Raw genomic sequence first — 144,179 nt, forward strand, 5'->3', positions numbered from 1 at the left:
ATATTTGGGAATAGCATCCTGTGTTGATGCCGTTTTTGGAGTCTGTGGGTTTGGGGTGCGGGGTCCTTCAGTTCACTCTGGGAAAGGTTTCACCAGAGCTCCTGTTTCGGCAGCACGCAGCGAGTTTCCCAGGCGAGTTTCTCCACAAGACAGAGACAGTAGTTATATTTAAAGGGCAGGTTTATTAGGGAAAGGGACAGAAGAATAAGACAATTGCATAGACACAAAGGATAGGTGTGTGGCTAAGAGAGGCCTGTGTGATTGCAGGTGGGCAGCCTTGAGGAGAGCTGCCTCCACTGAGGGAGGTCAGTGAAGAGAAGTCCTGGCACGGTACAGGTCACAGGCAAGCAGAAAGCTGCTGCCCTGCAAAGGGACAGCGTTGGTAAAAAGAAACACCCACATAGTCACAGGTGGGCAGAGGAACTGCTGCCCTGAGCCAGTGCAGAGACTGCACTGGTATAGTCTTCTGTTTGGGAGGGGCTCACTCCTTGTGAGCCATTGGTTAGTTGCTGATTTTGGATAACTACGCAAAATCTGAAAGGGATTCCACAATGGGTTCAATTTCCATATCTTTACACTTGGGCCTGTGCTCTAGACACTCTAGAGTAGTCTGATACATGCTTGGATCTTATGCTTTGTAATCTAGGCAATGGCACCTGAGGATCTTGGTTTCTATAGCTGGGTCAATGGCTATGCTAATCTCCTCTACCCCCACCTCCAGCTCTTGGCATTGTGTAAGCCAGGTTTCTGGTCTTGAGGCTCCTCCTTTTCAGTTTTTTTATGTTTGTCCTCCATCATTTGGACTTGCAGCTGTTATAACTGGGTGATAAGTGATGTTACATTAAGCCAATGTAATGTCACAGCAGTCTTAACTAGTGGCTGGAGGGCAGGTGTTCACATTTGTTGTCATGATATGTTGTCATGGTTACCTGGATTGCTTAGGACATTTTATCTGAAGATCTGACCTCCCTGTTGGGGTGGAAAAGTTCTTTTCAATGTACAGAGGCATGCCTAGCCTGGGGATTGCTTATTTTACAAACTGCCATTTTAAGACTTCAGTTATTTTTCTGGGTGGATTTCAAAAACAATGGCACTAAAGTTCAAATGCCCATTCTAATTCAAGGATTCTAAAAATTTCCATGGATGTCCACGTAAAGTTGACCTTCTTTGTTCTGTATTTTTTCAATGCTGTTAAAAAACAAAATGTACTCATTAGCTTATTTAACATTTACTGGTGTTCAAACTGTTTTCCTTGAAATTTGTGGAAGACTTTAGTCATCCACTTCCTAAATAAAAAGGTCAGAGAGTTATAGGGATGCATTTTAATGCTTTATACTGAGAACTATTGATGTTATAAGCCTGTGTTTCTACAAGCTTACTCTCAACAGACCATCTATTAATTTTAGTTCTCTGGTATAAACATTTTGGAGAGCTCATGTAATGCCATGAGCATTCACTGTTCTATCAACATCCTCTAAACTCCCATCTTAGTGTCCAGTTTTGGGTACTTTCTATAATAGCTAGTGATGTTTGGAAGCTGACAGCCCCATTTGATCCATCTTCTCAAATTGTTGCCTATCAGCTTTAGGAAAGTGTGTCAAAACCCAGAAATGTTGTGTGCTTAGGATTCTTGTTATGATGTAGCTAAAAGATGGAATCTTGTCCCCAAACATACCTTTGCACAGTAGTAGGCATAGAGAAGCTAACAGAATAATTAAGTAGTTCCTCTTGACATCATTCAAGGCAGCCCTTCTAATCTTTGATCAAAGGGGATGTCACCACACACACCCGCAACCAATACACACCACCAGTAACACCACCTGCAGGGGGAGACCATGTACTTCTAAAACATAAACAACATTGTAAATCAATATGACCTCAATTAATTAAATAAATAAATATTAAGAAGTAAAGAAAGAAATGGAAACTGGGCCTCTCTGGTGGCACAGGGGTTAAAGTCTTAGCTCTATCAAGCCATCACCAGCCACAGCAGCATGAGGTCCCTCCCCAGTCAGGGAGGTGACCCACATGGCACAGCAGACCTCTCCTGTCTCACCCGCTGCTCCCCTCAGCAGAGTATTTCAGTAGATCCACCTGTTCTGCCCCCGACTCTGTCTCTGGTGATCCTCTCACCCTCCTACTTTACCTCTGACCTACACCCCAGTTCTTGTATGCATAAATGAATAAAAATAAATCTTAAAAGAAGAAAAGAAATGGAAACTATAAAGAAATTACAGAGGCCCTGTTTTTCAAAATTTTGCTACCTTTCCAGGGATGTCGATCCCATTAATATATGATGTCAACTCCATTAATTTGTGAAAAGTGTTTTCCCCCAGGTAAAAATCAATTTTAGTTTTTAGGAGCAAATAAAAAAAAATGCTTCTCTATAGCCCACCGGCCCCATTCAAATACATTTATTTGACAATGCACACACGCACACATACCTGCAAAGGTAGAAGAGACCCTAGAAGATTATAAAATACTGTGACTAGTGACCTCATGCTCTGAAATCAAACCAACCTGTTTTTAAATAGTTAACTGAACTGTTGCTTGACAAATCACCTTACTAGACAAAGTATGTTTGTAAGCTACCTAATACAAATCACGATAGCCAAAATAATTTAAAAAATTCTTAGCCTTTAAAGGAAAAACTCTCCAATAATTAAATAGGATGTATGTTAAGGTTATATTTTTAAAAAATATTTACAGTTATGGTAGAGGTTAAACTGGAATTGTTCAGTCTAGATTTTTATTGAGGTACTGATATGCTGGGGAATTCTGATAGCCTATTGATATGGTTTCACAGTATAAACTTTGTTAGAAAGATGGGGTTATGTGCAATGCAAAAATATGTCTGAGCTAACTGACACCAAGCTACTCTGGGTGCCCATTTAGGTAGGACCAGAACTTCTTAAACAGTGACTTAAATCAGATGGGCATGTACTGTTATTTCACTCTGGAGAAATGTAAGGTAGTTCAGTGTTGGTATGAACATCACAGATTTACCATTATCATTCTGACTCTGTTCCACCAGACCTACAATGCATTATATTCACTGTAGAAAATGGCTACTAGAGCTTTTATAATAGACATTCGAAAGGGAAAGAGAAGGCCACTTCCTCTCTTTTTAGGGAAGTTCCAAACTTTCATAAGTTTCTTCTTAGGTTTTTCCGGTAAGTACTTCGTCATATGATCATCCCTAGCAGCCAGGGAGTCTGGAAAATACAGTCTTTATTTTAAATTAAAAATTTGGTTCACTTACTAGTGAGAAAGAGGATACTGAAGAGTGGCAGGAAACTAAATTTCCCAGCCACATTAAATTCATTCTTCTCTGAATATTCTTTCTCTCCCTTTCCATCCCTCGTTCCTCTTCTTCCATCTATTTCTCAATGGCCATTCCACTTTTCTCTGTAGATTTTGACCTTTAAATTTTGTATTTATTCCAAAGACCTTAATTCTTGCATTTGTGTGAGAGAAGGAAGGTGTTAAGCCAGCAGGTCTGTGGTGCATTCCTTTCCCTATTACAAAGGGAATGCTCCCAGAGAGAAATGCCAGGTGGTCCTACCTAATCTCCTCATAAACCCTGTTGATCACTGGGATCACCTGAAATTTGACTAATGATCTGAAATAAAGAGTTGTTCTTATATAGAGAATTCTTTTACCAGTATATTCCTCTCTCAGCTCTATTTATATCTAATAAAACTAGAATCTATAGAGTTAGGTGTCATGACCTCGAAAAAAATCACAAAATGCTTGTGATGATCTGTGCAAAAAAAATTTAAGCTATGTCATAATTTAAAAATATTCTATGCCCAATGATTTGAGCTGCAAACCTCATTTAAAGAACTCTTATTTTGGGGAAAAACCATGTCTGATATGGAAAGGAAGCACCTGGGTAGCCACGAGATTCTACAAAATCCCTGCTTTACCTAAATTCTTGATTTCTTGGGACTTGGAGATTATGAGTGAAAGTTGATACTGAATAAATACTTTAATTCATGAATCTAATTTGGCAATCTGATCTTTTGTATCTGATAGTTCAATGTGGGAGGTGGTTGCAACCCCCTAGCTTCCAATTTTCTCCTAAACTCCTTATTATGGCTGTAAAGCACTTGCTGATAAACCTAAATAATTTATCAGTACCCCATGATCAATATATCTAATATAAAATTGCACCCTATATCAGTTCCTGCTCCTGAATTTCCAGTTTCCCTACCTCAGATTATTAGCCTCTTCCCTTCCTATTCCTCCTTCTTTGTTTCCATTAACCATTCATCCATCTTTTCCATTATATTTTGCTCCCTCTTAACTTGTATTTCTAATTGCAGTCCTTCTGGCTACTGGTCCTCCCAACATTAATATTTCTAGAACACTCTTGTACACAAACATGGTCTTCTAGGGAAATATGATGTTGGTGACAGAGGATCATAAAGTTGAATGAAATAAACAATGGCATATATGTATGTTATATGCAATATGTGTATTTATTTATATCACATACACATACATATTGTTTTCAAATTAAGGAACACAACCACACATAAACTGTGAAAAATGCTTCCAACTCCACTTTCAGACATGGTGCCCTGAAGGACAGTAGATACAATTCTGTATAAATACAAATATCCACACTTTGAAGGAAGCACATACCAGGTGTGGGAGGTAGATATCTTAAAGAAACAAACTAATAATTCCTATATGGGTAAAACGCCTCTTCCTATTATCATGGATAATGACAGAACTGAAATGAGGAAAATTGTCAGAATTCATCATTTTGATTTTCACTGACTTTGAAGAAGATAAGAGGATTTAAGTGGTGATTAGGATCACCACCTAAAGTTAAAATTTCCAAGAATAACAAATGATTTAACAAAACGGAAAGGGAAAACTAAAAGTAAGACAAGGCCTTGCACCTTAAGCAGTGGGCAACCCATAGGAGATATTCTGGCAGAGTTCAGATCCTTTTCTTCTATTGGAACTCATGACACTATAACTGATCCTCTACCATCCAGGGAACTTTGGAGAAGAAAGGTATTATGGTGATGTTAATAAAAGGCAGGTTTGCAATAGTGAAGACGGGGTAAGAAGAAGCAACAGGGATGATAATCTCTCTGAGGTCGGCAATGAAGGAAGCCAGCATCTCCCCTTGGCATAAGGGAAAAGAGAAGGAGGAACTTTCAGTACCTAAAGGAGCCCAGACCTATAGGAGATGGCCCCCTATTCTGGAAAGTAGGGTGTCGATTGAATAAGTTCCCAACTTCACTCTCCTTTATAGTCTGATCTGCTGGCAGCGTCTGCTATTGACCTAACCCAACAAGAAGTTAGAGGAATAATAACCTCCAAAATGTCAGGTAACTGAGTTCTAGAGCCTAGTAGAGAAAAGATCTAGAGAGGCCAATGAAAAATATCCAGCTTAAAAGCCTTCAAGTTATCTCTATTTTCCAATATACTGGAAGAGTAGAGGGATAGATGGGAGTTGGGAGGAGGGGCCAAATGAGAACAGGATTCCTGATCTAGGGCTGATCATCATGGATGGAAGTGAAGGCTCAGTACTCTCTCTAAATCAAGTAAATAATTCAAACCCCGAAGACAAGAGTTTAGCAAGAGTGAATTCCAAGATAGGTCTTTTATCAAAATAATAGAAAAAGACCTGATCCACCAATCATGGCCACAAGCAGCCCTCTCTTCCCAGTCCCAGCAAAGCAGAGCCTGGAGCACAAACTAATGTATCTAGTTGAAGTTCTAAACAGAGGAAACCCACAGATACAGAAGGACTAGAATCAAGGGAACTACACCATATTGTATTAGGATAATATGCCAGGTAATAGAGGGTGCTCTGCCAAGGTGAATAAAATAAAAAGAAGCAACAGGAAAATGATATACAATTCTGCAAAAAAGAGGGGGGGTTTGGGTTGGGGGGGCAGGGGTAAGGGGAATGGTCAATCCAGAAGAAACATATCACAGGAAACAAAAGGAAATAAACATAGCAAATGCTGGAAGTCCTAAATACGTAAAAAGGATATGGAGTGCCTCCCTGATGGCACAAGGGCTTAAGCACAGCACTGTGAAGCTATCTGCAACCTCTGCAGCATGAGTTCGCTCCCCAGCTGGCCAGGGAGCAACGCACATGGCACACCAGACCTCTCCTGTCTTGCCCACTGCTTTCCTCAGCAGTGTATTTCAGTAGATCTGCCTGTTCTGCTCCCCACTCTCCCTGGTGAATTCTCTCACTCCCCCACACCTCTGGCTTACATTCTAGTTCTTATATGCATAAATAAGTATATCTTTAAAAAAAGGATGTGGACAGTGAGAATGGCACATATTAAAAAAACTAGCAACAACAAATGTTGGCGAGGTTGTAGAGAAAAAGGAACTCTCCTGCACTGTTGGTGGGAGTGCAAACTGGTCCAACCACTATGGAGAGCTGTGTGGAGATTTCTTGACCTACTAAACATAAAGCTTCCATATGATCCAGCAATTCCACTCCTAGGTATTTACCCAAAGGACACAGAAACGTTAATTCCAAAGAACACCTCCACGCCTATGTTTACAGCAGCACTGTTTACAATAGCTAAGCTTTGGAAACAGCCCAAATGCCCAAAAATAGATGACTGGATCAAGAAGATGTGGTACATATACACCATGGAATATTACTCAGCATTCAAAAAAGATAAACACATGCCATTTGCAACAACATGGATGGCGCTGGAAGGGATCATGCTCAGCGAAATAAGCCAGAAAGAAAAAGAAAAATACCGGATGGTCTCACTCATAGCAGGAATCGAGAAAACTTAAATAAGGGACCAGGAAAAAGAATAACTATAAGAAAGAAAATATCAAAATCAACAAATAACTATGAACAAGAGACACCCTATGGGGGGTGGGGGCGGGGAAAGAAGGGCTTGGGGTAAAAATAAGGGGGTTGTAATTGTATGGGGAATATAAAAATAAAATTTAAATAAAAGAAAAGGATGTGGAACCATGTACCAAGAGATACATATATCAAATGTATATTTGATATACATTTGAAAGGTATATTTCAGAGCTAAAGATATTCTGCATGTTCAACCAAGATTAAAACACTTCTAAAGGAAAACACTCCCTTAATCACACAGAAGACAAAAGAAAACATAAAAAAGCTATGGAAAGATGTACAGAGGCTCCTCAAACTGCTAAAAATGGAGCTATGATATGATCCAGCAATTTCACTCCTAGGTATCTACCCAAAGGACACCAAAACATTAATTCAAAAGGACACCTGCACCCATATGTTTATTGCAGCACTATTTAAAATAGGTAAGCTATGGAAACAGTCCAAATGCCCCCAAATAGGCAACTGAATTAAGAAGGTGTGGTATATATACACAATGGAGTATTATTCAGCAATCAAAATAGATAAACTCATGCCATTTGCAGCAACATGGTTGGAGCTGGAAGAGATCATGCTCAATGAAATAATCCACAAAGAAAAAGAAAAATACCAGATGGTTTCACTTATAGGAGGAATGTAGGAGATCCAAATAAGGATCAGGAAAAAATGAGAAATTATAATGAAGTAAAAATCAAAATCAACAGGCAACTATAAACCAGAGACATTCTACATGGGGGGAGGAGGGAGTTGGATCAAAACAGGGGTGGGAAGAACACAAGAAGCTATTGTGATGGCACATGGGTGAATTGGTGGTGGGAATTCCACGGGGACTAAACACGAGATGATAAAGCATACATTGTATAAAAATGAAGAATGATGTAAAAAATAGATAAAATAATAATAAAAAGGTTAAAAAAGAAGTGTATATTCAAGTCAAGATTATAATAAATGGCCAACAAAATGAAAATAGAACAAAATAATAGGAACAGAAAGTAACAAATGAGAAGAAAGCGAGACAGTGGACCTGACAAGTAAATCTGCAGTGCTGCTTTATAGAGCTTTTCCTTGCCCATCTCAAAACTAAAGTGCCCTGTCTTTTTAAAATCAATCATCAAGACGCAAGAGCTGGAATTATATCTCATTCATTTTTGTAACATCAGAGCCCAGGAAGGACAATAGATGTTAATCAATTGTGTCAAAGAATCCTGAATTTCTAGGTTGTACAGAAAGCCCTTCTCTGGTTTCTCAGATGAACCTTTGCCTCCCAGATGAGGATTGGGGTCACTGGGAAGCCACAGGACAGAGTCGGTGAACCCCAAGGCCTACTGACAAATCATTTATAGGAAGAGCACCCAGTGCAGATCTATTGATTTGATTCCACTTAAATGCATGTGCTACTTCCAACCTATGATCTCCATTTCTACCTGTGCCTGTGCTCCATGTGTTTGCTCAGCCTGAGGGATCTACCTGAGGGATCTCAGGTAGATGTTTTTAACAATCCTGGAGGTTAAGAATTTGGGTGGAAAAAAAACACATTGTTATTCCCACTAATCTGTTACTGAATTTAAGCACTTCCCACCACTATGACTCCAGGATTAGCTGTCTCTGAAACTGTCAACGAGAGAAATCATAGACATTTTACATCGCATTGCAGTTTGGAAAGAAATGTCAAAACATTGGGCCTCCCTGGTGGTGCAGGCGGTTGAGCACAGCGCTGTGGAGCTGACCGCAGCCTCTGCAAGTGCCAGTTTGAACCCCACCGGCCTCGGAGCAACCCACATGGTGAGCAGACCTCTCAGGTCTTGCCGGCTGCTCCTCCCCGCAGCAGTGTATTTCGTCAGTCTGCCTGTTCTGTTCCCCACTCTGTCTGTGGTGAATCCTCTCACCCTCCCGCACATCTGGCCTGTACCCTGGTTCTTGTATAAATAAAATAAATCTTTATAAAAAATCATTTGTTTTTATCACTACCTCAAAGTTATAGTAGTTATCAGCACTTGTACTAAATCTTGTTATTTAAGGCATTAAATGAGGATTTAATATAAAGAAATTTAATATATATATTTGCACAATTATACTGCAAACTTTCAAAATAATTGAGTCCTTTGTCCTTCCTGTGTATTTTACTTAATTCATTTGAAAACTGTATTTTGAGAAGGGGTTATACACTTCACAAATGCCAAAAACACCCATGACACTCAAAGGTTAAGGACTTCTGCATTAAGGTCAGCTGTTCGGAACAAACTAGAAAAAAAGTGAAGCAATGGACTTGATAAGTAAATCTACAATGCTTCTTTTATATAAAACTTGTTATAAAAGGGAAAAGTAAAGAAGGAGTTGCAGTGTTCTTAATTTTTGAGAACATCTGGTTAATTTAGGAAATTATTTATCACTTAATGATTGAATATGAGGAGAGGGGCATTTATTTGGATTACTTGTGTTGACCACAAACAAAAACCAATCCATTGTTTCACCAACAAAATGGGTTTATTTGGAACCAGCAGCAAAAAAGCAACTTGGAAAGTCTCATGGTGAGACATTTGTGTGCCTCCCTAAGACTCAAGGTGGCACCCCTACATATTCTTTGAAGGGGATCCTGCTGAGTAAAGAGGGTTGCCTTCTTTCTTGGGGAATGAAGGGGTGGATGTGGAGAAGTAGCATCACTTCCTGTCAAAAATGCAAAGCATGTTGGGTCCTTTAATTTGCTGATGGTGCATGCAGGGGACCTCTCTTATATATAGCCCGCTACTCTCATTTAATTAGAGCTTGTGTATGTCCATTTTCACACCTGAAAGCAAAAGGAAGGTTTAGAAAAATCATTAAAAGTCTACATCACAGAAGAATCAAAAACCTGAGTTTTGGCGTCTAACTGCTTGGGTTCAAATCTCAGTGTACCATTCACTGCTTGTGTGATCCTGAACAACCTCTCTGAGTTGAAACTCAATTTTCTCATCTGAGCGTGATACTCACCCCTGAATTGGAGGGCTGTTGTGAGGACTGAGCAAGACAATCCCTGTAATGTTCTCAGCTCAGCTCCTCACACATGGAGGTGCTCCTCACTGCAACAAAGCAGCCAAATTTGTTTTCAACAACTTCCTCTTCCTCTACATCCTTTCCCTTATTTTTCCCCTAATTATGAGATGCCTCCCTTTATCGTACAGACCTGTCTCATAAGGGTAGTTTCTGTTTTTCCTCTCTTTGCTCTCTTCCTATTAAAACCCACTCTCAGATAAGACTGCTATTATTTAGTCTCTGTGTTTTTCAGATTTTTAAAAAGATTTATTTATTTATGCATACAAAAACTGGGGTACAGGCCAAAGGTGTGGGCAGGGGTGAGAGGACTCACCACAGACAGAGTGGGGAACAGAACAGGCAGACTGACCAAAATACACTGCTGAGGGGAGCTGCTCCCCTGAGCAGCAGAGGAGTCAGGAGAGGTCTGCTGCGTCATGTGGGTAGCTCCCTGGCCAGCCGGGGATTGAACTCATGCTGCAGAGACTGTGGATAGCTTCAGTGTGCTGTGCTAAACCCTTTGCACCACCAGGGAGGCCCTGGTTTTCAAATTTTTTGCTACCTTTCCAGGGATGTCGATCCCATTAATATATGATGTCAACTCCATTAATTTGTGAAAAGTGTTTTCCCCCAGGTAAAAATCAATTTTGGTTTTTAGGAGCAAATAAAAAAAATGCTTCCCTATAGCCCACTGGCCCAGTTCAAGTCCTTCCTGGTTCAAAAAGCCTCTTCCTCTTTACTGACATTGGCAGGAGGGACCCCTCTGATACCACCAACTCTGAACACGTAGGTCTACCTCTAGCCTGGACAGGCCACCCACTATGGCTTTGTTATCTCTCTCCTCTCCTTTCCTAGTGTGGGGCAGCAGTTCCAGTGAACAAGGGGCTTGGTATCTTTCCATTTATATTCCTAGCAACTCGAGGTAAGGCAATCATGTAAGGCAAAGGAAGAGCAGTGGTAAACATTTTTTTAGCACTTCTTCCCTAAAATCTCCTGACTTCCAAGCCTGTTCTGTAAGTTCCCAGGGGGCTAGAATGAGCTAAACTTGGCTTTCAAAGGAACCAGGAATGCCTCTGCTAAACTCCTTAAGAGTCTCCAGAGAAGGCCAGAACAGGGGGTGAACAGCCACCTCAAAGATCCTTGGAAGAGATCTTCCCCTTTCCAAGAATTTGATGCTCCCTGCACCCATGAGTGATTTCCTGGAAGCAGCCTGCACTAAACTTTGGGCGCCTTAGGGTCTGACCCTGGCTCTCACACAGACCAGCTGTGTGACCTTGAATGTATCTCTTCCTCAATCTAGGATTCAGTTTCAACAACTGTAAAACAAATAATTTGAATTGGATATTCTCACAGTGAGGAAGGAAAACTGGATTCATTCTTTGTGGATATATCCCAAAATTTATCCTATTTCTCAAGAAACAGTACTTATTTATTTATAATTTCTGGCCATCTCACAAATTCTTTAGCATTCTTTTCCACAACAAGCATGGAAGTTGTTTCACGCTTGAGGGCTTGCCATAGTGACTGCCACATTGCCAAGTTGTAGTGTCCTTGATTTAAAAACATTTTTTAAAGGTGTACTCATTAAGAAAATCTCCCAAATCTTCCTCATAAATCTGCCCTTCCCTTTCACTTATTGAAATGGTTGATTTTACAAAATCATGTCTTTATCCTTCTGTGTATGACAATATGTACACCTCTTTGCATGTTGAAAGTATTTCAAGAACAGAAAAGAAACACATACCCTCAAGTGTCACTTTGTTGGGCTTAACACCCATTTTTGGAGAAACCATCAGGGACATAGGCTACAGTTCACAGTGCATCAGTCACTAATCTGAACATGGAGTGGCATCGCCAGTCTAGCTCTCTGTTCACTTTGAGCTTGTTCATAGGTTTATCCTTGGCTGTGTCTCAGGCACAAACAGGTCCTCTGATTTCAAGTGTTGGCATCCAGATGAAGTATTAATGGCTTTACCACAGCAGACTTATAAGAAGAAGATGTAAATCAGTGAAACATCTCTTTAGGATGAAGAAGAAATGTTTGTAAGCAATTAGAATGTGAGTTAACACTGTTCTCACAATTCATATGGTCATGGAACCAGCATCTACCCAGTGCTCACTAAAGAGCTGTCACTATAACTAGGAAAAGAACCAGGGTAGAGGGATGGGCCGTGGGAGGGGGGAGTGAGGTGCAAAAATGATAGGAAACTATGGTTGATTATTAATAATACACATTTTTCAGATTTCACTTGGTAACACAATACTTTCATTTATTGTAAAGTCACAAGCAAACACAATGCTAGAAAGTTTACAGATAGTTAAAACAGTAAAAACTGATAAATTTTACACTGAAATGCAGAGATTTTTGTCACATAGAAAAAGCTCCTATTTAATACAGTCAGCTCTTATTTAGCATTCCCAAAGGAAAAGATGAACATAATGACAATAAGCTATGTTATTTCATTATTTTTAGTCGAAAAGCTAAGTTTTCTCTTGACTTAAGAATGTAATATATGATTTTATAAAAGAAAAAATAATTTCTTTTTAAGTCATGTTGGGTTTAGGCTCATATTTTATTTAGTTTTTCCACTAATTTAATCAAAGTATTTGGATAAAACTATAGGATAAGTCTCTGCTAGATAAATGGGAAGACATAAGTAGGTTTTTGAAAGGTGTATTCCAGGGAATAAACTATAAAAAAATAAGATTGCTACTAAAAATAAAGAGTTGACTATATTTGGAAGGGGTAGTGCCATTCAGGAATCAGTTTTCTAAATGTGCCATGATAGAATTAATCAAAAAGAAAAGGACAAGTTTGCTCTATAGTTATGCACATTTATGAAAATAAAGGAACAAGAAACAAATATCGCATTGCCCAGATTCATGCTGGCTGGGGAAACACGATCAATATTTCCATGATCACAAAGGTACTCTAAATGCTTTCTAAAATCCTGAGCTCATTTTCTGACTGCAGACCAATTCACCAGTTTCTTTTATACACTGACACCAAATTTGACTGCTTAATTATATCAACATGTTAGTAAGATCATAATGATGCATATAGCACTAGTAAGAGGGGTAAAAGAATTATTCACACAAATAATAACTAAAGGGGGAAATGGTGAGGTTTCTAGATACATTATCCTTGTCCAGTCATACTACACACAGTTAACACTTCATGCTTTTGATTATTTGTGTGTTTGAAAGAGTTTTCCCATAGATTATATCATTAGTTCTTCATGACCACCTCTTTCGCAGCTATCAGATATTATTTTTGGCCCCCTTGATAGGCTTTGTCTGGGGTCACACAGGTGACAGATCTTCTGGCTCCAAAATTCCAAATGCACAATTCAGAACACCAAACAAGGGAGGTGAATTAGAAAGTGGGATGAGCCCTCAATAAGCCTGTGATGTGAGTAAATCTCATTGTTGATCCCCAGCCTGCCATTTGTATATCCCTTTCTTTCCTGGGGGCCCAGGATTCTATAATTGACCTTCATCATTGCCACTAAATCACATGACCTCATTCACATTGAAGAGTAGAAATGCGGTGGGTTATCCTTCCCAAAAGTAGTTCCATTTTAAGAGAAGCAAGTATTAATCCCAAGTAATAATTACTATAATGGGATTCAGACAACAGCAGCAAAGACATCTTGCTCTCAAATCACATGGAGAGAATTTGGACAGAGCTTGACCATGCATTCTGGCGCGTCCATGTGCATGCATGTAAGGCAGTGAGAGCCAGGACTAGGGAGAAGAAGAGAAGGGTTGCAAAGAGAGTGAACCCAGAGCCTATTTTGTATTCTTGGCCCATCCCTTGAAATTTTAGGGGTAAAATTAAGCCTAAGAACAATCCTAGAGTTGGGCTACATTGATGTCTGATGAGTAGTTGCAAAGTTCCAGAGAGACCCTCACCCTTCAAACACATGTACAGCAGTCTTAGATGCCTACTTGGGTTCCCTTCTGGAAACTCCCTTATTTCAGACTGTTTATGACCCAACATTTTTCATACTTTAACCCCTATTTCTTTTTGCCAACTTTATGGTGTAAACATACACATTTTTCACCAGTGCCTACTCTTTGCACAAATTAGAAGTTCAGTGACTGTCAGCCACTGGTGATGGTGTCTAATTTTAGAAATTCTGGGCCCCTTCAACTATGGATTCCCATAGCTGTCCATTTACTCTGCCCTCTACAGCACACAAAGAGCTCTTGGTTGAGAGTGTGTATCTAAGCAAACTGGTCCCGGTCCCCAAGGTCCTGTCTGAGTTTGCATTTGACAACCACCATTGGTTATTTCAGTCGGATGCAGTCCACCTCTTCTGTGGCGGGCATGCCTGTGGTTTTGAGATCAAGATCAGCGCTAGACTTACTCCCGTTGTAAGAAGTCTTCCAGTGCAGCAGCATGATCTTCTTAAAGTACTTGATGGTGTTATTCTTGACGGTCACGAAGCACAGGGTATTAATCATGCTGTTGCTCATGGCGATGCATTCAACGATGTAGAAGGCAGTAAGGTAGTGCTTCTCCTTCACGAACACGGTGGGGAAGAAGTCGCGCACGATGGTGAAGCCGTAGAAAGGCGCCCAGCACAGCACGTAGGCGGTGAGGATGCACATAAGCACCAGGACAGTCTTCCGGCGGCAGCGCAGCCGCTTTCGAATCTGCTCGGTCTGAAAACCAGGGACCGCCTTGAACCAGAGCTCCCGGGAGATCCTGGCATAGCACAGGGTCATGGTGACCACGGGACCCACGAACTCGATGCCGAAGATGAAGAGGAAGTAGGACTTGTAGTAGATCTGCTGGTCCACCGGCCAGATCTGGCCACAGAAGATCTTCTCCTGGCTCTTGACAATGATGAGGACCGTTTCTGTTGTGAAATAGGCTGAAGGGATGGCGATGAGAATGGACACTAGCCAAACCAAGGCAATCAAGCCAGTGGCTGTTTGATACTTCATCCGGGGTCTAAGCGGGTGGACAATAGCCAGATATCTAGGATAAGAACACAAATGGGGTTAATTACTATGATAAGGAAGTGCTGCTAGATGATACCACTTTTTGCAACATTATGAGATGCAACCACATTACATGTGGGAGGAGAGTGCAATGGTATGTTGCGGGTTTCTGAGACAAGCAGACTTAAATGCAAACCCCATCTCCACTTTTTATTAGCTATGCAATCTCAAAGTAGTTTTGTTTCATCTTTCAATTTTATTTGCTGCACAAAGTTTCATTTATTTTTAAGGATAAAATGTGCAAATGTAAACAAATCCTAGCACAGTTTTAAACATGCTATATGCTTCATAAGTGGTAGCTATTATAATTGAACATAGTGATAATATCTCCCATCAGTTTCTAGCCTGGCACTATCCCTATATCCTCCCTGTCTTCGGGGTCATTCTTTTTATTACCCTGCAGTTTAAAGCCAAAATGGCCTCATCATTCAGAGTTGCTGGGAAAAACCTGCCTTTTCTGATGGAAGCAGGGGGCAAAGTTTTGCCTTTGTTCTTCATTGATAAAACACTGCTCAGTGTGCAAAGGTGGAGGAAAGGCATGTAATCACTTATTTCCTTAGTAGGAAAATGGAGGCTGATGAGACATGAGTGACTTTTTGAGGTCAGAAACCACACAGCATTTGATAGAAAACATTTAACACTATCTCACACGATTGATGTGAAAGCCAATTGAGAATATCCATGGACATAAGTTTTAACCACAGAGCACCAGAGAATAAAAGATGTGGCTTTTGCCACACTGAGATACCACCTTATACCAGTGAGAATGGCACATATCAAAAAAACAAGCAACAACAAATGTTGGCGAGGATGTGGTGAAAAGGGAACTCTCCTGCATTGCTGGTGGGAGTGCAAACTGGTCCAGCCACTATGGAAAGCTGTCTGGAGGTTCCTCAGTCTACTAAAAATGGAGCTGCCATATGACCCAGCAATTCTACTCCTAGGTATCTATCCAAAGGACAAAAAACATTGATACAAAGGAACACCTGTACCCCTATGTTTATTGCAGCACTATTTACAATAGATAAAACCTGGAAATAACTCAAATGCCCAAAAATAGATGACTGGATCAAGAAGATGTGGTATATATACACAATGGAATATTATTCAGCAATCAAAAAAGATAAAATCATGTCATTCACAGCAACATGGATGGAGCTAGAAGGAATTATGCTCAGTGAAATAAGCCAGAAGGAAAAAGAAAAATACCAGATGGTTTCACTTGTAACAGGAATATAGAGGAACCAAATAAGACATCAATGTAAAAAAAATAATAACAGTACAAAACACAACAAAGCGAAAACAGACAACTACAAATCAGAGACATACTGCAGGGGAGGAGGAGGGAGAGGGATCAGAGGGAGGGAGAACAGGAGACTGTGGTGATGGTACACGGGTGCCTTGGGGAAGGAAATTCTACGGGGATTCAACCTGAGGGGATGGGGGGAAGAAAATATTGTTTTAAAAAATAAAAATTTAAAAACAAAAAGATGTGGCTTTTTTTATTTCAAAAACACACACAAAAAAAAAAAAAAAAAAAACACTGCTGTTACCACAGTGGTCCAGGAACAAGAGAAAGCACTTTCCTGGGGGACATGAGTCATTGGTGTGGTATGAAAGCCTCCTTCCCAGAGAAAGTGTTCAGACTTGTGTGGAGAGCTCTGGTTTCCTGGAAGACTTTCAGTGTCTGGCAAGAGGTAGAAGTTGAAGAAGGAAAAAGATAGAAAATGAAGTGGAAGGGAAGAATGAATCAAAACTGGGAATAAATACATTCTCATGTGTCCATAGCTTATCCCAGGTAGTCCAGAGCAAATGTGACAAAAGCCTGAAGGAAAGCTAAAGCAAATTCTGTTTCCTTTGAAACCAATCTCTTCAAGGCCAGTTTTCTTGGGATTTTGATTTGAAGAGGAGGTTCATTCATGGTTGTTTTTGTTTCTGATCTTATTACAGCTGTTTCTGCCACTACCCTCCCCTCCACACACACACCCTCCCCACACAACACAGGCAGCCAACTCCATTGAGTGTCATTTGGAGAGTTCACAGGAGTGAGGCTCCTTTTCTCTACTACCTCCCAGATGTTAGATGAAGTTAGATGGGTTGGGCCCACCCTCTGGACACCCAGCTGGCTGTTTAACACACTCCACCACCATCAATTACCCCCGGCACTCTTGACCATCTCCTGAGTACTGAAGGGTGGAATGGAAAGGCCTGCAGTGTTGGCAGTGCTTGAGTCAATGCACATGCATTGAGCTTCAGGCAGACTAGAGCGCCCCTGCTGTAACAAAGGCAGTAAACTTACTCTGACAGAGTGAAACCTCAGAGTGTAGTGACTTTGCTCTTACTAAGCTCTCTCCCTCTCTGTCTGTCCCACTGTGTTCTGCTGATTCCTATGATATTTCTATATTAATATATGTTTATTGTATGAATTTTCACTATATAATCCTATTCATTCTTTTTCCAATAGCGACTTCCTAAGTCTTTATTGTGTTTTGAACTTAGAATGTTCTTTAAGTGAACAAAAAGGAGAGAATACTAACTTAAGGAGCCATGAATGAAATCCCAGCTTCGCCACAGACTTGCTATGTGAATTTGAGGCATTTTTCTTGGCCACGTGGGCTCAATTTCTTCATATGTAATCCGGAACTATCACCTGCCTCCCAGTCTCAGAGAGATACTGCGAGGTTCCAACAAGACACTCCAAAGAGGCACATAAACAATAATAGTATACTAATGTACAAGAAATTGCTGGTATCCAAAAAGGTATTTCCAGAACTATTCTGTGTACCAGCAATTTTTTTCCCAAAGTTACTAGCAAATCCTATATCTGCAAGTTTTTTACTATTTTCTGTTTTACTGGGTCTATTTTATTGGTTATATTTATCTTCACATCAAAACTCATCATGGTAATCTGTGACTACCTGTCAGATAGATATTTCAACCTGGCTTTCTCTGGAATTACCCAGCTCTATCCCTACAGTTAGCACCAGGAACTGTGCAAAAGGCCTTCCAAATACATTTACCAAGAGGCAAATTACAGAAAACTGTTTTAACAATTGTTATCAGCCTTGGCAGTACTAGGATCAGAACTCCAGAACACTAGTAATCAGACTACTTGATCATGATTACAAAGCCGCTTACAATTTATAGCATAATTTCAAATCCACTTTCTCATTAGACAACTCCAACTGTGCTGAATAGATAAAGCAAAGATGACAGTTTTACAGATGAGCAAACTAATATTGGGGAAGTTAAATAACCTGTCAAAGCCACACATCTAGAAATGAACAGAGCCACGATTCCGATACATCTCCTCTCTTTGCTCACAGGACAAGCAATATCACGTATGCTCCAGGCATCCTAGCAGTCCCTCTTTTCGTTTTGCTCCATCATTGTTTATTTCTACCTTTTATGTTCCAAGGAGTGAGGCAATTGGCAGCTCCATCTCTCTTCTTATGAGTTTGCCCTTGGCTTGCCCTGTGTGTCTACAACTGCAATGGCTCATGTCCAGATCCAATTAGAGAACAATGAATAAAAGCTACTGACAAAGAAATGCCTAGGCAGTGATTTCATGATGATAGTGGGCTGGAGGAAAGCAACAAGCATCTGGGGTCCTTCTCTGTCCCCAGGACCCCATCTCAGATCTAATCATGGAAATGACACAGTAGCCTCTTGGGTTGTCAAGGGATGGATTCAGAATGCACAGCTGGCTCTTTAGGGCTGTTGGTCAATAAGTTCACAAGGGAGCATTTGTGCTTCTTAATGCTCTACACTATTGTAACAGTGTAATCCCCTTAGAAAGGGGAGGTTACAGGTTCCCTGCCCCATCTAAGAAAAGGTGGAGCTGAGCAGCAAGGCAAAGCTAGAAAAGACTAGGGAAAGGACTTAGGGAAGGAAGGAAGAAGATCTGGAGAAGTGAGTGGAGCAGAGACATGTGAAGAAGAAGCCATGCGTGCTTCTTGGCCTTGTACCACAGACTTGGGGGACATGGAAAGAGACACTTGGAAGAGACATGGGTGAGAGACCTGTGGAGAAATTGATAATGACAACCCTTATCTTCACTTGTGTTTTGATTTTGCTCTTTTCCTTCCAACTTCTTGGCCCCTTCTGCCCCTTTCCTGTGGTTCCCAGCAGAACCTGAGATGTGTGGCAAGCTTTTGGGCCTCAGTGGCCCCTGCTTTGGGCCAACCCTATTTGGCTGAGATTTACCCACGAGGGTATGGGTAACTTTTTTAAAAAAAGATTTATTTATACATATAAGAATTGGGGTACAAGCCAGAGATGCTGGGGGGTGAGAGGATTAACCAGAGACAGAGTGGGAAACAGAACAGGCAGATTGACTGAAATACACTGCTGAGGGGAGCAGAGGGCTAGTCAGGAGAGGTCTGCTGCGCCATGTGTGTAGCTCCCTGGCCGGGGATCGAACTTTTGCTGCAGTGGCTGTGGACGACTTCATAGGTTGCATCTTAACCCCTTGTACCACCAGGGAGGCCCTGGAATAGGTAACTTTAGTGCTTCATTTGGAAACTATTTTAACTATATTTTTTCTCTTCTCTCTATTGCACACTACTTGTATTGAAGTTCTTTCCCTTTGGAGATATTATGCACTAAGAGAATGTTTTGTCTTTCTGAGGCAGGTGGCAGAACCTATTTATACAGGCTTGGGGGGCCCAGGGTACCCCATATATTCTGAGGAAAGAAGGATGGGTCCTCTAGCACCCTACAGGCTCAGGGATCTGAGTGATAAGTGTCCTAAAGACCAGTGCAGGTGTCTCCCCAGAAATCCAAACCTGGTGGACACAGTTGCCCAACCATCTTTTCCAGTCCCCTACTGCCATCAGATCTGACTCCCTGTGCCTACAGTTTGAGGTTTTCTGGAATATGACTCTACCCTTTCTGATCCCCATTCTCCTTATGCTTCTTGCCCCTGCCCCACATAACTCCCCAGGGGACTTCATATCTCAGGCATTCCCATCTCTCAGATTTGTGAATAATGTTCTACCCTCTTGGAAATCCTTTCCTTTTCTCTGCTGATCATCATTTGTTGAAGTTCAGTTAAAATTCCACCTCCTCCATGAAGACTCTTTCAACTGCTCAGGAACATGATGATCCCATCACTCTCTAACCATCATTTAAAATGTATTCTTCATGCTGGGAAAACTGCACCATCATGTGTAAAAGAAAGAAACTAGACTGCTACCTCACACCATGCACAAAAAATGAACTCAAAATAGATAAAAGAATTGAACATAATGCCTGACACCATAAAATATATAGAAGAAAATATAGTAAAACACTACATTGCATGCATCTCAGTAACATCTTTAAAGACTCATCCCCCAAAGCAAAGAAAGTGAAGGAAAAGATAATCAGCTGGGATTACATTGAATTAAACAGCTTCTGTGCAGCAAAAGAAACATTAACCAAAACAAAGAGACACCCTACTGATTGGGAGAAAATTGTTGTCCTCCATACAACTGATAAGGGACTGATCACAAAGATACACAAAAAAGTACACAACTCAACAAAAGCAAAGTAAATAATCCAATCCAAAAAACGGGCAGAAGAGCTAAAAAGACACTTTTCCAAAGACAAAATGCAAATAGCCAACAGGTATATGAAAAATGTTCAACATCACTTATAATCAGGGAAATGTAAATCAAAATCACAATGAGACACCATCTTACACCAGTGAGAATGATATCTATTAAAAAAACTAGCAATAACAAATGCTGGTGAGGATGTGGAGAAAAAGTAACTCTCCTACACTGCTGGTGGGAATGCAAACTGTTCCAACCACTGTGGAAAGCTGTGTGGAAGTTCCTCAAACTACTAAAAATGGAGCTAAGGGCCTCCCTGGTGGCACAAGGGGTTGGAACACAACCTATGAGGCATCATGAGTTGGATCCCCGGCCAGGGAGCTACCCACATGGCACAGCAGACTGCTCCTGACTCTCCCACTGTTCCCCTTTGCAGTGTACTTCAGTCAAGCTGCCTATTCTGTTCCATGGTGAATCTATCTCTGGTGAATTCTATCTCTGGTGAACCCTCTCACCCCCCACACCTCTGGTTTGTACCCCAGTTCTTATATGCATAAATAAATAAATCTTAAAAAAAAAAATGGAGCTACCATATGACCCAGAAATTCCACTCCTAAAAATCTACCCAAAGGACACAAAAACATTAAATCAAAAGGATACAGGTAAGCTATGGAAACAACCGAAATTCTCAAAAACAGATAACTGGATCAAGAAGATGTGGTATATATACACAATGGAATAGTATTCAGCAATCAAAAAAGATAAATTCATGCCATTTTCAGCAACATGGATGGAGCTAGAAGGGATTATGCTCAGTGAAATAAGTCAGAAGGAAAAAGAAAAATATCAGATGGTTTCACTTATAAGAGGTATATAGGGGTACCAAATAAGGGATGGGGGGAATAATAACAATAAATAAAAAAAGTTAATAGGCAACTATAAGTCAGGGGAGAGGGAGAGAGAGGGATCAAAACAGTGAAGGAAAGAGCACAGGGTACTATGGCGATGGTGCACAGGTGAACTGGTGGTGGGAATTCTATGGGGACTACACTTGAGAAGAGAAAGCAAACATTGTACAAAAATGAACAATGGGGCCTCCCTGGTGGTGCAGGCAGTTGAGCACAGCGCTGTGAATCCGTTCGCAACCTCTGCAGTGAGGGTTTGATCCAGGCCGGCCGGGGAGATACCCACATGGCACAGCAGACCTCTCTTGTCTCGCCCGCTGCTCCCCTCAGCAGTGTATTTCAGTCAGTCTGCCTGTTCTGTTCCCCGCTTTGTCTCTGGTGAATCCTCTCACCCTCCCACATATCTGGCCTATGCCCCATTTCTTGTATAAATAAATAAATCTTTTTAAAAAAGTGAAAAATTATGTAAAGTAATATAAATTAATAAATTGTATAAAATTAAAAATAAATAAAATGTGTCCTTTACTTAATCTCTGTTGCATAAGTGTTAGGTCTCGCTCTACCCCTCCACTCCCCCAAGTCTAGATGGTAAGCTCCCAAATAGCAGACCATGTCCTACTGTTAGGGGGAAAGGATGTCCTGAGCTAATCCCATACAGGCTTTGTGGACCCCACCCCGACTCCAGACTAAAGCCATTAAGACATTGGAAAAGACAAATCCCATCACCACCAAAGGGAGGGTGGCTGGGACCTGAAGGTGGAGTTGGGCAGCCAGGTTGGATATAAAAACCAAACACGTGGGCCTTGGGGGGGCTCACTGTCACTCACCTCCTGGCTTCACGGCTCCTGGCTTGCAGCCAGCTCTCAGAGCGCCATTTGGGATTCCTGATGGGCGGATCGGGTAGGACTCATTTAAAACTTTGTCTCCCACTTTTCTCCCTGAGCTGTACATTTCCTCATTTCCTCTTCCCTTGTAAATAAACCTTTTATTAACCTTGCGTGTGTGCCTGCAGTAGAGCATTGATAAGTCCTTTTAAGCGCGCGGGTGAGGACCCACCGTCAGGCACCCCGTTTTGTATCGGGGTTGCTCTACAACACTACTTCTTTCATATAACCTTCTGCTGTCTGTGAATTCTGGGCAATTAGAATTTTAGTAATATGTTACCTTCAGTAAGTGCTTTGCAGTAAATAAATAGAAATATAATGAGCCATGGTGACAGTTTTTTTAAAGATTACAACCCTTCTTCAGAAAACAGGACATAAATATGTTCACCCAGCACAAAACTGAGAGGCTGTCTGGGGCTCAGCAACTAAAGATTGGAAGAGTAGGGAATGAGTTGAAGCCACAGTTGCAGACAATGGAGTTATTAGAGGCCTTTTGAGCAAGAGAAGGGAGCCCGGTACAAGACAGAACTTTAATCTGGCTGTTGTCTGGCTTCCTTCCCTCAGGCCACACAGGCCTCCTCTCCTCCTAGCACCCCTTGGGTTAGTTCCTAGTTAGGAGACTTTGTACTTATTCCTTTTGTCTGGAATGCTTTTTCCCAAACTCTTCACAAGGCTGCATTATTTTCTTCCTTCATTCAAAGGTCAATTCAAATGTCTTGTCAGAAACACCATTCCTGACTACACACCCATCCCCAGTAATTCTTACTATTTGAATGTGTGTTTATTTTTGTTCACAGCATTTCTTGTGCTCTGAAATTACCTTCATTTGTTTGTTTGTTTCCTTCCTTGACTGCTATCTCTCCCAGGTATAAGCTCCCTGAGGGCAAGGAACTCTTTTTTCCCAATGATCATTCATCATTGTATCCCCACTTCTTGGAATGGTATGCCCAGGTCAGTTGCTCTATATAAATACATTGTTTGAATGAATGCATGAAATTTTAGGATGGATGTGAAGAGTTCGCAGAAGGGCAGTGACAAGAAATACTAAGGCAGGAAGATCAAGAGGAAACAATGATAGTTCAGCCCTAAGTGTAGGTGGGAGATGGGTGGAGGTGGATTAGTATTGGTGTTGGGGGAAAGGATTTCCTGAACAAACTCCACAAACAGGTTTTATGGCCCCATCTCCACCCCAGATAAAAGAGATCCAAGACACCAAGGACTACAAATCTTATAATGTCATCACCACCGAAGGGAGGCTTGCTGGGAACTGAGGGTGGAGTTAAGCAGCAAAACTTGGTATATTACCAGACATGTAGGCCTTGGGGGGCCTTGGCTTTTTGCCAGTTTTCAGCATGCTATTGGGGCCCAGCTGGGAGGATCTGGTAGGACACATTCACCAATTTATCTCTCTCTCTTTCTCCCTGAATTATTCCTTTCTTCATTTCTCCTTTTTGTAGATAAACCCTTTATTAGTCTTTTTGTGTGTGCCTGCAGTTGAGTCCTATTTTAAGTCCCTTTTAAACGCACGGGTGAGAACCTACAGTCAGGTCAACCCATTTTCACATTGGGATTGCCCTGTAACATTGGGAGGATGGAAATCAAAAGAATGTTACAGAGAAGTAGCTGCCTGGAAAAAGGAGACTTGTGCATTTAAATGCCTGGGAGAACCCTGGGACCAGTAATAGAAACAAGATGTCCAAGCAGGTAGAAGTTAGTTTTGTTCTGTTCTATCTTGATAGCTGTATTTCTTAAAAGTTTGTATTTTTTTAATCACATCATTAAAAAAAAATCATTTCAGTGAGAACAGGGAGGTTTAGTCAATAGGAAATATTCATCAATTCAGCTGGGTTTTTTTGTTTGTTTGTTTTAACCCTTTATGGGATGATCTGAAAATTATAATATCCATTGTTTATTTAGGGCTTGCTCCATCTGAAGTATTGTTCTAAAAAATACAGATGTTATTTCATTTAATTCTCAAAGCAATCTGCTACATTAGGGTTTCTTATTATTTCCGTTTTATACAGAAGAAAACTAAGGCACAGGGAGGACAAATAACTAACATACATTCCCACAGCTAGTATGTGGTGCAGAGTTTAAACCCAAGCAGAATAACTGCTAATGCCATGCCTACAAAAATTACATTAATCAAAAATAATGGTGTTTTTGTTACAGGTCAGGGAGAGGGGCAGCCCAAAACCCCGCAAACCTGCCTGTTCTAAATGGGTTCTGCCATCCGCCGCATAAACACAAAACATATGAGACTTTAATGGGAAGGAACTTTAATACAACTAGGAAACAATACAGGAAAGGCAAAGAGTCTAGTTTCTAAATGAAGCACCCAAAGTTACCCGTCCCCTCGTGGGAAAAACTCCATCCATATGGGATCGGCCCAGAACAAGGCCCCAAAGCCTGCCACAAGTCTAAAGCATCTTCCAGTGGGGACCCACAGAAAAGGGTCAGAAACAACCAGACAAGCCCGGAAGGAAAAGAGCAAAATCAACATCGAGATAAAAGCTACCATTGTCACCTCCCCATGGGTCTCACCCCAGTCCACAACCAAAAGACAAGCACAGTTTCTTCACATGTCTCTAGGCTCCATGCGCCTCCTCCAGGTCTCCTGGCTCCATCCTGCTTCCTTCCTCAGTCTCTTCTGCAGCTTCTCCTCTCCCTGCTCAGCTCCACCCTCTTGGGTGGGGCAGGGAACCTGGAACCTCCCCCTTTCCTGGGGACCACCCTGTTACATTTTTATAACTGGTAGTGTATTTGTTACAGCAACATGAAACTTAACTGCCCAAAACCAATCAGATCAAACCTGAAAATCACTGATCAAATCATGAATGCATAATGTCAGAAAAGAATCAGTAAGATCCTAGACCAAAATTGAAAGTATATGATAAAAGCACATAGATGAACCAACATGTGAAGCAAAGGTCACAAAGATCAAGAAAGACACTTAGTGCAATTGAGCAGCTGTTGGTCAACCAAGGCTATTGGCTAGTAAGAGGGCTCTTCTCCTATGGGTAGGTCCAGTCACAAGCCCTCTCTAAACAAAATCCATCTCTTAATTCAAAGATGCCCCTAATTAATCTTTCCTATTTTATCTAAATGGCATTAGAGGAACTCACACTACAAAGGGAGATACTTTGTGTTTCAAACATGCTGAATTTGGTATGAAAGTAGGATATGAACTTGAAGTTCAATAGATCAAGGTGGGTAGATTGACATAGATATGTTTTACCTCTTACATGTCTGGCTGGAGTGACACTTCAGAAATGATGACCCCAAATGCTCTGTCTTATTCATGTGCTAAGAGAGATGGCAGCAGCTTCTACTTTCAGAAGAAGTTAGAGAGAAGCCATGGAGAGAGTTCCTTGACAGTTCTTCAGGGAACTGAGGGACAGATGGTCTGCTTAACACTCACCCTCCTGCTCCTTTGGTAGTTTTACCCAGGGCCTATTCCTGTGTGCACAAAATACCGGGGACCCTATGACTCACATGGAGGTCCTTGACCAGGGAGATGTAACCCTCTGCAGGGATGACCTCTAAGTACCTTCTACAGGTGACAGACCAAGAACCGATGAAGTAGCTGAGTCCATGGCATCCTCCCACGGAGAAAGGAGGCCCAGGCTTTTCCTCCCAGTGGTTTTCACTCCAGGTTCCTTATTAAACTCCTTTCCTTAGAAGTGGCCCTTTCTCAGATCATCATCTGCTGGTTGCCCTGCCTGTGGCTCCATTTGCTATAACTTCTCCCTGGAACACTGTCCTGGGGCTTCCTGACTGTAAGGTCAGGTTGAACCAACCAGAGCCCTGAGGCTATAAAACCACAAGATCTTCTGTGCTCCATGCTCTCTGGGTAAAGAGAGACAGCTTGTTCAGATCCAAGAACACAGAGGCCTGAATTGACCCTCAAAGTAACTAACTGTCTCTAGGTTGTAAGAAGGTGCTTATAATGAGAGTCCAAATTTGGGCAGAAGAGCTTGCAAAGACTGTCCCCCAGGGAACAAAGACTACCCCACCCATTAGCATAAGTGATTATACTAAATGAAAAGACTAAATGTAACATAGGAAAGATTTGTATAAACTATTATTGGTTTGATTTACCATCACTAGAAACTGGTATTTTGTACTGTGACAACAATATATGAAAAGAATCACAATGATTAATGTAACAACAAAATAGAGTGAGTATATATTCCATTCTTTCTTTTTTCAAAACTAATCCCTCAATCTTATTTTAAAACCAGCTGGTGCTGGAGGGATCCTGTTTTAGTAAAAGCTGTCTTAATTAGATAGAAATCTCCCTCAAGATGTCTAAATTGTTTCAAGAGGTAACTGTAACTTAAACTTGTCCTCCTTCATGCCTCCTATTACCCATCTACCTCTATCTAGACATTGAATATATACAATATTTAGGAGCATGACCATAGCAAAAGGATCAAAAGCCTTCTCTCTGCCCAGTTGATGAGGGCTCTGCTACCTCCTGCCAAATCGCAGCTGGGAAATTAGAATTCTTCTCATCATTCGGTCAGTGGGCAAACTTGAACCCCCTTACATCCACATCTATGAGCAACACAGATAACACTCATCAATCCACAATCCTGGTAAAGAAGGTTCCATTGTTTTCCCTTCCACTGTTGTCCCCACTGCTCCCTCACTCACCTGTCGATGGCAATGGCCAACAAGGCATTGGTGGAGACATAGAGAGAGACAGTGCGCAGGTAGTTGATGGAGGCACACAGCACGTGGCCATGCTCCCAGGAGAGCTGGCGCACCACATAGTAATCCATCTCAAAGGGGCAGCAGACAATGGCCACTAGGAAGTCAGAGATGGCCAGGTTGGCAATGAGCAGGTTGGTGAGGTTGCGTAACTTCTTGTAGCGGGCCAGGGCAGCAATGAAGATGAAGTTGCCAATGCCACAGACTAGCATGATGCCCACCAGGGCCACACCAATGACAATCTTGGCAGCAAAGAAAGTCCTAGAGTTGGTCACATCTTCATCTTCACCCAAGGGCATATCATAGTCACCATAGCTAAGGTTGAATGGGAAGGAAGATGCCTGGGTGTGGAACAGAGAAAGGAGGTCGGTGGTGTTAGTAGCATTCTCATCCATGAGCTCCATAGTGATCTCCATCTCACCAAGTGGTGTATGAGTAATGCTGCTGGGAATTCTTCCAGGATGACGTCAAGGATTGTGATGTCTCCCCTCTGCTGATCTCCCTTAATGAGTCAGGGCCTCTACCTTAATGCCAGCATCCTCAAGGTACATTATCCAAGCTCCTCCTAAGCCTTTGAAAAACATACAAACAGTTGGCTACATATGTGACTGAATGTGGCCAGATTCAAAACTATCCTGTAACCTAAGCAGACCCATTAGCCACCTGCTCAGAATGAACAGAGAGCAATGGAGAGTAAACAAATGAATAAAAACTGCATACTTGTTCATTCAGGGAAGGGTGGATTGCTACAGAGACCACTAGACACTGGCTCAGTTTATTTCTGTTCCATCTAAGACTAAGAAGTTGCACTTTTCCTCTGGGGCCAAAGTTAGGAGTGTGGGGTGGGGGCTGAAGAAAATGGAGGTGATCTGATCAAAACTCCATTCACTATTCCGACAGCCTAAACTTTGTTGTTCCATTCTGCGGCTTAAAAGAAATTATTCTGAATCCCATCAAAAAAGAGGAAGACTTGGAAACAACCCTGCCTGCCCTCCATAAGCTGTTCTTCCTTCTGGCTAAACACTGTTCTAAAATCACAGCACCCATCTAGCAGCCACCTTCCCCTCTGCTCACTGGGTTTCCTGTTCTCATATCAAAGTTGGCCATGACCCTGAGTGACTTAGAAATGGGACTCGGCAGCAAGATACTTCCTTGGCTAGTTGTGTCCAGAGGCAAATAGCTTAAACACTCAGAGTTTCAACATCTACAGGCAGGAGATCAATAATGTGTGTAAAGCAAGATGCTCCCTGGAGAGCGAGAGTGTTACACCAGAGAACTGCAAGGAATTGTTATTTCCTTTGGTCTCCTCAGTGGCTGCAGTGAAAGGGAGAGAAATAGAGACCCAGATTCCTCCACCACACCACTTAATGGTGCCGGGGCAAGGAAAGAAGGTAACTGGCCAAGAACCAAGATGAAGGCAGAGACCCTCTGTTCCCTGCCTATGCCAGTCCCACCTGTCCCAGAGTACAGAAATATCAGACCAGGTTGCTGGAATGTAAGAGGAGAGTTGGGACCTGAGGAGAACTATAAATGCCAGGAAAACTGGGGAGGGAATGGAAGTAGGAAGGTAATTTGAAGCTCCTGGGAAAGGAAGCCACCCCTAAGCCCCCAGGAAAGCCTGCTGCCCCCTTCCTCAAAGATGAGACATCTGTCTTGGGGGAGTAAGTTTGAAAGAGTTCCTGCACTGAGCATGATCCCTTCCAGTTCCATCCATGTACACGGGTGAACGGGTGGTGGGAATTTCACTGGGACTATAACTGAGATGAAAATGCATACATTGTACAAAAATGAAGAATGATATAAAAATATATAAAATTTAAAAACTCAGCAGGCTTAGCACTCTGACTCTCTGTCTCTCTCTGTCTCCCTGTCTCTGTCTCTCTCTGTCTCTGTCTCTCTGTCTGTCTCTCTCTCTTTGTCTCTGTCTCTGTCTCTCTCTGTCTCTCTCTCTCTCTCTCATTTTTTCCCCTGACTCTGTGCCATCATTACTCTCCCTCTCTGGGTGACACTGTCAGGTATGAGAGCAGAACCCAGAGCTGAAAGGTAAAATGACCAGGCTTGGCACCCAGGCAGGTATAGCTGCACCTGTGTGGGATATTGGCACTCTTCGGAGACCCCAAGCAGTTCAGAGGCCTGCCACTTCTGGGGAGTCTCGCCCCCCCCCCCCCCCCACGCACAAGCAAGCTACCTGGAAGGCTCGGTCAGGTTTTTAAAACAAAGAGAAATAAAAACTTAAAGGAAGGGAAGGAAGGGGTTGTAGGAGATTTAGGACTGGGGAGAAATTATTCAGCGATCTTGTCTCCTGTATTTTCCCTCTTCAAAGAGGAATCCCATTCCCACCAGGTGCCTTGGGGCTCTAGCCTTTAGGGTTTGCCCAGCTGGCCAGACCCAAGCCACCACTACAAGGCTCTCTTTGCACCCTCTGATGATGATCTCTCTTCTGCTCCCAACTTTGTCTTCCAAAAAGGAGGGGGCAGCCCGTCCCCTTAATAAATGAACATGCCTTAGAGTCTCCTGAAGTCCTCCTGCCTTCCCTAAAGCCCCCTCACCCAGTAGACAGCTGGTGGGAGCCTCACCCTCACCCCTACCACCCCCACCGCCCCACCCCGCCCCCGCCCCCGCCCCAGGGCGCGCTCAGGTACCTGCGGCGTCCCTTTGGCCAGACGACGAGATCTCAATGTCTTTATTCGAACCGGGTATACGAGGCGCTTCTCCCAGAGGCCGCCAGGGAGAGGACAGGTCTGCTCTTCCTTCCTCTTTTTCTCGGGGCTCTTTCCCGGCTCGAGCAGGAGTTAGGGTCGCACCGCCGCCGCACACGGGCAGAACCGCGGCCAGGCGGCGAGGCCACCCCCCGGCTGGGGCCCGTCCCGCGCTCGCAATCCCCGTCCCGGTGGCCGCAGGGCGCCCACGGCACAAGAGGCTGGGTCGGGGAGGCGTGTTCTGCGGGTCTGCCCGGCTCCCAGACGCACCGGTGCCACTTCCCGAAGCGAGGGTGCGTCCGGGAGGCCTGGGCAAGCGCGCGGCTGGGGACCCCGGAGTCGCCCCAGGCCGGAGTGTCAGAGATGCGAAGGCGGCAGCTCGCTCGTAGAGGGGAGAAGGGCCAGGCAGGGGGTGCGCGCACCCCAGGCTCAGACTCGGGAACGACCGCCGAGGGCGGGAACCAGAGCGCTGGCGCTCGGAGCTGGACTCATTGCGGACTGGGCTCTAGAGGTACCTGTTCCAGCACCCCTGTGCCTGCCGCAGGGCGCTGGGCTTGGCCGCCGCCTCACCTGACCAGCCCCTGCACCAGCGCCGGAGTGGGCGGACACGGCCGCCGAGCTGGTAAGATTTCAAAGAGCCGGCAGAAGCCTCGCCTCCGGCTCGAAAGCCCGCCCTTGCCGCCCTCGCTGGGACCCACTCAAACCTGGTTCCCTCCTGCAGGTCCAACGGGACGCCGGATCGGCTTCACTACAGAGGCTTGTCCCTCTGTAAAAGAGACTCAGAGTATTGCTTTCCAGAAGGCGGTGAAGTAGAAAAGGGACAGCAGTGCCCTAGAGAAAAGAGGCTACTCCCCCCCATATCTGTTCCAGAAGGGGCTAGGATGACCAGCGCTAACTGACAGAACACTCATGATCGCCTTCAAAACTCCACATAGATTTCACCAAAACATAAATATAAAATTATCTTGTGATCCAGAGATTCCACTTCAATGAAATTTGAAAGCAGGGACTTGGATACTTCTACACCAATGCAATGTTCCTAGCGGCATCGTTGACAATAGCCAAAAGGTGGGAAAACCCTCAAATGTTCACTTGGATCTTTCAAATGTGGCATATGCATACAATCGAATATTTTTCATCTTTAGAAGGAATGAAGTATAACAGTTGTTGGTAGGACGTGGAGAAATTAGAACCTTGTGGACTGTTGTTGGGAATGTAAAATGATACAAGCATTGTGGGAAACAGGATGATAATTCCTCAAAAAATTAAAAAAATAGACTTACCCCCCAAAATCCAGCAATTTCACTTGTGGATATATACCCAAAATAACTGAAAGCAGTGAGTCCAAGAGATATTTCTTAACACTCATGTTCAGAGCAGTACTATTCACAATAGCCAAAAAGTGAAAGCAATCCATGTGTTCATTGGCAGATAAATGGATAAACAAAATGTGCTAAACACATAATATGAAATATTATCCATCCTTAAAAAGGAAGGAAATTCTGACATATGCTGTAATATGTATGAACTTTGGAGACAGGAAAATACACCAATGACCAAAAGACAGATATTATATAATCCCACCTCTATGAGTAGGCAAAATCATAGAAAGGAAAAAGTAGACCCCAGGCTGTCAGGGCTGGAGGGTTAAGGAAAGGGTGCTGTTGGTGAATGAATACAGAGTTTCAGTTTTGCAAGATAAAAAGAGTTCTCGGGATAGTTGGTGAAAGTTGCACAGCAATGAGAACATACTTAACTCAGCGGAACTTACACTCAAAAATGATTAAGATTGTAAATATTATGTATATTTTACAACAAAAAAAATGAGAGAAAAAAAGGAATGGAGTATTGATACATGCTATAATTTGGGAGAACCTTGAAAGCATGTAAAGTGAAATGAGTTTGGCATAAAAATACAAATATTGAGTCCACATAGGGTCAGAGAGTAGAATGGTATATACTAGGGAAGAAGGACATAGTGTTTAATGGATATAGTTTGTGTTTGGGATGGCAAAACATTTCCCAAAAATGATAGAAGTGGATACATAACCATGTGAGTGCATATAATGTCCTGAATACATTAAGTGTTTTAAAATCACTCTGATCCCCTAAGCAAGGCATCTGAAGCCCATCCCAGATTGCCCACAATGGGAAGAGAGCTGCCTGGAATCTGGACCATTCACCTACTTAATCACGATCAAAAGGTGTGACCTTCGGCAAGTCACATAATTTTTCTGAGATTCCCTTTCCTCATTTGCATAGCAAATAAGCTGAACTTGTACTAGAAAGTCACTGCCAGCTTCCAACACTTTGTGAAGTATCTTCTGGCCTGTATCCCTCTGTATTCCTTTTCCTGTCATGTGCACAAATCATCTGCTGTTTGCAAAAATGTCATAACCCTTTCACATCTCCAAGCCTCATGTCCCTGGGACGTGGAACACAATAGTGATTAAGAGCACAGCACATGAAGTCAGATGTCCTCTTGCTACCTAGGCACAGGAGCTGTGCTTTGAACAGTGTGGTAACCAAAGCCTATATTTCCCACTTGTAAATTACAGATGACAACAGCTCCTGCACCATAAGGTTGTTATAAGAATTAAATAAGGTCAAGCAGGTAAAGTGCTTGGCACAATGCCTGGCACTTAGCAGGCACCCAATAAATGCCAGCTATTACTATCACAGTAACTCTTTCCATAGCTTGTTCCACAAGCTTCTTACTAAACTTGAGACCTTATTCATGTGTAATTTCTTCCAGGTTGCATTCCTTGACCTCTCCTCTCAATGCTTTTCAAGTCTTCCTTACCAGTTTTTGGATCTTTTTAAATTCACATTGATGTACCAATTTGCTTTTCATCTTGTACTGTTCTTTGAGCAAAAGCTATTTCTCTTTCATTTTTTAACCCTATTTTACAATGTTTTTTTTCAAACTTGACTGGGGTATAAGTAAACGCTGGTTCCTTGGTCCTACCCCAAACCTAGGGAAAGGGCCTAGAAATTTGTATTTCTTGCCAGCACCCTACCTGACTCTTATTATCCAAAGAACTTGGCTATCTAGGGACCTAGAAGAGTCTGCCACAAGGTAGACGTACGTTGATTTTGTCATTCCACATAGCAAATGTATGTCTGCTTCTATCTCCCCTCAAAAGTCAAGAACAAAACATAGAGTGCACAATAAGTTACCCCTAAATACGTCAGCTTAAAACTGCAAACATATATTATTTCACAGAGTTTCTGAAGAATGTGGGAGAAGCTTAACTGTGTAGTTCTAAGCTCAAAGTCTGTCATGAGATTGGAGTCAAGCCTTCAGCCAGGACTGCAGTCTCCTCTGAAGGCTCAACTAGGGGTTGGGGGCAGGAGTAGGCAATGGGGGTGGATTTCCCTGTAAATTCATTTACAAGATTGAGTCAGTCTCATTTTCTCACTGGCTATTGCAGAAGAATTCAGTGCCGCATCTTCATATGGGTCTAGCTCTATAGGTTGCTTAAGTGACCTCACTACATGGTAACTGACCTCCCCCACTTCTATATATTGTTCATTGCACACACACACACACACGGAGCAGGGAGAGAGAGAGAGAAAGAGAGATCCCAGACAATGTGGGAAGCGATCACACAAGTATGTGAATGGTAAGAGATAGAGGTCACTAGGCTGATTTGGAACCCATCTTGAGTGCTGGCTGCCATACAGAACCTAGATGTTCCCCTTTTCCTTTCACAGGTCTGGAATGGTACCTGCAGATACCAGTGAGGTTAGCCACCATGAAGGAGTTTTTGACCTTCAAAGTAGGGAAATGCTGGATGACTGTGGGCATAAGTGGGATGATTTCTCCACCAAGGTCCTCTTGGGGGAAGTAACAATTTGACAGATCCCGTTGGGGACTCCTTTGAAGGATGGGGTCCCTCTGTGTCAATTTCTATCAAAAGCTTCAGGAGAGTCCCCCTCAATTTGGGAAGCAGACACCTATCTAAATCCTATCAAAAGTCCCATCCAGTTGGGATTTTAAATTTGCCTCTGTGACAGAGTTAAACCAGGATGTCTTATCTTAGAGCAAAACCTGGAACTAAAAATGTGGGGTTATTTAAAAAAAAGGAAGAAAGGAAAGGAAAAATTAAAAACAAAATCTTGAACTCCAATGATGTGATTTTTGTTAAACAAAAATGTGTAGCCCCAAGGACATCAACACTCTAGAAAGTTGTCTTGTGATTACAGCCCATTGCCACAGGGGCAGAGGTATATTGCCTCATCCTACCTACAAAGAAAGTCTCTATAGCTGAGAGAATCTGTCTGCCATCACAGGGAGTCCTTACCAAACAAGATTAAAAGAACTCATTTGGAAAGGACTTTCTTTGGAGGAGTCCCTCGGCCCTAAATGATGTGCTTGGGTTACTTTGGGGTTTTTTTCTTTCCTTTTCCACCAGCAAGAATCATCCCAACAGCCTTTGAATTCTTATGTCTTCATTATTTTATTTCATAATTACATTCTTTGGTTTATACAATAAAGTTTTTAACATCTTGGGGCTTTTTTCCATCATGTAACTGCTGGAGTAAATGTCGCTTAGTAGCTCTGGGAGGCTTCTCGGTCACTCAGTGAACACTCAGGTTCAGAGGGAACAGATACTCAAGAGGCAAGCCCCCAGCCCAAGGGGACAGAGGGGATTTCAGAGCTTCGTTGGAGATCCATTGCCCTGACTCATTGCCCAGCTCTCCCTGCACTCATCTAGCTGCCCACATTCACAGGACATATTGCTACCTGTTCTCAATTTGCCCCTCTTTCCATGATCTTGACGCCAGGGCCCAGCCACAATTCCTCCTGTCTGGCAAATTTACTAAATCAGCTTATTTTCCATTTTCATTAGATTTGTTCTCTCGGCACATGCTCTCATCCAATGCCATGAAAAAAATCAAGGATTCCTGGAAGATACCCAGAGCTGGCTCAGAACTCATCCTGCCTCCTTTTCCAATTACCTCTCCAGCACTGGAGCCAGCAGTGCTTGATCGGCTTCCCAAAGCCCACTCAGCAGGTCACTTGATTTGCTCTCTGCCATTCCTCTCTACCTCCCCAGGTCCCTCTGGAGGAGATGTGAAGCAAGATTTTGATAGGTACAGAGACATGCCCTCATTCCTAATGGAAACCCAAGCATTTTGAAGATGTCAATTCCTTCATGAACTTTATTGGTTTAATGCCACCCCTTATGCATTTTTAAATGGTTACCAAAACTAGCCATATGTTTATCTGGAAGAACAAACATGTAATAGCATGCAAAAAAAAAATTTGGAAGAGTAGTAAGTGGAAATTTGACCCATTAATACCAAAACTTTATAAAGGTTCAAGTAGACAGTAGGTAACGAGTTTGAGCAGAAAGTGCGTCCACTGTTGAGATCTGGCTATATCTTGGCATAAAGTCTGATAACTCAGTGGACTCACCAAACTGGAATATTTTACTTGGGGACAGACAGGGAAGAGGGGAGGGCAGGATGGAGCTGATGCATGGTATGTGCCTCAGATTCTGGTCTTCCTGACTAAGTCCCACAATGAAGAGGCTGTTGGCAGTGAGATTCTGGAAGACAAATTCTGGAAGACAGCAGAACATAGTACTGTTTGGGGGCTCCTGGTATGGAGTGGAGAAGAGAGTATTCCCATCTTGCTTAAGAAATATAATCTGGTTCTAATATAGTGAGAGCTACATGAAATGTCAATGTTCTAGCACCTGGCCAGCTCAACTTCTGAAGCCCTAGAATGGGTCCTTTCCACTGACACAGGGGAAGCAGAACAGCCAGGCTCCATGATCATTAAGCAGGAAGAGAAGAACTAAAGAGGACTATTCAGGAACCTAAATGATAGCCCCTCAGAGACTCACAGATAATCTGCACTATGCAGATGGTGGCAGGACTCATATGTCTTTATGTGGATTCATTGTACTCACAGAATAGGGATTTCTGGTGAAATAGGATTATAAAGAAGGCAAACTATGCTACCAAGTACAACATGAAAAGAGAGATTTAGTGATTCATAGCCATGTCATACTAATATTCCCTACTAATATTCTTTGATAGTCTTCTAAGGGAAAAAATAAAAATTTAAAAAATGGTAGAAAACCCCAAATCCATAAAAATTGGGTTAACTATCAGTTTCCTAAGGTTGCCATTAACAAAGCACCACAAATTAGTGGCTTAACACAGAAATTTATTCTTTCAGAGTTCTAAGGCTACAGTCTGAAATCTAGGTGTCAGTTGGGCCACTTAACCCCTGCATCTCTGGGCAGTGCCTCCTCCCCTCCTCCTAGCATCTGATGGTGGCCATCAATCCGCAGTATCCCTGGGCTAGCAGCTACTGCACTCCCACCACAAGGGCTCTCCCTGCATGTCTCTGAGACACATAGTGTTGTCCTCTTATAAGGACACCAGTCATGTTGAACTAAGACCCACCCTAATGGATTTGTCTTAACCTGAATCCATGTTTAAAGACCCTATTTCCAAACAGACACTCACAATTACTGGAGTTAGGATTATATCAACATTCCTTTTTAAAAGGAATGACTGTGGAGGAAGGGGAACACAATCTAACCCAAAAGGGGGGAGGGGAACACAATCTAACCCAAAACCAGTATATTATGGTGCGTTTATGTGTGCTGGAGTATTCTGTAGGTATTTCAAAGGGGCCTGTGAAATGAACCTATGCTGTTACAAGTCAGGATAGAGGTGCCTCCTTGGTGGCTCAAGGGGTTAAGCGTCAGCACTATGAAGCTATCCACAGCTACTGCAGAAAGCGTTCCATCCCAGGCCAGGGAGGTGACCCGCATGGCGCAGCAGATCTCTCCTATCTCACCCGCTGCTCCCTTCAGCAGTGTATTTCATTCAGCCCACCTGTTCTGCTCCCTACTCTATCTCTGGTGAATCCTCTCACCACCACCCCCACCCCACCCCGCACCTCTGGCCTACACCCCACTCTTGTATGCATAAATAAATAAATCTTAAAGGAAAAAAGAAGTCAGGATAGAAGGACAATGTAATGTCTGCCCTCAAGGACTGAGATGACTGGACTAAACCATTTGGAGAGCTTTAGAGGTGTTAATAATATTATCTCTCTTGATCAGGTAGCTGGTTACATGGGTGTGTTCAGGTGGTAAAAGTTTATCCAGGTGTATGCTTAGGAAATGTGCACTTTTCTGTAGGTATAGTATATATTCCAGTGAAAAGTTAATTAGGACATAGTGCTGTAAAGATGTATTGATTGACATGAAAAGCTAAATTACTGAGTGGAAAAACAGTGGGTTTCAAACCATATTACAATGTGATTCCATTTGGAGGGGAAATTTGTACACGCATCTATAGAAGGAAATGTCTGGAGGGTCAATTCAGAATGGAAATAAAAGTATTCATACCTTTATTTCAATTATTTGTGTTTCCCGATTTCTAAAAATGAACCTATATTATTTGAATTCAGATTTCATAAATGAGAAAAAGGTAAGTTCATCATTAACACTGAATAGGAGATTCAACTATTAGGAAAAAATATTAATTTAGGGCCTCTCCAGTGGCACAGCAGGTTGAGCGAGGCACTGTGAAGCTGCCCACTGCCTCCGAGGAGCCAGTTCAAATCCCACCCTGCCGGGGAGATTCCCACATGGCACGGCAGACCTCTCCTCTCTCACCCGCTGCTCCCCTCAGCAGGGTATTTCGGTCCTTCTGCCTGTTGTGCTCCCTGCTCTGTCTCTGTGGATTCCCTCACGCTCCCGCACCACTGGCCTGTACCCCAGTGCTTATATAAATAAATAAATCTTTTTTAAAAATGTATTAATTTAGATCATTATCTCACGCTATATTCCAAAAGGCACATAGAAAGATTAATGAGCTAAACCTAATGTTAAAAACTGAAAGAAAACTTGAATAAAAATTTATTTGATTTCATAGTGAAGAATTTTACTAGGTTGGTGGAGGGAGGAAGATGAGAAGGGATATTGAGATGGGGGAAAAAAGCAATAAATGATATTCTAATGGAGATAGATTTTTCCACATTCAAATTTAAAATATATACAAAAATAATCATAAACAAAACTAAAAGATAAATGTCACATTAGGAAAAGTATTTATGACAAATATTGTAAGCAAAGGGTCAAAAATTTTAATCTGTGAAGTACTGTTACATTGTAATAAGGTGAAAACTAAAATTAGGGACAAAATACATAAATAGGCAATTCGAAAAAGAAATGAAAATTACATTGAAAGTATTTTGAAGTGCCTATCCTCACCAATAATTAAAGAAATGTCATCAAAATCCAATAAGAAACCATTCTGCCTATCAGATTAGCCAAGATCACAAACAATACAAATTGAAATTGGATTCATAGCTTAATTTAAGCATTCCAATAAACATTCTAACTTTCGAAGATTCTTGAACTTTCTTAGGTCCTTCAGCCTTCTCTGCCTTCTGTGCAGAGTTGCAACCACTTTTCCCTCTTCTGATTTTAGGTTCGCCTGACATTTGCTTCAGTTATAGCCAAAAGAGCAGTCATAGGCACAGGGTCAAGAAGATGACATCATTTGAAATCAAGTCAAATGACAGAGTTCTGCACTTACGAATTGCTTCCTGCATTTTATAGAGAAATGTACAAGAGAAGGCTGAATTCAAATTATACCTAAAAATATAAATATTTTGCATGATTTATTAAATGAACAACAAAATTGTCTTATATTGAAACTGGTTGCAGAAGAGGGGTGTGTAGGGGTATGTGTGTGTGCGCGTGTGTGCGGAGGGGCAGGAGTGGGAGTGGGGAAAGAGTAATATGCATGGCATAGCCCCAACAGCACTTTCATCAGTGTCCAAAAACCAGAGGGTAGTGCTCTAGCTGACATGAGAAAACCACATTCAATGTGAAATAACTTAGAGTAGGTTGGTGCAGGGAGGGAGATGAGAAGAGAGGGGATATTGAGATAGGACTAGGTCAGCTAGAGCCACTAGGTAAAGTAAAATGGAAGTCAGAGCTTAGTAAGAAGTTTGAGAACTAAATTGCTCAGACAGAAATGTCACTTCGTGTGGAGGCATGTTATTTAGGAGTCCTTGACCTCATCACCGTAATTGTCCTTATAGATCATGTCACCTTATTCATGCTCAAGTGCTGTTAAGGTCTACGTCCAGAAGTCTCTCTCTCTCTTCCTCTCTCTCTCTTTATGTCTCTCTCTCTCTCTCTCTCTCTCTCTCTCTCTCTTTCTCTCTCTCTTTCATACACACATGCACACACACACCACAAATGCTATTTTCAAGAACAAGGATTTCTATTACATATTTATAATATATAATATATACTGCATTATATATACTGAGACTTGATAGATATTTAGTACATGAAGTACTATATTTAGTACCATATAAAAGACATTTCCAATGTCCATTAGTTTTGTCTGTGATCACACAAGTAATACGTACAGTTGCAAATAAACATTTCAGACCATATTAAGTATAAAAAGCAAAAATTCTCACAATTATCTTTATCCCTAATCCCTAATTAGCCACCTGGTATAGATATTTTCCTAATAGAGTGCTTTAAAATAACTTTATACAGAATTAATGAATGTGGTATTAGCATATGTTAATGTATGTTTTCACAAATAGAGAGGATAGAGTATAAAGGCATAAAAGCATCTCCATGCTAGAACATTAGTTTAACATTCTAATGGTGTACATGGTTTGCTAGAATACTCTCCATGTACATGCGTGTTACAGAACAGGTAGAAGATTGAATAGTCTGTGTTTTTGGAGAATTCCAAGATCAGGTTATTCTTCCTGGGAGATATCTCCTGGAACCCTAGTGGGCAAATACAGGAACACCGTTATTCTGCATCTCAGTCCTACTCATCAAGAGATGGGTGCATCTTGAACCTGTGGGTATCAGGAAGGGACTTCTTGGGGTAATGGCAGTCAAGCATGGAGAGGGCATGCAGAAGATTCAGAGAGAAAGTGAACTTTCTGGTCTTAGAGAGGCAAGATGTTGTATGGCCAAACCCTTTCTCTACTTCCCTGACGAACAGAGGAGACTTGAGGAAACCCTTGATAGTGTGTTGGAGCCCATGTTCTAGGCAGCAGGCCTCAGTGCCACTTCTAGCCAGGACAGCAACCCCTGTAGGCCCTTTGCTCCCAATAAAGGGAAGAAATGCATTATGGTGTTGGAGGTAACAGCAGAGAAGAGAGGCTACTGGTGAGAGTCTCTGGGTTTCATGGTTTAAGCAGTCATAGCCACAGAGCTCAGCTACACACATTGGAGGAAAAAGGTAGGTAGCATTGTGAAGCCCTTTAGCCTCAAGGCGCTGAGTTTTGACTTTTAGGGACAAGAACACACAGAACCAGACTATGAGATAACATATATATTATTCTCTGTTCCTGATTCCTGGCACAAATCTCCCAAAACTCATGATTTCCTACATGATAAGACTACCAGAGCATCTTTTGTTCTATTGAGGTGACTCGAGGTAGGGTCCCTGAATGGTACTTTGCAGGGGACAAGTCATGGTGAAAAGCTTGGAAATTCCATCCTCCAGGAAGGAGAGAGGGACTGGGAATTGAGTTACTACTTGACAATGTCTTCATGAATAAACTTCCATACTCCCGAGTATGTGGTTCAGAGAGGTTCCAGGTGGGTAAATGCATCCACACTGGGAAAGTGAAGCACCCCAGCTTCACAGGGACAGAAGTTCCTGTCCTTGGGATCCTCCCAGACCTTGACCTATGTATCTCTTTATCTGGCTGTTCATCTGTAACCTTTATCATATCCCTTAATAAACTTGCAAATGTAAGTGTTTCCCTGAGTCCTATAAACCACTCTTAACAATAAATGGAACCCAAGGATGGGGCTGTGGGAACCTCCAATCTATAGCCAGTGGGTTAGAAGTACAGGTGATAAACTAGGCTTGTGACTGGCGACTGAAGTGTGTGTGTGTGTGTGTGTTTGGGGGCAGGGAGTCATCTTGTGGGACTGAGCTCTTAGTCTGTGGACTCTGACACTATCTCCAAGTAGAGAGCATTAGAAATGTGTTAAATTGTAGGACCCCTGAGGTGATGTAGCAGAGAATTACTTGACGTGGGGAAAACCTCCACGTGGAAGTGAAATGTTTTGTGTGAACAGTAAAGGAGAAGAAACACACAGTGGGGAAGCACTGGATTTCCTCCTTCACGGACAGGGAAAAGCGGAGGCTTTTCCTTTATAGGTGTAAAAGTTTTTTATGGGTGCCTGGATTTATTCCTGGAGGATTCTATAAAGATAAGAAGGAAATTCTCCTAAGGGGTTGGCTTGTAAGTTCAGTGGCATTTATTCTGAATGAGAAAAGGAATGTAACCTTTCTTTACTCCAATCTAATGAAGTGAAAAAACCAGGGAGGCTATGCATGTATACAGTTATTAAACAAAAATATATAGTTCTATTCTGAAGTTTGTTTTATCCCCTTATCAAGATGACAGCCTTTCCATGCCATTCCATGCATACTAGATTTTCCTCATCCTTTTCAGTTGCTGTACTGTGTTCTATTGTGTGGCTACACCACAGTTTCTTTATTAATCCCATACTGAGAGATGTTTCTGTTGTTTTCAGTTTTATTTATTTTTAATTTAAATTTTATTTTTATATTCCCCATACAATTACAACCCCCTTATTTTTACCCCAAGCCCTTCTTTCCCCACCCCCACCCCCCATAGGGTGTCTCTTGTTCATAGTTATTTGTTGATTTTGATATTTTCTTTCTTATAGTTATTCTTTTTCCTGGCCCCTTATTTAAGTTTTCTAGATTCCTGCTATGAGGACTGATCACAAAAATCTACAAAGAACTGATGAGACTAAACAAAAACAAAGAAAATAATCCAGTCAAAAAATGGGCAGAAGAGCTAAAAAGAAATTTCTCTGAAGAGGAAATGCAAATGGCCAACAGGCATATGAAAAAATGTTCAACATCACTTGTAATCAGGGAAATGCAAATCAAAACTACCATGAGATACCATCTTACACCAGTGAGAATGGCACATATTAAAAAAACTAGCAACAACAAATGTTGGCAAGGATGTGGAGAAAAAGGAACTCTCTTGCACTGCTGGTGGGAGTGCAAACTGGTCCAACCACTATGGAGAGCTGTGTGGAGACTTCTGGACCTACAAAACATAGAGCTTCCATATGATCCAGCAATTCCACTTTTAGGTATTTACCCAGAGGACACAGAAACATCAATTCCAAAGGGCACCTGCACCCCTATGTTTATAGCAGCACTGTTTACAATAGCTAAGCTTTGGAAACAACCCAAATGCCCAAAAATAGATGACTGGATCAAGATGATGTGGTACATATACACCATGGAATATTACTCAGCATCCAAAAAAGATAAACACATGCAATTTGCAGTAACATGGATGGCACTGGAAGGGATCATGCTCAGTGAAATAAGCCAGAAAGAAAAAGAAAAATACCGGATGTTTTCAGTTTTATGCTATTATGAACTGCCTCCACATCTTATTTTCTCTAACACTTGGTATTACCAGTTGTTTTACAAAGTATGTTTTCAGTTTATCCTGGTGTAAAGCATCAGGACTGACTTCCATACTGTAATTTTAATAACGCCACAGTGAGTAGGAGAGGTGTGTGGGATGTACAGTGACCCTTTCTCAAATCCCATAGACTGAAAATGGGTCATCTCCCTGCTGTATCAACCACCATGCACTGTCCTCCAACCTCACAGGCTTCCCCACTTTGCCAGGCTTTGGGGAGACTGTGTATCCTACACAACACACCCATACAACAAGGCGTGCAGAGGTTTAAGTCTTACCCATGTGCCTTGTACCAAGTTGATGACTTTCCTGTAGCCTGAGCCCTCTCCTACCCTCCCCCTCCCAAGGAAGGGGCACATTTTTCTAGTCTGCATAAAGGCATACTGAATGCTAGCAAGACACAAATTTTGTCTACTGGATCAATACTTGATATTTAAAAATGTCTGTTCTATCAATTCAGCCTGCCAGTTGATGATGATTTGTAACCATTTTTGTACCCCCCCATCCTACATTGAATTGAGTGAAGAAGATTCAACACTATACTAGAAGTCTAAATTAGTGGGTGCAATTTTTCCTGCTGCTTCGATCTAGCTGGTGATATACAACTCATCTTCTATGGGAGTCAGCTCTGTCATCATCTATAAAATTGCATCTATAAAATATCAGGTCAGTGATATTTCTACACTTCCAGATTTGTTCCTACGAGATGCTCTCTCTGGGCTTTGAGATCACTACCTTCACCACTGAATGAAGATGCCCTTAGTTGCCATAGAAATCATTCTGCTCCACCTCCTCAAAACTTCTGGTGCTGGTAGTAGTGCTCACACTTCTTTTGTAGATGGAAGATGATTTGGATAGATTTTCAGTTCTATTTTTTAAATTTTTTTAAGATTTATTTATTCATGAATACAAGAGCTGGGGTACAGTCCAGAGATGTGGGGGGGGGTGAGAAGATTCACCAGAGACAGAGTGGGGAACAGAACAGGCAGACTGACCAAAACACACTGCTGAGGGGAGCAGTGGGCAAGCCAGGAGAGGTCTACTGCGTCATGTAGGTAGATCCCTGGCTGGCCAGGGAATCAAACTGGTGCTGCAAAGGCTGCAGATAGCCTCATAGTGTGGTGCTTAATCCCTTGTGCCACTAGAGAGGCCCCAGATTTTCATTTCTTAACAAACATCCATTGATGTGGTGACTTGCTACTCATTTGCAATGTTGGCTAACTGCAGCTACTCATCAGTGTTGTCCTCTGGCAGGTTGATCTAAGATTCAGGCACCTTCTTCAGGCCTCTCTTTCAGTCTTGGTCCCAAAAGGAAAGAACAATGTGTAGACCCAAATCTTTCCCATGATGGAGTCCACTGTAGCACAACTGAGTCCATCAAGCAAAGCCACAGTCACAGATCCATGAGTGAAATACAAATGTTTGTGGTTTAAGCTACTCAGGTTGGGGGTTGCTAGTAAAGCACATTTATTACAGCAAGGACTGACTGATATAGTCTGTCAGATATTAGAATCAGGAAATGTGGAATATCTAGAGATACTCCTGGAGCACCATCTATCTCAGCACTTGTGTAAGTTGGCTAGGGATACTGAAACAAACTGCCACAACAAACTGCCATGAAAAACTACCACAAACTTTTATTCTTTTTTTTAAAACAAGAAGAAAAGAAATGTTTTGTCTTACAATTTTGGAGGTTAGTATCTGAGATCAAGGTGTAATTTGTGTTGGTTCCTACTGTGAGCAGTGAGGAAGAACCTGTTTCATGTCTCTTCATAGTTGTGGTTTCTCAAAATCTTTGATTTGTAGAAGTATCATCCCAATTTTCTCCCTTCACCTTCAGAAGGCATTTGTGTGTGCCCAAATTTTTAAATAAGAAATGAAGGCTTTTAATAAGAATACTAGTCATATTGGATTAGGGCCCTCCCTACTCCAGCATGACTTCATATTAACTAGTTACATCTGTAATGGCCCTATTTCCAAATAAGGACATATTCTGAGGTAGTAGGAATTAGAACTTTAACATATAAATAGGGCATGGGAAAACAATTCAATTCATAAACTGTTTTTATATTTGTCCTCCTTGAACTAAAGGAAGACTAAAGACCAAATGTCATATGGCTTACCTTCCCCACTGGGGACATTGTAATGATTCTTATTTTGAGAAGTGGGTTGTTCATAGCAAGGTTTGTGTGTGAGCCTTAGATGTACAAAGTTTGTAATCTCTAGAACCAGCTTGGGAATCCAGTATATTTAGTATTAGAATATTTTCCCTAGTTCATTCTGCATTTTTAGTAGTCAGTGATTCATGGATACAGCCAAAGAAATTAGTCAGTTAATGCTAGGAAATTTAAAAACAACTTAACAATCATACACATCAATCACTCATAAACCTCATCCACCATTACGAAGGAAATTAATAGACCGCTAATATAAAAGATAGCTTTTAAAAATGGAAAGGAAATTTTTTTGTGACTATGAAGTAAATTGTTATAACCTTGATGAAATTATAACAATTGACTCAAGAAGAGGTAGAAATCACAGTAATCACAGCTAAATAACAACGTAGTTAAAGGTCTCCAAATCCAGTTTTTGCAAAAAGTCTTTTGAACTATTTAAAGAACAGATGATGGAAATCTCCCCAAATATTTACTCATCACCCTTATAAACAAAGATCAAATACCTTTGATATATACTAGCAAAATTGGAAAAGCTGGAGAATCATGACCAGGATTTAATATAAGAATGTAAGTGTGATCCAACATTAGAAATCTATTATGTGATTCATTGTATTAGTAGGTGAATAGTAATCATAGTTGACAAATTCAAAACCATTCTTCTTAAATTCTTTATAAGTTACAAATAAAGGTAAATTTACCTAAGAACCCCTTGTACAAAAGAAAGTAGATCCAGTAAACTAAGGCAATTCTTGAAGAGCTCAAATGCTCTTTCATTTTTACAAAAAAAAAAGACTGTGATTTTGATGTGTAAAGCACTTATTGTCTGTTTCCTCCATTTTATTCTCTGTAGAACTCACTAAAGGTAAAAGTTTTTGTCTGTAAAATTCTAGCTCTGTAATCTTTTCCTTTCTATCACAGCAGCAAATTCTATACTTCATGGCAAAACATTAGAAGTAAGTCCATTACTGTCAGGAAATAGATAAGGATAATAGTTGTCATGTCTTCTATTCAGTATTGTCCCGGGAATTATAAGTAGTGTAATGCAACAAGAAAAATAGATAAAGGGCAAAGAATAAATAAAACTGCCATCTTTTCATATGATATCATCGTCCAACCAGAAAATCTCTTATAATCTTGAAATAAATTCTAAAACTAATAAGGTAGTTCATTAAATTGATCCCAAAAAAATCAGCACAGGAAAATTAAATTACTTTCTTATTCAAAGGAATAACAATAACCAGTTAGAAGATGTAAAGAGAAAAGCATATTCCATTTACAAAGCTATCATAATTACAAAGTACATAAAAATAAAAGTAACAAGAAATGTGGGAGACCTTATAAAGAAAATTAATAATACTGAAGGACAGAAAAGAACTAAATGGATGGAGGAGTTGGATGAGACTGGATTTTGTAAAAATGTTAGAGTCCTCAAATTAAATGACAAATTTAGAGCATTCCATTAAAAATCCGTATAGAATTGGACAAACTGATTCTAAATTAAATCTGCAAGAAATAGTTTTGTGATAGAACAAGGAAGATTGTGGGGGGCCACTTCTAAGATGACCCCCGATCTTCCTTGCCTCCTCACATTAATACCCTGTGTAATCCCCTCTCTTGAGCACAAGCTTGTCTTAGTAACTCTCTTCTTGTAAAAAGAATATGATAAAAGTGATGACATGCCATTTCTGAGATTAGGTTTAAATTTTTGACATGCTTAATTTTGACATGGCTTAATTTTTGACATGCTCTCTTGCCCTCCTCCTCATTTAATCTAGAGCTAGCAAGTTGCCATCTTGTGAGCTGCCATATGGAAGGGCCCATGTGGCAGGGAGCTGATGTTTCTGGCCAACAGCCAGTGAGGACCTAAGACCTGCCACCAGTCATGCCAGTGAGCTTGCAAGTGGATCCTTCCCTCCCACATTGAGCCCTGAAATGACCACAGCCCTCTGTGACAGCTTGATGGTGCCCTTGTGAGACACCCTAATCCCAGAATCCCCTGGGCCCAGATTTCTGACCTTTAGAAATAGAAATTGAGGACCTCCCTGGTGGCGCAAGAGATTAAGTCGCAGCACTATGAAGCTATCTGCAGCTACTGCAGCATGGCAAGAGTTCCATCCCTGACCAGCCAGGGAGCTGTCCCACATGGCGCAACAGACCTCTCCTGTCAGTCCTCCTGTTCTGTTCCCCACTCTGTCTCTGGTGAATCCCCTCACACCCTGCACCTCTGGCCTCTACCCCAGCTCTTGTATGCATGAATAAATAAATCTTCAAAAAAATTTTAAAAAGAAATAGAATTGAGTCAGAAATAATGTTTGCTGTCTTGGGTGATTTTTATGCATCAATCAATAATGAATATACCCATAAATGTTCGAATCTGTTCACCACCACCACCTCAGTGTTACTCATCTTCCATTAAGACTTAAAATGGAGAACAGATGATTCACGGGAATCTGCATATGCAAAGTCCCATAGAGTCAGGCTCCCCAGGACCTGGCTCTTACTTCCTAGGCAGCCGTGTTGAGGAGTTTTGTGTGGAGAAGCAGGTGCATTCACTGCAGAAAAGGCCTGCTGGCTCTCTCACCCTCAAAGGGTAATCACTAACTTCTTGTTTTCACAACCTGGAAGGATGTTCTGCAGACTTGCTGGCTCAGCAGCTTGATTTTGTAGCCAAATGAAGGCTGATCCATCTCTTCAGAGTGAGCCATATTCGTCCAGCATGTGAGACTGAAGAATAAAATCAACATTTCCATTTACAAATTTAAAAAGAGAGCTTTAACTCTCATGGGATTTTGAATACACAGATCCCCATGAATCATCTGTTCTCTCTGAGTAAGTTTCTTAGGCAGCAATGGAAGCAAAATACGTTTAGGGGATTGGTTGAAAGAATCAGATTAAACATTCATTATATTAATTATCGATTGCTACATAAAAATTACCCAAACTTAGTAGCGTAAAACAACAACTTGGAAACTTTGAAGTGCTTCAGGACCTAAAATGCTTACTGCAGGAGCTGGCAGCTCTCAACTAACAGCACTATCATCATCATCCATCATCAGTGCCCTCCCCAGTGCTTAGGTACAAGAGGGGCCACATGGAGGCTCACACAGAAGATGAGCTTTGGCATCAGACAAATCTAAGTCCAAGTTCCTGCGCTAACATTTATTATCTGTCCTTTCAGTGTCCATCTGCAAACAGAAAATTTGATGTCTTCCTTTCCAATTTGGATGCTTTTTATTTTTTTACTTGCCTCAGTACTCTAAGGACTTCCAATACTGTGTTGAATACGGTCTGGTCCTAGGCTGGTCTTTGTTGGGAGGCTTTTTATTACATCTGATTCATCTCCTTACTAGTTACAGATCACTTCAGATTTTGTTTCTAGGAGTTTGTCCATTTCATCTCATTTATCAAATTTGTTGCTATATAATTATTCATAGTATTCTCTTATAATCTTTTTCATTTCTGTAAAATCAGTTGTAAATCATGATTTTTAAGATAGTCTTAAGTTTTTGTTTCTTCATTGATTTCCCTCTCTTTTTTTAGTTAATCTACTTAAAGTTTTGTCAATTTTGTAGATTTTTTTCAAAGGATGACTTTTTAGTTTCATTCATTTTTTTCTATTATTTTCTATTCTTGCATTTATTTCTTCCTAATCTTATTGTTTCCTTTCTCCTCCTCGCTTTGAGTTTAGTGGGGTTTTTTAAAGATATATTTATTTTTATGCAAGAGCTGGGGTACAGGCCAGAGGCACTGGAGGGCGAGAGGATTCACTAGAGACAGAGCAGAGAGCAGAACAGGCAGATGGACCGAAATACACTGCTGAGGGTAGCAGTGGGTGAGACAGGAGAGGTCTGCCACCATGTGGGTATTTCCTGGGCCGGCCGGGAATCGAACCTGCGCTGCAGAGGTTGTGGACAGCTTCACAGCGCTGCACTCAACCCGCTGCGCCACTGGGGAGGCCCTTGTTTAGTGGGTTTTTTTCCTAGTTCCTTAAGGTGTTAGACTATTGATTTGAATTTTTTCTTCTTTTGAATGTGTTAATAGCTATAAATTTTCCCTGTTGGCCACTAGTACTGAATCTCAACAAGTTGTGTTTTTGTATTCATTTGTGTCAAGATATTTTCTAATTTCCCTTTTGATTTCTTCTTCATCCCCATTGGTTGTTTAAGAATGTGTTGCTTAAATTTTCACATACATGTAGATTTTCTCAGTTTCCATTGTGCTATTAATTTTTAGTTTCATTCCATTGTGATTGGAAAAGATACCACATATAATTTCAATCTCTTTGAATTTATTGGATTTGCCTTATGGCTTAACATCAGGTCTATCCTGGAGAATGTTCCTGTGTACCTAAGAAAAATATATATTCTACTATTATTGGGTGAATATTCTGTATTTGTTAGGTCCGATTGGTCTATAGTTTGTTTAGTCATCCTATTTTTACAAATATATCTATATCTTCTTTTAATTCTATCAATATTTGCTTTATACATTTAGAAATGCTGTTATTTGGTGGTTATATATTTATAATTCCTCTATCTTCTTGGTGATTTGACCTTTTACTATATTATAATATCCTACATTGTTTCCTGTTACAGTATTTGGTCTAAATATTTTGATATTAGTATAGTCACTCCTGCTCTCTTTTGGTTACTATTTGCATAGAATGTATTTTTCTAGCCTTTTACTTTCAAATTATTCATGTCTTTGGAGCTAAAGTGAGTGTCTTGTAGAAAGCGTATAAATGGATATTCATTTGTTTGTTTGCTTTGGTTATTTTTTAATTGAGGTAAATTGTTTATAGTACTGGAGAAGTTTCAGATGCAGTTTTCACCTCAACCAACAGTATCTACCACACCAAGGCCACCGCAAATGTCCAGTAAAAATCCATCATTCACTAATTAGCCCCTCAGCCTATTTCTTCCCCCCTGCCCATTCCCTTCTAGGTACCATTCTGTTGTCACAGTCTAAGAGTTTGTTTTGTTTGTTGATTTGCTTTCCCCCCTTTATATTCCACAAGTGAGTGAAATTACACAGTATGTGTCTTTCTCCTTTTGACTTATTTCACTTAGCACAATCCCCTCAAGGTCTACCCATGTTGTCAAAAATAATAAGATTTCATCTTTTTATGACTAAGTAGTATTCTATTGTGTACACAATGCAGGATGCTCTACCATTCCTTTTCCATTCAACCACTCTGAGACCGTTCAGTTGTTTTCATATCTTGGTTATTGTGACTGACTAGTGCTGCAATGAACACAGGATTGCATATATTTTACCAAATAAGAATGGAATGAAATTGAGTGTGTCTACAATATTTTTATGGAATCTGAAACATTTTGCCAAAAGACTCCAAAGATTCATAAATAAAGACATCATATATTTGATGAGTTTGTCTTGTAAAAACATTTGAAAAAGAAGGATACTCTGAATAGTGGTAAGAAAAGTAGCTCTGAAGATACTTAGATTAACATATTCCATTTGAATCCAAAACAAAATGGATTGGGGAATAACCTCCAACCAGCAGAATTGACTCTAATCTTATTAGGTACCTCAGTAATGATATTTTCTCTATTAACATTATTGTATTCACTAGAGAAGAAACAAATGAATGTATAAACAATTGCAAATGGCAATTTTGAAGAAGACTGCAGGTGATTTTATGAAAAAACTTAGAAATAAGGCCATTGCAAGGAAAATATATTCTTCAGTAAAATGCTAGTATCATAGAATAAGGCAGAAACATGACTAAGAAATTGATTAAAGTATAAGAATATGTACCAAAAATAAATATTCTGCTTATAAGAGCACATGAAGAAAGAAGAAGAAAGAGCATGAAAATCAAGGCTACAACTCAAGAAAGCAATATGTTCATATGAGCCAGCATGAGAAAAGACCTTAACAGAACATGAACAATCTAGGGATTCAAAATAAAAAATGTTGGGAGACATGAGAACAGTGGTCAGCTAGAGCCCTCAATTCTTCAACCGGAAATAAACATACCCTCTTTTGGGTGACATGTGTGCAGAGAGCCAAAGCTGGGAATTAATTACAGTGTGACTGCAACTGCCAGTTATCCTCTAGAAGTCCACTCTGAGGTGGAGTGCAGAAATAACACAGGTAATCAGATCCATGGATTGCTAGGAATGATGCAAACACATTATTCTCCCTCAATTAAAGCACCCTAGTCATGTCCAGAGCTTGAAAATTCATTTCTCAGTAAAGGTCAAGAAAAGTAAACACTGCTTCAATTTAATTATTAAGCCAGCTGTCAGTCACTGGCAGTGACAGAGGCAGGAAGCAATTGGAGGAAATTAGCATGACAAGATCCCTTCATCTTTAATCAGGAACTCCTCTTTCAGAAATACTTTATTTATCACCGAAAGAATGAAGCCAAGTTGACATCTATTTTATTCCCTTACTGATTTATCTCATTCTTTTAAATAGCAAATTCAGCAAAAAAAAAAAAAAAAAAAAAAAAAAAAAAGGCCTGTGTACACTAAGAGGATGGATTTCAGTAGGGCTGATGATTATTTTAATCTGACATTGAGTATCGACATTCTAAAGTAGTGCCCTGAAGAAAGATTAAAGCACAGGGTTAAAACTGGACCTTTCTGGGCCTCCCTGGTGGCGCAGGGATTAAAGTCTCAGTGCTATCAAACTATCACCAGCCATTGGGCGGCATGAGTACAAGGCCAGGGAGTTAACCCACATGGCCATGGCGCTGCAGACCTCTCCCGTCTTGCTTGCTGCTCCCCTCAACAATGTATTTCAGTAGATCTGCCTGTTCTGCTCCCCGCTCTGTCTCTGGTGAGTTCTCTCACCTCCCCCCCACCCCACACCTCTGGCCTACACCCCAGTTCTTGTATGCATAAATAAATAATATAAATCTTTAAAAAAATAAAACAAAATTGGACCTTATTTTACATATATATAAGTTTAGGCATGAGAGAATGGGCCTGGGCATCATGTAAACTGTTTTCTCTCTGAACTCACCACTACCAACTAGGGGCAGCTTCAGAAGGTAGAAGGACTTGGTAGTTTGGAAGGAAGTACTTGAAATTTCAACATAGAATGAATGAGGAATAGACCTAAATCCCTTGTCATCCCCTCTTAGAACCTCCACTACTACTAATTTTTCCTCTGGAACTTTGGGGGGATTCACTTAATATCTCTAATCATTAATTTACCGATAGTAAAATGGGAATAGAACATTCAAGAGAGTTAGTGATGGTTTGAAGGTAGTGGTGGTTATGGGTGATTTTTATGTTGATCTTTCTACTTATCTGTTTTCTTTGATTTTTTTTTTAAATGAAATTTTAGATTTTTTTTTTTTTTTTTTTTTTTTTTTGTGGGACCCTAGCCGGCGGCCGGGGAACAAACCTGCAAACCTGCGTGTAAGGGCAGGACCTGGACACGGTGCAGGTTTTCTGATCCCATGCAGACCGGGTAAAGGAGGAGTCAGAGTCCTCAGTAGTTTTGCAGGTTTTTTATTTGGGGTTCACGAGGCATATGGCAGGCAGGGGTGCCAGCCTCCCAGCCCCCAGCAAGTCTTCACTCTATCTGGGCTCTCTAGCGTTTGTTCTGCTGCTTCTCGGCTTCTCTTTCGGCTTCGGCTTCAGCTTCTACTGCTGCTGCTGCTGCTGCTGGCGTCCCCATGATGCCGCCCTTAAAAGCCCAGTCTTAGCTCAGCTGAATCCCATCTACCTATGCCCACACCCTACTCCAGGTGCCCGCCATCAGGCATGCATTCAGGACAAGGATCCATCATCTATCCTGATGGCGGAAGGGCAGAAAAGCCTGATATTTTCTTTACCCTACACTGCGCCAAAGAAGCTGCAGGCAGCCTCGCAGCCCAGCGCGCAACCGCTGTGCCACTAGGGGAGGCCCTGAAATTTTAGATTTTTAATAAAAGTAGATTGCTCTTACACACAAAAATTGCCTTTAGATTAAGTTGTGTCTATGGATGCAGTTTTTACCATATCTTTTGATGATCCTTTACACTTTGGAATATAACAGGGGAAGCAATGCATCATTGATTAAAATTACAGTCAATGTTCTCCTACAGTCCGTGTTGCTTCTCAATCAATTTTAAAGCTTCTTTCAGTGATAAAATTAAATGATGGCAACTTTATGCTTTCAGCCAATATATATCCTCCAGTTATATGATAAAACAGAAATATATATATTCATTGTTAAGGAACCTGAGTATCAAGGAAAGGAGAGTACTTTACATGATGAGGAGGGGGTGACTTCAGTTTTTACTCTGAGAGTAAACAGATGAGATTCTCAGAAAGGGGGACATATCCACCAGTAAACCTAGCCCTGCAAAGTTTGTCCCAGGTTATGAAAAGGGGGAGAAGTGATTGTCTCTTTGATTAGGAAAAATCTGAGACCAGGACAAGATTTCTTTTCACCCACTAAGGTTTTCAATGTGCTTAAAATAATTTGCTTTCTTTAAGTAATGGTAACAGACTTCCCAAGGCCCCCAGGGCCTCAATTGGCTTTTCACATCAAGGTGTCATTTATTGGAAGAGGCCTGCTCTGGGCATATTTAAGAAAGCCTATCTGAGGCTTTGTGAGGGACCAATCATATACCAGTAATGATCTCTGCAATAATTAACTATAACTTTCCTTTCACTACCAATTGCAGAGGTACAGTTTTGTAAGTTGGGTCTGCAGACTGGCAAGAAAATGCTAGAGATACATACCCCATTATAGATTCCATCTCAAGAAAGAACACTTAATAGGAATGAGATGGTATCAGAGCAGGACTGGATGTACCTGGGTGTGTGGCTTCTCACTCCTTAGGTTGTGTTAGTGGATTATTTGGAAGAAAGTCACTATCCATTTTTTCTCAGTTATATCACCACTTAGGAAAAATTGTGCTCACAGTTTCCATTACAATATGTATCTTGTATCACGGAAAAATCTTATCTCCTGTTTTCCAAGGTCCCAGAAAACCCAATTCTTGTTAAGAAGTCCACAAAATTTTTTTTTTTGCTTTTTCAGTATGGCGATTCCTCAAAAAATTAAAAAGAGAAATTCCATATATCCAGTTATCCCACTTCTGGTGCTTTATTCCCAAAATACAAAACACCAATTCAAAGAAATATAAGCAACACCTCATGTTTATTGCAGCATTTACAATGGGCAATAGAAGGAAACAACCTAAGTGCCCATTGACCGATGACTGGATAAAGATGTGAATGTATGCACAATGGAATACTATTCAGACACAAATAAATAAATAAATACTGCCATTTTCAACAATACAATGTAACTAGAGGATATTATGGTTAGTGAACTAAGTCTGACAGAGAGAGACAAATGCAAGATGATTTCACTCACATATTGTACATAGGGAAGCCAAACAATGGATGAACTAATAAGACAAAAACAAACTTTTGGACTATGAGACCAATTAGTGTTTATCAGAAGGGAAGAGGGTCAGGGGTTGGTCAATTGGGTAAAAAGGGCCAATTGTATGGAGGAGGATAGAATTGGTGACTTTAATATAGTAGACAGACATTGATTTTTAGTAATGCACATCTGAAACTTATGTTATTATATATTAATAAAAAAGGACACAAAAATATTTGCTTTTAGAATTAAGCACACAGGTGAGAAATATATACACAATATATACCATGATAGAGGAGGCTAGAAGATAGTTTCAATCTTACCCACTATTTAGGATGGCAATTAATTGAAGAATCAATTTTTTGTTAATGTTCTTGAGCCCACTGACAACTTAATGTCATCAGTTTCCCCTCTATTATGGAAATCAAAAATTTAAATAGGGCCTCTCTGGTGGTGCAAGGGGTTAAGCACTGCACTATGAAGCAATCCTCAGCCTCTGCAGCTCAAGTTCAATCCCCAGCCGGCCAGGGAGCAACCCACATGGTGCAACAGACCTCTCCTGACTTGCCCGCTGCTCCCCTCAGCAGTGTATTTCAGTCAGTCTGCCTGTTCTGTTCCCTACTCTGTCTCCAGTGAATCCTTTCACACACACAGTCCCTCCCCATCTCTGGTCTGTACTTCAGCTCTTATATGCATAAATAAATAAATCTTTAAAAAAATTTAGAGTCCAATTACAAGTGCCAATTTTTCATTACACTTTAGTGAATTAAGTTGTTTTTTATATATTAGTTCTACTCAGTGTCTTTAGGATTAGTATGCAGTGTATGTCAAACTATCCTTTAAAAAATTGCTACCAAGAGTTATTACATTACTTTACTATCAAGAATATGTTCTATTATTAAATGTTTTTCCGTAAAAAAACTGTGTCATCTTTTAGCATTCTTTTTTTATAACAGCTTTATTGGTATATAATTCATACAGCATAAAACTCATCCTTTGAAAGTATACAATTCAGTGGATCTTAGTATATTACAGACTTGTACAACCCAAACCACTAATTTTAGAACATTTTTATCATTTCAAAAATAAACCCTCTACCCATTAGCAGTCACTCTCCATAGCCTAATCTACCTTCTATCTCATCAATTTGCCTAATTTGGACATTTCACATAAATGAGTTCACTTAGCATAGTGTTGTCAAGTTCAACCATGTTGTAGTATGTATCAATACTTCAGTTCTTATAGCCAAAAAAAATCCATTGTTTAAATATGCTACAGCAATAGTGTAATAAAATACATATCTTTGGTCATTCAGATGACCAAAGTATACATTTCTTACATATATTTGGTCTGCATCCACAGCTCCTGGCTCACAGCTCCCCAAAGCCTTGGACTATCCTAAGTGTTGGGAGTGATATAGGTGGCTCCTGTTAGGTGAATGAGATGACTTTGGGGAATACCTGAGGATGAGAACTGGTTACCAAGGAAACCAGTATTAATAGTGGGACTCTTAGCCCTGCCCCCTAACTTTCAGGGAGAGTAAAGGAGCTTGAGGTTGAGTTTAATTGCCTGTGGCCAATGGTTTAGTCAGTCTGACCTGTGTAATAAAGACTCCAGAAAAACCTGTGAGGAGGAGGATCCAGAGCTCTGGATTGGTAAACAAGTGAACATTTGGGGAGAATGGCACATCTGGAGAGGGCATGGGCACGCCACTCCTTTCCCCCTTATCTTGCTCTATGTATCCCTCTTTCATCAGACTCTTTCTGAATTAGATCCCTTTGTAATCCAGTGATCTAGTGACTAAATGAGATTCCTGAGTTTTGTGAGCCACTCTAGCAAATTAATTGAACCTGAGGAAGGTGACCTAGTAATCTCAGTTTATAGCCAGTTGGTCAGAAGCACAGGTAATAAACTGGACTTGGACGAGCACCTGAAGGGTGAGGAAGAGAGGGTTATGGGAACCTCCCAACTGCAGCCAATTGGTCAAAAACCCAGGTGGCATAATGGCCTTGCAGTTGTCATCTTAAATGGAAGATGATTTTGGGAGACTGAATCTGTGGGATCTGAAGCTCTCTCAGCCATAACTGAGTTGAATTCTTAGGACACACTGATGGTGTCTGAAAATTGCTTATTGGTGTGGAGAAGCCCACACACATTCCCACTGGAAATTGTTTTCAAGGATACCCACAAAACCAGATTTTATTAATCCATTCATCAGCTCATTGTACATTTAGATGTTGCCACTTTCCTTTGGAAAATATCTATGAGTGAATTAATGAATATTTAAGGACTAAGTGCAGGGATGAGAGTAAGTTCAAATATTTTAGTCACAGTTTTGTCAAGTCCCCATCAGAAAGAGAAAATGAGTTTCCATATAACAATAGAGGCAAAGTCAGAATGATAAGTAATAATAGCCTTGAACAATATTTATCTATTATTTGTCAGCATAAGTAAATTTTAATACTATATAATCACCTGGAAATATATTTGAAAGCACTAAGAAAATAGTATAATCAATATTATTTTCTTGCACTTTGAAGATATAAACATTTAGGTCTCTAAGAATAGAAAACGTTAGTGTTTAACAAGGACACTTTTGGTTCAATGATTTATAATTTCAATAATATGCCCACTACACTGTGTACACATACCCAAATGTTACTATATTTCAGAAATTCTAAATCACCTAAAATGAAGATAATTACAGGGATAAAGTAGTTTAAGAAAAAATATATACTTCATAAAATTAAAGAAAGGAGTTTCTGAAATCTGGCAGACAACTTACTACTTTTATCTGAGAACAAAACAAAAATCTGTCATTGAGAAAATTAGAGTTAAAAATTATTTCTATATTCTTTTTTAAAAAGATTTATTTATTTTTATACAAGAGCTGGGGTACAGGCCAGAGGCACAGGAGGGTGAGAGGATTCATCAGAGACAGAGCAGGGAGCAGAACAGGCAGACCACCAAAATACACTGCTGAGGGGAGCAGCAGGAATGACAGGAGAGGTCTGCTGCACCATGTGGGAATCTCCCTGGCCAGCCCGAAATTGAACCGGTGCTGAAGAGGCTGCGGATAGCTTCACAGTGCTGCACTCAACCCACTGAGCCACCAGGGAGGCCCCATCATTTCTATATTCTTAAGGAGCATATTGGGAGTTAAAATAATCAGGGAGCACTTTAGTTGAAAAAGGAACTATTAAATTCTTTGAGTCTTTCTATCTTTAAACTCAGACAGACATACAGTAAATTACATAGGTAGGTCACAAAATAACACTCCCTGCATGGTGAACATTTCTATAGTCTAATTTACTTTCAGTATTCATTTGGTTCTAATTTCCCCACATTTCTAAGAGTGAGACTAACAGAATAAATTGCAAAATTCACACCTAGGGTATCAGAAAAATAATCACTGTATGATGGCTGTCATTTTTCAAAATCTGGCTCTGCTTGAAGAATTACTTCGATGGCAATGAAAAAAGCATGCTTTTTCACTCATGATGTAATTTGTTTGGTTATACTTGCATAGTATTCTATAAAGACAGACTTTCTGGGGAAAAGTAAAAAAAAAAAAAAAAACAAAGTTTTGTGCAACCTGTGTAGCTTTAACTTTTTATTACCAACACACAATGTACATTAAAAATAATCACTCTTTAATTCTCTGTCTGTTTCCTACTTCCAGGTACTTCACAGAGGATTAAAAAAGGCAAAGCAACAAAACAAAATCCATCCACTTCATTGAAGGTTAACATTTCAATGTTTCATTTGTAAAGAGTCAATAGTAAAGTCATAACTATAAAAAGAAGGAAAACAATTGTTGACTAAGTGCCTCCTTAGTTCCTGAAATTTTCCCCCATAAAGTTGAGTAAATGGGAGCCATAAATTATTGCAGAGAAGGGTCACTTTTTTCTTTTCATAAACTTTTTGGCTTCTTTCAAAAGCTCTTCCACATCTTCCTTCTCTTGGTCTTCCTTTCCTGGTTCCCAATCAGAATCTTCATCTGTTGGCTCATATTCTTCTTCCTCATCATCTAGAAAGCTGTCATTCAGGTTGTACTCATTGGGTTGTCCAACATTATCATTGTCTTCATCTGAAGTGTTACTCACTGAAAAACATAAGTTTAGTACTTATCAACTGCCACTCAAGCTGGCTTTAGAGATGTCATACAGTAAAATGTTTTTCTCCATCAAAAGAATGAATTTATTACTACAGAGCTAACCACTCTAAATTTTTAGAGAGGGAATTAAAAAGACCATTGGTTTTTTATTATTCTAACTTTCCCTATCATGAGCTTCCTAAGAAACTCCTGATAAAGAATCCTGTGAGATTTCTAATAATGGTTAAAAACATCATGATCATAATCATGCTGCTCTGTCTTCCAGAATGGTAGAAAGCAGTATTGTCAGAGTTCTTCACTGCCCCTTCCTGTGATATGGTTATTTTTCCCAAACCCCACTGACAGCAGACTTGGCCAAAGAAAAGTGAGTAGAAGTAGAATGTGCCTCTTCCAGGGAGTTTTCTCCTTTCTGCGGTTCTGCAATCGCCATATGCCTTCTACTGTGAGAACAATGTGTCCCAGGCAGGGGCTGATTCTCATTCCAAAATGAGGACACACTTGCAAAAGGGCCCCAGCCAATATGCAGTTATAACAATACAGGAGAAATACAACTATTTATTGTTGCAGAGTGCTGAAATTTGTGGTTTGTTATCATGGAAATCTTTTCACAATCTGATCAATACACACAAGGGTTAAGAGCAACTGAAAAGACACAAATTTATGTATTTTCAAAGATTTATTTTAGGTCATAAAGATCTAAGATATTCTTACAGTTCTTGTTTCGGTAAGACTAGGATTACTATGGTAATAGTCATTAGAATTTACAAATTTTTATATAATAATTAAATAGAATTCTTCTATTCTGAATTCATTTCTTCCCCCATTCCACTCTGTTTAATTTTTTTCCCTTCAGTGAGTAGAGAGTTGGTTTAAAATAAGGCAGTGAGAGACTCCAGGATGATGTGGAACATTTAAAAAATAAGCAGAGCGCTTCTATCTAGATATGTTCTGAATGGAAGAGAACAAGTCCTGTGATGAACAGCTTATGTATGGGTTAAAAATAATTAATGTTGGGCATCCATGGTGGCACAAGGGGTTAAGATGCAGCACTAAGAAGCAATCTGCAGCCACTGCAGCATAAGTTCAATCCCCATCCAGGGAGCTGACCCACATGGTGCAGCAGACCTCTCCTGTCTCACATGCTGTTCCCCTCAGCAGTGTATTTCAGTAGATCTGCCTGTTATGCTCCCCACTCTGTCTCTGGTAAATCCTCTCACCCCGCCACCTCTGACCTACACTCCAGCTCTTGTATGCATAAATAAATAAATCTTTTTAAAAAATTAATGTCTATACTTTTATAGATGCTTTAATTTCTTCCTAAGATACTGATATATTATAGACAAATATAAATGAAAGTCAAGGAATGTGGTGGGGAAAAATCAGAATGATGAGAAGGTAAGTTATCTGTCCTCTTAACTCCCATATCCCAGTACATTTTTCTTAACTTTAATCTCTATTCATTCCAGGGAGGATTTGAGAATAATAATAATAGTAGTTATAATAATTACAAATAGAAGTAAAAACTAACAAAAAGCAGAATATAAATGTCAAGCTCAATTTTAACATAACTATCTTAAATTGAGCATCAAATTTCTCCCTGAGTTTCTTGCATAATTCTTATTACACAAAATAGAAAGCCCACAGAACCTTCAGGGAAATCTTGCACTGTATTTGTATACATTTCTTATCTGCTGAAAGCATCTTGAGGACATGTTTTAAGTCTAGCTAATCTCAATTCTAATATTATTTTTATGATAGAATACATTTAAAAAACATTTAGAGGGCAGTTTGCAGTTGGGGGAGGGAGTGAGGAGTCAAGAACATTAATATTTCTGTTTTTGTCCATTTGCTCTTAGAAGTATGTCGTATACATAACTCATGATACCTCAATAAAGAGTTTCCTTTCAGATTCAGAAAATGATGTCAGCAGATTTACAAGAAAGGGGGCAGAGGAGAGCGAAAGAGAGAGAGAGAGAGAGAGATTGAAACAACTTCTGGTTCTCTTCCTATTTTGACTGCTCTTTCTCAGTCTCTTTTGCGCAATCATTTTCATCTTCCCAAGCTCTAAATTTGGAATGTCCAGTTCTCTATACACTTTTGGGTAATTCCTCACAGTCTTATATCCTAAATCTCCAAATTTGTATCGTAAGCCCTGACCTCTCATTTTAACTCCAGATTCATTTATCTGAATGCTGGTATATTATCTCTGTTTGGATGACTAATAGGCATCTGACATATATCATTTCCAGAACACAACTCTTGAGTCTTATCATCCAAATCTGGTCATTCTTTTATCAGTCTTGAGTATATGACTTCTCCAACCTTTTTTTTAATAAAAATTCTTGGAGTCATTCTTGAATATCCACTCATTAAAAACCCAATATCCAGTATTTCAAGAGATCCTGTTATCTCAATCTCCAAAATATACTAGCACTTCTCACCAAATCCACTCCAATGCCCTGATCCAAATACCATCAACTTCTTCCTGGCTTATCCCAACAGCTTCCTAATTAATTTCCCTGCTCCCACTCTTGCCTATTCACAAGCAGAGAACTAGCCAGAAAATCTTCCAACAGCTTTCTATCTCACTCTGAATAATACATGAAGTCCTCATTAGTAAGTCTTGGCCTCTAAGACCCTATACAACTCACTCACTGTTAGCCTTTTGACCTCATCTACCACTTTCTACTTACCCTCTTTGTTCCAACGTTACTCTCTCTTTGCTATTCCTCGAACTAGAAAGCAGGATCATCTCTAGGGCTTTTGATCTCACTATTTCCATTGCCTGTCATACTCTTCCTGCAGATAATTACCAGCATTGCTCTCTACTTCTGGCCTCTGTGCTAATGTCAGTTATCATATAGAATCCTTCTTCACTATCCTATTGGAAATGGCACCGCCTCCTCATACACACCACGCCATTCTGTTCTTTTACACAGCCTTATTTTTCTTTTTTTTAAAGGAACTTTTTTTAAGGATTTATTTATTTATACAAGAACCAGGGTATAAGCCATATGTGCAGGAGGGTGAGAGAATTCACCAGAGACAGAGCAGGGAACAGAACAGGCAGACTGACGAAATACACTGCTGAGGGGAGCAGCAGGCAAGACAAGAGAGGTCTGCTGAGCCATGTGGGATTCTCACCCACCAGCAGGGATCCAACCAGAGCTGCAGAGGCTGCGGACAGCTTCACAGCGCAGCGCTCAATCGCCTGTGCCACCAGGGCGTCCCTACAGTTTTATTTTTCTTATCACTCGTGACATCATATAATTATTTCATGTGCACTGTCCACCTCGGTTAAATTCTGCAGGAGCACAGTACCATTGTCTTCACCTTATTCTCAGCTCCTACAATAGTGCCTAACACATATAAGGAACTTAGTATATATATATTTGTTGAATGGATGAACAAATGAACCACTTAAAAATCAACAATCACCTTTAGTTTTACAGAAACCCTTCTTATTATGACCTACACTTTTGATCACTAGCCTGCCTATCAACACAGGGAATTGTATTATAGTCTTGTTTAAATTCTGCTAATTGAAGGAGGCTTCAGCCTCAGTGAACCCTGAATTTCTTTAGAAATTTAATGGGTAGGCTTATCTGTTAAAACCATCAGCCACATTAATCAGAAGAACCCCATTTGATTCCTCAAATTGTCATTTACATTTGAACATTCATGTGCCTTTCATGGAAGGTTCAGAATCTAATAATATCATCATACAGAAATTGCTGGAGCAGTAACAGGCACATTGTGCTTTAGGTAAAAGCACCTGAAAAGTCAATATCATGACAAGGGAAAAGTCAGCTCTGGAATTCAGCTCTATGTCCTGTTAGTGGTGCCACATTAATGACTTGACAGTATTTTAAATGCTGACAATTAGACTTTAAATATTCCATATTATAAATGCAATCAAGAATGAAAGTATAACAGAAATATATAACCTCCATACCATAATGACTCAGATAAAATGAGCACTGAATATTTGTCTCAGGAGTACTAAAGCACTAAGTTGTATTTCAATCAGAAATCTCAAATGGGGGCCTCCCCGGTGGCGCAGTGGTTGAGTGCTGGGCTGCAAAGCTGCCCGCAGCCTCTGCAGTGCCGGTTCGATCCCTGGCCACTGGGCGAGGGTCCCACATGGCGCGCAGACCTCTCCTGCCATGCCCGCTGCTCCCCTCAGCAGTGTACTTTGTCAGTCTGCCTGTTCTGCTCTCCGCTCTGGCTCTGGTGAATTCTCTCACCCTCCCGCGTTTCTGACTGTACCCAGTGCTTGTATAAATAAATAAATAAATATTTTTTTTAAAAAAAAGAAAGAAATCTCAAATGGAATTCCCTTATGTTGAAATTAATTCTTTGTATCACTTGGTTAAAGGTTAGTGTATACAAACACATGTGGGCATAGCCTGGATAGTATTACACATTTTTATTCTCTTTCTCTCAATAGTGCATGCTGAATTGGCTACTGACATAAATGATACAAAGAAGCCAGAATTTGTTAAAGGGGAAAAAATAATAGCTCTTGGAAGGAGGGGAAACAGAAGGTAAAATGAATGGATGTAAACAGGACAGATGGACAATCAATAGTTGCTTCCTAGTTTCTATTCCTCTTTCTCCTTTCCCCAAAACATTAGTTTCTATTGGGCTACCTGGCTCCAGAAGTGATACAAATTAATCAGTGATGAAAGTGACTGGGTCAAGAGTAAAAATGAGGCCTAAATCAACTTTAAAAAGTGAATTTTGTGATTTTTCTTAGGGTCAGTAACAACTAAAGTATTCATTCTCCCTCTTCTTTGATGTAAACACAGGTGCCTATCCTCCCAAATGAGTAAGAGTGAACACTGTTTTTTCTCTATCCCATGGGGAAAGAAGTCAGCTTTAGGATAATAATGACCCTTCTAAAGACAGACTGACAGAAGGAAATTGGGTTGTTGGTGACATTATTGACATTTTGTATGAGTCCAAGCAATAAATCTTGTCTAAATTCAGCCTTACTTCTGTATCTTTCAGTACTGATGTCAATAAATACTCATTATCATTTAGGTCAGTTAGATCTTTTGTTTTTAGGTACTTGCAAACAAAAGAATCCTCATAGATACAAGGACAAACATATATTGTTAGACAATGATGGCAGAAACTTTGTTATATGGAAGTTTTATAGTTCTTTTTAACCTAAGAAAAACTGAAATTATCAACTTAACAAATTCACAGAAACAAAGATAAAAAAATATTCACAATTGGAAACTACCTAGGTTTAATAAGAGAATACCTTGAAGGTTTCATTTTGAGGTTCCTGAATGAAAATTACCTACCTGGAAGTGTACTGTGTCTGTATTCTATCTTGTGCTGAGGATTCTTCCTAAAAAAAGAAAAGTAAGATCTGTTTTTCCAATTACTAAAAATTAGTTAAGACTATTTAAATTAAACTAGAACATTCATCAACCTACAAATAAAATTAGACCCCAATAAGCCTTTTATTAAAAAGCAATTTTTTTGTGTGGTTTTTAATTATAACATTTACTGAGTGCTTACTCCCTGCCAGGCATATTTCTAGATGCACAGAGAGAGCAGTGAGCCACACAGGGTTCTTCCCTCATAACTTATACTCTATAGAAAGATAGGTTGAAACAATTAAAATATATTATATTCCTAAAGCAGATTGTATTTCTAAAATGTCAATGGTGAGAGATGGGCGGAGCAACATGGCGGCGAGGAGACGCTGCGAGTAAGATCTCCCATTAAAAAAAGTTAATAGGGAGGAAAAGCGGCAGGTCCCAGTGAGAACTGGGACACGGAAGATAAACGGGTGACGCCAGCAAACTGCCCGAAGAAGAAAGTGGCCATAAAAGAGGACCAGAAGGGAGGAAAGCACAGAACCCTGAGCCCCTCCCCCGCCCACAGTCGGCACTCTCCCACCGGCAGAGAGGAGGGGAAAAAAAAAAAAAAAAACTAAAACGACCAACAAGAACGAACTACGCAGCAAGCGGGACTGTGAGTGGAAAGGAACTATTTCAGCCACCACACCCCGTGAACGGGAGCTGTGGAGAACTCTGCAGGATTCGCCGCGGAGGGGAGCTCCAGGCGCCATTATAGAGAGACCCCGCCCCCCAAGAGGAGACCAGCACCAGCACACAGCCCGGGGCCGCCAGTAAGCTTGCATGGAAAAGCGGCACGCTGGAAAAGCAGACGCAGATCGGGATCGGGATTGCGCGGAAAAGCGGCTCGGAGCGGAATTGGGATCGCGCGGAAAAGCAGTGTGGTTGAAAAGCAAGCACCGGTCCCCGCGCCTGCGACCTAGGCTTGCGGGGAGCCGCGCGGAGCCCCTCACTGAGTGAGCAGGAACCAGGCGCCCAGGCACGGGAGCGGGATTCAAAAGGCTCCATTCCCGCGCCACTGATCTGGGCTACAGCCCACATCCTGGAACTGAGGGCTTTGGAACTGAGACCCGGGGCACGAAATTAGGGGCGTGGGTTCCCCACGACGGTGGGGCACAAGGCAGACACAGCACCCCAAAGCCGTTGAGGTTTACCCTACCATTCTCGCTCTGCTCCCTGTCCCACGGGGTGGAAAATCAGCTCCCCAAGGGCTCTAGGAGAGATCTCTGGCGCCACCTAGCGACTTGAAGCCAGCAGAGGCTCCTGGAGGAGCCAGTGGCCAGCTGGGGAGTTAGCCCACGCTGGGCCCCTTCCGACCAGTAGTCTGAGCCCACAGGGGGAGCGAGCACCCACAGCCGGGGCAGACCAGGCGCGCAGAAGAGTGTGCCTGAGACCGGACGTGCAGGGAGTGTGTCCCACATCACCATTTTAGAACAGGGACATTTCTTCAGTAAAGACTACATTTCTTCAGTAAAGAAGGCTTCCTCAGGAGCCAGAGGTGAGCGGGGGAAGTTCGCCCACGCCAGACCCCCTCTGGCCTGCAGTCCAAGCCCAGAGGTGGAGCAGGAACCCACCGCCGGGGCAGCCAGGTGCACAGGGGAGTGTGTCCCCACATCGGCATTTTAGAACAGGGACCTTACTCCAGTAAAGACTGCTTGAAACTGACATATGGCTCCTGGAGGAACCAGAGGGGAGCAGAGAAGCTCACCCAAGATGCCGGCCAGTCCCAACAACACAGTGTCCCAACGCATACGGCAAATTAGAAAACAGACAGTAGGGAGTAGAAGAACCACACGCAACCTAGCAACTCCCCAGGGAAAAAGCACACCACAAAAAGAAAACCAGCCCCCAGATTGCAACGACAGTAACTTGGAAGAACTTCTGAGCCTTCCAGAAAGAGAATTTAAAATTGCCGTGATTAAAAAACTGACAGAAGTCATAAAGGAAAACAATGATAAGGGAAAAATAATCAACGATCAGAAGAATGCAATTGAGTCCCTAGAGAGGGAAAACAATGGTCAGAAGAATGAAATTGACTCCCTAAAGAGGGAAGTAAAAGAAATGCAGGAGATCAAAGAATTAATGGAAGAACTAAAGAATTCTGGGAAAAGCAATGAAAGCAGAATAGATGAAATGGAAGAACGAATAAGTACTCTTGAAGACACAGAAATAAAAAGAACCAAAACAGAAAAGGAAAGAGAAGTACGAAGGAAAAGGAACGAAGAAAGACTTCGGGAACTATCTGACTCCATGAGGAAAGGAAATATAAGAGTAATAGGAATACCAGAAGGAGAGGAGAGAGATGTAGGAACAGAGAAAATATTCAAAGAGATAATTGAAGAGAACTTCCCAAATGTGAAGAAGGAGCTGAAAATTGATATACAAGAAGCAAGAAGAACACCAAACTTCCATGACGAAAGGAAAAATACAGCAAGACACATAATAGTAAAGCTCCCAAGAATCCAGGACAAGGAAAAAATAATGAAGCTGGCAAGAGGGAAGAAACAGATAACATTCAAAGGAAAGCCAATCAGGCTGACATCAGACTTCTCCGAAGAAACACTACGGGCAAGGAGAGAATGGAGGGACATAGTCAACAGACTCCAAGAAAACAGATGCCAACCAAGAATACTCTATCCCGCAAAGCTCTCCTTCCTCTTTGAAGAAAGAATATGGACCTTCTCAGACAAACAGAAACTCCGGAATTTCATTGCAACTAAACCCCCACTCCAAAAAATACTACAAGGAGTCCTAAAGCCAGAACCTCAGAGGGACGAATAACAATGAAAGAAGGCCAAAAAAAAAAAAAAGTTATTAAAAGAATAAATAAATAAAATCAAAGGAAAGACAATCACAATGGCAAATACAGATGGTAACATATCAATATTAACTCTAAATGTAAATGGACTAAACTCTTCAATAAAAAGACACAGAGTTGCAGCCTGGATTAAGAAACAAAACCCAACCTTTTGCTGTCTCCAGGAAACACATTTAGCTACAAAAGATAAAAATAGGCTCAAAGTTAAAGGATGGAAAACAATCCTACAAGCAAATGGACCAAAAAAGAAAGCAGGAACAGCTATACTTATATCAGATAAAACAGATTTCAAACTCAAAAAGATAAAAAGAGACCCCAATGGTCACTACATTATGATCAAGGGGACAATACTTCAAGAAGAAATAACACTCATTAACATATACTCACCAAACGAAGGAGCACCAAAATATATCAGACAACTGTTGTCCTCTCTGAAAACAGACATCGGAGAAAACACATACGTAGTGGGAGACTTCAACACACCACTATCAACAATGGATAGATCAACAAGACAAAAAATAAGTAAAGAAACCAAAGCTCTAAATAAGGACCTAGAGCAATTGGGCTTAACAGACATCTATAGAACACTAAACCCCAAATAAACGGAGTACACATTTTTCTCAAGCACACATGAATCATTCTCCAGGATCGATCACATACTGGGGCACAAGACAAACATCAACAGATACACCAAGATTGAAATCATATCAACCATCTTTTCTGACCATGAAGGCATCAAACTAGAAATAAACCATAAAAAGAAGGCAAGGAACTTTCCTACCTCATGGAGATTAAAAACCACACTACTGGAAGACCACTGGTCTAATGAGGAGATCAAAGAAGAAATTAAAAAATTCTTTGAATTGAACGACAAGGAGGACACCAATATCCTAAATGTATGGGATGCAGCAAAAGCTGCATAAGAGGAAAATATATAGCAATAGAAGCTCACATCAAGAAACAAGAAAGAACTCAAAGAAACAACCTAATCTCAAAGCTCAAAGATCTAGAAAAAGAACAACAAAATAACCCCAAAACCAGTAGAAGAAAATAAATAATAAAAACCAAAGCAGAAATAAATGAAATTGAAACTAAAAAAACAATCCAAAAGATCAATGAAACCAAGAGCTGGTTCTTTGAAAAAATCAATAAAATAGACAAACCCCTAGCCAGGCTCACAAAGGAAAAAAGGGAGAAAGCACAAATAAACAGGATCATCAATGAAAGAGGAGAAATCACAACAGACACAGCAGAAATCAAAAGAATAATCAGTAACTACTATGAACAGTTATATGGAAACAAGTTTAACAATCTAGAGGAGATGGACAAATTCCTACAACTCTACAATCACCCAAAGCTAGATAAAGAAGAAATAGAACACCTAAACAGACCAATTACAAGCAGCGAAATTGAAATGGTAATCAAAAACCTCCCCAAAAACAAAAGCCCAGGACCTGATGGATTTACAAATGAATTCTACCAAACATTCAGAGACGAATTAGTGCCTATCCTTCACAAACTCTTCCAAAAAATTGAGAAGGAAGGGACAATACCAAACACGTTCTATGAAGCCAACATTACACTAATACCAAAACTGAACAAGGACAACACAAAAAAGGAAAACTACAGGCCAATCTCCCTAATGAACACTGATGCAAAAATCCTCAATAAAATTTTAGCTATCAGAATCCAACAATGTATCCATAAGATAATTCACCACGACCAAGTAGGATTCATTCCAGGGACACAAGGATGTTTTAACATCCGAAAATCAATCAACGTTATCCAACACATCAACAAAAAGAAATATAAAAACCATATGATAATATCAATAGATGCTGAGAAAGCTTTCGACAAAGTGCAACACCCATTCATGATAAAAGCCCTTGAAATTCTTGGGATACAAGGAACATACCTCAACATCATAAAGGCCATCTATGACAAGCCAACAGCCAGTATCATTCTCAATGGTGAAAAGCTGAAAGCAATTCCATTAAGATCTGGAACAAGACAAGGATGTCCACTCTCACCACTGCTTTTCAATATAATACTGGAAGTCCTAGCCAGAGCAATAAGACAAGAGAAAGACATCCAAGGAATCCAAATAGGAAAAGAAGAAGTCAAGCTATCACTATTTGCAGATGATATGATAATATACATAGAGAACCCCAAAAACTCCACAGAAAAACTAATTCAACTCATCAATCAGTTCAGTAAAGTGGCAGGATACAAAATCAACACGCAAAAGTCAGTAGCCTTCCTATATACAAACAATAAATCTGAAGAAGAAGAAATCAAAAAAACCATCCCTTTTATTATTGAAACAAAAAAAATCAAATATTTTGGAATAAATCTAACAAAAGAGGTAAAGGACCTATACAAAGAAAACTATAAAAAACTGTTAAAAGAAATAGAAGAAGACACAAAGAAATGGAAAGGCATCCCCTGCTCATGGATTGGGAGAATAAACATTATTAAAATGGCCATCCTACCAAAAGCAATATACAGATTCAATGCTATTCCAATCAAAATTTCAATGTCATTCTTCAAAGAAATAGAACAATTATTGATGAAATTCATATGGAATCACAAAAAACCCCGAATAGCCAAAGCTCTCCTGAAAAAAAAAGAAGGGAATGGAGGCATCACACTCCCAGACTTCAAACTCTACTACAAAGCCATAATCATCAAAACTGCATGGTATTGGAACAAGAACAGACATACAGACCAATGGAATCGAATAGAAAATCCAGAAATAAACCCACAGATTTATGGTCAACTAATCTTTGACAAAGGAGCAAAGACTATGCATTGGAGCAAAGAAAGTTTGTTCAATAAATGGTGCTGGGAAAACTGGGTCGCTACATGCAAAAGAATGAAGCTTGACCACTACCTCACACCATACACAAAAATCAACTCAAAATGGATTAAAGAACTAGACATAAGACCTGAAACCATAAAATATATAGAAGGAAATATAGGCGAAACACTACGTGATTTGCACATCAAAGACATCTTTACAGACACATCACCCAAAGCAGTGATAGTGAAGGCAAAGATAAACAGCTGGGACTACATCAAATTAAAGAGCTTCTGCACAGCAAAAGAGACAATAACAAAAACAAAGAGAAACCCCACCAACTGGGAGAACATTTTTGCACCCAACACTAATGATAAAGGACTGATCACAAAAATCTGCAAAGAGCTGATGAGACTCAACAACAACAAAGAAAATTATCCAGTCAAAAAATGGGCAGAAGAGCTAAAAAGAAACTTCTCTGAAGAGGAAATGCAAATGGCCAACAGGCATATGAAAAAATGTTCAAAATCACTTGTCATCAGGGAAATGCAAATCAAAACTACCATGAGATACCATCTTACACCAGTGAGAATGGCACATATTAAAAAAACTAGCAACAACAAATGTTGGTGAGGGTGTGGAGAAAAAGGAACTCTTCTGCACTGTTGGTGGGAGTGCAAACTGGTCCAACCACTGTGGAGAGCTGTGTGGAGATTTATGGACCTACTAAACTAGAGCTTCCATATGACCCAGAAATTCCACTCCTAGGTATTTACCCAAAGGACACAGAAACATCAATTCCAAAGAACACCTGCACCCCTATGTTTATAGCAGCACTGTTTACAATAGCTAAGCTTTGGAAACAACCCAAATGCCCAAAAATAGATGACTGGATCAAGAAGATGTGGTACATATATACCATGGAATATTACTCAGCATTCAAAAAAGATAAACACATGCAATTTGCAGCAACATGGATGGCGCTGGAAGGGATCATGCTCAGCGAAATAAGCCAAAAAGAAAAAGAAAAATACCGGATGGTCTCACTCATAGCAGGAATCTAGAAAACTTAAATAAGGGACCAGGAAAATGAATAACTATAAGAAAGTGAAAATCAAAATCAACAAAAAACTATGAACCAGAGACACTTTTAGGGGGGCGGGGGCGGGGGCGGGAGGGGAGGGATTGGGGTCAGAATGGGGGGGGGCTGCAATTGTATGGGGAATATAAAATAAAATTTATTATTTAAAAAAAATAAAATAAAAAAATAAAATAAAATGTCAATGGTATATGTCACATATATAAAAACGGTGATAATATAAAAATTTTTTATACAACGTATCAGATAAATGAGTGATGTGTAATGGGATACTATTATGGCTTTTTTAAATCCAAAGATAAAAGCTTTTAAGTAATGTCTCTCCAAAGAATATCACTCAATTGTTATAAGCAGGAATTTTCCCTGTTTTCTCCAAAACCGTGTGGAGAAATTCATATAACATATTCCATTATCAAACGGAATTACTATTTAAACATCTACTTTTGATCATATGTTCTATTGATTGCTATTATTTTAATTGTTAAACAAATGCTTGGAAACATTACACATACAAGACATAATGCAAACCTGTCCAAACAGCAAAAATACCAAGTACTAGCTAGTTGACCATGATCTACTTGAAGGGCACCTCTCATGTAGGGGACTTACAAAAGAGAGCTGGTGGACAATAACAATAGATAAGTGCTGAGGTGGGTGGTTCACACAAGGGCTCACCAGGAACACACAGAAAGTGCTTAGTCAAAGGGTTTGGGAGGTGGTAAGTAATTAACATCAGCCATCGATTCATCATTCATCACTGGTCCAAGAAATTGCCACAGGGCGCTTATTACACACCAAGCACAGAGTCAGTTGTCAGTGACATTTCTTATTGTTAAAATCTCTTATTTTTTTTGATAACCTTTTCTAAAATGTAAGCGATAAACAGCCTAAGAGTACAACTACACAGTTAATTAGGGTCATAATTCAACAATTTCAAAAAGTAGGGAAAAAGATTCTACCAAAGATCAGGTGTGGGAATATTTAACCCAAATTTGAACTTTTGATGGAAAAGAAACTTCAAGATTGAGAAAAATAAACTGGACAACTTAAATGTGATGAAGAACTCTGCAACCATAGTTGTAATCAATATTTGTGAGAAGATCTTTCCCTACTGAACACAATGGAGCAGGTCACTGACTTTCTTAATTCAGTCTTAATTAAAGTGCAGTTAGCCCTGGACATCAGGGGAGGAGGAACAGAAAATTAAAGATATTAATACCAAAGGTATTTTCCACCGATAATCTAAAAAATATTGCTGTTCATTTGAGGCAATTTTTTTTTTTTTTGGTGGGGAGGGGAGAATTTGGTTTAGTTTTTGTTTTGCTTTTATTTACAAAAAAAAAAAAACTTAAATTCATCACAACCCAATAGAATCCCTCCACTCTTACTCTCACTCTCTTCCTCCCTGGTAATATCAGTTCTGTTGTCAGTGTCCATTGGTTTATTTTTGTTTTGTTTTGTTTTTCTGCTCATCTGCTTTGTTTCTTACATCCCATCTATAGTGAAATCATCAAATATTTGTGTTTATTTCCTGACATATTTTACGTCATACAACCCCCTCAAGTTCTTTTTATTATGTTGCAAGTAGCAAACTCATCTTCCCTTCTAGCTAAATAGTATCCCAATTATGTATATATGTCACATCTTTATCTACTCTTCTATTAGTGGGCACTTAGGTTTATTCTTTATCTTAGCTATTGTAAATAATGTTGCTGTAAACATTGTAGTGCATATAATTATTCATGTTGATGAATAATTCAACTCAATATTCTTCAGATAGCTACTCAGAAGTGGGATTGCTGGATCAAATAGCAGTTCTATTTTTAATTTTTTGAGGAAGTTCTATCCAGTTTTTCAAAATGGTTGCACCAATTTGCATTCGCACCAACAGTGTATGAGGGTTCCTTTTTCTCCACACCCTGCCAGTGCTGTTGTTAATAGTCTTTTTGATGTATGCTATTTCACAGGTGTGAGGTGATATGTCATTATGGTTTTGATTTGCATTTCCCTAATAATAAGTTATGATGAGCATTTTTTCATGTTCATGTTGGTCTTTGTATGTCTGTTGAAGTAACTATTCAGATCTTCTGCTCATTTTTTAATTGGGTTGTATTTCTGTAACTGAGTTGCATGAGTTCTTTATATGCCTTGGATATTAACTCCTTATGGGATGTATGCTATGCAAACATATTCTCCCATTCAGCAGAATGTCTTTTTGTTCTGCTGATATTTTCATTTGTTGTGCAGAAGCTTTTTAATTTAATGTACTTCCAATGGTCTGCTTTTGCATTTGTTTCCTTGCTGTTGATATCCCCAAAGACATCTCTAAAACCGATATCATGAAAAGTATTTATCTGTGTTTTCTTCTATATATTTTATGACTTTAGGTCTTACAGTCATGTCTTTAATCCATCTTGAATTTATTTTTGTGCATGGTATTAAAGATTGATCCAGTTTCATTCTTTTGCATGTGGCTGTCCAGTTTTTCTGACAGTTTGTTAAAGAGATTTTCTTTTCTCCACTGTCAGGTTATGTCACTTTTCTCATAGATTAAGTGTTGATATACGTGTGTGTTGATTTCTGGACTCTTGATTTTATTCTAGTGATATGTGTGGCTACTTTTTAGTCCAGGTAATATGATGTCTCAAGATTGCTTTAGTTATTTGGAGGTTTTGTGGTTCAATATACATTTTAGTATTTTGTTCAAGCTTCTTTAATGTGCAATTTACAAATTAAATCTGCACATTGCTTTTGGTAAGATGGACATTTTTACTATTAATTTTCCCCATTCATGAACATGGAATATCTTTTTATCTCTTTGGGTCTTATTCTTTATCTTTTAACAGTGACTTGTAGTTTTTGTTGTGCAGCTATTTCACCTTCTTTGTTAGTTGTATTCATAGGTAATTAATTCTTTCTGATGCAATTGTAAATAAAATTGTTTTCCTAATATTTTTCTTCCTGCTCATTGTTTGCATACAGAAATACAACAGAGTGTTGTATACTGATTTTGTGGCCTACACTTATTTATTGTGTCTATTAGTTTTTTTAATAAAATCTTAGGATTTTATATATGTACAATCATATCATCTATAAATAATGATAGTTTCTCTTCTATTTTGGATTCCTTTTATTTCTTATTGTTATCTAATTGCCCTGGCTAAAATCTCTAACACTAAATTAAATAGAAGTGATGAGAGTGGATAATCTTCTTGTTCCTGATCTTAAAGGAAAAGCTTAATTTTTTTTACCATTGACAATATTAGGTACGGGTTTGTAGTGCATGGCCTTTACTAAGTTGAGGTGTGTTCCTTCCATTCCCATTTTATTAAGAGTTTTTATCATAAAAGGGTGCCGAATCTTATCAAATTCTTTCTACATCTATGTATATGACCATTTTTTGTGCCTTTTGTTGACATAATATATTACGTTAACAGATTTACATATGTTGAACCTTGCATCCTTAGACTAAATCCCTCTTGGTCATAGTATGTATTGTTGAATTTGATTTGATAGTGTTTTGTTGAGGATTTCTGCAGCTATGTTCTTCAGCCATACTGGTATGTAATTTTCTTTCTTTTTTGTGTTATTACTTGTCTGGTTTTTGCATTTGGTGAGATTATTTCTGGTAACTTTTTAAAAATTATTTTTTATTTTGGTAAATACACTGGTAACTTTTCATTTAAAAAACTTCAAACCTACTGAAAATTGATGATTACCACCCACAATTTTTCAAAATTTTTTTAATTATACTTTTATTAGTTTCAAAAGTGATGGAGTTTTTTTCTATTTAATAGGAAAAACAGACATGTTTTGCTCCTTACTATTTCTTAAGAAAATGATTGTTGACTAGAAATTACAAGAATCACCTGTAATACAAACCAAAAATTACAATTCTCATTGGTTATAGTACAAAAAAAAAGTTTCTAATAATTTCTAGACTACTAATGAGTTTTCTTGAGTTAATGTCAATACTTACTCTTTTTTTCTAATAAACCCTCATGCATGGATCCTGATTTCTCCAAAATCTATCCTTGGAAATGCAGTTTCCCTATCACTAATAGTCCAGAAAATGCCTATTCTCATTAATTTGAAAAGAATACAACATGCTGAAATTGTTTTAGAGTCATACCTATAAAGTTAATAATCCAAGTACTTACTAATCTTTTTACACAAACCTAAGACTAAAACATATTATAATTTCCTGCAATTAATAAGTTATATTACTTCCCCAGGAAACAATGAAAATCTGACAGTCACATTAAGCAGAGCCCACTGCAGTCAGGTTTCTGAGATACTGACGGCTCATCACCATAAGACACTTAGTTCTAATCAATCAATCACCCAGGTCAACAAAGAACACAGAGTCCTCCCAAAATGCTGAGGAGAAATATGCCACAGTGTCTTGGGCCTATTCTCATCTAGCTTGCTAAATTTTAGATCACCAGCAATATGGTATGGAAGGGCATAAGTTTGGGGGGATCAAAAGAGCCAAAACTAAATTCAAAGCACACCATTTAATAGTTGTATGGTTCAGGGCAAATCCTATGAACCAAGTCTCCAATTCCTCATCTGTAAAGCAGAGATAATATTGCCTGCCTCACACAGGGTTGTTCCAATGGTTAAATAAGGAAATGTGTATAAACATTTGTAGACAATTAAGCATTTTACAGGTGTCAGGTATTTCTATAGAAACAGAAATCAATTTCACTTTGATAGCTGACAATGTATTAAAAACTCTCTATGCCAATAAAAGTAATTACCAATTAATACCAAATAGCTTAATTTTGTCTTCAATACCCACAATTATTATAGTTGAATATTGCCCCAATTGTACTTTACACATTTATAGAATATTTTCTAACATTTTTCTATGCATATTCCATTTTCAAAAATCAGTTATTTCACAACAAGGCTGAATGTCCTTTTCATGTAAGTCTAGGTTAAAACTAAATAGCAATTCTATTTAGCTCTTAAGGGGAATATGAGCATTTGAATCAACTTTCATGGACAATGCTAAATTTCATCCAGGATTGTTTCCTAATAATGAATGGAAATACTCAGAATTCATTCATAAAAGATTTACATCAACCTTTTTCACAAATGGCATTTTCTGTAGCTCAGCATGCCTCAGATCTTTTGATTTTTTTTTTGCATTGTTGTTAATTATTAACATTAATCTTTGGGTCCTGAACATAGAGCTACATACCCCTAACTACACCAGGGTTTCTGTTAGCTCTTACATTAAAATACACATTCTGAAACATTTCATTTTAGTGATATAGACATATGAATTACATATATCTGAAGGAAGAACACTACAGAAAGAGGAAATTGCCATTTCAACCTTTAAAATATATTTGAAACCAGACCAACTTCTTAACTTCCTCTGCCTTTACTGCCTTAGTCATCCCCACATCACCTCTTGCCTGAAGCACCACAGAACTTAACTGATTATCCCTCTTTGCTCTCTTGCCCTCCACAAGTTCGTTCTCCACATAGCAACCAGAGTAATTCTCTAAAAATAACTGGCATCATGTTATTTTCTTATTCAAAATCTTCCAATAGCTTCTCAAAAAACTCTTCACATACCCTACAAGTGCTTCTCTGACTTCATTTCCCACTGTTTTCCTCCTCACTATTCCTCTTGAGCTTTGTGTGCTTTTCTAAATACCCTAGCTTGTTCCACCTCAGGGCCTTACCAAATTGAAAGGCATTTTCAATTTTTGTAAATTCAAAACAACTGTAATGTGAGTCTGACTACATTTTTACACTAAGCTGATTGAAAATGAATTCCATTCATTCTAGTATGTATGTGTGTATGTGTGTGTGTGTGTGTGTATATTCTTAATGCAGTGCTTAACTGAACAAACAAGAAAATATATATAGTCTTAATGTAGTGCTTAACTGAACAAGCAAGAACAGGAGTAATGAACTATATAAAATCCTATTAGGCACCAGAGGATGTCAGTCAGAGGTAGACATAGCAATCAGTGAGTTATTCTGGACGTCAAGTGTCTAATGTTCTAATGTTCTAATGTTCTAATTCAGACAAGTACCAGAAGTTAATCAAATGCATAAATTGAGCTAGTCTTCTTTCAGATAGCAGAGTACAGTACAAAAGAAATAAATCAGTTAAATGGGCAAGGTACTTAAAATGACATCAACTAGTTCGTTCAAGTTATAATTTCTTCAAATTGATTTAAACTTCTTAGATTTTAGAATATATAAGTCAGAGAAAATGTTAATAATTTCTGTAACTCTAGAAAAACATAAAAATTAATAATTAAATGTCCTTTCTAAACAGCTATCTCATTCATATAGGCTATATATGAATATATAAGATATATTCACATTTTATTATAGAGTGCATTTAATATGTGATTCACATCTGCTTTTCCATTTTACTCATGGGATGGAACAGCTGAAAATGAAGTATACCCATATATGTAGTTTTGTGGTTTTCATATTTGCTTTATAGTAATAAAACTTTGACCATGGATGATACTGGGAAATGAAGTTTATTGGGAATCTGTTGGGAGTTCTGAGAATTTGGGAATGTGTTATATGAAATCCTTTCTTCTCTCTCTCTCTCTGTGTACATCAATGAAAGATCTTTTACACCAAGAGTCCAATTTCTTTGCCATTATGTGCACAGATGACTGAACCCTGAAAATATGTTCCCCTTAATAGTCTGGAGACCTTGGTCACAAGGTTACAACAACTCTATTTTTAGATTACACATTTTTTTGTTTTCTAACCATAATAACTTTTGGTGATTTTGTAGGTTATTTTATGATCTGAGACTTCAATGTTTTTCTTCTATGACTACACAAAGAAACTGGCATTCATTTGCTTTCAAGCAAACTAAATTAGAACATTTTATCCTTCTAAAATATAATGCTAATATTCTTTTGTAACACTAACCAGTATATGCCCCCCAAAATAATATATATTTGCAAATCAAGACTTCTAAACACTAACTTAATCATAATATAACTTCAGTTTAGTTTTAACAATGACACAAAATAAATCTACTACTCATGTTTTTGGCCACAAAATGATAATTTGATAAGGGTGTATAAAAATATACCTTGCATCTGCAACTAGGATTTCTATATCTTGTTGATATGAAAATTTCATGAATTCACCGAAGTACCTTATCTGAATTTTTTGGTTGTTTTTTTTTAACTTCAAGCTATTCACCATTTGGCTAAAAAATCAATCACTATTAATACTTTATAAAGGCATAACTAACAATAGTGGTGGCAAGCCCTGCCCTGGGTAAATGCTAGACTGGGGGAGAGAGGAGACTCAGACAACTTAGGCAACTCACTAAACCTTTCTTAGTTTCCATTTTGTTATGTGTAAAACAGTAGTTGCAGTATGCAATCATACGTAATATTCTCCAAGAATCTCTCTGAACTGTAATTAAAATTAATGAGGGGAAAATAAGCTTAAGAATTTATCTCCAAATTGAACCAGGACACCAAGGAGGTCAACAGATGAAAGATGAACACACTATATATATAATTTCTCTTGACTACTCCCTACACTGACCTCTTATGGAGATTGATGACATGAAGGCAGTAATATTCTGACATCATTATTTTGCTGCAAGCCTTTGTATTTTGTTTTTATTCTTCTCAAGAAGCTGAATTTTGCTTCTGAGTAGGATGCAGGATATCATGATAAACCAAAACTTTTATTTGAACAACTAGCAAAAAGAGATAAATTGTAATTATAAATTGAGACAATTGTGGGAGTAATGAAAATTTTAGTGAATCTAATATCTCATGGAGGGAAAAGCCCTTTCAAGGTGAGCTGACAATCATGGACAGATTTCTCTCTTAGAGATAGTGGTATAGATTGATGGTATAGATTTGTCAGATAGTGGTATAGATTGAGGGTAATTTGAAACAAATGGAAGAATTCTATTTGAGAAGAAATATATATAGGGTTCTCCATGGTCTCATAGTAGTGTCACAACATTTTGGAAACTAAAAAAAGCCCAACAGGAAGCTGATATTTTCCAAAGAAATGCTTGATGAGTTCCAGGAAGTTATGAGAGGCTTAAGGTCTGGATTAAAACTTCAAAATAGTGAAATGAAATCTCCAACTTAGAGTGTCTCAGAGACAAAGTCTTACTAGAGAAAGAAGGGATCTGTAACCAACCCATAACTAGTTTCCCTCAAGAAATATGTCAAAATTGAAGATGCATGGGTGGTAGGCTAATGGGCTAAGTTCAAAATCTCCAAAGAGAAGTTGCAGAGCTAGAAAAACAGAATCATACCTTTCAATCAAAAGTCTAAAAAAGTCAAGCCTAAAGGAAGAGGAAAAACAAAAGGTAGACTGAGTTTTATTAATGCATCAACCCACTGATTGCCTATCCAAATCTCTGAATGGGCAGAAATAACTAGTGTCTATCTGCCAAAAATAGGGATAGTCTCATTAATGGAATCTAACATCTAAAATGTTAGCTACAGTTCCTATTATAAACAATGCTGGCATTGCAACAAAAAGTTATTAGATAGAAAGAGGCAGTAAAATATGAGTCGGTCATAACAGCAACAACAAAAACCAATCCAGGAATATTCATAAGCAAATACAATTTTGGAAAAAATTGAGACAAATATGTTAAAGAATTAAAAGGAAAAAGTAAAAAAAAAAATGAAGAAAGTGAGTGAAAAGATCGATAATTTCACCAAAATCAGAATCTATAAAAAATTATGGGTATTCTAGAATTGAAAAATGAAGTTAAAAACTCTATGGGTGGGTTTAACAGTCAACTAGACACAAGAAAGGTTAGTAAACTCAATAAACTTTAAAGACAAATCAATACCAACTAGACACTGTGACACAAAGAGGAAAGAAAATATACAAGAGACATGGGATGTGCTCAAATGATTTAATATATTTTCAACTGGAGTAGAAGAAGGAGAAAAGAGACAGAAGTGGGCAGAAAGAATATCTTATAAGGTAACAGGTAGGCAGTCTCCTCAAACTAGCAAAAAAATTAAATAATAAAAGCTCAATGAACTCCAAACTAGATGAACAAAGAGAAACACAATACTTAGGTACATATGTGTTAGTTAAACTATTGAAAGTCAAACCAATCCTAAAAATTGTAAAAGTGCCCAGAGGAAAAAATATACTGATTTCAAAGAAGCAAAAATTAACTTTCAACATAAAAGAATGCAAGAGTTAATGAATGCATGAGTTAATGGAATGACATCTTTAAAATGATGAAAGGAAACAGAACTTGCCAAACTAGACTTTTATACCCAATGGAAAGAACCTTAAAAAATAAAAATAAGGGGCCTCCCTGGTAGCGCAGCAGTTGAGCACTGGGCTGCGAAGCAGCCAGCAGCCTCTGCAGCACCAGTTCGATCCCTGGCCACCAGCGAGGGTCCCACATAGCATGCAAACTTCTCCTGCCACGCCCGCTGCTCCCCTCAGCAGTGTACTTCGGTCCTTCTGCCTGTTCTGCTCCCCACTCTGGCTCTGGTGAATTCTCTCACCCTTCCACACTTCTGATTGTACCCAGTGCTTGTATAAATAAATCTTTAAAAAAAAAAAAAAAAAACTTTAAATAAAATAAATAAATAAATAAAATAAAAAATAAAAATAAGGACATTTTCAGACTCACAAAAGCTGGAAGAATTCTTTCCCAGCAGATTTTCTATAAGTAATACAAAAAGAATTTCCTAAAACAAAAAGAAAATGATCCCAGTAAAAAGGATAAAACTTCACAAAGAAATTAGGGTACCCCAAATGATAAATATATTAGTAAATATAAAAGAAAGCTAGTGTCTAAAATTTAAGAAAATAATAAAAACAATGGCTTATAAGCTAACAGGTATAGAGGTAAAAATATGTGGCAACCATAGTTTAAAAAAAAGCAGGAAAGGAAGTAAAAAGTTTTTTAAAAATGAAAAGGCGTATCATGAGTTATGACTTATGACATGAGTTGTGAAAGGTTGTTTTATGCTAAAAATATAGATTGACAAATAAATACACAAATACTTGTTTGTGTATGTTCAACAAGCCATTACTATCTGGAGAAGAAGTCATCCAGAAAAGAAACAAACACAATCTCATAAGATAAATTCTATATTACATGATACAAATAGCGATAAGATATAATGCACTTCTACTTTTCTCTTAAAATTGAGTTTCATGTGTTGGCGAGAATGGTAGAGTACTAGGAATTGAGTGAAGCAAAGACAACATTCTGAATTGTTTCATGTCCCACTAAGGAGTCTGGCAGAGTGTAATGAGGTAGCACTGGCAGTTTTTAAATAATTTTATTTGCATCTTTGCAAGTTAGCAATGAGGAACAATTTCAGGCATTTACGAGGTCTACAACTACAAGAAGTTAAAATTATCTAAAAGAACACTATAGTCCTACCCATAAGAAAATGAAAACATATCATGTGTGAAAGTTTAAAAACTTTAAGTTAAAAAAGCTTGAAATGGGAAGCTACTTGCAGTTTCTCCTGCATAAGTAACACAGGTTAAGGAGAAAAGATAGACAACCACATATTTCAGGTTTATATACCTGTAACAGGATGCTCCATAGGGACATTCAGGTTGGTCATCGGCCTCATCTTGACATGTAACTTGCATACTTCCATAATCACTATCACCAGGGTGACTGAAATGTTGAAAATGGACAGGATTCTTCCTAGGAGGGTGACAAATATACTGTTAGAAAAAAATTACTAACAGGATACTCTATATCTCAAATCTACTCGAAAAAAGTAATTCATTGGATAATTCAGGAAACCAAGCAACATACATTTGATTAATCCAGAACATAAGCCAATGTGTATGTTGTTCAAAAATAAAGTTCATGACATCCAGTCAGTACAAAATTCTCATGGTAACAAAATGAATTTCTGGTGGCATGTGTGTGGTAGGTCATGAATATCAAAGAACAATTTGCAAATGGTACTTTAAATAGGATTTATATATGTAAAGATAAAATATTATAGCTTTCAGAGACTTTTAATAAAGGGAACACATCTATGCAACCTCAGCTAAGATACGAAACAGAACATTATTAACATTCCAGAAGCCCCCACGTCTCATTCCAAATCAAACCTATTTTACTACCCAAGGGCAATCACTATCCTATCACCTGAAACAATGTTTCTCAAACTTTTTTGGTCTCAGGATAAAATTAATAAAACCCCAGAAAGCTTTTCTTCTTGTGGCTATTTAATCTATTAGAAATTTAAAAACAAAAGAGCACAAAAACATTAATTCAAAAGGATATCTGTACCCCTATGTTTATTGCAGCATTATTTACAATAGGTAAGATATGGAAACAACCCAAATGTCCAAAAATAGGTGACTGGATCAAGAAGATGTGGTATATACACACAGTGGAATACTATTCCGTAATCAAAAAGATAAACTCATGACATACACAGTAACATGGATGGAGACAAAAGGGATTATGCTCAGTGAAATAAGCCAGAAGGGAAAAAAAAATCAAATGGTTTTACTTATAGGAGGAATACAGGGGAACCAAATAAGGGATCAGGAAAAATAATAATAATAATAATAATAAACAAAAACCCTAAACTAACAAGCAATTATAAATCAGAGACATTCTGCAGGGGAGGGTGTGGGAGAGGGATCAAATAGGGGAGGAAAGAGCCTAAGTGACTACGGTTATGGTGCACAGGAGAAATGGTGGTGGGAATTTTATGAGGACTACACCTGAAAGAAGGACACAAACATTGTACAAAAATGAACAACGATATAAAATATATATAAATAAATATTTTTTAAAAGGAATTTTAAAATATATTATTCTTAAATTATAAGATATTTATGTATGTTATTAAATAGTGTTAATATAAATAACTTGTATCTTCCAAAACAAATTGATGGAGATATTTCTTTAATGTCTACTTTAACCAGGGCAACCAGATTCTCACATCAGGTTCTGCATTATCACAAATAATGTTAACAATATCACAAATCACATAGTCTCTGGAAAATCTTATTGTATACTTGTGAGAAAATGAGAAAAAAAAGGCACACAAATAAAAAGTCTCATCATTATGAAAATAATTTCAACCTAAAAAGCATCTTGAGCACTGGAACCCTAAGAGGTCTCTGGACAATAGTCTGAAGCTATTTCTCTAATACCTAAGTAAGACATTAAATATACAGGTATTTAGGTCTGAGTGATTCAATTGTCAAGTATAGATTCCCCAGTATTTAAATTTGCTGCATTAGTCAGCATGTCTACATATGAAACATTCAATTCCAATTCCTGACTCTATTTTAAAAACCTCTAGTAGGACTTGTTAGAATGCATAATAAGAAAGGAAATATGACAAAGTTCCCAGTAGAAATATGACAAAGTTCCCAATCTGTAGGTTCATGGGTTTTATTAGGCTTTTAATACTACTCTATAACATATATTCACCTGGCTGCAGGCTGTTAAAGTAAAAGAATTACACCCTACCTGCAATTTTCATTTACCTGTAGCAGTTTGCACCGTACATGCAGGATGTTCTTTTGACCTTGTTTTCTTCAGAACCTTGTGGAACTGAATCAGTTCTCCCTGCATACAAAGTTTCAGGATTCGAGGGATTAGAACTAGACTCGGGATGAGATCCTTGAGCCTCATGTAGTGACCTGCTCTGGGCACTCAAACAACGCTCAAAACAGTTAATTGCCTCATCTTCTTCATCTTGTCTTCCTTGAGTGATGATTTTATGTTCAGAAATCTTACCAGGTTCCTCTTTTGAAATTTTGTTTCTCCGTGTATCACTTTTTATATTATTCATCTGTGTGTAACTTAATGTGGTTGCAGAAAATGATTGTGGTATTTCCTATAAGACAATCAAAGAAAAATTAGAAATAAAACATGTTTTTAAAAATATGGAAATTTAAGCATAAAGGTGTGAAACTATAAGATTTATATAACATGTATCTTTTTAAAATGTGTAACATCCACATTTTAAAGTTATTAAAAATACCATTATTTGGGCCTCCCCTGGTGGTGCAGCGGTTGAGCACTGGGCTGCGAAGCTGCCCGCAGCCTCTGCAGTGCCAGTTTGATCCCCGGTGCCGGCGAGGGTCCCACATGGCGCGACAGCCCCTGTTCCCCTCAGCAGTGTATTTCGTCAGTCTGCCTGTTCTGTTCCCCGCTCTGACTCTGGTGAATTTTCTCACCCTCCTGAGCTTCTGACTGTACCCAGTGCTTGTATAAATAAATAAATCTTTTGTGTATATATATATATATATATACACACACACACCATTATTTTCTGTCTCTATTTTAGCAACTTTAAAGTGATACTAAATAAATATACATATTTCTCATACAATGAGATATCACCTTTACCCCTGTGAGAATAACCTACATGCAAAAAGAATGGAAACAACAAATATTGGCAAGTATGCAGAGAAAAAGGAGCACTCATCCACTACTGGTGGGAACATAATTTGGTGCAATTTCTATGGAAAACAGTATGGAGACACCTTAAAAAACCAAAAATGGAAATAGTATAGGCTCCAACAATATCACTGTATAATTTCGGTAGTTACCAAAATAATATGAAAACATAAAGATTTGTGTACTCTTATGCTTATAGCAGCATCATTCATAATAGCCAAAGTGTAGAACCAACCCATTATCCCAATGATGGACTAGACAAAGAAACTGTGGAATATATAGTCAATGGAATTCTATTCAGTTATTTAAAAAGATGAAACAGTGTCCTTTGGGACAAAACAGATGGATCTTGAGGTGATTATGTTAAGTGAAATAAGTCAGAAATTAAAAGGCAGATACTACCCAGATGGTTTCCATTCGTGGAATATAAATAACCAAAGAACACAAACTGACAAAGCACAGCAAAAATAACTTAGATTCTGCCAAAAATATACAGGTTACCAGAGGGAAAAAAGGAGAGGCAGGAGGAGAGAGGGAAAGGAAGGGGATAGAACACCGGGACAGGAGTATTGGTGGAGGGTAAATGAAGCATGTGCACATATGGAGGTATGAAAATCTAACCCCAACGTTACATAGATATGTAAAGGTAAATTATAAATCAACAAAATTTAAGGGAAATAAATAAAACAATCCAGAGTTATTAGAAAATGAATTTACAGTTGTATCAAAACTTAACAATCATTCAGTGAAAAATTACCAGAAAAACACAAATGAACTGAAAGAATACATTTGTTTTGATTTGAACATAATCTTTCCCAAAAAACCTACTAGATTCTTGAATATGCTACTCCACAATGTCATATTCTTAATATGTATTGTCCTCATAAATTACTGAAATTAATTACTGAAATACTTTATTTTTACCCTCTAAATGTAATCATGATTTTTCCTATAGCTGAATGACAAAATGTACATGAAGTTCTATTACAACCAACTCAGAAAATAAACATGATTCCTTTGAAGTAGTCTGAGTAAGTTTCACCTTAACCAATTAAAGGTATTTTTGACCAAATAAATATTCTCAGTCAGATTATGACTGGACAGGAGAAACCAGTACAAAGAGAAACCCTTCTGATCTTATCAAAGATGACCTCTAATTACTTCTACATCCTGTGAAGTGGAAGCATTTGCTTAGATAAGCCCTTGTCCTCCTAGTAACCATACCTAAGATGTGATGACAGCTCACCAGATACACATAAAAAGTTCACCCCATTTATAATTAAAGACTCACATATGATAGCTGCCCTACAGAGAAAAGCTGGTTTTGTTGTTACTTAATATTCAACAGCCAAAATTTCTCAATAAAGTATTATTAGCATTTTTTCTTCTGGACTAATTGTCTTTTTTTTTTTTTAAGAAACATGGCATATAAACTTAAAATGTTATCCAAACAGACTAAACACCTTGCAAAAAGGAACCTAGGTCTTATCATGGTTCTTGGATCATCTTAAACGATCTAAGGGAAAAGCAATCACTTGGCTACCCCTTAGAGTCAACCGTCAGTTGTGGCATTCCTGCCACATCCCTCACCATAGTCTTTCCTCCCAAGTTGCTCAACTGCACTCCAATCCAATGTCTCTCTGCAATAGGACAACTAACATGCCTGGGACTGGACGTCTGGGGTGGTAAGGGAGTAATCGACCCATCTCCCTACTAGGTTAACTACCACCAGTGTTCTTCTTTCTGTTCAGGCAGTAAAAGAAGGTCAGCAAATCCTTCAGCTAAGCAGATGTTCAATAAAATGCTAGTCTCTTGTTCTGCCGGCATAGCATAACTCCATAAATAATTCCCTTAGAGTGCCTCTCTTTTGATTTCAGAAAGGGAGAGTAACTTCTCCCCAGAAACATAATACTCCTTCAAATCTTAAAATCTTCTGGGCTCTTAGTTCTCTTTGAATAAAACCTGGGGGTGAATGGTGAACATTTCTCATCTTCAATCTTAAAATCCTTATTAGTATGCTAACAAAGAAATGAAAGAGGAAAAAGGAAAGTGAGCAGATAAGGAAAGATCTCTTCTTAGTTTTTCATTGTTACCACCTAGATATAAGCCATCATTTCCTACCTACATTTGCTTTTCTTCAAAAAAAAATTTTTTTTAATAGAGAACAGGGCAAGTGAAGTTTAAGATGATAAGGAAATTTAAGGCTGTAGATGGAGGGGCAGTCTCCTATACTGAGCTTGACATCTGTCAAGACCTTAGGTAGTCCACCTCTGCCCCAAAGTAACTGGTGTCCAAGAAGGGAAGCTGGCCTCAAGAAGAGATCTTTATTCCTAGAGTGGCCACAGCACTTATGAGAACAACGGCATGACTCCATATGTTTTGGAATCAGAGACTGCAAACCGGAGGAGGAGAGACTGCATTTTCTCCTTCCATTCCTTTCTTTCAGCCTTCCTAAATTTGACATTCTCTATCTCCTTATCAGTGGAGGGAATAATTACAACCAGGATTTTTTATGAATCTTGGCAACAGAGGGTAGGCTTTATTAATGTGAATTAAAACAGCATTGACCTCAATAAAATGAAATCCTGATTAGCTTGGAGCTTAACATCTTGGCCTTCTAAGTTCACTTAATGAGTGATTTACTTCCTTAGCTCCTGTAACCCAATACCCCTAGCAGCTGACCTTCCAGTGGATGCCATTTAAAAACATAATAATTGAAAAAAGTAAAATGTTCATTAGGGCCTCCCCGGTGACGCAGCGGTTGAGTGCTGGGCTGCAAAGCACTATCCCCGGCCTCCGGCAAGGGTCCCACATGGCGCATAGACCTCTCCTGCGGCGCCCGCTGCTTCCCTTAGCAATGTACTTCGTCAGTCTGCCTGTTCTGTTCCCTGCTCTGGCTCTGGTGAATTCTCTCACCCTCCTGCGCTTCTGACTGTACCCAGTGCCTGTATAAATAAATAAATAAATAAATAAATAAATAAATAAATAAATAAATAAATAAATAAATAAATAAGTCTTTAAAAAAAATGTTCGTTAGATCAAGTCTCTCCCCTTCCTAACATGGTTCTGTGGCTTCCTACTACATTTAAAATCAAGACAGAGGAAGTACCTATTTCAACCTCACTCCATTTCCTTTGCCCCATCTTATGGGGCTCTACCACTACAGACTGCCCACTTTCATTCTTTACATTATTACACTTGCTTTCATTCTTTGTTCTCAGGTTAAACGCTAGCTCTTCAGACACACTACCTACCTACCCCAGCTACCCTAGCTAAAGTAGGTAGTGACTCCCTCCTCTCCTCTTACCTTTACACAACATGACAGGCATGTGACAGGCATGTATTCAGACACCTTAGCACAATGTTATTTTATTTGCATTTTTATTGTCTGTCTTTCCTTAATTAGAATATAAGCTCTGTGAAGACAGAGACTGTTAGTCTTGCAGACCTAGCATACATGCCACCATAATAGGTATTGTGTAGATAAAGGTTAATAAACAAATGAAAGGGGAAAAATGGCAAGCAAGCAGACTAGGAAAGATCACTGTTACTCCTTCACTGTTACACCCAGGTATAAGCTACCATTATCTCTCACCTACATTAAAAAACAAGCGGTGGGGGAGAAGGGACTGTCAAAGGAAAGAAAATATAAAATATGAAATGTTTAGCATCATTTTGACTCCGTCTACTCCCACAACATGTTTTTTTTTTAATTCACAAAAAATATATATAACGTGTCAATTTATTCTAAAAGGAAAAGAAATTATAAAGTCACAATTATTAATACAATGGACAGGGGTTCTCAAATATATTTTAAGAGGCTTAAAAACTGAAATTCTTAATGTTCCTTATGGAATTCCATGAAATGCTGCTATTCAGTGGAACCCCTGGCATTGAAGAATTTAAAATTCATGACTTCAGTTATTTATAAATGATGCCCAAACTCTATTACATGCAGTAATTTGTAAGCTTGCTGAGACATAAACTTGTACTGTGCCAATTACAAAGCTTATGAGCCAGAACAGGTCACTGAATGGACTAAGTGAGAGAATAGGAAAGATGGATGGTGCTCCATACTTGGAAGAAGAAAGGCAGAGAGCTACATATTTTATCAACACCCACACTGCTTACTTCCTAGATGAGAATGTGAAGAATGAAATGACAGTGGAGATTCATGATAAAGAGGTCAGATCCCCTATGCAGTACAAAATGCATCCTAGAGACCTCGGGGGTGAAGGTACCTGAAGCTGGTGGAATTTGATACTGGTGCTTGAAGGCAGCTGAACTGTACTGTTGAAGCTACTGAAATAGTCTGTTAACTCACCCACCAAGCCCTCCCCACCCCTCAACCATCTGCTGGGGTAAAGTACTACCAGAAACAGGATAAAGAACTTACCCTGAACACAAGGTCAATGAGGTAATATCTGTTGTTGTTTCCAAGTTATCTTTGGAAAGATTTTCTATACTGGTAAGTTACCATAAAAGTTCTGTACCAATCTCATTATTATCCATATGCTAATGACTAAAAAGTCCTAATCTCCAGGTACAGCTTCAATCTTGAGTTCAAACTCATATATTCAACTACCAGCTAGACATTTCTTCCTCAATATCTCATTGCCTCAACTAAAAGAGTCACTCTAACTAGAAACTAGGAAGTCTATCTTTCACTGTTTTTTTTCCCTCACTTTCTCTAGATCCAAGCAACAAGTCCTGTAGTTCTGTTTTCTATATATTTTTCTAATCCAAAGTCATTGCATCATTCTTATACTACTGCCTGGAGTCAGATTCTCGTTGCTTTATGGCTGCAAGTAATGCCTTAATCTTAAGCACCCCCTTGTTTTTTATTCTGTCCTCTTTCAATCTCTAAAGAGCTGCCAAGATTATCCTCTGAGGCTAAAAACATCTCAAGGTCTACTAACCATTCCCCTCTCTTGCTCAACTTTGCATCAATAATTCTAGAAACAGTAGTTTCCAGCACACCATTTGCATCCCCTCTGCTCTTCTTTGTCCCACCCAGGGGTGATGACTTCCTGTCTCTCCCTCTTTTGTATCTGGTTCATTCCTACTGCTCTCCTGTTAACATTCATGTGACAGCATTTCTTTTAGGAACCCTTCCATAGGAATCCTCCAGCTGGCTTAAGTAGTTGTCCTCAAGTCTCCATTAAAAAAAAAAAAAATCAATGTACTGTCATATTATTTAATAATTTTGAATCATGTTTCCCACAAGACTGTGGATCCTTATCAACTATGTCTTATTCATCTTTTAATCCCAGATTCTAGAACACTGCCTTCTATATAACAAAAAGGCTACTTAATGTAACGATTCTTAGAACAGTCTTTGAAGTAAAAAAAAAAAAATCAGATTTTGAATATCAACTTTGCCATTTTCTATCCTTTAACCTCCTTGAACAAGTTGATTTCAACTTTCAGAGCTGCAGGTCCCCTAATCTATAAACCAATGAGATTATCAAACTATTTTCTAGAATTTTTTAAAACTTAAATGACATAAATATATGCAGTACTGGGTCTAGCCTAGAGTAAGTGCTCACTAAAAGGTTATGTTTTTTCAGTTGTTGCTATTAATAGCATTATCAATGCCACTATATTACTACTACTAGCTTAATGAAAACTTGAATGATTGAATAAAAAGATGTTTCAGTGGGACTGATAAAGGTCAGGCTATAAAATGATACTGCCCCAAATGGCCAATTAAGATATAGCCACATAAGTAAGAGTTACATCCTCCATCTCCCCTGAAGAAATATGACTAAGACTCCACAGCCGGCATCTATATACAAAGAAGTGAGATACCTAATAGCCAGTTTATTCACTTCAACAGTTAATACCATAGGGGAAAACTACATATACAGACAGAGCAGGCAGTGTAACTGGAAATGATTCTCACTGACAAAGCATTCCCCTACACATGCTCTATATACTCACCTCCAAATAATATGGATATCATAGAATTCTCTCTCACTTTAGCCCTGATTTTCTGCTACTAGACAGCTTTCATAGATTTGCCCCCATTGCTGCAAACCAAGCAAGTTCTACTCTCCCCAACTGCTGTATCTACTGCTTCCTGCTCTTAAGAACATTTTTATCTTTTCAATATTCTTTTAGTCATCAGGAACATCTTGCACATTTGTCTGCTTCTTTTTGGCCTCACTACTCTCATTTTAGTTCAGACCTTCATTTCCTGTGGCCTCCTGTGACAGTTTCTTAGGTGGCTCCTGGCTCCATCTTACATATCACTGCTAGACACTGCTGACCACATGACTCTCTCACCTAAAATTTACTTTCCAAAATTCTCTGAAGCCATAAAACACAGTCCTAATTTTTTTTAAAGATTTATTTAATTATGCATACAAGAGCTAGGATACAGACCAGAGATGCACGGGGTGAGAGAATTCACCAGAGACAGAGCGGGGAACAGAACAGGCAGAGTGACTGAAGTACACTGCTGAGGGGAGCAACGGGCGAGCCAGGAGAGGTCTGCTGCACCATGTGGGTTGCTCCCTGGCCGGCAGGGGATCCAACTGGTGCTGCAGAAGCTGCAGATTGCTTCATAGTGCGGTGCTTAACCCCTTGCATCACCAGGGAGGCCCATCTAATTTCTTTTTCAACCGTCATCCTGATCTGCTCCTCAGCCTATTTCAGTAGCTTCGTCACCCAGCTATATCTACATCCACACACATTCACATGGGCATGCATAAGACATTCCAGCATAGGTGTACATTCATGGACCAGATTACATGTGCACTCACTGACAATACTCCTCCTCGCCACTTGCTAAGAGGCCAGCCATCTTTTCAACACCTAAATCAAAAACCTCCTTCAAAGAGGTTAAATAATTACCTTTCCTTGCCTCCCTCCCTTATGGTGTATAGCTGCTGCATCTCAATCATCCCAGTGCACACTAGTCTAAAACTATTCCCACTCCCTGGGCTCTCACTGAAAAGATGGGAACCCACAGAGTTCAATCAAAAGCCTACAAAGACCTGAAAATGGTCATCTCCTCTCTTTGAAGGGGAAAAATATCTGAACTTTCTAGCATGAGGCCACCTCTATAGTTTCTTTTTCCTTCTCTCTTTAAATGCTTCTAATCAATAAGCCTCATTTTCTTTAACTATTCTGTGTTCAAGTGCTTACTATAGCCAAACCATTTCAGTGAGTTGGTAAAAACTGAATGAAGAAAGAAAATGTTTATAAATACTGTTTATCAGCTCAGAAGTAATCCTGCAACAGGCAAGTCCATCAGTAGTTGTTCTCTTCAAAGTTACTGAGAAAAATGTGATTATGTCCTTTCAAGAAAAATTCAGTCTGGGAATGCCAATATTATAGAAGACACCAATATTCAGAATGGGGGTACCAAAGTCTGACCAAAGTCAAGACACCTTTTTCTAGTCTGAAACTATCTAAATTAAATAGTTTTCTTTTCTACAATGCAAGTACTATTAAATATTAGTTTCAGTAAGCCAAAATAAAATCTGTTTTAGTTTCTATTTTCACAAACATAAATGATAAAAAGTAGTTTTGGCTTCGTTGTATATAACATATAATTAATTCCTATCTCCAATACCCGGCAAAAAAAAATCAGATAATGATTTTTTTTAAAAATCACCTTTGATGAAATGACAGACTCTTCCTGATAAGCATCTCTGCATTTTTTCCCTGTGTCTTGCTCTGCTGATGTGCCTTCTGAACTTTCCGATGAAATTAATCGCATTCTTCTTTGCTGTGTTATGTTTCCTTGGGTTTTATTTTTGCAGATTCCCATTTTTCCACTTTCCTGAATATTATTATCTTAAACACACACACCAAGAAAAAAAAAGAATAAAATTATTTCCTGTGAGTTCAAATGTTAAGTATTCACACCAAAAAAAAAAAAAAGAAAAAGAAAAAGGCAAATAAAATTAAAGATTTATTTATATTAATGCCAACTTAAAAACACTTGGAAATCTCAAGTATTGATCAGCACAATGGCCAAGAGCTCCAGCCCTGGAGTCAGCCAGGCCATGACCAGTGTAGGTTCCATCCTTTAACTGTTTTACCTCATATCATCTGGAAATTATGAATTATAATAACTCATAGAGTTATTAAGAGGAACAAATGAGGTACAAGATATAAACTATCCAGTATAGTACTTGACATATGTTAGTATCCTAATATTTTATTTTATTATTGATTTTCTCTAACAGTCTGACATATAGCTATTTTACAGATAGTACTGAGCCTCTAATGTCCAGTGAGAGATTCAATTTTTTTAGATAAAAATTAAGAATCCAAAATAACACAAATGGGAGAGTGACCTCTACAAATGTCTATGAAGGAAATAATTCTCAATAACAATGGACACTATCCCATAAAATATTTACCCAAATTCGCTATGGTTGGCAAACCTCAGTATTATAGTCTGTCAAAAAAATGCATGGACTGTCTAATTGGGAGTTGGTAAAAAAAAACAACTACTCGTTTTCAGAGGGAAATCTTCACAGCTAATGTCTGAATGGAAACTTCAAGGCAGAGACTTTATGTGCCTTGGTCATGTTCCCCTATTATGTCTCCAGTACGTAGAACTGTGCCTAGCACAAACTGGTACTCAAAAAACAGTTTAACTAAATGAATTGTGAACATAAATATTTTTTCCTGTTTCCATGAGAGACTGAATAGAGGTATGTAAGAAATCCATAGTCACTATATGTTCTAAAGTAAAGATTAGCAAACTTTCTATAAAAAGCCAGAGAATTATTATTTTAAGCTTTGCAGACCATGCAGTATCTGTCACAACTAAATAATTCTGCCTTTGTACCATGAAAGCAGGCAGGGACAATACATACATGGATAAGGATGGCTATGTTCCAATAAAACTTTATTTACAAAAACAAGCGGTAGATAGGATTTGACTCAGAACAACTGTAAAGAATATTCAAGTGGCGTGAAATTAATATTCCTTCATTTCTTTCAGAAAGAAATACTAATAAAATAACGTCCACATTATTAAACAGGAAAATCAAGTATCAATATAAACACTGTAAGAGTAAACTAACCAATAACTAAACTTTACCTAAATTATTTAAATATTTATTTTTAATCTGAATTAGGAAGCATTTCCTATCATTTTAGAAACTGAGAAATAGAACTAAACAGAATTATACAACTTAATGCCACAAATGATGAAATATTACACCGGCTATGGATCAGTGGAACCAAGTTAAGTAATGAATTAATGATATTTCTCACTGTGCTAAAAATTAAAAAATGTAAATTAATTAAGACACAGCTTCTGCAAAAATGGTTTGCCAAATGCCAACTTTTATATCACACATGTATATAAAATTCTAAAATTAAATATATATATATAATATAACATTCTCCCAAATTCCAAATTCATTACTATAAATATTCCTTCCAAGGACACAGCTAACTTCTTTTTTGATGCCATATGTTCAATGCAGCATTAGCTACATTAGCTAAGTTATGGAAACAGTATAAGTGCCCAAAAATAGAAGCAGTGCATATACAATGGAATATTACTCTGCTTTAAAAAAAGTTGAACTCTTAACTATATGCAACAACATGGATAGAATTAGAGGGGATTACACTAAGCAAAGTAGATCAGAAAGAGAAAGACAAATACCAGATGATTTAATTCATATATGAAAAATAAAGGAAAACAAAACAAAACAAATCCTTGAACTCTGACCACAGAACTAAGGTTACCAGGAAAGGAAGTTAAGAGGTGGGGAGGGGAAAGGGAGGAGGGAACCCAGTGGACTGTGGTAGAGGATTATGGGGCTTTGTTGGTGGGTATGGGATGAAAATATAGTTTGTAAAGGTGTGAACCTATATACCTAAAACATATATAGTATTATAAACAAACATTACCTCAATACACATAATTTTTTAAATAAATAAAATAAATCAGCTTATTTTAATTATTATTAATTGCATTTACTTACATGAGCTGTAACACTATTGTCTTATGAATGATGGCTCAATGTATGCATATGTCATTAAAAATTATATACATCCAGAATTACACTCCAAAAGAACCACTGCTAAGTTATACTAACAACTTGATGGGATCCTTCTCAACTTTTCTTAAGTTTAAGCAACTATATCTACAAATACATATACATAAACACACATAGGGCTAAAGGTATAAATGTTATTATTTATGTGGGATCAATACCTACAAATTAGAATTTCTGGATCAAATTTTGGTTGTATTCTTAAACACTTAAGAGGTAGCAGCAAAAAAACTTTAATAGGCTATACCAATTTATACTTCCACCAGCTATTCAATAATAACCATTCTGTCAGCATTGGGTATTGTAAGTTACTTAGATTTTGATAAGTTTAATGAGCAAATTGTTGATTGTTTCCATTTACATTTTCCTATCTTGTAATAGATATTTATTGACTATTTGTATATTTTCTTCTGTTGCATATCAATGCACCAAATTTCTTCTCTTTTGTTACTAAGTAGACACTTACTAAAAACCTTCCTTTATGAACTCTCCTACATTGCTGGTGGGAGTGCAAACTGGTCCAGCCACTATGAAAAGCTGTCTGGAGGTTCCTCAGTCTACTAAAAATGGAGCTACCATATGACCCAGAAATCCCAGGGATCTACCCAGAGGACACAAAAATATTTATTCAAAAGAACACTTGTACCCCTATGTTTATTGCAGCACTATTTACAATAGGTAAAACCTGGAAACAACCCAAATGCGCAAAAATAGATGACAGGATCAAGAAGACGTGGTATATATACACAATAGAATATTATTCTGCAATCAAAAAAAGATAAACACATGCCATTCTCAGTGGATGGAGATAGAAGGAATTACACTCAGTGAAATAAGTCAGAAGGAAAAAGAAAAATATTGGATGGTTCCTCTTATAGCAGGAAAATAGGGGAACCAAATAAGACATCAGTATAAAAAAAAAACAGTACAAAACACCATAAAGCAAAAACAGACAATTATAAATCAGAGACATACTGCAGGGGAGGAGGAGGGAGAGGGATCACAGGGAGGGAGGGAGGAACACAGGGGACTGTGGTGATGGTGCACAGGTATATTGGTGAAGAAAATTCTATGGGGACTACAACTGAGGGGGTGGAGGGAAGCAAATATTGTTTAAAAATGAATACGCAGATATTGTTTAAAAATGGTGGCGCAGAGGTTGAGCGCTGGGCTTCGAGGCTGGTTCGTTCCCCGGCCTCCGGGGAGGGTCCCACAAAAAAAAAAAAAAAAACAATGCTGTTAAAAATAAATTGTAAAAATAATAAATAAATAAATAAACAAAAACCTTTCTTTATAAATGTGGAACATAATATCTCCAGTATTTCTGTCAGCCTGTTATTTGCCTCTGACCTTGCTTATTGTGTCTTTCCATACAAATATTTTTTCATTTTTTTTTTCATTTTTAATCTAGACTAATTGGTCAATTTTTATCTATGATTCTAGGCTCCTTATCATCTTAAGATGTCTTAATCCTAAGAACACCGACCAGAAGAAATAAAAACATTTTCTCGGGGCCTCCCCTGGTAGTGCAGCGGTTGAGCGCTGGGCTGCGAAGCTGCCCGCAGCCTCTGCAGCGCCAGTTCGATCCCCAGCCACCAGCGAGGGTCCCACATGGCGTGCAGACCTCTCCTGTCTTGCCTGCTGCTCCCCTCAGCAGTGTATTTCATCACTCTGCCTGTTCTGTTCCCCGCTCTGGCTCTGGTGAATTATCTCACCCTCCCATGCTTCTGACTGTACCCCATGCTTGTATAAATAAATAAATAAATAAATCTTTAAAAAAAGAAAAAAACATTTTCCTCTGATTTTCTTCAAATGCTTAATAATTTTAATTTTTACATTGAGATTTTTAATTCAATAGAAATTTATTTATGAATAATGTGTAAGGTAGTTTTCTAATATATTTTCTTCCACACAGAAAGCTAATTTCCTCAGTATCATTTATAACAATAATGCATCCTTTCCCTGACAACTTGAACTGATCATATTCAATATATTAAATGTACATTATTTTGATCTGTTTCTGGGTGTTTCTTTTTTATTGGACTAACTTATCTATTCTATGCCAGAACTACCAACTACAAAAGTAAGCCCAGATTGTGATGTTGCAAAGTTCTATAAAGAAACAAATATTTGTTATTCAAACAGTCTTTGAGCATACATGGAAAACCTCCTAATTCATTTTATACAATTCTGACATAGCTCTTACACCATAATCAAACTAGATGTCACACATGGAGAAAAATAATAACCATACTAATCCATATAGATACAAATGTTATAAATATTGGGAAATCTAACCTAATGGAGCATAAAAATAACAAGCCATCATGATAAAGTTACCCTATTCCAGGAACACAAGTATGGTACAATATTAGGCAATCTACCAACATCATTAATTATATTAACACATAAAAATGCAAAAAAAGTTTTCAGGAAAGTCAACAATTTTTCCAAAAAAACAAAAAAGTAATATTAAACATCTTAAACATGTAAAGGGAATCAGACTAATTGATACAGGTCATATTAAATGCTGAAACACTAACTGAATTCCCACAAGATAAGTTTTATCAGCCAAATAAGTTTTATCCATTTTCATTTAAAATTTACAGACCTCTCTTTTCTCTCCTGCTGTTCCCCTTAGCAGTGTACCAGTAGATATGTTAGTCCTGCTCCCCACTCTGTCTCTGGTGAATCCTCTCACCCACATGCCCGCTCCTCTAGCCTACACCCCAGTTCTTGCATGTATAAATAAAATAAATCTTTAAAAATAAATAAAATAACAAAATTTGCAGTCTTGTTCATGAAATAAAAATGATAAAAAACTAAAAAGTAGTAGATAAGAAGAGTCAAAACTGTAATTCAACTGTATAGCTATTAAATCCAAGAGGCTCAAAAATTATTAGAATTAATTAGACAACTTAGCAGGGTTGCTGGAAATAAATGAAATATATAGAACCACTAGTGCTTTAAGTTAATTTTGAACTAAAGTTAAAACAATATTATTTTAATGTTTATAGTATGCATTGTATTGTCTCAGAAAATATTCAAAGTAAAAAATTAAACACTGACCAAATAGTTTGGAAACTGCTTTGATCTCTATCACCACTTTCCATGACTCCATGTTGGAGGGTGGGAAGATGGGCGAAAAAGTGCCACAGACTAAAATGATATCAGTAAAAATATAAAAGCCCTCTATTCAAATCTAGCAAGAGGGCCATAATTTAGGAATTGACATATCCTGGGACCTACAAGTTTGAAGGAATAGACAATTGGAAGCTGAGAGAGGAGAAGCTCTGACAAATATCTTCATTTCCCAATCATTAAAGGACAAGAAGAAAATTGGTAACATCCAAGGACTAGTATTGGGGGCACAGAAAATAAAATAAACTAGAACTGAACTAGCTGAAAAACAGAAAAAACAGCCTCATCACAGAAAACACTCACATATATTTAAAGATTAAACCAAGAGTTAAAATAAGAACAGTTCCAGGAGAGAATGCAAGAAAATATTTAAAAAGGAAAAAACAAAACCACTAAAACAGACAGAGGGTAAATTTAAGTGACATGGTTCAGACCATGGGCTTTAAAGCCAGACAGAGCTAGGTCTCAATTACAGCTCTGCCATTAATTATGTGACACTAGATAAGTCACTGGACATCAATTAATGTTATTTGTCCTACACCTAAGGACAGAGAATCTTCCAAAATATGGCTGGCTCCAGATAATCAAAACAAATACCAATGAACACATACAAACCTCCCAAAATAGAATAGAATAACCTACATCTAAATGTGTCTAAATCTGGATGATATAGTACTTAAACAAACAAAACAGCAATATTTTTTTCAAAACCACACATCAAATAAAAGTGTAATCATTCCAAACTTTAATTAACTAGATTCAAGTCCTAAATTTCTAAATCTTTGTCTATAAAGGAATTAAATAAACTGAATTTACTCTTACAAGTACTCCTCTACAGTCTAAGTTTTTAAGAATCCAAAGACTCTTTCCTATCCTATTTTGTAGCTTTTGTATTTTAATTATCATACACTATTCCAGAACAAGCCATTGTCAAATTACTCTTATTTGTGAAATATTCAAAAGTGTACCTGATATTTTATATGGTGTACATATCAAGTTAAAGTTAATACTATTTATAATTTGAAGCACAACGTATTTTGGACAATTATAAGTAATATAATAGTGGCAGCACAGAAGCAGTTACAATACAAAACAAACTGAAAGAAAAGGACTTGTTTACAGGGATCAGTTACACTGGTCCAATATTGGGTCAAGACAGCTATTCTTTCTTATTAGAGAAATTATTCCACTGAAGGAAAGTGCTGCCCCTCTTTATTTCCATCTCTCATTTCCTTTCTGCAGGCTAAGGATAACCACACATAATGAAAAATAGCAGTGTTAAATATATCATACCTGTGCAATGGGAGTGGGGGGATAGAAACCACTGTACTAGAATAAAACTCTTAGCAAGAAATCTTAGATTTAGATATGAAAACTCCCCAAATTAAAGCAATTATACATGATATGCTAAACCACTGCAATCCTACTATAATCCAAAGTAGCATCAAATAACGAATTCTTATATATTTAGACATTTGATTAAAAAAAAATTTAGAAGACTGACCACTATGCTGAATACAAAAAGGATATTATTAAGTATACATTGTGTTGTTGATTTATAAAAAGAATGTTCAGAGTAAGCAGGCAGAGTAGATTGATTGGACTAATACAAAACTACTATAAATTTTGGATAAAACATTAAAAAGCAACTATTTGAAAGCACTGAACAGTGACCAAAAAAGCTAAACTGCAAAAGAATCTAACATTGAAAAATTAACCACAACTCGGGAAGTTTGTGGATTTGTGAGTTTACTGGTATTTTTCTACAAAGGAAATAATTTTACAATTTCATTAAGGATAATGATACAGTTGCAATCTTAATGGCTTAACTGGCCAGAAGACAGACTCTGAGGTTTGCAGAGCTGCTTAGGGATAAAAATCCCATGAGGTAAAGATGTCTCGGAGGGGCAAATAACCAAAATCTACCATAAAATCCCTCCAATCATTTGCTGCCTGATAAACCATGTGTGCCTGGGGGAAACCCTGGAAGTCAAAGAAAAAGCAGCAGCCTAAAGCTGAAAGAACTAAGCTTATACTGCAGCTGCTGTACACAACAGTGTCTGAAACAGAGTTTAGGGTATGAATTAATTGACTATTGGAAGAAAATTGCATGTTTGCCTAATACACATATCATTTGTTAGAAAAATAGTATTTATTCATAGGAAAGAAATAGTTTTAAATCTCTACGATATATCATTAATAACATCTAATGTTCAATAGCAAAGCACTAAATATGAGAAAAAGAAAAATGAGACCCATATTTTTAAAAAAAAGCAGTTAACTAAACCTGAGATGACTGGAAGGCTACAAATAAAACACTGGTTACACAAGACAATGTAACAAACATTTCAATCATCTTGAATCAGTAGGAATATACAGCAGATGACATAAATCATTGTGGTATTGTGTGTACTAGGACACAGGTCACCTCTTTGAATCCCTCAGCACATTAAGACTGTATGCCTGGCACTTTTAGAAATGTAATCAAATATATTTAAAAAACTCTTATCTGGCTGGCCTTTTATCTTGGACATTACACCAACTGATATATTCGCAAATTTACAATAATACGGTAAGTCTAGCAATAAGATAAATGACACTTGTTAACAGGATGGTGTTAGATAAATGGCCTAAAAATAGCTTATGTTTTAAATGAGACTTCATGCAAAACATCTAAAAAAAAAAAAGATTTGGTTAATTTATATATTTCACAACCACTACACTATCTCTAATTATTTAGAAAAACTTTCAAGTTTTGTTTAATGTTTCTTGAAATAAAACCCACCTTCACTAATGACTGGTACTTGAAGATTCTGATCACTAACATTTTCTGTTAACATCCACGTTGGAAGGATTCTTTTCCTCTGGCCAGGATTTGGCTGTTGCTTACTGAAATTTGTACATTTACCTAGGAAAGACTAAAAAGGTACCTACATATTAATTACTAAAATTTATCATGCATCCAAAATTATTTCTTTGCATTAAACTACCAGTAAACATTTGCAACTACTGACTGAGTTAAATTTCTATAAGATAGAAATTTATTATCTTAATTTATTAGCCAAATTGATGGAATAGCATGATATTCTCTACATTTGACTTAAAAATAATAATGCTAAAAATATTGCCATCATATTTAGAAATTCAGGTTTCTTTTCCCACCTCAAAAGGAACGGCCTATAAATGAATGAGACCTCAAATTTCTCACCACACTATTTTCTATAGCAGTCTGGGTCTCAGCTATTTCTGGGCTTCTTTCCCACTGCGGGGCACCCATTGTCTCATCAGGCAAATTCATCAGGGAAGATTTTGGTGTTTCATTCAAAATATCATCTTCATCAAGCATTTGACTGTTTCTATGAAATAAAATAAAAATTTATTTAAAAATCATTTAAATTTAAGAAATTTCTGTTGCCTACTAGGTAGATTACAAATGTGATTCTCACAAGTACCCTGAACTGAGTTGTGCTCCTTTTCGAGGACTTATCAAGACCCCCAAAGTAATTACAGTATACTAGAATAAAATATGCACACTAGCACATGTTCTTCACCTCCTGCTCAGTATATTATTTACTGCACTGCTCACTGTCATAAAATTCTTCCTGTAGGGAATATTTGACTATAATTATCTAGAATAAATTTAACAATAAAAAATCCAATTTCAGAACAAAATTTTATTTAGCATTCAGTTCTAAACAAGTACAAATTATTCTATTATGCCTTTATTTAAATATAAACACTGTTATACTGTGATACAGATATATTTTTAATTTATCTTCAAATACTTCTATAAGCAATCAGTCATCACAAGATTTATAATGTAATATTACCAGAATTCGTTGGAATGAAAAAAATAAAAGCTTGGAAATGTATCTAAATCTAGTATAGTAAAAGCAATAGTTTTCTAGAAACACATACACAAGCACTCATACTTGTAATTTTTGTCACCAGTGTAGTTTAATTTTAGAATGGTTTCTACTGACGCATTTGTGGATGGAGGAAGGATTAGATAACAAATACCTATTACTTCATCATATTCTATCAGGCAATCTTACCTTAAAGTATATTCCATTTCTGTTTCAGAATATGTAGAAAAAACACAGAAAATGTATTTGTCAACTAACAAAGAAAATCTATCTCCAGGATTCAGCCAGTGCCATAGATTTGTCTTCAATGGTAAGAGCTGGCTCTTCTCGGAAGACTGATAAAAACATGGATTTGTGTGTATCTAGAAAATATTAAAAGAATACAGTGATGCTGTAGTTCAAATTTATGACAAAAATATAACTAAATATGAACTGATTCAAAATTTTGACAGCAAAACAATATAAAAATAATTTGTTACAGGACTAAAAAACCTAGTAAATTTGGTGCTTACAGATACCACAGTTATTATCTACACAAAAAAAGAAAAAAGCTCTATTTCCCATTTCCTCTAAGAATAACAGGGAAAGGGCAAAGTTATTAATTAACTGGTTATAAGATACTTCTGTTTAATTGAGATAAATGGACATTGGAAAGAGAAACATGAAAATTAATTCTCAGTATGGAAACTATACCCCAACTTCCATGTTTAAAATTTACTAATCCTCTGGAATTGGCTAGCTTCTTTTCCACTTATTTTCACCAAATAATTTCTAACTATCATTCAAAAATGAGAAACTATATGAAGGAAGATTCTGATCAAATCTTTCAAGCAAACAGCACAACTTTTTAGCTCTTCACTAAGGGATCTTATTTTGTTTGAAACTACCACTATGAAATCATTGTCGATATTCAAATTACAAGTCCTAAATATAACTCAACTTCAATATCCACTGTTTTGAGTCATGTTTGTCACTGACTCCTTCCATGTTAGCAAAGATAATGAGAGTCATCTCTTTAACTAATACCTATTGACAGGCACTTTAAGATGCCCAATTTGAATCCATTTTGAAAGGTCATTATTATCACTTGATTCTTAAAATAAATATGCTTTATAATATTAAAAAAGCTAACTACACTAAAACAGATCTGTGGATTATTAATGGAATCTCACATAGAGCAACTCCCCCTACCAAACACCCACCCAATCTACTTTATAGTTTCAATGAGACTGTTTCTACAGACATCAAAAGCCTCTCCAGTATAGCAAAGTAATTATCACCCTGGCATAAGAAATATGTTGAACATTCTAAATTTTCCAATTATACTTCATAACATAGCTTAAAATACAACTATATTTCCATACATCAAAACCTTTTCTGATCCTCATCATTTAAAAATTTGCATATATTAAGGTATGTTTTATTTACCCTGAATTTGAACAGGCTAGAATTCAGTATAAATGAAGGGATTAAAAACTTCTGTCCCTATTGTAAAAAATATTTGCTATGAAAGAATTATAGAAGTTTATAAAAGGTGTGTTTAGTGTATTTCAAAATTCTAGGAATGTGTCACTCTTTTTTCCCTTTTATCTTTTTTCAACAAATTTATTTTCAATAGGAAACTTCATTAATATTTTTACTAAATTTACTTTGATTTTGTTAAAATCTTAAGCCTTTATAGAATGCAAACTAAAAAATTATAAACAAGTTGAGACTACTGCTATAGGACATTAAGCAAATAGTGTTAACTTTGGGTTATTATTTATTTTTTATTTTAAGCCCATATCTATGGAAAATTACTATAGCATTTCAGGGGTAAATGCAGTATATTTTGATGGACTCTATTACATATTAAAACACACCCAAATCATCCATTTATTGAACATTCACAATGTTCAAACTGTTCTCCCACTCCATCTAAATGTCAAATTCCATATCATTTACCTCTGAAGTATCTATTTCTTGCATCTATTTCTTTTTACCATGTGACCACCCTATTTCAAGCTCTTGCTTGTGTTTCTTGTTTGTACTAACATCACATCAGTCTACCTGTTTTCATTAACCTTACCATTTCCTCATTATTCTTTTATATCTCCTCGTGTAAAGCCTCTGTGGGATCCCCCCACCCAATATTCAAAAAACACAGCAGTGAAAGCGTTCCTAAACCTACAGTGGTCTCCATCGTCTTCTACTTCCTATTCCAAAATCTTCCATCTATAATACACACAATCTTTGATCCAATCATAAAGGTCTGCTCAAATATTTACTAGAGCTTAAAATGTCCTACTCCACTCACCTTTTCACTTGAACAGTTTGAACTGTTCAGTTCTTATCAGGTCAAAGATCACCTATAAATCATCTGGTAAATCACCACTAAACTATAAGGTCCACAAGTACTGATAATTCTATCTAAAACAGCTCTCACAGCCTGTGACTAAAATGACTAAAGAGGCTTCTAACAGAATAAATCAATTTTCCAACTGAATTCACTGGTGAATAATCTCAGGAAAGACCCAGATGTTTACTATAGTAGTAAGACTTGAAATCTAACATGTTTACTAAAACTGTTACCTTAAATAATTGTCACCCTAAAAATCATTTGAATTCCATTCTTCTAAGATATTAGGTCACATGATTTCTAGAGATTAAAATCTAAACTATTAGGTAAACTAAAATTTTAATGACCCCACTATGATTTTCTAAAAAGCTCCTGGCAGCAAGCGGTTGAGCACATGAACTTAGTAGTTTTCAAAATCCCAAGAACATCATATAAGTAACTTTGTCATTTCACATGACTTCATCTGATCAAACACCATAATATGACACTTTGAAACTAACCCCAGAGCCGCAGGAATTTGGAGAAAGGAACCATGTAGCTCAATTGGGAATGAAAATAACTATACATTTTAGACACTGAACTGTCCAAACAATACTCTTAACCTAGGGATGCTGAGCTTGAGCACATGCCAAGCTTGGAAATCCTTCCCTTGTTTTCATGCCTCTGTCTTTTAAGTGAACCTACTATTCCATGAGTATGCCAGGGTCAGCATAGCTAGGAATGTTGCAAATCAGGAATACTGAGTTTCTGCCTGATCGCTAAATATTCTGAAAATGAGGTTTAGTTATTATAGATGAAGGCAATTCCATGCTCTTATATACAAGTCTTTTAAAGATTTTCAGATGACTCCCTAAACATCATTAAATAATGCCCTAGTCCTAAATCCATAAAGGTTAAGATGCTAAATATAAAAGCATAAAATCTAAGAGTAGGAAAGGCAAAATACTACAGGAAACTAATCACATCTTTAAAAAGGCAACAAAAACTCAAAATTAAAGAAACACTCAGTTTGGTATTTTTTTTCCTCAGCTGCAAGGAATTAACATGGAAATTTTAGATGGTTAAAGATTAGACATTTAGCAAACCCAAAATCCTATTATTTACATCTAAAGAGGTATTACTCTTTTTTTATATAATAAATTTTATTTTTATATTCCCCATACAATTGCAACCCCCCCATTTTGACCCCAATCCCTCCCCTCCCACCACCCACCCCCCAAAAAGTGTCTCTGGTTCATAGTTTTTTGTTGATTTTGATTTTCACTTTCTTATAGTTATTCATTTTCCTGGTCCCTTATTTAAGTTTTCTAGATTCCTGCTATGAGTGAGACCATCCGGTATTTTTCTTTTTCTTTCTGACTTATTTCGCTGAGCATGATCCCTTCCAGCGCCATCCATGTTGCTGCAAATTGCATGTGTTTATCTTGTTTGAATGCTGAGTAATATTCCATGGTGTATATGTACCACATCTTCTTGATCCAGTCATCTATTTTTGGGCATTTGGGCTGTTTCTAAAGCTTAGCTATTGTAAACAGTGCTGCTATAAACATAGGGGTGCAGGTGTTCTTTGGAATTGATGTTTCTGTGTCCTTTGGGTAAATACCTAGGAGTGGAATTGCTGGATCATATGGAAGCTCTATGTTTAGTAGGTCCAGAAATCTCCACACAGCTCTCCATAGTGGCTGGACCAGTTTGCACTCCCACCAGCAGTGCAGGAGAGTTCCTTTTTCTCCACACCCTCGCCAACATTTGTTGTTGCTAGTTTTTTTAATATGTACCATTCTCACTCTTTAAGTACATTTTTTTAAAAAAAACTATCACAAGCTATACATTGCCCAGCTAAAAAGCTGCATATTTATGAAGTCCAAAAGGAAGCTTTTTTAGGTAATAAGATAGCAATATTAATAAAAAAGAAAGGAGAAGTTATACACCAAAAAAATTGGAACAAAACAGCTATATAAATGCACATAAAACAAAACTTTTGAAAAATAATAGAATATTATAAATGCATCTATTAAATTGAAAAATAATAGATAATAAATATTATAAAATATAAATAATAGAATATTATAAATATTATAAAATGTATTTGCCAAAATAGACAACTATCTTAAACTGAAAAAAAAAATCTATGTCTATGTGGTGTGTACGTGTATGCCTGTAGGTACCAAGCTTGTTCAAAAGTATTTAAATATGGAAAGAAGACTGAATGAGACCGATAATATTTTAAAAATACAATCAATAATTTAAAATCTTTCCAATCACTCCTAAAAATAAATTGAAATATTTTTCTGAATATTCAAACTCTTGCCAATATCAGAAAAAGATGGAAGGCTCTGGAATTCCTTATATGAGGTTAGTTTAACTTTGATTCCAAAAATAGATAAGGGTAGGCAAAATATCAACAAACTCAAATCCACAGTGAACAAAAGATATAAGCTACCTACATACAGGTATATTATTGGTGTGTGCCTTTTAACACATCCATGAGATTATAAAAGCTAGCTTAAATAGATTATGCTATAATTTTAGAAGTGGTGCAAGAATGCATTAAAACACAAATCAATTTTCTATATCTTTCTCTTGGAGTTATTAAATATTGAAAAAAGATTGATATGTGCCCCCAAAAAGGTTCCTCTTATTTTCAGTTTTTTTCTAATGTAGAAAGCACTCTTTTTTTTTTCCTTCCACAAAATGAGATGTGGAAAAGCTATTGTAGTATCTTATAGCTATTTCAGCTTTCATGGGAAGAAAAGCACTTACAAATCAAGAATTTCATTTTGTGATCAAAAAAACATAAACACCCAAAGATATATATTTTTTATAATAATTGAATCTTTTGCAATTTACATGTAATTATAAAACTAATCCCTCAATCATCCAAGAACCAAAGATATTTTATTAAAATGAAATAAAAAGCTTTGAATTCACCCTCAGGACACAACCAACCACTGGTGATAAAGTCATTTACTGAGAACATGGATAGTTTGCCTTGATAATGCATTTTCTCCCTGCTGATACCAGACTGTAAATTAATTTAAATGACGCACCAAAAAAGCCAACATCATCGCATCATGAGCTAACATTATCTCTTCATGCACATCTCCAAGAATTGCTAAGAGATGGAAGCTTTTTAAAGAGAATTAGAAAGAAAAAGTCAGAAATGCATCCCATTAAGAGTACAAATTAAAATTTTCACTAATTACATTCATCTATCATTGTCAAAGGCAATTTTTAATTTAAGAGTATGTTTGGATTTCCAAGTTGAAAGAAAACCAAAAAATATTTAATAGCCAAACATAATTTGGGAATGTATACAGATAAAAGGGACCATCATAGCAAAATATTTGATTGAAAACATCTGCTATATATTTTGGATTTCCTTTCTTTTTCAATTACTTGTATATTAAATAACTTCTCTATATTATATTTTCCATTTTTATTTTAGTGTCTTTTGATTAAGAAAATGTTTTTAATTTCAAGTAATTGGCTTTTTTTACTCTTTCTTTTACAGTTTCTACTTTTCATACTTTATTTAAAATCCATTTCCTACTCTAAGATCATAACTTTTTCTTATATTATCTTCTAATAGCTTTATTCTTTAACTTTCCTATTTAATCTACCTGGAATTGGATTTTTATGCATCATTTGAGGTGGAAGTTTAATTTTCAGACATAAGACATAAGAATGAATAATTTTATCAGCACAACATCTAGTCCAAAATAAATGGACCCTTACACACACATTTCATTCTCCTATCCAATAAGTTCTGCAAATAAAATAGAATAATCACATATATTCTCAAAAACTGCTGTCCTGATAAAACATCAGTGCTGAGACTGCAACAGAAGCAATTCAAATTCTAGCCTTCAACAAGGACTCTCAAATTAAAATTATTTTTTAAAACTTTACAGTTCAACAAGGTCCAAATTTTAGAAATATTCAACTGTACACACCAAGGTATAGAAAACTGTAAAATATAGCTTTATAAGACTGAAATAACTTTGGTCACTGCCCACCCCTCAAAAAAACAACCATTACATAGTTACAGACTTTCTTATAGGATCTCATTTGTAACATTCAGTTATGAACACAATCATAATGTAAACATGAACTGGTAGTCATCTTTCATTAAAATTCTAATTATGTAAGAATTGCCTTGTGGAAAATTAGATAATTTAAATAGTTATCTCCCAATTATCTTCTGGCAATAAGAAGGATATATTCTGACATTATTTTTTTAAATATATTTTACATCATTTTCTGTTTTACATCAACAACGCATGCTTTCTCCTCTCAGGTGTAGTCCCCATAAAATTCCTACCACCAATTCACCCATCCACCATCAACATAGTCTCTTGTGTTCTTCCTTCCTCTGTTTTGATCCCTCTCCCTCCCCTGCAATATCTCTGATTAATAGTTGCCTTTAATTTTGTTTTATAACTTATTATAATTATTTTTTCCCTGATTCCTTATTTGGTTCCCCTACATTCCTCCTATAAGTGAAACTATCCAATATTTTCCCTTTTCTTTCTGGCTTATTTCACTGAGCATAATCCCTTCCAGCTCCATCCATGTTGCTGTGAATGGCATGAGTTTCTTTTTTGATTGCTGAACAACCAAATATTGCTGAACAAACAAATATTCCATTGTATGTGTGTGTGTGTGTGTGTGTGTATTTTTTTTTTGGGGGGGGACATTTGGGTTGTTTCCATATCTTACCTATTGTAAATAGTGCTGCAAAAAATATAGGGGTGCAGATATCAAGAAGGATATATTCTGACATTAATTCCTATTTCCATAATCTTAGAAAATAAGCCCCTCTAAGAACTGGGAAAAAGTGAGAGACAAAATGTTAAAGCATGAATAACATATTTACCGGTTTAATTCTAAGCTGACCCCCCACCACCTCAAGAATTGCATGTCTTCTGGACACTCTTTTGTCTGTAATCTGCAAAAGGAAAAAAAAAATTTCAAATGGTCATCTCTTCAAAAAACAAAACACGGAAAAAACCCACAGCCGCATTTCTAAAATTAGTAGGCAAGATATGAAATATATTTTTCATTCAACAACTGTATACAGAACATGCAAGGTTCTGATCTGGAGTCAGAGGCACTACCACTGCACCACAACATCACAACAATTGTGAACTGAATTGACTGTCTCTTTGGACAGAAATGAAACAACTCAGAGACTGAGGGACCTGCCCCAAATCACAGAATAAATGGCAGAACAGAGACTCAAAGTTGGAAACTAACAGATCCAAAGACCTAATATGATGGTTTCCATTCAAGACAGACATTTAGTGGGGGTTCTGATAAATAAAATTCATAAAATGAGAGAGAAATGCACCCAGCAGAAAACATTTTAAGTGCAGAAAATACATAGTATGGTATAATACAAAAGGTTTGAAAAGCAGCCTGTGGTAAATATAAAATGTGTAACTACAGGCTTGTGACTACAGACAGACCTGGGTCAGGCAGACCTGCACTGAGTGCTAAGGCCACCAGCAGTAATAAAGGGAACAGGAAGGTGGGAGGGGATGCTGTGAAAACCAAATATTGACAGTGAAAAAGAGGTTATTACTTTTTTTATACACTTGCTTCCTGTTTGAGCCATCTGTTTTCTACTTATGTTCACCATCATTTCTGCATACCAAAGTTTAGAAACTGTTTGCACTTTAAATGCTGAAATTGCCTGTCAGGACTTCTCTGCATGGCTGTAAGCACAATAGTAAAATTGCCTATGTAATTTGAGGCTAATACATAACAAAAACATTTTAAGAACCAGCTCCACCACCGAATACTATAATTATGTGGCCCATCTCTTGGTATCTATCATTTCAACTCAGATACTTACTAGCCACATCAGGAACAAAATTATCTGTAAAAGCAGATGATAGTAATGACCAAATTCAATTAAACCCATTAGATCTGCAAAAATGTGACACTTCCAGGAATCAGTACCACTTTTTTTTTAACCATATAGCAGTTCCACACTAAGATTGCGACTATATAAAAATAGTAACATCAAGTACCGCAATAGAATGAATTCCACATACATGAATTTTCCACGCAGTTATAGTCAATTTTTTAAAACATTTACGACAGTAAAGTGAAAGGTAATTCATTTAAAAAATATTCACTATTAGCCACAATGGTTATATCAGAAAAGTAAATATAAGCTAATAATAATAATCCATTCTGTCAGATAAGAGAAGACAGAAATTTGGAGATTCCTATATTCTATCCCTAATGTGCCTTTGTGGGTCAAACACAACAGCAGTTATCTGATAACCTATTGCAGCATTTGCATAGATTGTGCCCTTGCATAAAGTTTCACATAAACATTGGTATTCACGAAGACACTGTTATAGTTATTATTCATATTTTACATATTTGGAAATTCCAAGTCCAAAGAATTTAGGTAACTGTGTAGGTCACTTTTTGAGTAGGTAGTACTCCAAATCAATTAGTAAAAATAAATATATCAGAAAAATATTCATAGATGACTCTATAACTACATGTAATCATTCAGAAATAGCTTCAAGAAATACAAATTAGCCTGTGGCTGGGAGTAAGAAGTATCTCTATTTCTAACAGGGATGAAAATTTCCTTGTTAATTTTAATAATACAAATCAATTTTCTAACCAACAGAGTAATAATCTGCAAATACAAAACAAGGACACATAATGATGGTTCCTGTAATAGTCCAACTTGGGTTTATTTCTTTTTCAAACTATATTTTTGCAGGAGGCAATAATGGGCTTTTTCCTCTGTCAGTCTTTGAAATAAGTTTCACTGATACTAGCAAGAAAATAGTTGAGTAATTTACTGTAAAATATTGAGATAATGAGTATAAAGTGACCTCTAGTGGACACATGATTTTACAACCATACAATTCCCAATGCGAGCTGCAAGTCTACAGAGTACCCAAAAAAAAATTGTTTTAAAGAGACTTTGAAATTGACATCATTCAGGCATTTAACTATAATTGTTCCTTTTAAATAATACCTCTAAATAATGAATAGATTACAAAATACAATTTGTTTTCTCAATGGAAAGTTTAAAGGTTTAACAAATTATCATTAAAGTTTATTTTAGTTTCATGGTGGTGGGGGATGGAAGGACTTGGGATTGGTGATAGATCACTAATTTATTATTTTAAACAGCTTATGGCCTCCTTTATTTAACAGCTGACAGTTTTCTTTGTATAGAGTAAATATCCATACACTCAAATTAACTGTAACAGCAATGATTTATCAAGATCAAGTTCCTGTTCTACACCTATCATGTTTAATCATCACAAAAATCTATGGAAAAAATACTATTATATTCATTTGTAGGTGAGAAATGTTAGTGCAAAGAGGTTAAGTAACTACTTACACAGCCTATAAGCATCAGGACCAGGACTATGATTGGAACCTAAGCAATCTGATTCAAAAGACACCTTTGCTCTTAACACTGTTAAGGGGTATGGATGGAGCGATGATTGATATTGGGCTGCAAGTGGAAAGAGGCTATAGAAAAGCAAAGAACCCAAGAACTCAAAGAGTACACTTGAGTTTCTTTTTCAAACTATATTTGGCTCACTAGCTCAAAGCTAGTGAGAACAGTAAAAATGGTTTAACATACTTCAAAAAATACTAGAGGCTTACCCAAGTATCCTTATTTATTACCAGGAGTCAAGGGGTTTAAATGAAAACTTCACAAAATCAGGCATTCACATTTTAGTCATAAAAATAGTAAAAATTAAGGCATTCCAGTTTCCTATAGAATAACTGTAACCACCTAAATTCTAACCACACCATACATCCTCCAAAAAATCAGAGCTCAACAAATAGAGCAAAGAAAATACCTACATCCTGCATCTAAAGCATAACTAAGAAAAAAGAATACCGCAAACTTGGTTACATGTAAGACGGGAAAGAAACACCAAATGCAGGTCAAGCTTCAGAACTTATGCTGGGAAAGAGTCAGGTGGCCGCTGCCAATGTAATAACCATAAAGGATCAGTTGATCTTAACTTTCAGGTGAAAACTTAATGGGAAACAGAACACTGATGCAATCTAAAGGATCACTCAACAGATAACTCCTGAAAGGAATGATAGCTTCACTGGGAGAAGTCTGTCCCACCCTACCTTCCCCAAATACTCACACCTACATCACCAACATGATAAACTGGTAAGAGGGAGCAAGAATCTAGGGGTAATGGGAAACAAGTAATGCCACTCCCCAAAAGAGTAACACCTGAGTTAAGAAATGCTGAAAATACAATTCACATCTAACAATTCAGAGATGCGGCAAAGTTGGTAACAATTTAGGCATCAATATGAATAACGGGAATAATGGAAGATACACAAATAATCTATGAGTTTACATTGAATTTGAGAGGGGCTAGGGCTAGGACTGGAAGGAAAAGCCTTTCTGTATAAAAGAATGGCAGCTAATAAAGAAGAAATTTTTTTTGTTACCAGAAAACAGAAAAACATTATTTTGTTGCTACCAATGTAATAACCATAAGGGATCAGCTGATCTTAACTTTCAGGTGAAAACTTAATGGGAAACAGACCATTCGTGAAGTCTCAAAGGATTGCTCAACAGATAATTCCTGAAAGGAAAGATAACTTCACTGGGAGAAGTCTAGCCCAAACCGCCTTCCCCAAGGGCTCACATTTACATGGGCTTCCTGATATGCTGCTCTGAGTTCAAGCCATCTACGGAATACTGATGCCCAAAATGTTTAACCTGGATCTAAGTATGTGGAAATAATCAGACAAATCAAAATTGCGGGCATTCTATGAAACAACTGGCCTTGACTCCTAAAAGTATTAATGCCATAAAAGACAGAATAGTTGTAGATAAAAGGAGATAATATATGATTGGATCCTAATTTTTTTTGGTAGAAGAACTGGGGTGTAGGCCAGAGCTGGGGGGGTGGGGATGTGAGAGGATTCACCAGAGACAGGGGGAAGCAGAACAGGTGGATCTACTGAAATATACTGCTAAGGGGAACAGTGGGCAAGACAGAGGTCTGCTGCACCATATGTAGGTTAGCTCCTTGACCAGGGATCAAATTCAGGCCTTAGTGATGATAGCACTTAGTGATGATCCACTGGGGAGGCCCTGGATCCTAAATTTTTTAATGCTAAATAAGTTATTATTAGGAAAGCTAGATAAAAGTGAATAAAAAGTTGTATTAAGTTATTGCAGTTACAATTCTCTGAGTGATGTGACAGTACACATTTTTATATACATACACAAAACTCAAGCACTCAAGTTAAAGAACTTTTCTTAATATTAAAAGAATTGCAGTGTCTCCCCGGTGGCGCAGCGGTTGAGCGCTGGGTTGCGAAGCTGCCCGCAGCCTCTGCAGCGCCGGTTCGATCCCCGGCTGCTCCCCGGCCACTGGAGGAGGGTCCCACATGGCGTGCAGACCTCCCTGCCGCCCGCTGCTCCCCTCAGCAGTGTACTTCGGTCCTTCTGCCTGCTCTGCTCCCCGCTCTGGCTCTGGTGAATTCTCTCACCCTCCCGCGCTTCTGACTGTACCCAGTGCTTGTATAAATACCAAAAAAAAAAAAAGAATTGCATAGTATATAGGCAGGAGCTTAGAAAGGAAACCCTGAAGAATATTTGGCTGAAGGATAATGCTGTAATCACTCCTATACTTTCTTACTAACAACTAAAATGACAGCAATTTTTTTCCAAATACTATAAAAAACTCCTTTTTACTTGAATTCTTCATATTGTTTTTTAAATGGGGACAGGGATATTTCTATATCACTTTTGTACTGGTACAGTGTGGATCCCTTTTCTTTGATTTTCTGATTTTGAGCTGAATATTTTATGCATTATGATGTATGTAAAAGTCCTTTCGCTATTTTTAAGACATGATGTTTGCACCAAAAGACTTACAGACATAAAAGAACTATTTTTGATTTATAAAGAATTTCTCACATTTTCTGAAATCAAGCAAAATGAAGATTTTCCTATACTACTAGCAGAAATGCTTAGATGTTTTGAATCAAAGTTTCTAACCTATTTATTATTACCCAAATTCTAAAAATAAAAGCGGAAAAGCTACTATTGGATCCAGAAATAGTTGTAATAAAATGGTACTTCATTTCATTTTTGCTTATATATCATATTTATTGAAAAATCAACACCAGGTAATTTTTCTTAAAATGTTTTCTACAGAATTTTCTGGATATTATTGACAGGTATAACATAGTCATGATTAAATGTTCCAGTTTATCCTGGTGTCTATAAACATAGGAACAGGGAAGAGGCAAGATGTATTTTTTTTTTCCAATATACACTACATAACACACCAAGAGCTAAGGTAATAAAAACTGTCTTGTACAATACTTTATAATCTACGGTACCTTCACACAAGGTTATCTAGTTTCTTCTATTGATAACAGGCAAAAAATAGACAAATTCAAACTTACATAGTAGAGGAAAAGAAAATCATCTGGTATGGGATTTCCACCTATATGATAAGAAAATGCATAAATCTAAAGAAGCATGAGAACTATCTTAGGCATAATAGGCATAAAATCCTTTCCTCAAACAATTTTTGTGACAAGTAAATAAACTCTGAAATCAAGACCCTAGGCTGGTAACTATTAACCAGCTGATAAATTGTAAAATGTTTTATCTCGAGAGTATCAGGTCCAGCAGAGTCCAGGGCTCAGTTATCAATACCAGTAGAGCGACAGTCAGCTGATATAAGATGTGTAATATTACTGCACTTGGACGGTAACAATGCTCAATTTCTAATGTTAAGAAAGAGTAAGTTTAATGAAATGGACTTGATTTTGGCCTGAAGTTCTCTAAGCACACTCCAATTTAGAGTAAGTTCTCTTTTAAGGGTTTTAATCTACTAGATGTGTTCTTTGGAACTTGTGAATATACTTTTCCATGAGAATAAAAATGTAAATAATTGTTTCAGGGCAGAGACAGAAATTCCCTGATCCCATCTGGGATCTTCTGCGATTGAGCTGGACCAACAAACAACTTAATGTCAGACAGTTAATTAGGAGAAAAAGCCAAAATTTAGTAACATATGGATGGAGAATTTACATGGCTATAGGTAGTGTGTTTAAGGACCTGCAACATCAGGGAGAGCAGGAGGTTTCACATGACTTGCTAGGGGGAGTCAAGATGAGATTCTCAGACAAGATAGGTTTACAGATAAACCTATATTTGGATGACATCCCCAAACTCCATTCTTCTAGGTCATAAAAAGGAGGAGCAGTGTTCGCCATGTTAAGAAAAAGGCAAAGGACTGAGACAAGGACAAAGATTCTCTTAGTCCAGGACTTCAATGCTCTAAATTTAAAATAATCTGCATTCTTTATGCATTGGTAATAGACATTCCCAGACTTGCAGGTTCCTGATTGACTTTTCATTCCTATATTAAAGAGACACTGATTGCAAGAGGCTTACTTTGGACTATTAAAGAAAGCCTATCTGACCCTTTCAGGGAAAAATGACCCCACAATTTAAAACCTATCTGACCCCTTCAAGGAGACCAAACCTCACAAGTTAGATTATCAAACTACGTCACAAACACCTATTTAATTCACAATACTGGCAAAATAAAGACCATTTAGATCTTCTAAAAAGTCAATATTTTCTGCATTCCTGATTCAAGGTTGCTGAACTGTTGGCCAACATAAGGCACTAGGCTGACTTGATGCATCAAAATGTGAAATCACCCAAACTGTTTGGCTTGCAATGCTGCTTACATAAGTGTATGCTATACAAAAGTGAGAACTTCATCCTCATCAATAATATATTATGATAAAGAGAACACAGTGAGTAAAAATATAGCGCTTAGGAAGACAAGAATGTGTTTAAATCCCATTTGGGACATTGGAAAATTAGTTTCTGAATATTTACTTAGTTCAGTTCAGATATTTCTTGGAGATCTACTCAATGCCAAGCATTCTACTTAAGTGTTTGTAGAAATTGCTCTCTACTCTGGCTTCTCAAAGAATAATCTGCAGACCTTTAAAAAATACAAAATCCAGACACTACCTACAGAATCAAATCACCAGAGAAAGGAGCTCAAACAAAGAAGTATGGAAGCATGTGAGAGGGCAAGTTAAAGTTGAGCAGTAATTTGGGAAATGAGAATTTAAATACATTAATTTAGGGGGAAATAAATAAACAATTTGTCTATGTGTGTATGTATATGTATGTACACACACACACATACACCCCCCACACTCACACAAAGTAACTAATTATGTATCTGTTAGAATGGCCAAAATTGAAAACACTGACAGCACCAAGTGCTGGTAAGGATGTAGAAAAATCTCTCATTTAATGTTAGGAACTCAAAACGGTACAACTTTGGAAGACCATGGGCAGTTTCTTTACAAAATTAAATATACTCTACAATACATTCTAGCAATTACACTTCTTGATATTTACCCAAATGAGCTGAAAATTTACATCCACACAAAAATCTGTACACAGATGTTTATAACAGCTTTATTCATAGGTACCAAAAGTTATAAATGATCAAGATGTCCTTCAGTGGGGAAATGGATAAACTGAGACACAATCACACAATGAACAATTAATTACTCATCATTAAAAAGCCATGAAAAGACATGGAAGAACCTTAAAAACATACCACTGACACTGAGTGAAAGGAGCAACCTAAAAAGGCTACATGACTAAACAATATTCTGGAAAACATAAAACTATGGAAGCAGTAAAAAGTTCAGTAGTGGCCAGTGGCTGAGGGTAGAAGGAATCGGTGAAGCACAGAGGTATGTTAGGGCCATGAGTAAACTCTAGTGTAAACTATGGACTTTGAGCAATAATGACATATCAATGTAGGTTCACTGAATATACCATTGTTACCAGATGCTGACAGCAGCAGAAACTATGGAGGAGGGTGGCTGAGGGGACAGAAGACATATGAGAAACTGTATTTCCTGCTCAAGTTATTGTGAACCTTAAAACTGCCCAATAAAGTATATTTTACAAAGAAACCTAATGCACACTATAAAAGCAATGTCTATAAAATCTCAATGGGATCACTGATGCACTGTGATTATCCCCACATCCAGTTAGCACTTACTCAATTAACCAATAGGCCCCTACACTTTCTGATTTTAAAGCCTTAGAACATACATTCATTTAGACTGAAAAACCTCCTCCCTACAATCCACTCTCCACTAGCCAAAATTCTAAGTTCTAACACCCTCAGAGACAGCTTAGCAATATAACTGAGTTCACGAAGCCTTCTCTGATCCCTCCTCTTAATTGTGGGTTCCTTTTGCTACCTCTTTGTTTATGTAATATCATTCTGTATGGCTTATGTTATTGAAACAAAACTTTAAATATAACCTGTAAGTAGAGATTTCATTACTAGTCTTGAAAAAAATTGACATGACACTGTTACCAGGTGGGAAAGGGAGTGGGTAGCAAGGAGTACATTACAGATCCCGCTTCTATGGCCTCCCAACACCGAGGCAGTTGTCATCTAGAACACTGCTGTCATTTATCACTGTCCCCTGCATTGTTTTTCTTACTTCCTGTCACTTCACTCAAGGTGCCTGCCTGGCTCCAGTTTCCATTTGAGTTTGTAACCCCTATTTACTTCGGTCTCAGACCTACTAAACTGTTTCTTGAAAGCAAGGACTTATTTCTCTTTTCTCTCTCCCGTCTGACTAGAGTATATTTTCATCAACTATTTTCTGAATTTATTATTAGTCACAAAATAGGAAAAATCATACACTTAATTCATCATGAATGTTGCTACTTAAGCTTAAGCAGACAGGAGCACTGCCTCTTTACTATGGTTAAATTGACTTTAAAACCTTGTAATAACCTTTTTATACCTATGTTACAAGTAGCCTTTGTATGAGTGCTGGAAGAGTGAAAGACTGAACAGGAATGAAGAGATCATGTGTTGAGTATCTACTATGTGCCAAGCATTGTACTATTATTAAGGGATGGGCAAAACCAAAGGGTGTCCCCTTCTAGGCAACAAAGAGGAGGTAGCTGGGAAGAAATCTGTGTTGCACTAATAGGGCAGCAAATGGGATTTCCGAAGAAATAGGAAGAATACAGAGTTGTCAGCTCAGAGTGGTAACTGCACAAATTTTGTAAGACTCTTAATAGCCTTCTTAGAAGTGATGAACAGATGCCTGGTGAGGAGTCCAGAGAAGGGCTCATAACTAACCCATCCCCATGCAGGGCCTGTTCTTTTTATTTAAAGAGTCCATTCAATTACATCTGCCTTTAATTCTCACTAGATACCTAGTACTGTCCTATTTTCTTAGAGGAAAGTAGATCATAAAGGAATGTGTCATATAAACCTGCTATCAAAACAGAACAAGGAAAATTTGAAATCACAAAGTTTTCATTTAAGAGTGTAATCAGCTTTAACTAAAGAAAAACAAAGCAAATAATTTAGTCTAAAGACACTGTTGCTTGAGAAGCTGAACTGTAAAATCTTTTTTTCCTAATTATATGTTTCCATTCATATAGTTGTAGATAAATATATAATTGAAAGATATAATAAAGATATTTTGTACTATTTACCCAGTCATAATACCTTGCTAAACTAGTGTAGTATCACAACCAGATATTGATGTTGATACAGTTGAGATACAAAACACTTCCATCACCACAAAAATCCCTCATGTTGCTATTTTATAGACATACCCAATTTCCTACTACCCTCTTCCCCCTCTCTTTAATCCCAACCATTAAATATGTTTCCCATTTTTATAATTTTGTCATTTCAATGAATGTTATATAAGTGGAATGATAAAATAATTTGTAACCTGTGAGAATGACTGTTTTAACTCAGGATAATGCCCTGCAGAATCATCCTGTTGCAAAACCTTGTAATTGTTGCAGATCATGAAACAGAATTACAACTTAGTAGGAAAGGACATCAGGCTTGCTCATGACTCATACTAAAGCCAAAGGCATAAAAAAGAATTAAACTCTACTGAGTTCTGTTCTCCCAAAGCATTCTGTTAAGTGTTTTCCTACCACTGTAATAGACATTCTTCTTGTCAAATTATTTCAGCACCAAAACTGTTTTACACACTGAATTACAAACCTTTATGCTTGTGTGGCTACAGAGGTTTGTGAAACCTGTCTCAGAAAAATAAGTCTGGTTAAATGAGGAAGTTCAAAACTCCTTTATTAGTATTCATTTCAGATGGACATAAATTTACAATGAACTTTCTGAGTTTTCCCACTTGGAAATAAGTCTTTGCTCACTCACACTACAAAACAACAGCAGCAGCAACAACAACCTCACTACAATTGCTGTTGTCTGAAATGGTTGCCCTTATGTTGAGTTTAACCATTGCAGAAAAGAAACATGCATCTGTGAGCTCTACAATCTTAAACATCTAAAAGCTTAAAACCTTTTAAGCTTAAAATCTTAAAAACAAACAAGGTTATTTATTTGTTCTTAAATTGTTTCCTTCAATACATTTTGGATTTCATTCATAAACAAACCTATTATCTGCTAAACTTGGCAACAGAATCTCATCACTGAAGGATAGTTTGAAAAGAGAAAGTGACATCCTGACCACATACCTGAGTTTCTATTTCTTACCATTTTCAAAAACAGAATCCAAATAGGCTCATCTACAATAGCAAGCCCTTAACACAAAGATCAAGCTTCAAATGAGTCTGCAACCTACTGGCGTGTGTATAAAACACAGGCCTAAAAAAATTCACCCATCTTTTTTACCAGATCCACAATACTCTGTGTCAATAATAGTTTGTTAAGCAAATCAAAATTAATTAGTCACCAGACATTTCTAAATGAAGCAAATACTCTGGTCAAAGTTTCTAGCTTGGATATGAAGAGAAAGAAACCCTACAAGGCAGTTCTTTCAAATATTCACAGGGGTTAATAAACTATTAATAAAAGTAACACGGTATTATTTAAACATTTAAGTGATTACTTGTCCAGTTTTTAAAAAAAAAAAAAAGCACAGAACTTCAATATTTTCAATAACCTTCACACACACACACACACACACACACACACACCCCTTTTAGGGCTGGCTGACTTCCCTTATCACTTATCACTTGAACCTTGAACCTCCTTTTCCTTCCTGGAAAGGGTAACTAACCCTATAGTAGTGATTCCACTGAGACACAGGTTAGCCTGGATAACATTCCATACTCCAAAAGGTATTACCTCACTGACACAAGTTTGTGTGGAGAGTTCACATGAGAAAAGTTCTAGAGGGTAGGCACCCATTTCTCATTCACCTTTGCATGCCCCGGTGCTAGGGTCTGCAAAAGGTGCCACACAAAGTGGCCACCAAACAAGAAATGCCAAGTGTTATGAAAACAGTATGTATTGAGGGAGAGAGCTACAGAATTCCAGAAAACTGGCCAAATTTCTAACTTCTAGACATACCGAAAAAGGGGGAGAATGTATAACTTAGTGGCATTATGTGTCCCAATGCATTATGCAGGTCCTTCAAAGAACCGCTCTATGGTTGAATTTTCTAAGAACAATGAAGATAGTATAGCATCCAACTCATCGCGGTTTGAAAGGATATAAGAAGTTGGTATAAGTCAAGTCCTTAGATCAATGAGTGGAACACTAGATAAGTGTTTGCTACTGATACTACTCTAAAAAACTATTACAATAAAAGTGTCCGCAAGAGACTAAAATCTTCAAGGAAATTAGCCTGAAAAGATAAAATCACAAGTGGCAAAGTTTTACTATCAAGGACGAGATACTACTGTAAATATTTCTCAGGCGATGAGGCAACATCCTCAACCCTTGAGGCAACTATTCTCCCTGTAAAGTTAATGGACATTTTTGTTTACATTTTAGTATGTAAGAATTTGTACGTGGGCTCAAACAAAAACAGAATGGATTTGGATCCACCGCCCTATTTTGCCCTCCCCTATAAAAACACTAGAATAATACGAGTCAGTGCTCTTTAAAGGCAGCATAAGAAACGTTCATGAGCTGATTAAAGTTGACTGGAAAACTTGCAGCCCCTAAACTTGCAATATGCGGACAGATAGTTGCGGCGTGGTGGGGAATCCGGCCAGGACCGGAGCAGGGCCGGCAAAGCAGCCAAGGACCCCGCACAGCTCTGGCCGACCCCCGCCACACTTACTCCCAGCAGCGGCCCGCGGCCGATCACCGTCTCCCCGGGCGCCAGGGCAACCCGGGGGCCGCCATCCTGCGACTGCAGCTCGAAGCCCCCCGACATGGCGGCGAGGATGGCCCCTGCGCAAGGAGACTGTCCCCGCAGCCGTTTCCGCTTTCCCCGGCCACGCGCGGAGCCTAAGCGGGGCCCCCGGAAAAACACAGGGGGAGAAGACCCGCCAGAGTGCGCGGAGCAGCGCAGCCGGGGCCCCCGGGCGCGTCCAGAGCCCCGCCTCTCCCCCCGGAGCCGTGACGCACTCGGGGATTCCCACGTCACGGAGCCTCAAAAATCAATGATTAAAAGCCCAGGTTTCACCCATCTTCACCCTTTCGCACCACCCACCCAGTTTGAAGGTCGCAGGACCTTAGAGTCCTTGGAACCTTCTTTTTCCTCCATTTCCGAGGTTAAAACACCCTAAAAAAACGCCAACCCCAGAAGGCCCTGCGCGCGGTGTTTACGCGAGCGCACACGTGCGGGTCAACAGGGCGGGGCCAGAGGTGGGCGGGGCTTGAGGGACGATGGGAAGGATAAGGTTGCCGCAGGATTTAAACTGCTGAAGGAGAGGGCGCCGCGGCTCTACTGGTAAGAGGGTGTTCACTTGCCGCCCACCCCTGGCGGCCCCCAGCCCAATGGCTGCCCTCAACCAGCGGTCTTTAGCCGTGGTGACAGGTCAGGGCTGACAGTTGGCATTTGTGTTCATTTTTCAGTGCATCGTGTTCCTTGGGCTCGGGCAGCTGCAACCTGCGCGGGGCGCGCAAGATGGGCGGCTTAGATGGTACGTGGGGTCATTCTTACCGACTTGAAATATACCGACAGGTTTGGGTGTCTCCAAGAGTCGGGTGGTGTCCCCAAGAGCCGGGTGTGTCCCCAAGAGCCGGGTGTGTCCCCAAGAGCCGGGTGTGTCCCCAGGAGCCAAGTGGCGTCAGCCTCACCTTCTACGCTGTCTCGGTCCTTCCTCCTATAACTTCATTGAAGAGGCAGTTTCGCGGTTTGGTTTGTAAAGGAGAAGCGGAGTAATTTTCCAGTCGTCCAGGCAAAACGACTTCGAAGATGGTTAGTGGAAGGTGAGGAGCTTCCCCAAGACCCGTGACCTATAGTCTAATGTAAAGAAACTGAGTATGTTTACGCTTTGCCTTTAAGGTTACGTTTGAAGATAATTTACTATCAAGCTATAGCAAAAAAGCAGTAATTCAAGAGATTCCAACATAGAAATGCAGTCTTTGGATACTGAGCATGACAGTAGAGAGAGTCAAAATAATTATTTTGAATAACTGCCTCTGAAAGTTACAATCGTGGGTCTTGAAGAATGAATCATTCCCCTCCTTCATTCCTGTGATATAATTATGATGGGAGAAAGCATTTTATTCCCCAGTAAGAAGTAGCAAACAAATAACAGTAACGTTCCGTTAGTACGGAAGTCTTTTCAAGAATAAAATGACTGGACTTTGGTTTGTTTTGATGAAGAGGGAGGAGGTGCATAGCAAAAACTTGCTCTTGAGTCTTAATCTTGTTTTTATCAGTTTACTTTCTTACTTCCCCAAACCCTCAAGAGGAAGTCGTCTGTTGAACAGACATTAAAATTTTAACCACCGTATTTAGTTTGGATCATGAACAATCAAATGAATGGGAGTGACTGTGGTTTTGGCAAGTCCAGAAACATATAGGTGAGTAGTACACCTAAAAGGGGGAATTGTCATTAGCTGAGTTTAAAAGTATTTGTATATCTCAAGTACCTCCCCCTGCATTGCCATACCTGAATATAACAGGAAGTGCAAAATAGAGTAAACTGCTTTTAAGTACATATGAGCTGTCTTTATATGTAAAAATAGCTCTATGGTTTCCACTGATTTCCAAAGCCGGTCAGGTTAGGAAAATTCCCTGAAACTGGACTTTAAATCTTAAATCACCCAGCTATATCTAGCAGAATTATAAACATTGTTTATAATTGTTAGTCTTTATTGCTTGATGGCATCCATGACTAATGTCCTTAGTTCATAATTAACTATGCATGTGGAATAGCGTCCATAGACCATAGAAGATTCTAACCAGATATCTTCTATAGAGGATTAGAATAGAATCCTCCAGAGAGGATTCTAACCAGATATCATCCTCTTGTCCATTTCAGGTAGTATTTGTGTGGAATGTGGGCACCCACCCATTAGTTACCAGTAGATAAACAATTCTTATATAGAATATTTAAAGTCCATTAGGCTGATGGTTAAGTTGCAAATTGTAAATGAAGACCTTAATGATAAGGCATCAGTTCCTATAGACAAGTATTTAGGGGTTTAATAGAATTGAATCATACCTGTTTTCAAAGATAATCTCAATATTTTTAAAATATGTTCAACATTTCTTAATAAAACTTGGAATCGAATGTTCTCACAATAGTCATCTCTACTAATTCAATAAATTATACTGAAGACTCATTTTTAGATAGTGTTCTTTGAGGATGGAAAAACAAATATTTAGAAACCCATTTACTTACACTATTTTAAAAGAAGGAGGGTATTGAGTATTTCCCATGTGCAGTGCAGATGTAAGGTTAGATATTTCACATATTATCCCTTGGTCCTATGCACACTCAGGAAAGAAGCGTGGTTAACTCCTTTTTATACATAGGAAGCTCAAGTACAGAAAGCTGAAATTCTTCACATCATATCTAGAAAGAATCTAGTTCAGCATAGGACCAATAGTCTGATCTAAAGAAACTGAGTTTGTTTAAACTTTGACTTTAAGGTTACATTTGAAGATAATCTACTAAACATCAAGCTATAGCAAAAAACAATAATTCAAGAGATTCCAACATAGAAATGAACTCTTCAGATCCTGAAAATAACAACAGAAAGAATCAAAATGACTATTTTATTCTCCTGCCTCGAGAAATTAAGAGGTACATTTTCAGTCTGCTGGACTTTCCGAGTTTGTGTTCAGCTTCAATGACATGCTGCAACTGGAATGAAATAATAAGCAGCACTGACTCCATATGGAAAGGACCTTACTTGACTTTACAATCTGTGTGCCCAGAAGTAAAGAAAGATGTAAAAAAGGGTTATTCCCTGAGGGTAAGTTTAATCTTCCCAGTCTGTAGTGTCTTTGACAATGCTATTGTAGTAGATTTGAACCAATTCTACCTTCTACTTGGAGGGCGTAGACTTAATAAACAGAGTGCTAGTGTGTTGACTTTTGAACATGAGTCTAAGTTGAATTATTGTTCTTTTTCTGAGAACCACTATCTTCCACCTGTCCTTTGACATTTTTTAAATCCTAATTTCAGGCAATTTTTTCCTGTCAATCAGAAGGAACGTGACTACAGCTCACTCAACCTTATCTAAAAACACCCCCCAGGAAATCTCTGACTCACTCTGCACACATAATCCATTTATTAGTATATGTGTATATTAAATACTTGATCTTCTTCTCGGCCCTGTCAATCAACTTCTCTAGTCTGAAACTCACTGACCAACCTCCTACTATATTCTTGAATGATGATGGTTTACCTCTTTCAGGAAACATTACGGAGGAATTACCGGAAGAGTAAAGCGAAACAGGAATGGCTAAGTGGCAAATTCAGCAACATAAGTTCTCCTGTTAACCTACCAGAAAAAATCATGTACCCGATGGATGCAGATACATGGGGGGACATTCTAGAAGCTGAACTGGAAAGAAAAACAGAAAAAGCACAGATTTTTATAACTTTGAGTGTTAAAAGCTATAATGACTCTTAGGTTGCAAAACATATATCTATATTTGTTCATTTTTTTATTCACTTTTAACAATATTTAACATTTAAATGAAAAGTAAATAGAAAATATCATCAAAGCAAAGCTTTGTTTTTATTTTGCACTTTAGTAAAAAATACTTTTCTGGTTTTCTAATGTGGAAAATCATGAAATGATATTTATTTGCTATACAGTACTACACTGTAGTATTTCATCTATTTGTGAATATTGCAGCACTTAAAGGGTAAGAGTTTGATTTTATGCTTAGTGAAAATTCAGAAATTCAGGAAACCATTTGAAGACACTGAACTAGAGATTCATCAAGTAATAGACATAACTAACTATAAATGAAATGACTAGCAGTGTATTTATATAAATTTGTATTTCAGTAACTTTAAAATTTCCCTTTCACTGGAATCAAATTGAATTGTCAAACACTGAAACAATTTTAAAATGTGTTAAACTAGTGGTTTAATGTAAAATTAATCTGACCAGAGGGCTAAAGCTTAACATTAAGATGCTCTTTACTCCCCTACAGACCTAGAATTGTTCTCAGGGTGCTGAAGTTTTCATAACACTGCCATCAGAACTGCCATACTACTATTATTATAAAACTGACTTTCTGACAGCCTCATAGCACCTTCTAGTATACTACTCATAGATAACCGAGACAAAGTACCTTCAGCTACTTTTTGTATTCTCCAAACTTAAAGAAGAATATTTTAGAGAACCCTAAATATCTGATTTTGATGCAACTTATAGATTTCCAGATACCTTTAATTTAGCTTTTGGTCACTTTTTCTTAAAAGTAGATAATGTGGTACTCATTATACCAAATTGTTCATTCTGAATCTGTGGTCAGCACCATAGTAAAGTTCCCTCAAAACGTTTAATTAGTATGGATTTTATTCTTAAATTGAACTCTGTAGCACAAAAGATTGTATTTAACAATCACAAAATAACAGAAAGATGTCCCACTCTATAGAAATTCCCTTTGTTAGATCTGGCAGCCACTAGTTGATTGGCTCCTGCTGTCCTAAAGTTGGAAAGGACTTTAAGTTCAAGCAGTCCAGGTATGTTCTATAGGTATGTTATCCCTCTCACCCACCATTCTTTTCTTAGCAAACTCTTTTTTTGTTGTTATTTTTAATTTTTATTTTTTGGCAAACTCTTTTGTAAAGCTCACTATCTTGACCTGAAACCATCCCTGATTCTACCATTTTTGATAAGTGACCCTCTTAAGTTTCTCAGAGTTCTTTGTACATGCCACTTTCAAAGCTGTCATACTACATTCAATTGTCTCTTATTTGTCTCCCCCTTTAGACTGTGAGCTGCTTAATAGCAGGGCCATTTATTTATTTTTGTGTTCTCCAAACCCATAAAGATTTATTAAATTATTTCTGTAGTATTTATTTTAATCTTACCCAGAATGTATATTAAAAATGGATTTCTGTATTTTCTTGTCAGTGGACAAGGTTATATCAAAGTGCAATATGTAACCCATAATACTAAATATCAGATACTTAATATTAAAGCTAATAAATGAAGAAAATAGGAAAGTAGAAATGTTTTATTGTTTGCATAAACACTTGAAAATAAACTTAAGTGAAAACTGTCACTTGTTCTTTTTAATTATTGGGTCACCCAAATCAATTTTAAATATTACTTTTGTAAGTTATATTAATAATCATTGGTGCTTTATTTTACTACTGTTGTATTAAAATAAGTCTCAAATCATAAGTTATTAGCTATGATCATAGTCTGCATCAAAAGGAAAGTTTTGGAACTTAATGATAAACTCATTAATTTCCAGGACTGGCTCAGAATGAACTGTACATTTATCAGAACCAACCACTAGCATCTGAGAACATAAATGGGTAGAGTTAAATACAGGAAGGAGGGCTCTTACGCATAGATAAAATAGCATATTGCTATACACAATTTTTGAAAGTAGAGAGATATTAGACTAGAGTATTAAAGAACTTCCAATATTATAAAATATTTATCAGTTCAAAACCTAGTATATTTTTTAAAGATTCATTTATTTAGAAAAGAACCAGGGTACAGGCCAGATGCGCAGGAGGGTGAGAGGATTCACCAGAGACAGAGTGGGGAACAGAATAGGCACACTGACTAAATACGCTGCTGAGGGGAGCAGCAGGCTAGACAGGAGAGGTCTGAAGCACCCTGAGGGATTTTCGCTGGCTGGTGGGGATTGAACTCACGCTACAGAGGCGGCGGACAGTTTCACAGTACGGCGCTCGAACTCCTGCGCCACCAGGGAGGCCCACGACCTAGTATTTTTAAAATAAATTTAGAAACTTCTTTAGTTGTAACCCAGTTTTTAGGACATAACTATCAATAAAATCTACATGAATAGAAAAACTTTAGACATTAGAGTACACACACACACACACACACACACACTGAATTTGAAAAAACAACATTCTCCTAACCACTTTAATTTCATCTTTGCTTTGACTTTATATATAATCTTTTTAAAATTTCAAATGCCCTTCACAAAATCAACAAAAATAACAATAGTAACATCAGTAAATAGATTGGGAAGAATAATGCATTAGATAAAGATCATACATTTTTCTTTAGAGTTGAAACCCATAACGATCAAATGAATGAAATTAGATAAACAACGAGCAAAGTTTGGTTATAATAGCCAGCACTTTCTGAATGCCTACTCTGCACCAAGCAATGTATTCAGGCAGGTGCTATCTACACATTATTCTTGAGGAAGCTGAAATTTAGAGAATAATCTTACCTATCTCTGTCTATAAAAGTATATAATACATAGTGGATGCTCAATAAATTTTTATTTATTCAAAATTTATGATAAATGAAATAGAATGTTTCTCCAACTTTTTATTTTGAACATTTCAAATTTACAAAAAAGTTATGATACATAACAAAAAACTCTTATGTATACCCTAGTAATAACAATTGTTAATATTGCCACATTTATATAGTAGTTATTTTGCTGAAACATTTAAGAACCAGTTGCAGATATGATACTTCACCCCAAAATACTTCAGCATGTGTCTCCTAAAAATACTCTCCCCTATATACAATATCATCATCTCATCTAAAATTTTCATACACATTCAGTAAAATCCAATTTGCAATTAATATTTAAATATCCCCAATGGCCCCAAAAAATCCTTTCTAGATTTTTTTTCTAATTAGGGTCCACAAGATTTACATATACATATTACTTTTATGTCCTCTTAATCTCTTTTAATCATAAATGTTGCCCTGCCTTTGGTTTTTCTTTTAGAGGCTTCAAGCTGGTTATCTTAACAGGATCATCTGTAATTAATGTCTGATTGTCTCATCATAATTTGAATGAGGTGAAACTTAGCTGATGTAATATGCTAACTTTTGCCTCATATTGAGAAGCACACAATGCCTGATTGTTCTATGTGGTGTTAATAACCAAAATCTCTCCATTTAATGGGATATTTTTCTATTAAGTTTTGTTTTTTTCAACAGCTTATTTCTAAAGTATTCTCCTATAGCCAACCCTATGCTAAATGCTTCATAAACATTATTCATCTTCATAATTAATTAGGTTTTCAAAGAACACCAGAAACCATCTCCAAATTCTTTTCTGGACAACCTAAAAATTATAAAACCAAGATATAAAGTCACAATTTAAGCCCAGTTTTCTCTGACTTCAGAGACTAATCTTTTAACCAATAGCTTCTAGTGACTTTTTTTATCTTGACACTTAGTTCTTACCTTTAGCCAATGTGAATGGCTAAGACTAACAAAGGACACCTCCCATCACGAATACCTAGAAAAATCAGGGGGAAATTAATACTAAATATGTAGAAATTACACTTCTGCTAATGGCAGAACAGCTCATTCTAACAAAACTTCTTACTTAGGACAACTTGAAAACCTGGGGGGAAACATTAATCTAATTGAAGTCATCAGAGATCTACAATATAGTAAAGAAATATTGGGCCAATTTCTTGGAAAATAAAAACTAAGGAGGTAAGTCCATGGTTGAAGTTAATCTTTCCATGGGGACTTGGCAATTCTTGCAGGAGCAGCTGAAAAACTAAGCAGATTTTGAAAGTCTCTCAAGACTATGAGGACAGTTACTAGAGAAAAGAAACTAGTAACACATTTACTTAATAAATAGTTTGAGTCTACACGCTAAAAATGGGAGTAATCTAGTTTTTAGGTCATCACAAGAAAACCATGCACCATCAAAACATCTCAATCTCTGAAAATGGAATGAGATAATAGTAATGTCCTAAACACCTGGCAGAAGCAGAAAAAAAAGTCCTTCTTGAAGAAAGTTATTGCCATTTTAGGCTTTACATTATCTTTACAGACATTTTTAAAATTCAATGTCAGATGTGCACACACAGAGACACATACATAAATAAGAAGACACAGTAGGGCCTCCCTGGTGGCACAAGGGGTTAAGGCACAACCTATGAAGCTCCCAGCAGCCACTGCAGCAGGAGTTCGATCCGGCCAGGGAGGTGACCCACGTGGCGCAGCAGACCTCTCCTGACTCGCCCACTGCTCCCCTCAGCAGTTTATTTCAATCAGTCTGCCTGTTCCGCTCCCTGCTCTGTCTCTGGTGAATCCTCTCACCAGCTCCCCCAACAACTCTGGCCTGTACCCCAGTTCTTGTATGTATAAATAAATAAAGCTTTAAAAAATAAATAAGACACCGTAAGTTAATAATAATTAAAAAAAAACAATAGAAAGGATACACAGTTGGAATTATCAGATGCCGTCTCCAAAATAACACAGCTTGAGGTAATCAGTGATAAAAAATTCATGCTGAGATTTTCAGCAGAATTGAAAATAATAAAAAAAAGCAAGTGAAAATTTTACAACTAAAAATTAAAATGACCTATTAAACAGCACATTAAATACAGATGAAGAGAGGGGGATGCATTAGTGAATCCAAAGAAGGATACAAAGAAAATACCAGAATGAAACAAGGGAAAGAAAAGTATGAAAAATAGAGATGAGAGGATGGTGGGGGGGAAATGATAACATGAAGGTTCAATAGTTGTGTAATTATAGTGCAAAAAGACAAGGAAGGAAAGAATGAGACAGAAGCAACTTTGAAGTGGTAATAATGGTTAAGAATCTTCCAAAAGTGATGAAAGAACTCAAATCACAGATTCAAAAAGCATTGTAATCTGCAAACACAATCAAAAAGCACTATACTCACTAAGCTATGTCAGAGTCAACAAGCTGAAAGATAAAGACAAAAAAAAAAAAAAAAAAAAAGATGAAAGCAGCCAGAGTGACTTCTTCTTGACAAGAACGATGAAAGAAACTTTCCAAAGAAGAAAACTGCCAACCTAGGATTTTGTGCTCAGAGAAAATACTTTTCAAGATGGAAGGTGAAGAAAAGACATACTAAGGAAAACAAAAACTGAGAACGTTCTTCTTGAACAGATTTGAAATAAAAATATTCAAAAGATAAACAGAATATGTCTTCAGATTTCATCTGTTTGGAGTATAGGAAAAAATAGAGAATTAAATAAAAAGTAAGTATGGAGACAAATCTCAAATATCAAGTATAAGACAATAACTTCATAGACTGTGGGGTTTAACCTACATAGGGAATGTAAAATACAGGATACTGTTGGCATTAAGTTCAGAGGGAATAAATTCAAGGTTTGCATTGTTTGCGACTAGAATAAGAGCCAACTGATGTTATACACTGAAAAGTCAAGGATATGTGAAGTAATGTGTAGGTAAAGGAAAAGAAAATTGCAAGGAAGAATAGTAAAGGAATATATAACTACCAAGCCATATATAAGTACCGAATTAAAATGAAATAATAAAAATAATCAATGTAAGAAAGACAAAAAATGACAAAGAAACAATATAGAACAAGCAGAATATATAGAAAATATATAGTGGGATGGGAAATTTCAATCCAAATATATCTGTAGCAATATTTAAAATAAATAATAATGCTAAGTACACTAATCAAAAGTTAAAAACTTCAGACTGGAGCTTACAAGAAAAATTTATTTTATTTTTTTAGAGTTTATTTTTTTAAATGTTTATTTATTCATGTATACAAGAACTGGGCTACAGCCAGAGGTGTGTGGGGGTGAGAGGATTCACCAGAGAGAGTGGGGAGCAGAACAGGCAGACTGTCTGAAATACACTGCTGAGGGGAGCAGTGGGCAAGTCAGGAGAGGTCTGCTGCACCATGTGGATTGCTCCCTGCCAACTCATGCTGCAGTGGCTGCGGATTGCTTCATAGGTTGTGTCTTAACCCCTTGCACCACCAGGGAGGCCCCCTAGAAAATTTTAAAGTAAAAAGATAGAAAACTATACCGCACAAATACTAGCCAAAGAAAAGTTGTTCTACGTAATATCAGACATATAAAACTTTTAGGTAAAATGCATTACTGGGTTTTTTTTTTAAACTGTAAAGTGATAAAAGACAATTCACCATAAAGATTAAGATATTTTTTCCATTTGCATGAATCTAATAACACAGGATGAAAATGTAGAAGTAAAAAATTAATTTAACTATAAGAAAAATAGTGGAATCCATAACCATAATAGGAAATTTCATCACACCTCTCAGAAGTTAGTACAAAAACAGACAAAAAAAAAAAACCAAAATGATATATAAGAGAATGCTCAAATAGAAAAGTCAGACATTAAACAAGAATCACTTGTTTAAAGGCGTTGGATCTCTGCCAATACAATAAACCAAGATCCTAGAGAAAGCTGGACCTGGAGAGGTACAATTTCCTTTTCCTTAGAAACATTTGGCAATTCCAGTTGTCATGCAAAACAGAACAAAAACAGAATCTGGGCTTCATGGAGGAGGGCACTGGTTGAGGAACAGGGAATGGAGCAGATCTGTGGATGGTCTCAAAAAGGCTAGAGAAACAGTAAGTGGAGACTTGACGACTCAACCAGAGGAAAGAGATGGGAAACTAAATCTGATACACCGTTCGTTTTCTCCTTAAAATATGTGCCAAATTCTGAAGCTCTGCAGGATTGGAGGTTAAGAAGCTAATCATAGAACTTCTGAGAAGCAGAGTGGAGTTTTTGCACAGTCTCACTCTGGTTAGAAGACAATGATTAGAGTTGAGGATGCACCAGAGGGAGAGACCCAGGGGTCTCAGTTGGAGGTCTCCATAACAAAGGCCACGGTCTCAATTCGGCTAAACCTGAAATTTGATCAAAGTGAGCAAATGCATTAGCCTACAGATACTAACATTTCATCAACAGTAGAGGAGATAGCATCCCCTTGAACATCTAGTTTTTCATATGTAGTGTCTTCAATAAAAAAAGTATCAGACATGCTAAAAGATAGAACTGAAAGACTGCAAGTCAAAAGAAAAAGCTAAATGACTGAAAGTCAAGAAAAAGAACAAAAATCAAAGTAAATTAGTCAGTGGCTCTGATAAGGACTTTAAAATAATTGAATAACATGCCAGGTAAAACAAGGTAGAAATGATGAAAATAAATAAAAATAAGAAATTGGTTTTTTGGTGCGCAGACCTCTCCTGCCACCCGCTGCTCCCCTCAGCAGTGTACTTTGGTCCTTCTGCCTGCTCTGCTCCCCGCTCTGGCTCTGGTGAATTCTCTCACCCTCCCGCGCTTCTGACTGTACCCAGTGCTTGTATAAATAAATAAATAAATCTTAAAAAAAAAAGAATATTAAAAAAAATTGGTTTTTTTTAATATTTTATTTTATATAATTCTTACATCATTTTTCATTTTTGCACAATGTATGCATTATCATTTTGGTTATATTTCCCATACAATTGCACCCCCCCTTATTTTGACCCTAGTAGTTTCATTCCCCTTCCCTCCCCTGCCCCGTAGTGTGTCTCTGGTTTATAGTTGCTTGTTGATTTTGATTTCTACTTTGTATTAATTAGTCTTTTTTCCTGGTCCCTTATTTAGGTTTTCTAAGTTCCTGCTATGAGTGAGACCATCTGGTATTTTTCTTTTTCTTTCTGACTTATTTCGCTCAGCATCATTCCTTCTAGCTCCATCCATGTTGCTGCAAACTGCATGTGTTTATCTTTTTTGATTGCTGAGTAATATTCCATTGTGTATATGTAGCACATCTTCTTGATCCAGTCATCTATTTTTGGGCATTTGGATTGTTTCCATAGCTTAGCTATTATAAATCGTGCTGCTATAAACATAGGGATGCAGGTGCCCTTTGGAATTAATGTTTCTGTGTCATTTGGGTAAATACCTAGGAGTGGAATTGCTGGATCATCCAGAAGCTCTATCTTTAGTAGGTCAAGAAATCTCCACACAGCTCTCCATAGTGGTTGGACCAGTAAAAATAAGAAATTAAATCAGAAAAAAATAGAGAATAAAAAAGAATTAAATGGATTCTATAACTGAAAAGTACAATAATAGAAATGAAAATTCAATACATGGATTTAAGGTTCATTACAGTTAGAGAATACAGAAGCTAAATATATTTAGAATTGGACTTCCAAAGGAATGGAGGGGAGAGAAGAAAGGAGGGGTGGGGAGAGAGAGAGAGAGAGAGAGAGAGAGAGAGAGAGAGAGACCTCAAGTTTCCCTCAGGTCAGTGGGACATGAAGATCTTAAAAAGTTCCCATGCTCCTTGAGTGAACTAAGAAGTAGTTGAGAAATCAGGCAAATGAACCCAAAGCAGAAGTTGTGGCACTGACAGCTGAAACCAGAACCACGAACCAAATAGTGGATGGCAGTGTCCTCAGATCAACAGCAAAACAGCGAGATTTCCAGTGGGCCAGAGTTAGCCACCAAGGACTGAGGACGCCCAGGTCCTGAGCCCTGATCCTGCCAAGAGAGGAGACTGCATATTCAAGGCCAACAGATGCAGTGAGAGACTTACTCCTCCCCAAAGTGAAGAGGCCTGGAGGTAAGCCAGCCAGAGCGGAAGACAGCATGGAAGACTTGCTCTGATGCCATGCTGTTTCTAAGGTTCCTGCACCCCCAGATGCCAGGAACTAGGGAGAAGGAGGGACAGACAGGGAACACCACATAGAGGGGCCACGTTGACAAACAAAAATACAGGATTCTTACAATAGTTCAATTAGAACTTCAGACAAACAGCAGATCATGCTCTGTGTGAGTGTGTGTGTGTGTGTGTGCATCACCCATGTGTTACAAATATCCCATTGGACCCAGTTAAAAAATTTTTTTTGTTATTGCTTTTTTATCTAAAATTCAAGTCTAACTGGAATCCAGTCACCCTAGCCTGAAAGGCTGAGTATGTGCTGAGCCTGAGTTAGTGTGGAAATAACTGGAGTACTTCTAACAGGCAAGATTGAGTTAAACTGTGCCCCTTTTGCCTCCCAGCTCCACACTCCCCAAGGAATAGAAAATGCTTGCTGACAAAGCAGGAACATTTTCCATGAAGTCAGTCTCTTCTCAAACCTATTCTGCCTGATCACCCCACAGCATGCCCTTTCTGCCCTGCTGTGGTTGCCTCATCCTATCATAGGACTTCCTTCTGCCAGGGTCTAGTTGCCACACAGAAGGGACATCTGTTCACACCATGAAAACCTCATGTCTGGGGGAGGCAAGTGTAGGCCCTTCTTTTCAGAGACACCCCAGGTAGCCCTCCTTCTTCTTTGCACCAACTGGTAAATATCCTAATCTCTTTTTAGGTGGGATTCAGTTACAGCCTGCATCCTTCCTATTTTATGGTAGTTCAGTTAATAATATTGCTCTAGGTTATTTAAAATGTATATTATACATGTTTCCTAGGCACACTCACATACTCCTACATAACACAACAGCATAATCACACCCCAAAATTTTAATTTTCATACAATAATGATATAAGATTCAAATTTGCCTCAGTCAATTACAGAAAAGTGTGTTTTCAAGCTTTTAGATGATTGCCAATCTGATAGAGAGATATGCTATCTCAATATAACTTTTGTCCAGTGATTTATAATGAGCTTTTTCAAACATAAAGTTAAAAGAAATTTCTCCTTATATATTTGACTTGCATCTTTCATGAAAACAGAAGTTCATATGTTTAAAGGCATTTATATTTTTTGGCATGTGTGAATCTTGGCTTTTCTCAGTTTATGACTGCTCTGTAAATGTGGAAAATTAGTTCTGTATAACATGTGTTGCTATTATATTTCTCTTTGTCACTTGTCTTTGAATTTTGCTGACAGTGCTTCTTTGCCAAACTTCTCTTTATTAATGAAGTCCAATTGCTGATCTTTTCTGCTGTCATCTGGAAAATGAATTGATTTTAAAAGGTTCTCCCACAGCAAGTTTATGAACAAATTTACTTGGGTTTTCGTCTGTATTTGTCTGGCATCTTTTCTCCCTTTGGAGTTTTTCTGGAGTATGATGTTTGTTTGAAATCCACAAGTATTTTTTTTTAGATGACTGTGTAATTGTCCTATCGAAATGCCACTTTAGTAGTGGAATAAATATTCTTTTCTACTTGGCTCTGTTTTTGAATTTTCAATTATGTTCAAGATCTGTCCATCTAGTAATATCATGTTCTGCATTATAGAGGATTTCTAGTATCCTGGTATTTAATAGGGCTATCTGTCCTCATTGATCCTTATCCCCCCAGGTTTTCCTATTTATGCATGTATTCTTTTCCATGTGAACTTTGGTGTCCATTTGTCTAGTTTCAGGAATCATACTTATTGAAATTTGATTGGAATAGTGTTAATTATTCTGCTATATATGCAATTATAAATGTTTATAGTTTAATATATATGTTTAATTATTATAGCTATTAGGGACAATTAACACCCTTACGTTGTTAAGTTATCATATCCAAGACCAAGAAATGTTTCCATTTGTTTTTAAGTACCTTAAGTTTTTCCTCATATGACTTTTGTACATTTTTAAGTTCATTTTCAAGTCTTTGTATCTTTTAAGTCTTTATTATAAATGTCTTCTAATTTGGTTATCATTTACAAACACACACACAATTGCTTTTTGCGCATTAAATTTGTAGCCTACTGACTGCTGAATTCTTTTGTTTATATTAGTATTATCAATGACTCTTTTGGGTTTTCCAGATATATTACCGTATCACCTGCAAATGAAGTTTACTTCTTTTCCAAATTTTATACCTTTATTTTTTTCCTTGAATGAGTGCTAATTCATCCCATATGAATATGATATTAAATAGTGATGCAAATCACAGACATCCTTGTCTTATTCCTTTTCTTAGGGAGAATGCTTCTAGTAATAAAAAAAAAATTAGTATTTCTCCATTATAGTAACTTTTTTCTCCCTATCCCTTCATCTTATATGTATGCAACATGTTAAGGAAATATGTACAGTTTATATATGTGTGTGTAACACATATATATTACAAATAAAATTGTATGTTTTATATAATATATAAAAATTCAGGTAAAATATTATAAGAGTATATGCTATATTATGCATACCATGCTAAGGGAATATCCATTAGTTTCTATTTTACATAATAATTTTATTAGTAACAGGAGCTGAATTTTATGAAAGAGCTTTTTGGCATCTATAATTTAAGATATACATCTTTCACCTGAGCTTTTTAAAGAACTTTCCAAATATTATGTGATCACTTTACACTATAATGGTAATTTAAGTTGTGTATGTTATATACATTTATATATAACATGTATGTTTTCTCAGATACAGAAAGTCAACAGTACTGAAGACCATGTTTAACAAACTCAATGATCAGGCTGGCTTTCTTCCCCCAAGTTGTCTTGCAATAATATCTTCCATTGATTAAATGAAACTTTTTTGTGGTCATTTAACTTACAAGTCCTGAAAAGTAGTTTTTTTACATTATTGTTTTAAAGATGCAAAAATTGAAGGTCAAAGAAGCAAAGTAACTTGTATAAGGTCAAACAGTTTATATATTGGAGAGAGACCCTGACCTTGCCCAAGTTTGACTTAGCACTATTTCTGCCACATCCGGAGATCTGGTCAATGCCACCCATCTGCCAGCAGAGGGAACACTATCTCTAGTAAAATCCAGACCAAGAGTTTGAGTGTGAGAGGAATTCCTCACACCAGCCATGCTCACCTATTGCAAAATCTCAGAAGTCAGAATTTGTCCAAATCCTTTTTTGTTGCAAATAGCAGAATTTAAACTAGTGGGAAGGTTGGACTGAGAGTGGAGTGGGGCCTTTCCCAGGGAAAAAAACATAGAGTATAACCCCAAAATGACAAACAACCTCTAACACTAGGAAATCAAGATTTCAAGAATTTAATTCTCCAATGTATGGAATTCTCACTCCAATGGGGCCCTTGAGTCCTGACATGACTGCCAAATAGTTTTCTACCTTAATCTCCAAAGACACATTTTGCATTTTTGGCCCAAAATAGAATGTCCAAGTCATTGTTCTGTGCAATGTTTTTCCATAAGGGTGTTACTTCATTTTCCACTGGTTTGTTCTCCAAATCCCAAATGATTCTATAGTTTCCTAAGTCGGGTTATAAGTATGAGTGTTTCCTATTGAAGTAACAGATGGGAGTTCTGTGATGGTTGCTTCTGTGACCAGATACCCATAGCCTCTGGTGGCTTTTTCAGGGGGCTGAGGGCTGCCTGTGGATTTTCCCCCTCTCTGGCCCCAGCAAAGCCAGATTTGGCCATAGCTTCCTGGAGTCAACAGGCCCAACAGCCGGCCCTGACCTGTGTGCTGGCCCGAAATGGACCTATCAGGATGAAGCTGAATGGACCGATTAGGTTCCAGCTCACTTCATGTGTTCAATATTCAGATTGAAAAATGCAAAATAGGCTGATTGGTGCTAAATGGTCCAATCAGATGCATAGGATTGAAAATGGGCCAGTCATTATAGATCTGAGACATACAGCAGGGGAAGGAGAGGGGTAGAAACAGGGAAGGGAAGGACACAAAGGATTGTGGTGATTGATCATGGGTACTATGGTGGTGGGAGAACCGCTGGACCTGCACCTGAGGGAAGAAATCAAATACTATCCAGAAGAAATCAAATACTATTGACAAAGATGTAAGAAAATACATAGATACATACATAAATGAAAGAAAAAAAAGGGCCCAACCAGACATATAGGGTGGGGGACCTTGGAGAGAGGATGAGGTAGAGCAAGAACCAGTATGCAGCCAGCCTCCAAAGAGAGAAGAAGGATTCATTGGAACATCTTTGAAGAAGGATTCTTCATATATTTCTAGATCTCCATACCACCAGAGATCATTACATAGACTCAGCTGCTGCAGCTGCAACTGGCCCTGCCTCTGACATTGTCTGAAGGAGCAATGTAGGACTCTCCCCAGTGCTCAAATAGCTGACCACAGCCTCCAGTTCTCCAGTACCACCTCCTGGTGCAGCTGAGTCCATTGCTGTCTAGTCCGGTGTCCATTCCAGCCTCCAGCCTGCTGCTGCTGTGTCACCTCATCTTCCATGATCGGCCTTTGTTTGGGACTTTTGGACACTGAGGACACTATCCAGGTGAGATAGCCAGCCACTGGGGGTCTTAGAAACTCTTTCCTTTTTTCCAGTCCTATGTGTTGAATAAACCTTGTTTATGTAGGAACCCGAGCGTGAGTGGTCTTATAATTGTGCGCATGGGTGATAACTGACAGTGACCTGTCCTCTACGTTGGGCACTGTCCTTTGACTGTGTTTGAGCATTCTTTTAAGAGTCTTTTTGACTATTTCCATTTCAAGACCTTGTAACTAGACATTTATATTTTAACAGTCTTTAGTCATAAAGAAATTTCTCACCCTTTGACTAACATTGTGAATAAGTTCTGCTCCCTTATAAAAAGTAATCACCAAGGGGAGAAAACACTTCTAGAGTTATGTTTTTATTCTTTCCCTTCAACAAGCTCTTAGGCAGAAAGAGTGAGCCAGGAGGCTTGGGAAGTTGAGCAAAGTAATTAAAATTCACATGCAAGATTCTACTTCATTTTAGAAGAAACCTATCATAGAAATTCCTATCATGGAAATTCCTCTCTTGGATTACAGACTTTATTATGTATACAATGTCCACATTTCAAAATGGAAAACAAAATGTGCCCAAGTATGATGTATAATTTTATTTCAGTATGATTAAGTTTTTTATTCTATTTTCCTGATCCTGCCTAAAGCACAGTATATTTGTGATATAATATTCTTTACTCAAGATTAATGTCTGTAGATAATAATAGCTATCCTAAGGCAAATGCTTACTGTTTAGAGGGTCCTCCCATAAGCCATAGGAAATATTTCATTCTACAACTGCTATTTATTAAATGAGTGGGTAAGTTACCTATGCCTCAGATTTGTATCTATAAAATGAAGATTACAAAAGTATCTGCCATTATGAAGAATAATAGTTATTTATGTCCCATCTTCCCATTTCCCCCCATGCCTGCCTCAGGCCCCATGCTTTTCTATCCCTATAGATTTGCCTGTTTTGGACATTTGATTTAACTCTTGCATATTGTGTGAGTTAGGAAACATCATTCTTTTACATGTGGCTCTACAGTCCTTCCAGCACCATTGAATTGTCTTGACACCCTTGTGGAAAATCACTTGACCATAGGTATATGGGTTCATATCTGGACAGTCTAGTCCATGGATCTTTCTATTCTTGGGCCATTATCCACTTGTCTTGATTAATGTAGCTTTGTGTGAAATACTGAAATCAAGACCTGGGAGTCCTCCAACTTTGTTCTTCTTTTTTAAGATTGTTTTGGTTATTATGAGTACCAGAAAGTCAGTTTTTTAAACTTAATTTAGCTGGAGGAGTGTTCCATAAGGAGGAGACAAAAAAAACTTTCAGAAAAAATGCTCCTGAGTGATTGGGCTGTCTTTCCAATAACTTTGCCAATCTCATTGGAAAATATAAACATATTATTATGTTAAATGTATATTAAAATTTTATAAAGCACTAGCAATATATTCACACTCAAGAAATATTATCCCTCTGGTATTTTCTGTATTTCACTGTTTTGTGGCATAACAAATAGGAACAGAGTTAAAGCAATAGAAATTCTTACACTAGTTGGTGGTGATCTTCCAGGTTGATTATTTGTTATTGATTAATAAGTCTGCTGCTGACATTAGAGAGGCACTTGAGAGATTTCAGACCTAGAAGCTTAGGCCATCCATGCCCTAATGAATCACTGCTGGAGATCCTCACCCATGGGAGTTACTTCAGTCCAAAGGTCACTCACGTGACTTGTCACTTTTGTTTCTTCTTAAGTAATGGAATCTTTTCTTCCAAGATCTTCATTCTACAAGTACTTGGGAATTTATAGTAAATTTGAAATTCTTAACATTCCCATTGTGTGCATTTCCTCCTTTTCAGTCTTTGTCACCTATTTTTTGTCCTCCATATTCCTCTTTTAGCTTATTTTACCTCTGCCATGATTTTACCCTTCTAAATCTGCAGATCAAGAGTTTTTGCTCCTCACCCTGTCTATTCTGGACTTTATAAAGTATATTTTATTCTTTTTATATCTCTTTTTAATTTAACCCTAATTTCTATCCTTAATCTTCATTTCTTTAACTTTTTAGCTATGTCCCTCTTAATCTTTTGTTTTTAAATTTTTAACAAATCTATTGATTTGATTTTCCGAATCATTCCTTACATTATATATCCTTTTATTTATAGTTCTTTTTTATTCTTTTCACTTAAATTTCTAGTCACATGTTTTTTCTTTTTAAATTTGTTCTCTTGCTTGTATATATTTTTAATCATTTATTCTTTTTTTTTTAAACCCAAGCTATGTAGTAAGCAGGATATATGAGTCTAGAAATAACACAGTTGTGGTTAAGTCCATACTATAAACAGAAATGTGGGGTACTTTTCTTCTTTCTAGCTACAGTCTCTGAACTTACCTCTCTGGCTCTGCTTAGCAGATCATCATCTTCTTCAGTGCTGTTTTCCAAAACTAAAAGTTAACTGGGTTATACCAGAGATTCAGAAATAATAACCACTTTCCATGGCTCTAAGCTGCATCTCACATAGACTGCACGTTTGAAATGCTGAAATGAGTGTCCTTGTAGGAAGATACATTTTCTAAAATCTTTATGTCTTTATAAGGAGTGGAGATTTAAGGAGAAAGTACCTCTTCTTGCTCCAGTTTCCTTCATTGTAGTAAGTCATCTACCCAGCTCCTCAGATCAGAACCCCACAGGCATTTATCAGTGAGTTCTTCCCCTTCTGCCTCCATAATGTGCCCCATATTTGTCTCCTCCCCTTCAACTTCACTATTCTTCTGGACCCTGCCATATCATCCTAATTATGCTGGTAATCTTGACCCCTCTGTCCATTTTTCAGAGCCCCTAAAGTGATTTTTTAATATAAAATTGTACCACTCCTTAAATAAAACCTGTCAGTGCCTTCCCAAGGCACCTCAGATAAATGAGCCCTCTACTACAGTTTCCATTCTGTGGTGCCACTGCCTGTTTCTTCCTCCTGCATTGTTCCTTGAGCTTCCTTCCTGCACTGACCCTTCACTGACTGTGTCAAGATCTTTCCTACCTTAAAGGTGCTGTAACTGTGCTTTCCTTCTCCTGGGGGAGCTTGTTCCCTCATTCTTTGAAAAGTTAGCGCTTTCTCATCTTTCAACTAGGGTAACCAACCCTTCTGGGTTGCCCAAGACTGAAGAGATTCCAGGGGTGCTAGACTTCCAGTTTAAAAAACCAGGAAAATTGTAAGCAAACTGGGACAGAGCAGCCACCTACTTTCAAGTCTCAGTCGAAGTCCCACCCCTCGGTGAGACTTTATCTTGACACCCATCAGAGGTTCCCTCCAATTGACCATTGTTCTTCATTTCAATTTCCTGTTTCCTTCATGGGGCAATTATTCTACTTTATGTACGTCTCTACTTGTGTTCTCTTTCTTTCTTTGTCTTCTTCACTAATGTCTAAGTATCCTGGGGTGTCATCATGTCTAATTCCTGGTTATATCCCCACTGCCTAGCCCTGGGCCTGATATTTATCTGTTGAACAAAGGAAGGAAAAAAGCAAGGATGAAAAGAAGGGAAAGGGAGTACACTTAACGTCACACAGAGACTTACTTTTGTAAGGAAACCTAAAGAGTTTAACCTCCCCCCAATCTCCCATGGAATGAGGCAAACACATTCTTTATAAACCTACTTTTAATTGGATTTGTAACCATTTTTTCATGGAATTACTGAAAGATTCTTTTAGTAGGTGAGTTTAATATATGAGTTTTCTTTACTCTCCTTTTGTATTCCTTCAGAGTCAAGGAGTTCCTGAAGAGTATTAGATTTCCCTGAATTGGATTTCTTAAAACAGATGAACCCCAAATGCCTTCAGGGGCCAAGCTGGCAATATCCAGGAGTGAAGTAGCCTGAATGCCAAGAAAAATCAACCGGGAAAGATATAATCAAATCTGCCTGATTTTTACTGAACTATGGCACATTGTCTCATACACATTTGTATAATATTGGAAATTTTATTTTGAAAGTGAATTGTAATACAAAATAAAAAATATAAATATTCGATAATCCTGAGTGTTTTCATAGCTTTTCTTATACAGTTTATATAGATAACATATTTTCAATAACGTAAAATACTTTTAAATAGCAGTTTTTAGGAAAATATTTGCTGCCTTGTATTTCTGTTGCCTTCTACTCTACTCCATTCAAAATGGTGAAGGGGAAAGAGAAATCACGTGATTTTGCACTGGAAGAAGTCATGTGACACCTTTCTTCTCATTGCTGGGTTTTATGTCTGCTGAAGTAGAGTTGTCTGGTACTGTCGTGGGATATTCTACTGGCATCTCCTTCTGACTTACATCTGATGCATGTAGGACTTTACAGCTGGGTCTCATATTAATCAAGTCTACCCTTAGCTATCACTTGGCTGTAGACCTCTCCCATATGCTCCATGCATTCTTCTAGCCAATATTACCTGTGGGGAAACTTGCTCTTACCAATAACAAGTGTGGTTAAATGCTCTCCTGGCTGTGTGATTTACCCCATTTTAACATGGAGCCTCAACACAGGAGTCTTTCCCAGAATCTCAAACTGAGAGCAGGGAAAGCATTCTTCTTCAACCTATCTGACTCTTCCCACTCTTCCCAAATGTGGACTATCACAACACACTCCTTCTGTCTCTCCTCATTCTTTCTCTCTACCTTTTCCCACCACCACAGAACTGGAATTGGCAGGTTTCCACAACCAGCAGCCACTTCTGTGCTCTACCTCATCACATAGTCACCCAAGCATGACTGTTTTCAGTACATTACCTCTATGATCTGAGTTTTCATTGCCTTAAAAAAAAAAAAAAACTTTCTTTCTCACCGCTAACTGGATCTTAAACCTACTGCAAATCTCAAAAAAAATATCAAAAAAGGAATATGACCTTGATTGTACTCTCATTGCTTCTGTAACATATCCCCCCTCAAGGCTAACTGGTACAAGGTCATGTACTTGGAAAGGCACAATAAAACTTTTCTTTAAATATCACCTCTGTTAAATTATATTTTCCTCTTTTAATCAGTTGCTCCTATAATTTGAAGTCAATGTCTCACGCATTTCCTTCCTCACCAAGATAACACTGTCAGGTTTGTGCTTCTTGTTATAGTTTGCAACACAGAATTTAGCCTTAAATACTTTAAATAGGAGAGATGTTTACTTTTATTCATAGTGAAAACAGCTGATCATAAACATAGGTACTTCCAAATATGGATACAATCTTTACACAACGTTTTTTATATCTAACTGACCACTCTTAAGATATTTGTAAAAATTCAGTCCTTTGAACATCACTGCATTTCTTTTTTATAATTTTGCTTACTTGCAATTTAGTAATTTTTCTTTGTTACAACTTCACACTATCAATATTCAGTTAGACAGTAAAAGCAATAATCTTTGTTCATTTTCATCAAGTCTGAAATCAAAGAGTTTTTAGGAATTTAGTTCTCAGGTTCACAATTACACTTCAAACCATGATTTCTGTTTTTGGAAAGAGACTTCAGTGTGGCAAAGTGGGTCAGATTGCCAACTGAGTTTCTTCAAGACAAAATTTCACTTAGAATGAGTAGATTACATAATTTGCTTATGTAACTTCCTATGAATACCCATGCAGTGTTATATTCAGTGTGATGAGTTGTCCACTAAGTGACCAAATCTTTGATCCAATCCTGCCATTTATGTAAGGCAAGGATTTCTCTGTTTTGTTTTTGTATTTATTTAAATTGAGCTTACATTGTTTTCCAAGTGATTCTGTAATGAACACTTGTATGCATTATCTCCTTACAAAATATTTTGTCTTTGAATTTAAGTTTTGTTTTAAGTCCAACATTAACACCAAACATCACAGGAACATAATCATTTTCATTAGTTTATATTTAATGTTTTCTGCCACAGAGGACTTAGTAAAGAGGATCAAGGAATGAGACCTAACACATTCCATCATTCAAATCTGAAGAGGATGAAGAGGAGATAGAAAAGGAGATTGAGGAGTGAAGAAGAAAGAAAATTAAGAACATGAGGGCTTAAGGTGGCACAAGGGGTTAAACACTGCACTATGAAGCAATCTGCAGCCTCTGCAGCATAAGTTCAATCCCCGGCTGGCCGGGGAGCAACCCCCACATGGTGAGGCAGACATCTCCTGTCTCATCCACTGCTCCCCTCAGCAGTGTATTTCAGTCAATCTGCCTGTTCTGTGCCCCCCTCTGTCTCTGGTGAATTCTCTCATCCCTGCATCTCTGTCCTGTACCCCAGCTCTTGTATGCATAAATAAATAAATCTTTTTAAAAAAAGTAACGTGAAATGCTTTAAGAGGCAGGGGCATTAATGACCCCTGATCTATTTTATGATAGATCAGTATGACAATATGATTCTGACCATTGATTTTTAACAATGTGGAGGCCATTTATGTGTCCTCACCAGGTGCAATTTATTGCATATGTAAATCTAATTGGAGATATTTTTGCTCAGAAGTTGAGGAAATGTCTGAAAACTCATACAACAGACTCCATGGACACTTTCACTTACTCGTATCATTTCCTCAAATGGCCCCACAAGACCAGGACTCTGCTGTTGCTTTTTTTTTTTTATTTTTTTTTTTTATTTTTTATTTTTTTTTTTTTATAAATTTTATTGTTATATTCCCCATACAATTGCAGGCCCCCATTCTGACCCCAATCCTTCCCCTCCCGCCCCCGCCCCCCTAAAAGTGTCTCTGGTTCATAGTTTTTTGTTGATTTTGATTTTCACTTTCTTATAGTTATTCATTTTCCTGGTCCCTTATTTAAGTTTTCTAGATTCCTGCTATGAGTGAGACCATCCGGTATTTTTCTTTTTCTTTTTGGCTTATTTCGCTGAGCATGATCCCTTCCAGCGCCATCCATGTTGCAGCAAATTGCATGTGTTTATCTTTTTTGAATGCTGAGTAATATTCCATGGTATATATGTACCACATCTTCTTGATCCAGTCATCTATTTTTGGGCATTTGGGTTGTTTCCAAAGCTTAGCTATTGTAAACAGTGCTGCTATAAACATAGGGGTGCAGGTGTTCTTTGGAATTGATGTTTCTGTGTCCTTTGGGTAAATACCTAGGAGTGGAATTGCTGGGTCATATGGAAGCTCTATGTTTAGTAGG

General features: G+C 37.9%; 2 protein-coding genes across 2 annotated transcripts; both read right to left on the reverse strand.

Annotated features, from left to right (window-relative positions):
- Nucleotides 1-14,173: 14,173 nt before the first annotated feature.
- Nucleotides 14,174-27,351, reverse strand: PROKR1 (prokineticin receptor 1; the record flags this gene model as incomplete). Its single annotated transcript, XM_084235348.1, has 2 exons — nucleotides 14,174-14,870; nucleotides 26,879-27,351. 2 exons carry the CDS (start codon nucleotides 27,349-27,351, stop codon nucleotides 14,174-14,176), a joined length of 1,170 nt encoding a protein of 389 aa, XP_084091474.1.
- Nucleotides 27,352-57,590: 30,239 nt separating this feature from the next.
- Nucleotides 57,591-119,946, reverse strand: APLF (aprataxin and PNKP like factor; the record flags this gene model as incomplete). The annotated part of the gene is made up of 10 exons (XM_084235936.1): nucleotides 57,591-57,796; nucleotides 63,124-63,170; nucleotides 80,465-80,590; nucleotides 82,408-82,760; nucleotides 90,951-91,132; nucleotides 99,287-99,419; nucleotides 99,710-99,857; nucleotides 100,557-100,729; nucleotides 107,585-107,656; nucleotides 119,851-119,946. The coding sequence occupies 10 exons, from the start codon at nucleotides 119,944-119,946 to the stop codon at nucleotides 57,591-57,593; spliced, it is 1,536 nt and encodes a 511-aa protein (XP_084092062.1).
- Between the last annotated feature and the right edge of the window lie 24,233 nt (nucleotides 119,947-144,179).

This window comes from Talpa europaea (genome assembly GCF_964194135.1).
Source record: "Talpa europaea genome assembly, chromosome: 6".
Classification (NCBI taxonomy): domain Eukaryota; kingdom Metazoa; phylum Chordata; class Mammalia; order Eulipotyphla; family Talpidae; genus Talpa; species Talpa europaea.